At 38.8% G+C, this 144,179-nt stretch overlaps 2 protein-coding genes across 3 annotated transcripts; both read right to left on the bottom strand.

The window, feature by feature from the left end:
• Positions 1 to 57,134: 57,134 nt before the first annotated feature.
• On the bottom strand, positions 57,135 to 77,798 carry ccdc3b (coiled-coil domain containing 3b). The gene is made up of 3 exons (XM_079392876.1): positions 77,136 to 77,798; positions 70,877 to 71,051; positions 57,135 to 59,811 (listed from the first exon to the last, which is right to left on the bottom strand). The coding sequence occupies exons 1-3, from the start codon at positions 77,489 to 77,491 to the stop codon at positions 59,533 to 59,535; spliced, it is 810 nt and encodes a 269-aa protein (XP_079249002.1). The 5' UTR covers positions 77,492 to 77,798; the 3' UTR covers positions 57,135 to 59,532.
• A 9,617-nt stretch (positions 77,799 to 87,415) lies between these two features.
• On the bottom strand, positions 87,416 to 118,085 carry LOC306854916 (protein FAM107B). Of its 2 annotated transcripts, XM_079393229.1 has the most exons (5): positions 117,940 to 118,085; positions 105,207 to 105,267; positions 97,231 to 97,462; positions 88,666 to 88,822; positions 87,416 to 88,466 (listed from the first exon to the last, which is right to left on the bottom strand). In XM_079393229.1, exons 1-5 carry the CDS (start codon positions 117,961 to 117,963, stop codon positions 88,350 to 88,352), a joined length of 591 nt encoding a protein of 196 aa, XP_079249355.1. In that variant the 5' UTR covers positions 117,964 to 118,085; the 3' UTR covers positions 87,416 to 88,349. The 2 variants fall into 2 exon arrangements, with proteins under 2 accessions (XP_079249355.1, XP_079249356.1); XM_079393230.1 differs by lacking the exons at positions 105,207 to 105,267; positions 117,940 to 118,085 and adding an exon at positions 103,977 to 104,185.
• Positions 118,086 to 144,179: the final 26,094 nt, after the last annotated feature.

Raw genomic sequence — 144,179 nt, 5'->3', positions numbered from 1 at the left:
ACTCGATCTTGGGCAGATGCCTACTCAGGCGTTAGGGACACCACTACCATATCTTCATCTCTTAAAGTTTCCTGCTGGTCAAATAAATCTAGAAGTCCAGGATCATTCGGGGGTGTATAAACTGGTCGCAACTCACAATGGTGAATATGTCTAATATTACCACCTCCATCTGCAGGGGCAATAGCATACACCGCTCCATGTCCATCTGGGCACCGGACCACTTTATAGGGGGTTGGATCCCAAGCATCCTGGATCTTATTCCTGCCTTTTATATTATGGGCTCTCTGATACACAACCTGGCCTTCTCTTAGTTGTTCATGTCGTACCTTTAGGTCATTTGATCGGGCACGATGTTCTGTGGCACATTGAAGGCGGGCTCGGGCCTTACTGAATATTCGTTCCAAATTGTCTCTATGGTCCACCACCCAGTCTACTTCACTCTGGACCTGGTTATCCAATCCCAACAGAAAATCAACAGGTAAATGGGGCTCTTGTCCAAACATAAGGACATAAGGAGAATACCCAGTGGACTGGTGATCTGTGGTATTGTAAGCATATACTACCTGCGCAAGATGGTCTGGCCAATGGCGTTTTTCCTCCGGAGGCAAAGTACGCAGCAAATCATGCATTGTTCTATTAAAACGTTCGCATTGACCGTTCCCTTGTGGTCGGTAGGGCGTGGTGCGAGTTTTCGAAATCCCATACAGCCTGCATAATTCTTGGATCAGCCTACTTTATAGACAGGCTCTAAAAACTGCCAGGGTAGAGCATATCCGCAAACTCATAGATAATAACTAAAACAATCTAAAGTTCTTATTTAGCACAGTGGCTAGATTAACAAATAAACAGAACCCACCCGATCTAAATATTCCCTCACAATTTAATAGTAATGACTTTATGAATTTCTTTACTGATAAAATAGATAACATCAGAAATACAATATCAAATGTAGATTCTACTGCGTCTAGTATTTCAGCTTCATTCATCACACCCAAAGAAAAACCGCAGTGCTTTACAACTATAGGACAGGAAGAGCTAAATAAACTTATCAGTGCATCTAAACCAACAACGTGTTTATTAGATCCTGTACCCACTAAACTACTGAAAGAGTTGTTACCTGTAGCAGAAGAACCGCTTCTCAATATTATTAACTCATCGTTATCTTTAGGTCACGTCCCAAAACCATTCAAGCTGGCGGCTATTAAGCCTCTTATTAAGAAACCACAACTAGATTCTAATGAACTGGCAAATTACAGACCCATTTCAAATCTTACGTTTATGTCTAAAATTTTAGAAAAAGTTGTGTTTGCTCAATTGTGCTCCTTCTTGCAAAAAAATTATCTCTATGAAGAATTTCAGTCAGGTTTCAGGCCTCACCATAGTACAGAAACTGCACTTGTTAAAATTACAAATGACTTGCTTCTTGCTTCAGATCAAGGCTGCCTCTCATTGCTAGTATTACTTGATCTTAGTGCTGCGTTCGACACTATAGACCATGATATACTCATAGATCGATTACAAAACTATACTGGTATTCAAGGACAGGCTTTAAGATCAGAATCAGAATCAGAATCAGAATGAGCTTTATTGGCCAAGTATGTTTACACATACAAGGAATTTGTTGTAGTGACAGAAGCTCCACAGTGCAACAGAAAGACAGTAACAGGACAGGACACAGGTAATAAAAACAAGATAACAAGAAATAGCCAATAACCAATGTACAAAGCAGCAAAAAAAAAAAAAAAACATAATATATAATATAGACAACTATGTATATACAGGTCAAGTATCTGCAAATTAGAAATGAGAAAAATAAAAATTAAATAAGTGAGTGTGGTGAATGGATAATGTATTAGTTTTGTGTTCCACGTTTATTGTTGAGTGTTCATGAGATGTATTGACTGAGGGAAGAAACTGCTCCTGTGTCTGGTCGTTCTGGTGCACAGAGCTCTGTAACGTCGACCAGACGGTAACAGTTCAAAGAGGTTGTGTGCTGGATGTGAGGGGTCCAGAGTGATTTTGCCAGCCCTTTTGCTCACTCTGGATGAGTACAGTTCTTGGAGAGTGGGGAGGGTTTCACCAATGATTCACTCAGCAGTCCGGACTACCCTCCCTAGTCTTCTGTGGTAAGATTTGGTAGCTGAGCTGAACCAGACAGTTATTGAGGTGCAGAGGATGGATTCCATGATGGCAGAGTAGAACTGTTTCAGTAAGTCCTGTGGCAGGTTGAACTTCCTCAGCTGGTGAAGAAAGTACAACCTCTGCTGGGCCTTCCTGACAATGGAGTTAATGTGAATGTCCCACTTCAGGTCCTGAGAGATGGTGGTGCCCAGGAATCTGAATGACTCCACTGCAGCCACAGTGCTGTTCATGATGGTGAGTGGGGGGAGTGCAGGGGGGTTTCTCCTGAAGTCCACAATCATCTCCACAGTTTTGAGCGTGTTAAGCTCCAGGTTGTTGAGACTGCACCAGACAGCCAGCTCCTTAACCTCCTGTCTGTAAGCAGACTCGTCACCGTCCTGGATGAGGCCGATCAGTGTGGTGTCGTCTGCAAACTTCAGGAGCTTGACAGAGGGGTCTTTAGATGTGCAGTCGTTGGTGTAGAGGGAGAAGAGCAGTGGGGAGAGAACGCAGCCCTGAGGAGCTCCAGTGCTGATGGTTCGAGTGCTGGATGTGAATTTACCAAGCTTTACTAACTGCTGTCTGTCTGTCAGGAAGCTGTTGATCCACTGACAGACGGAGGTGGGGACGAAGAGCTGAGTTAGTTTATTTTGAAGGGTTTCTGGGATAATGGTGTTAAAAGCGGAGCTGAAGTTCACAAACAGGATCCTCACATAAGTCCCTGGTCTGTCCAGATGCTGCAGGATGAAGGGCAGTCCCATGTTGACTGCATCATCCACAGACCTGTTTGCTCTGTAGACAAACTGCAGGGTGTCCAGTAAGGGTCCAGTGATGTCCTTCAGATAAGCCAAAACCAGTCTTTCGAATGATTTCATGGTTACAGATGTTAGGGCCACAGGTCTGTAGTCATTAAGTCCAGTAATTTTGGGTTTCTTTGGGACGGGGATGATGGTGGAGCGTTTGAAGCATGACGGGACTTCACACAGCTCCAGTGATCTATTGAAGATCTGTGTGAAGATGGGGGCCAGCTGATCAGCACAGATTTTCAGACAGGCTGGTGACACACCGTCTGGACCAGGTGCTTCTTTTGTTCTTCCTGAAGACCTGACACACATCATCTTCGCTGATTTGAATTGTAGGTGTGGGGGAGAGAGGGGTTGCTGGAGGTGTTAATGGTTGTGTGAAGAGGTGTTCTGGGCGGGTGTGGGTTGATCGTTCAAAACGACAAAAGAACTCGTTTAAGTCGTCTGCCAGGTGTTGATTCTCCAGAGTGCTGGGGGATGGTGTCTTGTAGCTGGTGATGTCCTTCAATCCTATCCACACTGAAGCAGGATCACTGGAAGAGAATTTGTTCCTGAGCTTGTCAGAATAATTCCTCTTTGCCACTCTGAGAAACTTTTCCAGTGTGTATTTGGCCTGTTTGTACAAGACTTTATCCCCCTTTCTGTGAGCATCTTCTTTGGCCTGACGGAGCTGTCTGAGTTTGGCAGTGAACCATGGTTTGTCATTGTTGTAGAAGAGATGAGTCCTGGTAGGAATGCACATGTCCTCACATAAGTCCAATCAGTGAGGTCGAAACAGGCTTGTAGATCCTGCTCTGTTTCGTTAGTCCATCTTTTAACAGATCTTAATACAGGCTTTGCAGACTTAAGTTTCTGCCTGTAGGACGGAATAAAATGAAACAAACAGTGATCAGAGAGTCCTGAAGCTGCTCGTGGAACCGAGTGATGTGCGTCCTTTATTGTTGTGTAACAGTGATCCAATATATTACTGTCTCTGGTGGGACATGTGATGTGCTGTCTGTATTTTGGCAGTTTGCGGGAGAGATTTGCTTTATTAAAGTCCCCGAGAATGATTAAAACAGAGTCCGGGTGTTGTTGCTCACTCTCTGTGATCAGATCAGCGAGTTTCTGTAAAGCTGTGCTCACGTGCGCTTGCGGTGGAATGTAGACACTCATGAGAATGAACGAGCAGAACTCCCGCGGCGAATAGAATGGCTTGCAGTTAATGAAGAGCGTTTCTAGATCTGAACAGCACATCTTCTTTAACACAGTTACATCTGTACACCACCTCTCATTGATGTAAAAGCACGTCCCGCCGCCACGCGATTTCCCCGTTGATTCCGTGTCCCGATCTGCTCTGATCAGCTGGTAATTAGGCAGATGAATCGCGCTGTCCGGTATGTCACCATTCAGCCAGGTTTCCGTGAAACACAAAGCAGCAGAGTTAGAAAAATCCTTCTTTGTCCGGGAGATCAGAAGGAGTTTGTCCGTTTTGTTGGGTAGAGAGCGAAGATTCGCCAGCTGGATGCTAGGCAACGCCGTTCGAAATCCGCACTGACGAAGTTTCACGAGCGCTCCAGCTCTCTTCCCCCGTCTGCGCCTCCTCCTGTAGCGTTTGACCAGAGCTACGGCTCCGCCAACTACAATGTCCAGCAAAACGTCCGAAAAATCAAAAACCGGTAGAAGATTTTGTGGTGTGTTCTGCCGAATGTTCAGCAGATCATCCCTGGTAAAACTGATCTTATTTGAAAAACAAAAAACAGGAAAAACAAACAAAAACAATACGAACACTGAAGAGCAATGCACAATAGCTGCCATCACCGGCGCCATGTTGGCGCCAAGATGGTTTAGATCCTACCTGTCCGATCGCTACCACTTTGTTCATTTAAAAGGAGAGTCATCACAATTATCACCAGTAAAGTATGGAGTACCATAAGGATCTGTCCTAGGTCCTCTGCTATTTTCAATATACATGTTGCCTCTTGGTAATATTAGAAAATACGGGATTAGTTTTCATTGTTATGCTGATGATACTCAACTATATATCTCAACAAGACCAGAGGAAACTTCTAAACTATCTAAGCTAATAGATTGTGTAAAAAATGTAAAAGCAATAATTTCCTCCTATTAAATTCAGATAAGACAGAGATATTACTTATTGGACCAAAAAACAGTACACAGAATCACTTGGATTACAATTTGCAACTAGACGGATGCACCGTTACGTCCTCTAAAGTCAAAAATCTAGGTGTTATATTAGACAGCAACTTGTCCTTTGAAATCATATTTCCCATGTTACAAAAACAGCATTCTTCCATCTTAGAAACATTACCAAGCTTCGAAACATGCTACCTGTTTCTGATGCAGAAAAGCTAGTTCATGCATTCATGACCTCTAGACTGGACTATTGTAATGCACTGCTAGGTGATTGTCCTGCATCTTCAATAAACAAGCTAAAGATAGTCCAAAATGCAGCGGCTAGAGTTCTTACCAGGTCAAGAAAATATGATCATATTACCCCAATTTTACAGTCTCTGCACTGGCTACCTATTCAGTTCCGTATCATTTACAAAATATAATTACTTGCCTATAAGGCCCTAAATGGTTTAGCCCCTGCGTACCTAACTTGTCTTCTACCACGCTACAATCCAACCCGCTCCCTAAGGTCGCAAAACTCTGGACTTTTGGTAGTACCTAGGATAGCAAATTCCACTAAAGGAGGTAGAGCTTTTTAACATTTGGCTCCCAAACTCTGGAATAGCCTTCCTGATAACGTTCGGGGTTCAGACACACTCTCTCTGTTTAAATGTAGATTAAAAACACATCTCTTTAGCCAAGCATTCACATAATGCATTTTATAATCTTGTACTGCAGTTATATCTGATCAAATGTACATTTATTATTATTCTTTAGCTTGGGTTGAACAAATCATTTTTGCTTAGATGAAACAGCAGCTAATTATGTCTCTATTTGTTTCTCTGTTTCTGCCACAGGATTAACATCCCGTGGTAACTAGGAATGACAGAAGCTTCAGTCTGGATCCAACCCTTAAATGATCTGAGATGACCGAACACCTGAGAAAAGATAATCCCAACCCCTCAGAGGACTTCGGAGGATGCCAATGCTCAGACAATACAGAATTACCAAATTTTGCCATAAGTCAAACATATTAAGGTTCTGCAATATATAAATATATTGTGGAAACTTAAATTCCTGTAGAGCTGCTTTGCAACGATTTGTATCGTAAAAAGCGCTATACAAATAAACTTGAATTGAATTGAATATCCTTAAGGTTTTGAAGAAGTGCACTCAAAGAATGCATCCTGCTTGAGGCTTGATGTGACATATTTCTGTATTGTAAACTAAAAATATTTAAAATTGTTGATTTTTTTTTTCTTTCTAAAATAATGCTTCTCAGTGTTTTCACAAAACATTCCTTTAATATGTGCATTTGTGTCATATGCCACACCTGTATTTAGCTGTGCTTCACATTGTGATGCAGCAAATACCAGCTCCTCATCATCATCTTCAGCAGTGGGAACGGAAGTGCCTGGAGCACAAATGTTAAAACTATTACTCTGAACAATAAACAGAAACAAACGTATGTCAGATGGTGCTTGCTTACCAGTAGCGAAAAGCTGCCTTTGGGCCGGTGTGGAGTTTCGGGCTGGGAGTTCTGTTGCTGGAGGAGGTAAAGTGGACTGCAGTAATGGATATAGAAACAGACAAAGTGGACACGTTTGCCATAATGATAAATGAATACATTTAGAACTGTTGTAGAGAAAATTCAGTATTCACACTTCTATTCACAGGGTTTAACTGGTGACAAGAGTTTTCTCGCCACCTGTGAAGGAGACAAATGTTTGCCACGTGCCAGCAGTGCTTTCACTGCGGCGGTCTGCTGTATACTAGCTCGGATGGCTGCAGGTGGAGGTGCAGAAGCACTGGAGGCTGCAGGTGGATGTGCAGGCTGACGTACACTGGCGCCCACAGCAGAAGCCCGTCTTTTCAGGACATACGTCTTGAAAATGGCCATGTTGGTGTTGGGCCTGGAATCTGCCTTAACCAGGTACCTGATGAGGGCTTGGGCCTCCTTGCCCTGGTCCTCATAAACATCCTTCATGGACCGGCCCCAGAAGTCACCAAAATCCACCATCAAGTAGCCCTGGTCTCCAGTTGCCCGGGCTTCTGCTTGCATTTCCTGCTTCCTCTCATACTTCTCCACTTCTTCTGCCATCTCTCTAATATGAGAAGGGTACTGTAGGAACAGTTGTTTATTTTCTGACAGGGTTTTTCTTTGCATTGTCTCTTTGGAAATGCTGAACACCAAATACACTGAGTACCCCAGAGAGTTTTCCAGGAGCCATCTAAATCTCTGTCCCTGGTACTTCCCAAACAGAAGTTTGCAGTGAGCCAGTACTAAAAACTGGTCACTGGGGGTCTCCACCGTTTGTGCTGACAAAAGAACAGGCCTCTGCCAGCACCTCCTCGTTAGGTTTGGCCCTTCCAGACTCCACATTTTCAAGGCGCTTTGCCTCCACCGATGGCGCATGAGGAGTCGGGTTGATGTTGCCGATTGGCGGGGAAAAACAGGGTATGCGCACATTTTCTGAAATGAAAATCAGAAAGAGACTATTACCTCTAGCAATCTGAAAGATACCTGTACGTTAAGTGTGTAACAATAATTTAACAAGCTACATGTAAACCATATTACGGGGGTAATAAACATGGCCATAACCATAAACTGGCCTGATGATGGGTTTTCTACAGAGGACAGGAATCCCTGATATATCAAATATGTAAAGTCAAATTTGAAGTCTGAAATTTCCTTCTGTTTCCAATGCTGTCGTCTTAAAATTGTCTGATTCAGTCTCTGATATCCTACATTACTAACTGAATTTTTTTTTTAACCTAAATAGTGATTGAAAAAAAAACATGACAAAAAGAATAAATATTGAACTAAAATTAAAATAAAGATTGAAAATATAAAGCTAATTTAAAATATTAATACAAACTGTAAAAGCATATAAAAAAATACTAAACTAAGACAGTTGTGTTGTCCCATTTACTTATTTTAATTTTACATTGTGTGCACAGTCATGGTTTAACCTGTTAAGCTTCACCCCCATTTAGGGCCTCGCAGGTGAAAATAACCTACCTAAATTAAAATGGTAACAGTTTGTGACAAAGTGTGCTTACACAAACAAATTAGGTATCTTTGGAAAGAAGAGACTCTGGGCTTTACTATCTATCATCCAGAGTTGATAATGCTCAAAAAGTTAAAAAGTTATAGGCACGTGACGTGACGTGCCTTGAAAAATATTTTTCCACACTGAATGTTTTTTTATTTCATATACAAATACATGAAATAAGTCCTGGAGCAATCCAGAAAAGTAAGGGATCGAAAGCCATGTGTCTCATGAGTTCATATTTCAAATTTGAAGAAGATACCATGAAAAATGAGATTCCTGCAATATTTTTTCTGAAACTATTTATAGTACCCCCACCCCCCTGTTTGAGGAAAAATAACCACCAAATGGATTGCAGAATTATACAAGCTATTTTAGTCATTATACATGTTCCTGCATAGTTTTTCAATTATAAAATAATAGACAGATTTATTTGAGCACTAAAAAATACAAAACTAATTATTTGAGTAATAAAAAGGAAAAAAAAATAGAAAAAAAATGCTTTGTATATAGTATGTATACTGAAGTATTCTTCGTTATTCGTTATTACAATGATAAATATCACTGCCAGACGTGAAGTGATATTGCCAGACATGGTCATAGAGTCAGTAAACACACGCTGATGTCCGTCCATTCAGATGATAATCATACAGATGGGCCATATAATCAATAATAGCTGATCAATGAATCACAATGATAGCCGTCATAGAGTCGCTAATAAACACGCTGATGTGCGTCCATACATATTATAATCATGCAGACACGGCCACATTCCCCACACAATACACACACACACATATAAAAAATGTAGAAGAAAAAAAAAACAGTTTTTTATGGATAAAGCAGATCGCTAAGTTACGCCCCGCTCAGATGACAGTTGCGTCACTGCCGGCAGGAGGGAGCGCCAAATTCAAATAATCTATATTCCGCTTTTCCGAGACTTTTTTTTCCGTGGACGGTCTCATTATGTTTGTAAAACCGTATGCTGCAACACAGTGTTGTTTTTTACCACCAAGACGCTGTTTTTGAGCGTAATTTATTCCATAACGGACGCGAACAATAACTCTCTGAAGAAATGAAACGTAAACAAAGGAATATTCATCCTTATTACAACGTTATTGTTTCGCTGGACTAAAAGTGCTCGCTGGGATGTTGTTCTGTGGACCCTTACCTCTCTAACTAAACTGGGATTTCAGCAGTGGACGCGTTTGTGGCTCGTTATTACAATGATAAAGGTACGTACTGCTTTTTTATTCTGCGTGTTTGGATGTGTACTGCTTACACAAATGTAGCAAATTTGTGCCACTCATTCCTTATAAGCTTTCCATCGAAAAACAGCGATCTGTCGTCGATGCTTGAGGCTTAGACCCTCAGAATGATATATAGTTTGTCAAGATTAACTTTGTCCCGTTTCATTTATTCTATTAGAAAACAATGACACATGCAAACAAAGAGCGTTCAGTGCGAGGTCGCTCTGGTGAACGGTAACAGGTTAAGATGCATCAGAACATTGAAACCTGAGGAGCTGGAATGCAGAGAGGCCTTAAGGAACAGGATGTCATAAATCTAGTTTGAAGCAAGCAATCCCAACTAGCAAGCCTCTTTCACCAAACAGCTTGCAACCCTGAGACAAATAACATTTATTGATAATTCCAATTCAAGAAAGAGACTGTCAGATTTGTTGCAAATAATCAAGACTGATTGTCAAAGAGATGGCCATCACGTTGTAGGAAGAATTCTGCTTACACACACACACAATTTCCAGACCGCCTGACGCTTCCTGGAAGGCCCTCCCTTAAGTCTCCTGGGACCAGAAAAACATATATTTTGGGTTTTTGAGAGCCCTTGTCATTTGGAGAAACTCCACAGAACCCTCCCTAACTGCTAACTCCATTAAGTCGCAGTAATTCAACAAAATATAGTGCAAAAGACTTTTACGAGCACAGCCAGGCACGGACCCCTCCAGACCTCCAGAGAACTGACTTTATGACCCTGCTATCAAGCACATTCCTGAAAACGCGCCTTTTCTGTGCGTCTGTATCTAACAAAGAGAAAGAGAGAGCCACTCTCTGAAGGATTTTGTTTTAAAGAACAAAAGTTATACTGGTTTCTGATATTTGAAACAAAATATACTCTGAAACAAAAATACTATAGACGATATAGTTTAAACATATATATTAAAGGATGTTTTTGTTTGTGACATTTATAAGCTGTTGCGTTATTTTTTTTAACTTATGTAATCTTTTTCCACAATGTATAATATTCCTGATCACTAGTTGTGAGTTCTTTTACATGCCCGATGTGATTATGTAGAACTCAGGAGCATTTAATCAATGCCTTAACTACGAAATGGGATATAGAATCGATATATGTGTTTTGGTTATGCAAAATTATGTACTGTTTGGTTTCGGATGAAAGCTGATTTCATGAAAAATAATATTTTGGTATGAATGAAATCTTATCTGTTTTTCATTAATGAGACGAATAGAAGTTTGCTGTTATAAGTTTTTATGTGATAAAATACTTGCGCAGATAATGTATGCAACACGCAACTGTGCAGGGGGCGGGGCTCCGCCCACAGAAACACTTGCGATTGGACCACACACCCAAAGGCGGGTCTCAAATTGGCCCGTTAAAACCAGATGCACAACCGAAAAGTGTTGGAGTTGAAAACTACAGGAGGCTCACGCACGCCTCGCTCGTCTCTCGTTCTGGTCACGCTGCAAAGCGCTTCTGGCCTCTAACATCACGGCGGGGGCATTGCACAGCGATCAAAGTTAAACTTCTAAGAGCTGACAAAGACTTCCTGAGAACTTCATCGAGTCAGAACGAGGTCCTCCAACCACTGAAGAGTAACCGCGTCACACGACCTACCGAGCAGCCAATCCACACGCGGTCCGTCTCGACCAAAGCAAAGGACGGAATTCACCTGAGGAAAAGACTCTTTGAACTGAAAAGAAAGGAACAGTAAGGCAAAATTAACTTCTCTTGAATCTACTGGAAACTGGTGATATATCTACCTGTTGTTTAAAAGTAAAGATAAGGATTCTGGCGTGTGATTTTTCCCTCAGGCTGAAACGAGCATTAAAACCTAAGTCTCTCTCTTCAGATATAAAACAACTCGCTCCCATCTGTGTGTATGTTAAATCGTCTGTTTTGTGTTGTCTAGTTAATATTGTGTTAGAGTAGTGAATAAAACTTTGACTTTATTAAGAAATCTCTTGTCTGTGCTATGGATTTTGTATATCGTAATTATTTGCCAAAAGATCGCGTTTACCTACGCTCATGAGTCTGAGAACTAAGTTAACTATTTGGTTATTTTAATCGTTGGCCACGAATTAAATAAACAAAGTGTTAAGAGATAACTTGCTGAGATTAATGCTTGCTGGACAAGTCGTTGATAAGGTATAAGTTGGACGTTCTGATTAATATCCATTAATCATACGTCACTCGTATGGTTCCCTAAAGCTAAAATAAATAAAAAAAATATATGTAGGATTATTAAAAACATATCTTACAACGTGTTCCACGATTGAATTCACAAGCTTCCTTAGACTGACTTCTCCCCCACATAGAGGGGACTTTTTTTGCAAACTTTTATTTTTTAATTACAAAATAATTAGTTTTGCTCTCAAATACAGAATTTTTGTTTGAATAATAAAGACACAAAAATAATTCCATAAGCCATTATTATTCATAGTTTGATTAGCAGTGCGTGTTCCATTGTTAAATCATCTATGATTTAACATTAGACAATAACGCTTGTCTGTTTGTGTAACTGTTCTGCGTGTGTCCGGGAGATTTTAATGGGAGTTTTAAAAGCTTTATCAAGTAAAGTTTAACTTTGAACCAACAGCGAAGAAAACCTGTTGTGTTTATGTGTCCAGAGAAACTGGCACGGCTTCTGATACAGCACTGCTTCCCTGCAGTACCAAGCTGCTATTAAATAAAGTTTAACTCTGAACGAACTGAGAGTTTAAGCGCCACATCGCAGAACAACTAAAAGTGGTGTTGTTTATTGTATAATGCAACAATTCATGTGCTAATCCACTAGAGTTTGTTTTGGTTTCCACAGTTACGATCGTGACACGGAAGTCTTAACCTACTTCCGGAGCAACTTTGTACTGCGCACGCGCAGCACATCGATGCTGATGTAAACAAACTCATGCTGTTGCTAAGCTAACGAAACGGTTGTGTTTACATTGAAGTATATGCTAAAGCCATTAGCCTCAAAGGTTAGCAATTAGCATTAACATCCAGTGGTTTAATACAGTGTGTGTGTTTGAAAATATAAAGTGGTTTAACCCTTTAAACACCTCTCAACTAATAGACTTGTTGGTCTTTCTTATTTCTCTAATTTCTCACTTCTTACCACTTATTTGCATTTTACTAGAAAGGGAAATACTAGTTCACAATTATTAATTGTTCCAAATTCAAAATTTAATTAAAACATTAAACTTATTTGGAATCATTCAAATTTCCCTCATATTATTTCATATGATCAATACTTCTATAATTCTCTTCTGGGCCTAATCATTTTAGATACAAATAAGTCTTGAACTTGGAAAGTTTAAGTAAACTTATTCTATCTAATTGATTTATTACCCATATTAATAGATTCTATTCAGACTTATACTCACTCATTACTTTATTGCGTTTTATTCCCTCATTCTTCCTGTTTTGGTTATACACTTAGCCACTATTTTTATTTACTGATTTCCTCCTTTATTTAATTTCAATTTTTGTTTATTTTTGACATTTATTAATTTTTATTTTACTTTGTCTCACCTGAGCCTTAATAGGAGACAGTGTTATCCCTCACTACGAGTTCAAATAAATTAAAGAGACAATTCTCTTGCACCCAAAATTTTATTTTTGTTGATTAGTTGTGGAGCAACTGACAACAACTCGCAGTCGGGCATAACTGCTTGCTAGTGGACCCAATACACTCGATTTACTGTCTCTTTCTCTTCTCTCCTGTTCTCTCCTGCTTTCCTTCATCTTCACTTTTCACATTTGTGGGGACCTGTAAGAACCATCAATCAATTCTAAGTGAATGAGATACACAATCTTGTCAAAAGGACTAATCATCTTTACGAATTTGATTGTAATCGTTCTTCCTAACCTCCCTACATTAAAACGCAATCAAAATTTTAACATTTCATGCAACGCTGAGATCAATTTTAATAGAGACGTTTTGAGCAACCGTTGCCTTCGCAGCCTCCCTGGTGAGCGGTCCACTGTAAGGTGTACGTTGTCAATCCTGTCAGACTAAAAAGAGATATCAGAATTATTATTATACTCATCTGTCTAGAACAGATATTTAATAATATTGTTTGCCTTCTTGATAACATTTAATTGAAAAAAAAAAATTAATAATTTTCTTCATTTGAAAAAAAAAGGAATTGTTTATTTTAATTGAATTTGTTTTTCACCTGTTTCTCTCTTTCCCCTCTTCCTCATTAGAGTGATGAAGTCTTCACATCTTTAGTCTACCACCTAGAGACCAACACAGTCATCACCACACTACACTAGTGGTTCAAAATCACTGGCACAACACTTAGCTGTCACACCACACATAGGCTTTTACTCCACACAGATCTGTGTCAGTCTCTCTTCTCCCTTGCAGGCCAACATGCCGCAGACTGCAGACCCCTTTGCACAAGGGGAAGATGGGAACACTTGGCTGAGAGGCACGACAGACAGCCTCACCCCCAAGAACCTTGAACTGTTATTATTTTTTATAATAATCCTAAACCTGAGAAGATTCCTGACACAAGATTCAAGCCAGAAGAACAACCACGAGGAGCTAGTCAAAATGGCCAGCTCTCTAAGCTATGCCTTCACAACCCAGCTGAAACTGAGCGACAAGCACGTCACCCACCTTCAAGAGGAGCTGACACGTGTTCTACGCCGCATAGACAAGCTGGAAGTGAAAGGTCAAGATCAACACAAAGCACCCAACGAGCGGGAGCAGGAATCAACGGAACAAGTTAAGGAGCTCCAAGCAGCCCTGACAGCAGCTCAGCTCGACCAACAACATGCAAAGGCTGCCCAGAAAGACCTGGTAAACAGACTCCAGTATGCTGAACAGCTCCTAGAGAAAGCCAAGCATGACATCAGCGACAAGAATGCTGAAATCAGTGCCTTGAAAGACCACCTTGAAAGGTACAGTTCTAAAATAGACAATCTGACCCAACAAATATACGATACCAACGATCAGCTCTACATGGTCAGAAAAGAACTTAAACATGCTTATGAGCAGAAACAAGAGCCAAGGCGAGAGAACCAGCTCTCAGCCTCACCTCTGCTGAGCAGAGCAGAGTCCCACATCCAAGAACTGGTATACAGCGAAAGAAGCGAAGAGCCACAACCCAAAACCTCACCTGCCTTCGCCACAGAACTCTTTCCTGTCAACGAAAGAAAACCTCCCATCCAAGCAGACCTCTGAGCTGCACATGGGATGACCATCAAAGACCTCGACAAGCTGTCTAAAAACATCAGCCAGTTCAACCCGAACTCCACAGAGGGCCACACCATCCAGGCCCATCTTCAAGATATCGACTTCTATCTGGAAATGAGACCTCATGTGACTGACAGAGACAGGTTATACCTCCTTAGAGCCACGTCCAGTTCCGAGGTACGAAACTTTCTAGATCGACAGCCCAGTCGAACGAAGTCAGACTACCAGCTACTTCGTGAAGTCCTGATTAAAGAGTTTACAGACTCTGAATCTGAACATGGACTGTTAACTGCCTTAGAAACCAAACAAGGTCGACAAGAGGCTCCACAAGCTTACTACAACCACCAAAGCACAGAAGGTCAGAAAGTCTGCCACATCCACAAGGCAGCACAAGAGGAATGCAACATAGGAGACGAAGTTTGCATCCCAGCTTCACACAGCCATGCCAAACTACCTCCGACTGTCTGCTAAAGAACTTCCTTCCTTGCTGGACCTCATCCACGCCAAGGATGCAGAGAGCCAGCCTTCACTGACATACCAGAAAAGGGGGGAGACAACACAGACTGAAACAGATCTGACCACACCTACACTACACCATTAACACACATAACATTACCTACACCCAGAGGTAACCACACCTTCTGATAACACATTCCACAAACATATTCTTCTCACAAGTAGAATATACAAATTAGAACATAACATGAAGTTACATACACCACCATGAAGAAACATGCAGCTATCCTCACAATAGGTAGAGCATTGTTCAAATAAGTACAAGCTAGTAGGTGGAGAGAAAGATAGAGGGAAAGTTTTTTTTTTTTTTTGAGTTTAGGATGAAGTCAAGTACTGCCGAAAGAGATGAGTTTTCAGTTGTTGCTTGAAGGTTGCCAGGGATCCGGCGTTCCGGATAGGGGTGGGAAGATTATTCCACCAGCCAGGAATGGTGAACGAGAATGTTCTGGAGAGTGATTTTGAGCCTCTCTGTGATGGTACCACAAGGCGTCGCTCACTAGCAGATCTCAAACTTCTGGAGAGGATGTAGGTTCGTAATAGTGAGTGGAAGTAGGAGGGTGCAGAGTCTGTGGTAGATCTGTACGCAAACATCAGTGACTTGAACTGGATGCGAGCTGCCACTGGTAGCCAGTGCAAGGAGATGAAGAGAGGTGTAACATGCGCTCTTTTGGGCTCGTTGAAGATCAGTCGTGCCGCTGCATTCTGAATCATTTGTAGAGGTTTGATTGCGTTTGATGGCAGACCAGCCAGAAGAGCATTGCAGTAGTCCAGTCTAGAAACAACAAGGGCCTGGACAAGAAGTTGCGCAGCATGCTCTGTCAGAAAGGGCCTGATCTTTCTGATGTTGTGTAGTGCAAACCTGCAGGAACGAGCAGTCTTTTCAATGTGCTCTTTGAAGGTCAGCTGGTTATCAAAGATTACACCAAGATTTCTGACCGAAGTTGATGGGGTAATCATTGATGAGCCGAACTGAATCGCGAAGTCATGCCGTAGAGTCGGAGTGGCAGGGAAGACCAGAAGTTCCGTCTTTGCCAGGTTGAGCTGTAGGTGATGCTCTTTCATCCATGCCGAGATGTCCGCCAGGCAGCCTGAGATCCGTGCAGCTACCGTTGGGTCATCTGGTTGAAAAGAGAGATAGAGCTGCGTGTCATCGGCGTAGCAGTGATAGGAGAAGCCATGTGCATGTATGATGGGACCCAGCGATGTAGTGTATGTGGAGAAGAGGAGGGGTCCAAGAACCGATCCCTGAGGAACTCCAGTGACCAGTTGATGTGGTTTGGATACCTCCCCTCCCCAGGTCACCCTGAAGGATCTACCGGTGAGATAGGATTCAAACCAGCGAAGTGGAATTCCAGTGATGCCCAGTGATGAGAGTGTAGACAGGAGAATCTGATGATTGACAGTGTCAAAAGCAGCAGAGAGATCCAGCAGAATGAGGACTGACGATTTGGAATCAGCCTTTGCAGTTCGCAGGGCTTCAGTGACTGAGAGTAGCGCAATCTCTGTTGAATGGCCACTCCTGAAACCTGACTGTTTAGCATCCAGCTTGTTGTACTGTGAAAGAAACCGCGAGAGCTGGTTGAAGACAGCTCGTTCGAGTGTTTTCCCTATGAATGGAAGGAGAGAGACAGGTCTGTAGTTATCTAAAAGAGAAGCATTTAATGTAGTTTTTTTGATCAGTGGGGTTACCCGAGCCTGCTTGAATGCTGTGGGGAAGATGCCTGTGAGGAGAGATGTGTTGATAATGTGTGTGAGTGCCGGTAAGAGTGTGGGAGAGATTGTTTGGAGAAGATGTGAGGGGATCGGGTCGAGAGGACACGTTGTAGGATGGGTGGAGAGGAGAAGTTTGGATACTTCTGCCTCGGTGAGGGGACAGTAGGAGAAGATGGGAGCTAGAGCGGTGGATGTGGTTGATTGGAGGTCCTGCGGAGTTGAGAACAGGTTGCTGATTGTTCTAGTTTTGTCTGTGAAAAAAGAGGCAAAGTCATCAGCGGTTATCAAAGTGGTGGGAGGTGGAGGAGGGGGACAGAGGAGAGAATGAAATGTTCTGAAGAGATTACGCATGTCTGGAGCGCTGGTGATCTTGTTGTGGAAATGTGAGGATTTGGCAGTGTGGACTTCAGTAGAGAAAGATGAAAGCAAAGACTGATACCTACTCAGGTCCGACGGATCGTTTGATTTGCGCCATTTTCTCTCTGCCGCTCTGAGTTTGGTCCGATTCTCTCGAAGAACATCGGATAACCAGGGGTTAGAAGGAGCAGCCCGTGCTGGCCTAGAGGAGAGAGGACAGATGTCGTCTAGACAAGAGGTTAAGGTAGAGCATAAATTGTCAGTGGCTGCATTTACATCCAGAGAAGAGCAATGGGAAGGCGAGGGAAGAGAGGAGGATACTACAGAGGAAAGAAGGGAGGGGGAAAGGGAGCGTAGGTTGCGTCTGAAAGTAACCGGTAAGGGAGATGGTGGCACCTGAGTAGCAAAATGTAAAGTAAATGTAATGAAGAAATGGTCAGAGATATGGAGTGGTTGTACCAGAATGTTATCTGTAGAACAATTGCGTGTATAAATTAAGTCGAGTTGGTTACCAGATTTGTGCGTGCTAGTAGTGGTGAGGCGTTTGAAATCAAATGAAGCTAGGAGTGACTGGAAGTCTGTAGCATAAAGCCTGTCTAGGTGAATGTTGAAATCGCCGAAGACTAAGAGTGGAGTGCCATCCTCCATGAAAGACGACAGCAGTCCGTCCAGCTCGTCTAGGAAGGTTGGTGGTATTTGGCCCGGCGGACGATAGATTACCACAATCTGGAGTCTTATAGGAGCTGTCACAGTAACAGCATGCGATTCAAATGAGTTGAGATTGCCTAGGGGAGAGTGGGTAGAGTATTTACAATTGTTAGAAATGAGCAAGCCAGTGCCCCCACCCCGGCCAACTTGCCTAGGGGTGTGAGAGAAAGAGAAATTGTGAGAGAGAGCAGCTGGGGTTGCCGAGTCTTCTGGACGGATCCAGGTCTCAGTCAAGCCCAGGATGCTGAGTGTGGAATGTAAGGAAAATGCAGAAATGAAGTCGGCTTTGTTGACAGCTGACTGGCAATTCCAAAGACCTACAGAGAAAGAAAGAGGTGCAGTGGAAGATGTAGAGATAGTGCGCAGGTTAGCAGGGTTACGTGACCTTCTGCATGTATTTTTAGAGCGAGGTAGAGAGAGAACCGGAATGGTTTGGAAACACATGATAGTGGATAGGAAAGCGTGAGGACAGATATAAAGGATACTTAAGTGTGCGCTCGGTGTCGTTGCTCGGTCAAAGTCACGCAGGAAAAAGTCGTCTGTCTTTACACGCGTTGGTCTTCACACGAGGAGGCTGGACGCTTCCGCTCTGACATCAAATAAATACAGTCTAAGAAACTAGAGTGAAAACAGCTGTTGCCGGCTTCTGATCAGCCCAGCCAATAAGGTTAAAGGACTGCTAAATAGCTCAAGACGAAACTAAGGCCGTTTCTCAATATGCGTACTTGTCTGTACTTGTGTTCTTGTGGACTTGTGAAACGTCATCAGTCGCTGCCGAAGTACTGTTCCAATTCAAAGTTCACATCTAGCCAAGTCCAGTTCAAATCCCCGGATGTGTTCTTGATCCGCCCCTTTTACCGAGGATGCATCGAGAGGTGACTTGTGCGGACTTGATACGGGCCATAACCCAGAATTCAGTTCGTCCTCCCGTCCTCGAGAGTTCGTTCTTCCGAGTCGAACTTGGCAAGTCCAAACTCGAAAGGACGGAAGTCCAGACTCTGCGAACTTGGTATTGAGAAACGGCCTCACACTTTGCACAATCACAAAGGCTCGTTTTCAGCTGAGGCGCAAATTATTCTAATTTCCAGTAAGTGCAATTAACAGAGAAAACAATGAAAATGCAGAGTAGAAATAGGTAGGAAACGAACTATTCCTTCCTAGTAGCAAGTAATATTATTTAAACAACAGAACTGCAACCAAGTTATTCAAAACACTTACGCAGCTGTAGTCCGTCTCTTCTGGTGACAAATCGGCTTTCCCGGCTTTTTTTGATTAAACGCTCTCTTGTGATGCTCTCTATAGGTGCCATTCACACAGAATGTGCTTTTGTGTTGACAAAGATGCGAAACTGGCAGTGGAATAGGAAATAATGCAAGAAGATTGGAGTTAAACATCTTTTAATAACTAGAGCGCCGCGTTTTTAGAAAGCCGTTTCATACACGAGACACTGCAAGAGACGCGAGCGCAACAGTCAAACGCGTCCTTGTTTACACAGAAAAAACAATGGAAAAGCAGCGTAATCAAATAAAAAACCTGTGAAGAACTACTACTGTATGTCTGATATTTCATGTTTGCATCAGGGTGACAGGCTGAAAACTACTGTTCATTGTTTTTACAGAGCATTTATAGTTAATAATAGCACTCTGTCTCTAGGTGTTATACCTTCAGTCATTTTGAATTTGAATTACTTGAGAATTTTTTAAGCATTTTTCTTGTATTATTTCTGAACATATAATATGCATAAGAAAAGTTTGTACAAGATATTTAGTGATTTGTTTAACATTTACATCATGATGACAACTTCGTGTGTGGTGCACTTAGAATATAATTTTCTTTAACTAGAGGTTTAATAAAAAAAAGTTGCTTGAAACATGTTGTAGTTATATTTTAATTTGACTAGTTAAAATTGTACAAAATCGAGAATTGGTCAAATATTCTATGAAAATCTATTTATTTATTTATTTGCCACATGGTCCAGCCTAGAAACAAATAAAAAACCTTCCCATTTTTAATTTCTTTAATTTTTCAATCTTTAATTGTCTGTTCTCTAACTGAACTAAATCATTTTTATTTGTACTATTAAAAATGGCCTCAGCTTAACACCTGTAATACTGTCTATATCCCCCTATTCCCGGGGATATATATTGCACCTATATTATATGGCCTAAGGTAAACAGCAAACAAATGCATGCGCGGCCACACAAAGACACACAGAGCTGAAGGTGTTTATATGCCACACAGCCTTGCTTGGGAGGGTTACATTGCACTATGGTTTCTTTAGGACAGGGGTCTTAAAACTTGGTCCTGGAGGTCTGGTGTCCTGCAGAATTCAGCTCCAACCCTTATCAAACACACCTGAAACAGCTAATCTAAGCATACTAGAAACTTTCAGGCAGGTGTGTTGAGGCAAGTTGGAGCTAAACTCTGCAGGACACCGGCCTTCTAGGACTGAGTTTGGACACCCTGCTTTAGTACAAGTAACAAGTTCAAGAATGGGAACATGTTAATTTATTTTTTAGACTTATGTTGCTTGTTCTTTGTAATATTTTCCATTGGCAGCCCAGAATGTGATTGTTACACTATAATAAAAATGCTGAAAATGTGAAGTTGCACTTCAGTTTATGTGACTTTAGTGAAATTGCTAAACCTAAAGTAAATAAAATAGCCTAATTTGATCCTACAGTGTTGCTGCACATGCTTTTAGATCATTACAAATAATAATGCAAAATGATTATCTTATAGAATAGAAGATATGCTGTCTCTCGTGTCACATAAATTATCAATAGTTAAGTATGTGGTTTTGAAGAAGATGCTTTTATTTTCTTTCTCTATTTTGACTGTCTCATTTGGACTTGGACTTGACTTGGACTCGAACGTCTTTGGACTCGGTCTTGACTCGGACTCGATAGTCCTGGTCTTGGACTCGACAAAGGTGGACTTGACTACAGCCCTAGTCTTACCTACTGGAAAATTTGTAAGATGAAGTGGACAGGGAGGGGGTGAGGAAGAGCTAGCAATTTTAAATTTTACCGAAATGCGTTGTTAAAGCTCTACAAATATCTTCACCGGTCAAGATATTTGCAGAGCTTTAACAACCCATTTCAGTAAAATTTAAAATTAAAAGGGAACATTATGTATAAAGTTAATTCAACTTCCTTTTTACTCTTTAACTTCTTTTACTTTTAAATAAGATGGTGACAGTTGTAAAATGTTTAATTGTTTTATTATTCACAAGCTGTATTTCATTTTTCAGTTTTACTATTTTATAATATTATACCATGGTCTTTCTGAATACTCAATTCTGATTGGCTGGCAGGTGTACATTAAAACCATTTAATTCACAGGTTCAAGTTTGAATGTTAATTTTTAATGTTAATTAATATTAATGTGATGCTTTGAGGTGTACACGCACACACAGAAACATTCATAATCACAGAAACTTGCGGCTTTAATAAAATAAAACTATGCTATTAATAAAGTAGCTTATATTAAATAGTCAAGTCGTCACCTTTATTTATATAGCACTTTTAACAATGTAAATTGTGTCAAAGTAACTGCCCAATATCAAAAAAGGAAAACAGTGTGTCAATAATGTAAAATTAAAAGATAAAAAAAGATTTTCAGTTAAAGGCATTTCATTATTGAATTCAGTGATGTCATCATCCAGCTCAGTTCAGTTTAGGTGGGCCCCCCATCATGTGCACCTTCTACAGAGGCACTATCGAGAGCATCCTAACCAGCTGCATCAGTGTGTGGTATGGCGCTTGCAACGCATCCTGCCGCAAGTCACTTCAACGCATAGTGAGAGCAGCTGAGAAGATCGTTGGAAGATCGCATTGCAGGTGATCCCACCCACCCGACACACAGCTTCTTCAGTCTGCTGCCATCAGGGAGTCTCCAGACGAGGACCAGCAGATTGAAGGACAGCTTCATACATCAGGCTGTCAGGAAGCTGAACTCCCTCCCGTCCTTGCCCCCCCTCCCCTCTTTCACCCCCATTTAACACAGCAACACACTAGGAACTCTGACTCTTGTTTTTTTCTACAATGTCAAGTTCAAGTTCAAGTTCAAGTTCAAGGTGAGCTTTATTATCATTCCGCTGCATGTGGGGTATTTATCAAACTAAAAGAATAAAGGATAAAAAATACAAACTATACGAATGCTTCACATAAATATTACCCTATACAAACTAAAAAAATAGAAGATAAAAAATACAAACTATACGAATGCTTCACAAATACTGTACATGTGCAAAGAGAGACATTTGAGTCAGCAGCTGGTTGGGGAACAGTGCAGGATGATTTGTAGTGCATGAGCATGTAAACATACATATATTGCTGAGTCTTTTGTGGGATTGTGCACACACAGCAGTGTGTGTAAGTGTCCATAGTGCACATAGTGTAAAGTGTAAAGTGTCCATAGTGCATATAGAGGAGAGTGTGTTACTACAGGTGGTTTGTACAGGCCCACACACCTGTGTGTAGCACACTTCGATTTGCACAAAAAAATAAAAAAAATAAAAGTTCCATACAGTTTTTCTTTGGTGTGGTGAGGTTTGGGGTGGGGGGTGGTCCGTGTTTCAGGAGGTAGGGGTTTGCATGGGGTTTCAGAGGGGGGCGGGGTGGTTTGAGTTCAGGGCTCTCACAGTCTGGGGGAAAAAGCTGTTGAGCAGTCTGGCGGAGCGGGCTCTGATGCTCCGGTACCGTCTTCCTGATGGTAGGAGCTGGAAGAGACTGTGGGAGGGATGGGTGGAGTCCTTCACGATGCTGTTGGTTTTGCTGGAGCATCGTGTAAGGAACATGTCCAGGATGGAGGGGAGAGGGGCACCGATGATCTTTGCAGCTGTGTTCACTGTCCGCTGGAGGGTCTTGCGGTCAGCAGCACTGCAGTTCCCGTACCAGACAGTGTTGCAGCTGGTCAGCACACTCTCAATGGTGCCTCCATGTGGTGAGGATGGGTGGAGGGAGACTTACTCTTTTCAGCCGGCGGAGAAAGTGTAGGCGCTGTTGTGCCTTTTTGGAGAGTGACATGGTGTTGGTGGTCCAGGTGAGATCCTCTGTGATGTGCACCCCCAGGAATTTAGTGCTGCTGACTCTCTCCACAGTCGAGCTGTCGATGGTCAGTGGGGGGTGGTCAACGGAGTTTCTCCTGAAGTCCATCACAACCTCCTTTGTCTTCTCCACATTGAGGGACAGATTGTTTGTGCCACACCATTCAGCCAGCTGTGCCACTTCCTCTCTGTAGTGCGTTTCATCGTTGTTGCTGATGAGACCGACCACTGTTATGTCATCAGCAAACTTGATGATGTGGTTGGAGCTGAACTTGGCAGTGCAGTCGTGGGTCAGTAGTGTGAAGAGCAGCGGGCTGAGCACACAGCCTTGTGGGGCACCTGTGCTCAGTGTTGTAGTGCTCGAGATGTTGTTGCCGACACGGACTGACTGAGGTCTTCCAGTTAGAAAGTCCAGGATCCAGTTACAAAGGGAATTGTTAAGGCCCAGCAGGTTTAGTTTATTTATGAGCTGTTGTGGGATTATTATGTTGAATGCCGAGCTGAAGTCAATGAACAGCATTCTAACATAGGAGTCTTTATTTTCTAGGTGGGTAAGAGCCAGGTGGAGCGTGGAGGAAATTGCATCGTCCATAGAGCGGTTTGGACGGTATGCAAACTGGAGCGGGTCGAGTGTGTTGGGGAGGCTGGTTTTGATGTTATGCATGACTAGCCTCTCAAAGCACTTCATCATGATTGGAGTCAGTGCTATGGGACGGTAGTCATTTAGACAGGACACAGGTGATTTCTTTGGTACCGGTATGATTGTTGTGGATTTGAGACATGTGGGGACGACTGCCTGGCTCAGCGAGGTGTTGAAGATATCTGTTAGGACATCTGTCAGCTGTGCAGCACAGTCTCTCAGAACACGGCCAGGTATGTTGTCAGGACCCGCAGCCTTGCGTGGGTTAATCCTAGATAGGGTCTTCCTTACGTCGGCTGGAGACAGACAGAGCGCCCGGTCGTTGGGAGGTGTGGGCAGTTTTTGTGCAGGTGTGTCATTCTGCATTTCAAACCGTGAATAAAAGTGGTTGAGTGCATCGGGGAGGGATGTGTCCTCATCACAGGCCTGTGGCGGGGGCTTGTAGTCAGTGATGGTCTGAATGGCTTGCCACAGGCTCCGTGTGTCTCTGCTGTCTGTGAAGTGGTTGTTGATTTTTTGGGCATATGACCGTTTTGCTTTTTTGATGCCACAGGACAGATTGGCTCTTGCTGTTTTGAGGGCTGCTTTATCTCCTGATCTGAATGCTTCATCTCTGGTCTTTAGCAGCCCACGAACCTCTGCTGTCATCCATGGCTTCTGGTTTGCACGTGTGGTGATGGTCTTGGTGACTGTAACATCATCAGTGCACTTTTTGATGTAAGCAATCACAGTTTCAGTGTACTCATTCAGGTCTGTGTGGTTGTTGTAGGTGGCTGCCTCTTTAAACATGTTCCAGTCTGTGTCCTGGAAGCAGTCCTGCAGTGCTGAGGTGGCATTGTCTGGCCATACTCTGATCTGCTTTTGAACCGGTTTGGTGAGTTTGAGAAGTGGTCTATATGCTGGGATTAGCATAACAGTGATGTGGTCTGAGTACCCGAGGTAGGGGCGGGGTTCAGCCTTGTAAGAGTTCTTTGTGGTCGTGTAAACAAAGTCCAGTGTGTTGTTTCCCCTTGTTGCAAAGTTCACATGTTGGTAGAACTTTGGCAAAACTGTCTTTAAGTTTGCGTGGTTGAAGTCACCGGCTATGATGAAAAAGCCGTCGGGGTTTTTTGTTTGTTGTTCACTGATGGCGCTATACAGTTTACGAAGCGCGTCCTTACCGTTTGCACATGGGGGGATGTAAACCGCTGCAAGAACTCCCGCGGCAGATAGAACGGTCGACACTTCACAAACATAAACTCCACCAGCGATGAACAGTGTTTTGATAATACCGCAGCATTGTTACACCAGTCTTTGTTGATATACATACACAAGCCACCTCCCCGTGTCTTACCAGACAGTGATGAATCTCTGTCCGCTCGGAAGTTGGTTAGCCCGTGCAATTGAATGGGATGTTGTTGTTTAGCCATGTTTCGGTGAAAACAAACACACAACAATCCCTTGCCTTATGCCGTGTAGATCGACTGAGTTTAATTAAGTCCAGTCTAGAGGTCCGGCTCCAGCAGTAAACAAAGGCCTCGTAGCTTCTCAGTAGCCGCTGGCGAGAGTTGATGTTCGTATTCGTAGCTGATATCCAAAAGACTTTGGCGATCATAGATGATTTCTGGGGTGATTTCCTTAAGAGTTAGCGGTAAACTGACACTATTTGGAGACGAACAGACGACATTAAATGACATAAAAGCACCGTCTTTGGGACCCGGAGCAGCCGCTGCGATCGATCGCGCCGCCATCTTCCTTCCTGTCCTCAGACTGATAAGCTCTTTTGCACTACAAATATATCTACACAGTGTTGTTTTTATTTAACTGGTTTTGCACTCTATATGCCAGGCGCCTTATGCCACTTTATCTATCTAATTCTTATTTTTTTCCACAATATCCTCATTTTTATATTTGTATAGTTGTATGTACATATGTTTAAACTGTATTTATCTGTATCTGAACGTGTTTAATGTTAACTGTATGCACCAAGGGTCTGAGAGTAACGCAATTTCAATTCTCTGTATGTATGTGCTGTACATGTGGAAGAATTGACAATAAAGCTGACTTGACTGACTTGACTTGACTGACTTGATATCGCTGGAAATGAAGTGTCCCCAACTAAGCAAGCCAGAGGCGACAGCGGCAAGGAACCAAAACTCCATCGGTGACAGAATGGAGAAAAAAACCTTGGGAGAAACCAGGCTCAGTTGGGGGGCCAGTTCTCCTCTGGCCAGACCAACCAGCAGTTCAATTCCAACTGCAGCAAAGTCAGATTGTAAGGGCTCAACTGGTTCCAGTGGTCTTTCCCGATGGCTGTCTAAGTGGCGGGGTCCTCACTGGGGATCTGTCTCTGGCACTCATCTCGGTGTCCTGGTCTCCGCTGACGTTCAGGGCCATAGAGGTCGTCTCTGGGTGCTGATCCACCATCTGATCTGGATACGGACTGGATCTGGTGACTGCAGTGACCATCTGGGCTGGACACGGACCGGCCTCCGCCGACGATCAGGGACACATACATCATCTCCCGGCGCCGATCCACCATCTGATCCAGACACGGACTGAGAAACAGAATAGAAACAGACAAATATAATGGTAGGTGCCATTCTTCTTATGATGTAACAAGTACATCAGGTGTTATGGGGAGTGTTCCCGGTTCCGATTGATCTAATTAATGCAGCCTAACAATCCTTTAACGGATTTGAATAATAGAAGTGCATTAGTGTGTTATGTGTAAACCAGGTTAAAGAAATGTGTCTTTAATCTAGATTTAAACTGACAGAGTGTGTCTGCCTCCCGAACAGTGTTAGGTAGATTGTTGGGTGCTAAATAGGAAAAGGATCTGCCACCCACAGTCGATTTTGATATTCTAGGTATTTTCAAATGGCCAGAGTTTTGAGAACACAGCAGACGTGTAGGACTATAATGTGATAAGAGCTTGCTCGAGTACTGAGGAGCTATGCCATTCAGGACTTTATAAGTAATTAACAAGATTTTAAAATCTCTACAATGTTTGATGGGGAGCCAATGCAGTGTTGACAGAACCGGGCTAATAAATTCGTACTTCCTGGTTCTAGTAAAGACTCTAGCTGCTGCATTTTGGACCAACTGTAATTTGTTGATCAAGCGTGCAGAACAACCACCCAATAAAGCATTACAATAGTCTAACCTTGAGGTCATAAACACATGAATTAATATTTCCGTTGAGAGCATAGGTCGCAATTTAGATATGTTTTTGAGATGGAAAAACACAGTTTTACAGACGCTAGAAACATGGCTTTCAAATGAAAGTGAAGTGACACACTGCCAAGTATGGTGACCCATACTCGGAATTCGTGCTCTGCATTTAACCCATCCAACGTGCACACACACAGCAGTGAACACACACACACCGTGAACACACCGGAGCAGTGGGCAGCCATTTATGCTGCGGCGCCTGGGGAGCAGTTGGGGGTTCGGTGCCTTGCTCAAGGGCACCTCAGTCGTGGTATTGAGGGTGGAGAGAGCGCTGGACATTCACTCCCCCCCACCTACAATCCCTGCAGGCCCGAGACTCGAACCCACAACCTTTGGATTACGAGTCCGACTCTCTAACCATTAGGCCACAACTTCCCCCAACTGAAGGTGTGCTGTTTGATAGCAATGAAAGATTGCTATCAAACAGCACACCTAGGCTCCTAACTGATGATGAAGAATTGACAGAGCAGCCGTCAAGTGTTAGATAGTGTTCTAGTTTATTACATGTGGGGTTTTTAGGTCTGATAATTAACACCTCTGTTTTTTCAGAATTTAGCAGTAAGAAGTTACTCGTCATCCAGTTTTTTATATCGACTATGCATTCCATTAGTTTCACTGGCCCTGAAGAAATATAGAGCTGAGTATCATCAGCATAACAGTGAAAGCTAACACCATGTCTCCTGATAATATCTCCCAAGGGTAACATGTAAAGCGTGAAAAATAACGGCCCTAGTACTGAGCCATGAGGTACTCCGTACTGCACTTGTGATCGATATGATACCTCTTCATTCACTGCTACGAACTGATGGCGTTCAGATAAGTACGATTTGAACCATGCTAATGCACTTCCACTAATGCCAACAAAGAGTTCTAGTCTATTTAAAAGAATGTTGTGGTCGATAGTGTCGAACGCAGCGCTAAGGTCCAGTAGAACTAATAAAGAGATACAACCACGATCAGATGATAGAAGCAGGTTATTTGTAACTCTAATGAGAGCAGTCTCAGTACTATGATACGGTCTAAATCCTGACTGGAATTCCTCACAAATACTATTTTTCTCTAAGAAGGAATATAATTACGAGGATATTACCTTTTCTAGTATCTTTGACAAAACACCTTCTCAAAGCATCTCAAAATGCTTTATACGGATGCGAAAAACGCAAAAAATCGAACCCGATCCAATTTTTTTTTGACGGACGAAAATTTCGGAGGCAGTGTGCAAACATGATTGACAAAACGTGAGGTCGTATTTATTTTTCAACGTGTGAAAATTTCGGACGAAAAATTCGGACTCAGTGTGCAATGGCCTTAAGACTATGTGCCATATTTCTAGAGAATAGAGCGCCACCACCCAACACCATCTCTCTTCAACAGGTCAGTTCTGCCCCAAAAACTCATCCAATTGTCTATAAAGTCGATGCTATTCTGTGGGCACCAATTAGACATCCAGCCATTGAGTGACAACAGTCTGCTATGAATCTCATCGCCACGGTAAGCAGGAAGGGGACCAGAGCATATTACAGTGTCTGACATCATACTTGCAAGTTCACACACCTCTTTAACATTATTTTTAGTGATTTCCGACTGGCGAAGTCGAACATCATTAGCGCCGATGTGAATAACAATCTTACTGAATTTACGTTTATCATTAGCCAGCACTTTTACATTTGCCAAGATGTCAGGCACTCTGGCTCCCGGTAAACAATGGACTATGGTGGCTGGTGTCTCTATTTTCATGTTCAGTACAATAGAATCGCCAATTACTAGAGCACTTTCATCAGGTTTCTCAGTGGGTGCTTCACTGAGTGGGGAGAACCTTTTTTTATATTCTGATCGGAATGGAAGAGCAGTGTTTTGACCCACGACTAGGCCGCCTCACAGTCACCCAGCTGCCCTGCTGCACGGGCTCAACCGGAACCGAACAATGTACAGGACTCCCTGAGCTAGTCGCATCCAAAGCAGTATCTACAGCCCTCACATTCTTACTGTCCTCAACTAAACTTTGGATGTATGTCTCTAATTCTGAAACCTTCTCTGTCAGCCTAACTATTTCCCTGCATTTATCACATGTGAATCCCTCATCGCCGACAGAGAGAGATAAACTGTACATGTGGCAAACAGTGTAAACAGCAATAGCAGGAGAAGAAGCCATTACTCAACGTGACTGATGAATGATACCAACTTAACTTACCACTTACCACTGTTGTTTGATAAACTCGTGAAAAATGGAGTGAAAGAGAAATGAAAACGGAGCGAGAAAAAAAGAAAACAATAATAGGCGCGAATAGAAACGCAAATGGAACCGCGATTAACAAGCTAACCAGCTGGTGCGCTGCACTAGCAGTTTTAAAAAGTGAACGATCAAATTAGTTAGATTAGTTTGATCGATAATACCAGAAATATGCTGGGAATTAAGTTATATATTATCACTTTAAACAACAGAGAGTGAAAGTAAGGTAAAGATTAAAAAAAGCGGAGCTACAAACATGAACCTCTCAACAACACAACAGACAGGAACAGACTGAAGCAATATAACCTCTATGTTATATTTATTGGCAACGAGAAGATAAAATAGCTTAATTAATTTATTTATTTATTAATTAACCCTTGTGTGTCAGTAATAATAATAATAATAATAATAATAATACAAAGTTACACATAGGTCCATAGTAGACAAAAATGTCCATGTAACAAAACTGTCATAAAAATTTGAAGCTTGGGAGCACAGACATAAGTTCGGTCTCATTTTAAAGAAGACCCATGGCAGAATATTGTTGAAGTAAATAAAAGTTTAAAAAGTGAAGCAAAACAAAAAAGTTATAGAGGTTTAAGTTTATGAAAATTATTTATGAATAATATTTTAAATAAAATCAATATTTTATGAAACATGTTGAACTCTAAACCTGCTAGAAAATCAAAGCCATAAATCTAAACAAGTTGTGTTCCAAATTTGAGGTTGATATGTCAAAAAAGAGCTTTCAGTAAGATTTTGTTTGGGCGCAGTACCAAATTTTTCCCATTAGATGCCAGCAAAACTCAGCTAGTGCACACAGTAGTTAATTTTGTGATTTGTAAGTTTTTCACAAACACAGTTTTTATTTTTTATGACACACATATTAAACTACACTCTGACATCCATACCAACTCACCCTTACAATTATAGCTGCATTATTTATCCAATTGACCTATCAGTAAGCCGCTCCCTCGAACACAGACTAGCCAATGGCAGTCGAGTATCAGTTGCATGGGGAGCGGAACTCTGACATCTTTAGGTTTCAGCGCCATAGAGAAAATATTGCATCGGTTTTATGGGGTTTATGCTTCAAAAATTTAAAAATTATGTGCCTGGGGTACTTGCAACACTGATTCCAGGTACCCTGAGAGGATGGACAATATAATTTATTTTATTACATTTCCTGAATCCAAACAAAACAGAGCAAAATATCCCTAAGTATTCAACCCCAATACAAATGAAGACAAACTTTCATTTTCTGGTTGTCATACACTCAGTAAGTTACAATTTTAATCTGTTCAAGCAGAACGTTAATGTTATCTTGTGCTTTAGCAAGGTATCTCTGGCTAAAACTACCTAACGTTAAAGTTAGTTAGTCCATGCTAAACCTAAATAGCGGACTGTTCTCGTGTCTTTTAAAGTGTAGGTCAAAAACACATAACACACAGAGCTGTCTACATTTCAGTGCCTCTCCATATTAAACTGGTTAAATGCACATTAATTTAATCGAACCATGCGATACATGAACAGTGTTGATCTTGTATGTTGTCATCCATAATATGAGACTTCTCCCGCTTGCATTGTGATCTGGAAACCCTCGCTTCGAGTTACCCACCATATTTATTTTTAAATATTTGATAAATCCCTCCATGGAATATTTGATTCCCATTTGGTGGCCTTCTGTGTCCAAAATTGTGCTAAAACATTGTGGCCCTGCTGAAAAAAACAATAGAACCCTGCCCAAAACACAATAGAAAATGTAATGGATTTAATGGTTATAATGGGAATTGTATTGGTTTTAATGGAAACTATAATGGTGTCTACTGGTATATAATGGATTATATTGGTGGGATGTTAAATCCTATTGGAAAAATGCCCAAAACACACTACAAAAAGGATTTTTGTAATGGTTTTACTGGAAAAAGCTAATGGTTTATAATGGTATTTTAATTGAAACCATTGGAATTTATGTGATGGTTTCAATTGGGCTTCTATTGTTTTTTTTTTTTTTTCACTATACAGCTGTCATTGTAAGACAGTGAGCAACTCCATTTGTTTGTCCAAGGGAGAAACAGTAAATAAGGGGGGGGGGGGCTTACTGATAGGTCAATTGGCTCTATAATATGCAGAAGCAGATAACAGGAATAAAGCAAGTATTTGCTTTATAGGCCAAACCTGAAAAAATGGCCAAATATGGTAAAATATAGTAAAAAAAATAATTTTGTAGCCTGGCCAACAGAATGAAAGACTATTCACAAAAATTGCGATTGAAAATAGCAGTTTTAATGGGTTTCAATGAATTCAAGATTCAAGATTTTTATTCATCACATACACAATTATACAGAATATAACCAGCAGTGAAATGTAAGTCAGGTCTGCTCCAAGGACAGTGCAATTATATAGTATACCAATATTAAGAAAAAGAAAAGTATAAAATATAAAAATACTTGCTTGGCCATTTTTAGTGATGAACAGGAAAGTGGGTCCAAGCGCCAGCTGAAGACAGTGTAAAGAAATAATCTTTAAGAGAAGCAGTCTATCAGCGGAAGTTAAAAACAGCTCGTAAGTGTATTTACTTGTCTCAGTGTTTAGCGCATTTGCCGTTGCTAGGAAACGCTTATTTTTGTTTACTGTGTTGAGAGTTGCTGAAATCGCGTTTGGTCTCGTACTGTATCGCGTATCTTGTCAGTGTCTGCACTTGCTTGGCCATTTTTAGTGATAAACAGGAAAGTGGGTCCAAGCGCCAGCTGAAGACAGTGTAAATAAATAATCTTTAAGAGAAGCAGTCTATCAGCGGAAGTTAAAAACAGCTCGTAAGTGTATTTACTTGTCTCAGTGTTTAGCGCATTTGCCGTTGCTAGGAAACGCTTATTTTTGTTTACTGTGTTGAGATTTGCTGAAATCGCGTTTGATCTCGTACTGTATCGCGTATCTTGTCAGTGTCTGCACTTGCTTGGCCATTTTTAGTGATAAACAGGAAAGTGGGTCCAGCTGAATTGTAGTAGTGATTTATTTGACGGGTATAAAAAAAAGGTTATTATACCGCGGCAGCCCTCGTGTGAAGACCGAAGAGTGTAAAGACCATCGACTCTACCGTGAGGACATAAGTATCGATTTTTAATTATCATCATTCCTACTACTTGTTTCACTTCTGTTTCAATTTATATAACCTATTCTTACTATGTGTTTCCAGATCAATACAATCACTACCACTCGCAAACCACGCATCACACACTGTAGACGGCGCAATCCTATCAACCTGCGCAATTTGCCTATGTCTGCTAATACATTATTTTCTTTTTCTATTGGTCTCTGGAATTGTCAGTCTGCTGTCAACAAAGCTGATTTAATTACTTCCATTACTAGTCATTCAACGTTAAACCTCATGGCCCTGACAGAGACCTGGATCAAACCAGAGGACAATGTTACACTTGCAGCACTCTCCAATAATTTCTCCTTTTCCCACACCCCCCGTTTGACTGGAAGAGGTGGAGGTACTGGTCTGCTCATCTCTAATAATTGGAAATTTACTCCTTTACCATCTCTGAGTATCAACAACTCTTTTGAATCACATTCGGTTACTATTACCTACCCTCTAAAAATCCATTTTGTAGTTGTTTATCGTCCTCCAGGATCACTAGGTAACTTTGTGGAAGAATTAGATTTATTGCTCTCAACCTTTCCTCAAGATGGTACTCCCTTTGTCTTACTTGGAGACTTCAACATCCACCTAGATAAACCTCAGGCTGCACACTTCCACACTCTGCTTGCGTCTTTTGATCTCAAGAGAGTGCTAACTATGGCTACTCACAAATCAGGGAACCAACTGGACCTTATTTACACACGGCACTGCTCCACTGATCATGTGCTGGTTACTCCACTGCACACCTCAGATCATTTCCTCCTTACTCTTAACCTCAACATGATTCCTGACACATCACATATCCCTCCACATGTCAATTTTCGACGTAACTTGCGTTCACTCTCACCCTCCCGGCTATCTGCTATGGTTTCATCTTCACTTCCTCCCCCTAAACAGTTATCCTCTCTTGATGCTAACAGTGCTACTGATACTTTCTGTTCCACTCTGACGTCTTGTTTAGATACTTTCTTCCCCTTTTCATCCAAGCCAACCCGTAGTACCCCTTCTGCCCCTTGGCTATATGATGTTCTCCAAAAACATTGTTCGAAACTCAGGGCTGCAGAAAGGGTATGGCGCAAATCACAAAATCCTACTGACCTTAATTTATATTGATCACTCCTGTCTGACTTCTCTGCTAATGTTTCCACTGCTAAAAGGACATACTATCATGACAAAATTAACAACTCACCTAAATCTCGCATGCTATTTAAAACATTTTCCTCCCTCCTTTGTCCTCCTCCTCCCCCTCCTTCATCATCTCTAACAGCTGATGACTTTGCCACATTCTTCATTAATAAAATTATAAACCTCACTGCACAATTTTCCACACCACAATCTATCAAGCATATCTTACCAGCAAACATACACTAGTTCACATCCTTCTCTCCACTCTCTGAGGCAGAAGTCTCTAAACTCATCCTTTCCAGTCATCCTACTACCTGTCCGCTTGATCCTATTCCATCTCATCTCCTTCAAGCCATTTCTCCTGCAGTTGTACCTGCACTCACTCACATCGTTAACACATCCCTACACACTGGAATTTTTCCCTCAGCATTTAAACAGGCTCGTATAACTCCACTTCTTAAAAAACCCACTCTTAACCCAACTCTTTTTGGGAACTATAGACCGGTTTCCCTTCTTCCTTTCATTGCAAAAACACTTGAACGAGTTGTATTCAACCAAATCTCTGTCTTTCTCACACAGAACAACCTCCTGGACAGTAACCAATCTGGCTTCAGAAGTGGCCATTCGACCGAAACTGCCTTGCTTTCTGTTGTTAAAGCCCTAAGACTTGCAAGAGCGGCTGACAAATCTTCATTACTCATCTTGCTAGATTTGTCTGCTGCTTTTGATACAGTCAACCATCAGATCCTCTTGTCAACCCTACTGAGAAAGGGCTTCTCAGGAACCGCACTCCAGTGGTTTGAGTCTTACCTCTCTGATAGGTCCTTCAAAGTATCTTGGAGAGGTGAGGTATCCAAGTCGCAACATCTAGCTACTGGGGTGCCTCAGGGCTCAGTTCTTGGACCACTTCTCTTTTCTGTCTACATGGCATCACTAGGTTCTGTCATTCAGAAACATGGCTTTTCATATCACTGCTATGCTGATGACACTCAACTCTACCTCTCATTCCATCCTGATGATCCGATGATAGCTACTCGCATCTCTGCGTGTCTAACAGACATTTCTTGCTGGATGATGGACCATCACCTTCAACTTAACCTAGCTAAGACAGAATTACTTGTAATTTCAGCTAACCCATCACTTCATCACAATCTCAGCTTCCAGTTAGGCTCATCTACCATAACTCCTTCAAAACAGCCAGAAACCTCGGAGTTGTGATTGATGATAAGCTGAATTTCGCAGACCACATTGTTAAAACTGCCCGGTCCTGCAGATTTGCATTATATAATATTAAGAAGATCAGGCCCTTTCTCTCGGAACATGCAACACAACTCCTTGTTCAGGCTCTTGTTCTGTCCAGACTTGATTATTGCAATGCTCTCTTGGCAGGTCTTCCAGCCAATTCTATGAAACCTCTACAATTAATCCAAAATGCCGCTGCAAGATTAATCTTTAATGAGCCGAAAAGAACGCACGTCACGCCTCTGTTCATCAATTTGCACTGGCTACCAATAGCTGCTCGCATTAAATTCAAGGCATTAATGTTTGCCTACAGAACCACCACTGGCTCTGCACCCCTTTACCTAAATTCTTTACTTCAGACTTATGTGCCCTCTAGAAGCTTGCGTTCTTCAAGTGAACAACGAATTATTGTACCATCCCAGAGACACAGAAAAACACTTTCAAGGACTTTTTCATTAACTGTTCCCATCTGGTGGAATGACCTGCCCAACTCGATCCGAGCAGTCGAATCCTTACCCATCTTCAAGAAACGGCTAAAAACTCATCTGTTCCATCTTTACTTGACCCTCTAACTCTAGCACTATCTATTGTAATTGTATTTTATCTGTCTTTTTATTAAAAATAACAATAATAATAATAATTATCTGTACTGCGTTAGGCTAACCAAGACTTGTAATAGCACTTGCACGTTGTTGCTCTTTTGTTGGTTTTGATTGCTTCTTATGTCCTCATTTGTAAGTCGCTTTGGATAAAAGTGTCTGCTAAATGACTAAATAAATAAATAAATAAAAATATATAAATATAAATGTGCAGGTCAGTATGTTGTTGACTTAAATAGTAATATAAGAGGAATGTGTAAAAGAATGTGCAAAAAAGTTGTACAGGGTATTTAAATAGCTGCAATATGAGGTAGAAAACATTATGAATAGCTTATTGATATGGTGATATTTACATGGAGTCATGTGATGTTATGGCACAGTGTTAGAGTGTAGGCCTGGGGGAAGAAGCTCCTCCTAAGTCTCTCAGTTTTTGCCATCAGGCTCCGGAAGCACTTACCAGATGGAAGCAAAGTGAATAGATGGTTACCAGGGTGATTTGAGTCCTTCAACATCTCACTAAATCAGGCTGTTGTCCCCACATGCTTCAAAGCTACCACCATCATTCCAGTCCCTAAGAAGTCATCTCCATCCTGCTTCAATGACTACCGTCCAATAGCACTCACTCCCATCCTCATGAAGTGCTTTGAACGGCTAGTCTTGCACCACATCAAGTCTGCCCCCCCCCCCCCTCTCTGGACCCCTTCCAGTTTGCATATAGGTCCAACCGCTCGACCGATGATGCCATCACCAATGCCCTCCACCCAGCCCTCACACATCTGGAGAAAAAAGACTCATATGTCAGGATGCTGTTCATAGACTTCAGTTCAGCATTCAACACAATCATCCCTCAACAGCTCACTCACAAACTGGCCCAGCTGGGGCTCAATACCTCTCTGTGCAACTGGCTGTTGGACTTCCTGACCGGGAGACCTCAAGCAGTACGGGTCGGCAGTAACACATCCAGCACCATCACACTGAACACTGGGGCCCCCCAAGGATGTGTGCTGAGCCCCCTCCTCTTCACTCTGCTGACCCACGACTGCACACCATCACACAACTCCAACATTTTCATTAAGTTTGCGGATGACACGACTGTGGTGGGTCTCATCAGCAACAGAGATGAGACAAACTACAGGAGCGAGGTGAGCCGCCTGGCCGGGTGGTGCAGTGACAACAATCTCTCTCTGAATGTGAAGAAGACGAAGGAGATTGTTGTTGACTTCAGGAGAGTACACACTCAGCATGCCCCTCTGACCATCAACGGTGCGACTGTGGAGAGAGTGAGCAGCACCAAGTTCCTGGGTGTGCACATCACTGAGGACCTCTCCTGGACTAACAACACTGTAGCACTGGCCAAGAAAGCACAGCAGCGTCTCTACTTCCTCCGCAAACTCAGAAGAGCCAGAGCCCCGACCCCCATCATGTGCACCTTCTGCAGAGGCACCATCGAGAGCATCCTAACTAGCTGCATCACTGTGTGATATGGCGCTTGCAACGCATCCTGCCGCAAGTCACTTCAACGCATAGTGAGAGCAGCTGAGAAGATCGTTGGTGTCTCTCTCCCCTCCCTCCAGGACATTTACAACACCCGTCTCACCCGCAGAGCCCTCCGCATTGCAGGTGATCCCACCCACCCGACACACAGCTTCTTCAGTCTGCTGCCATCAGGGAGGAGACTGCGGAGTCTCCAGGCGAGGACCAGCAGACTGAAGGACAGCTTCATACATCAGGCTGTCAGGAAGCTGAACTCCGTCCCGTCCTTGCCCCCCCTCCCCTCTTTCACCCCCATTTAATTTAACACAGCAACACAATAGGAACTCTGACTCTGTGACACCCCCCCCCCCCCCCCCCCCCCCCCCCCCCCCACCGACCAACAAACTGTGACCGGCACCTGTCACTTGTCAGCATTGGCTGATCACTACCCATCCAACATTGACTGCAAATTACCTCTTCGGATAGTCTGACAAAAATCTATCCGAACAGTCACTTCGACTTGTCACTTTAACAGACTGATAAGCTCTTCTTGCACTACACTCATAACAAAACAAAACAAAACAAATCTGCACAGTTTTGTTTTTGTACATTCAACTGGTTTGCACTCCATCTATTCTGCCATGTGCCTTATGCACTTTATCTATCTCTCGTTTTTTTATTTTCTACAATGTCCTCAGACTGATAAGCTCTTTTGCACTACAAATATATCTACACAGTGTTGTTTTTATTTAACTGGTTTTGCACTCTATCTGCCATGCGCCTTATGCCACTTTATCGATCTAATTCTTATTTTTTTCTACAATATCCTCATTTGTATATTTGTATAGTTGTATGTACGTTTAAACTGTATTTATCTGTATCTGAACGTGTTTAATGTTAACTGTATGCACCAAGGGTCTGAGAGTAATGCAATTTCAATTCTCTGTATGTATGTGCTGTACATGTGGAAGAATTGACAATAAAGCTGACTTGACTTGACTAGACTTGATGATTTTTACAGCTCTGTTTTTGCAGCGTTTGAGGTGTGTTGAGTCAATACACTTTCTATGGTCCCTGAATAGAAAGTTTTCAGGATTGCTGGTGAGACCCTGAATTTCCTTTGATATTATGTTTGATAATTTATGTTTGTTTCTGTTTAAATTATTGTCTGAATCATTTGGGGAGATGCTGGGCTGAGAAACTGTTCTATACTAAATCAAAAGCTAGGAAAACTGTTAAACACATCAGTTCTTAGATACTGTATTGTTGCCAGCATTCTCTTTTTTTTTTGATTCTTTATTTATTACAGATTTTTGATTTACAACTTTTTACAGCAGTGCCCTAGATCTGCCCATATATAAAAAAAAAAAAAAAAAAAAAAAAAAAAAAAGGTGATAAATAAAATTACATAAATATATGTCATCTCAGGATTTCGAGAGGTCTGATAAATTGTCAGTAAGGTCTAACCAAAATTGTATTGTCTTTCTGGTGGCACCATGTATTTTGGCCGTGGTACACTCCAACCGGGCAATGTCCAGCAAGTATGACATCCACGTCAATCTAACTGGGATAGATGGATCCAGCCACAGTTTTAAAATAACCTTTTTAGCAGCAGTAAGAGCAGCAGACAGAATCCTTTTTTGATTGACAGACAACGATAGTGATGAATCATCCAGCAAAAGAAAAAGCAGTGGGTCCTTTTGGATCTGAGTCTTCAGAAGATCCGACAATAAGTCCTGTACCAAGGCCCAGACCGAGGCAATTCGGGGACAGTCCCAGAACATATGTATATATGTACCTTGACTAGAGCTATTACACAGGTGACAGAAGGGGTCAGACTTTCTTTTCATTTTATATAATAAACAAGGAGTGGCATATGCCTTATAGATTAACTTATAATGGATCATTTGGTGAGCTGGGTTTTTAGAGGTAGCAAAACAATTTCCCCAGACGTTGTCCCAATCAATCACAGTGTCAAGTTCTCTTGCCCAGAAACCTTCAATCGGAATGTTTGAATACTGTCGTACTACAAGTGATGTATAAATTATATTCACAATACCTCTGGAAGCCATACTAGAATCTATCCAATTTACCATAGGATGAGGAGATATTTTAATCGACCAGGGTACTCCGTAAGCTTTCAGTGCAGATCTTAATCTTAAATACAGAAAAAAGGAAAATCCTGGGAGCGAGAACTCATCCTTTAGCATCTGAAAGGACTTAAGCCCATAATCGTTGTACAGGTCTTTTAAAGTGTAGATACCACATTCAGTCCAGCATTTGGAAACGAACGGTTTGTTGCCAGTACAAAGATTATTATTATGCCAAATGGGGGTAGAGTCACTGTAAGAATCTGAAGCTCCCATAATCTTCTCTGCTGCTTTCCAGGTTTTGATAGAATGGCATATAATTGGACCAAACTTTTCCAAAACTTTCTTCAATATTCCCGTAAAGGGTAAATCCTGTAGACGCAATGGGTAAATAATATTAGTTTCTAAAGCCCGCCATGGGACAGGGGAGTCAACATCTAGCCAAGTCCTAAGTGGTCTCATCTGGTGTGATAAATAATAGGACCAAAAATCTGGTAGGGATAAGCCACCATGAGGTTTTAGCCGGTGCATCGATTTAAAACGAATTCTAGGCCGTTTATTATTCCACAAGAATTTGGATACTACTTTATTGATCTCATTAAAATAGCCAATAGGTGGTGTCAGAGGTAACACTGAAAATAAAAAGCTTAGCCTCGGAAGTATATTCATCTTAACGGTGGCTATCCTTCCATGAAGAGCCAGACAGAGTGGAGACCAACACAGAAGATCGCTCTTAATCTTATCCAGAAGAGACTGATAGTTCCACTTGGAAATGCGAGATAATGAAGGAAAAACTCTGATTCCAAGATAATTAAATTGGTCGCTGACAGGAATTGTAGTGGGTAAATTCTGAATCTCTGATTTAGCAGCTAAATTAAGGGGCATAAGTATGGATTTGCTCCAATTAATCTTGTAACCAGACAGTTTACCGAATGTATCAAATAATTTTAAGCATTCCTTAACCGAGTCTGTGATGTTTGATATATACAACAAAACATCATCAGCGTAGAGTGATATTTTATGGGATGTATTCATACAACTTATTGGAACTATTGCAGAACATTGTCTGATTGCTTGGGCCAAAGGCTCTAATGACAAATTAAAAAGCAAGGGTGACAGGGGACAGCCTTGACGAGTGCCCCTGCCAAGATAAAAGGAAGGGGAGATAGAAGAACCAGTGATTACTCTGGCTGAGCATTTAGAATAAATAGTTTTGACTGCTTGTAGAAAAAAGGAGCCAAACTCAAAATATTCTAAGACAGACCACAAAAAGCTCCACTCGATTCTGTCGAATGCTTTCTCTGCATCCAGAGAAAGGATTGCAGAGGAAGCTGTATATGAGTCTGCTTGTTGAATAATATGCAGAAGCCTACGTATATTGTCTGCAGCAAATCTCCCCCTTAGAAAACCTGATTGATCATAGGTAATCAGGTCTCCTATACATCGATCCAATCTTAAAGCCAGGACCTTTGCCAACAGCTTTGAATCTGTGGATAGAAGGCTAATTGGCCTGTAGCTAGAGCATTCAAGTGGATCCTTACCTTTCTTCAGTAGCAAAGTTATTAAAGCTGTAGTTTGGTCCCTATGTAAAGCCCCTTTTTCTAACGCAAAGTTAAGAGAATTAAGAATCAAAGGCGCTATTATGTCCCATAATATCTTCAGTAACTCTGGGGGAATCCCATCTAGCCCAGGTGCTTTATTACTATTCATGCAATCCAAGGCGGATTTTAATTCCTCGATTGTCAAAGGGCTATCCAATATGTTGCGCTGAGAGTCATTTAATTTGGGTAGATTTAACTGTTTAAGGAATAAATCAAAGTTTGTTGGGTCAGAGTTGGATTCTGAAGTGTACAAAAGTTGGTAGTAGTTTCCAAATACCCTCTTTACATCCTTAGGTTGAGTGTATACTGAGCCCTCATGTCTAATAGCTGATATACTAGTCTTAGATTCATTATCTTTCAACCTCAAAGCCAACAGCTTGGAAGACCGTTCTCCATGGAAATAATATGATTGTCTAGTACGATGTATGATGAATTCAGCTCTATGTAAATATATGGATTTTAATTCCGATTTAAGGACATTTACTATTTTGGTTTTGGTCTCACAAAAGTTATTTTTTAATTCCTTTTCTAGTAGATCAATTTGTTTTTCTAATTCAAATTTACGGCTCTCCCTACGCTTTTTATTAAAGGACGAAAAACTTATACATTTACCTCTAATAAAACATTTAGTGGTTTCCCATAATACTTGGGGGTCAGAGGCTGAATCTCTGTTAATCTGTAAAAACTCCATCAAGGAGCTGCGTAACTCAGACACAAATGTACAGTCCTGTAACAAGGAGGTATTAAATCTCCATCGATTGCTTTTAGTGCCCAATGATGCGGGGGTTAAAGATGTAATTATCGGAGAATGATCAGATAAAAGAATCGGTAGAATATTAACTTTACTAATATAGGGAATCAGTGAAGGGGACATAAGTAGATAATCAATCCTTGAATAACTCTTATGACGAGCTGAAAAGAATGTATAATCCCTAGCCCCATCATTTTGTAACCGCCAAACGTCGCATATATTAGAGTGTCGCAAAAAGGAATTAAAACATCCAGAGATCACTGAATCAGACTTAGAGACATGAGATCTATCCAACTGGGGGTCCAACACCGCGTTAAAATCGCCCCCTAACACCACAAGACAGTCCTCTAAACTCACAACTAAACGTAGTAATTCTTGAAAAAATGAGTTATCACCCTCGGTGGGTGCATATATAGACATAAAAGCATAATTAGTATTATTTAAGGAAACAACAGCATAAGTGATTCGGCCTTCTGTATCTCCACCAGTTCTTATAATTGAAAAACCACTATTACGTTTAATCACTATCAGCACCCCTTTAGTTTTGTTAACAGCCGAAGAGGCAGATATCACTTTAAAATATCTATTTTGAAAGCGATGCACGTCCACTGATTTCAAATGTGACTCTTGTATAAGAGCAATAGAGACCTTTTTGCTTCTTAGGTAATCTAAGCATTTGGTTCGCTTAACAGGGCTGTTTAACCCATTGACGTTCCATGACAAAATATTTATAGCCATATATTAAAAAGAGAAAAGCAACTCACACCAACCACTAAGATGGGAGGACCAGAAAGTAATCGACCAGAAAGTAATCCACCAGAAAGATAACGGTGATCAGAGCATATGCATATGCATCTGGACATACAAATATTACGCAAACTAATACATAGGCATACATTAGACCAATTAAACTTACGTGGGCAGTCCGGGGCATAGAACAAAACAACAAAAATAAGAACAATGACAAAAACAAAAACAAAATGGGCAGTAAACAAAGAGTTAGAACACACTCTTCTATCTGCCCTCAAAGTAACAGCCTTTGGATACGCGGCCACCCTAGCCGTCCGGCTCGTCCGTCAACATCTGACTCGGTCATTTTTAGGATGGAGAGACTGTCAAATTTTCTCAGTAAAGTCCTCCATAGGAACTGCAGATTCATCCTCGTTCACCTCGGATTCTCGTGACGCAACCGCTACATCTTTCTTCAAAGAAGACTTTGTGGCGGGATCCAGATTGAGAACGAACTTTTCAACCTCTGCCGGTGTCTCGAGGTGAGAAATCTTCCCTCGGTGAGTAACTTTCACTACCGCGGGGTAAACCACAAAGGATGATATCCCCAGCTGAGTTAGTTTCTTCCTCGCCGATGCCATCGCTTTCCTTTTAGACGCCGTGTGAGTGCTATAGTCTGGGAAAAAAAGCAGCGGCGCTCCCATATGAAGAATTTGTCCAGCGCTTCGGGCTCCATTCAGGATTGCATTCCGGTCTCGATAACGCAGCATCTTGAAGATGAATGTACGAGGGGTTGATTTCGAACGCTCGCCGCTGTAAATACGGTGGGCTCTTTCAATCTCCATTTCTTTGCCAGCAAGAGAGGGAATCCATTTAGGAAGATGATTCTGTATAAATCCCAGAGGGTCATCTCCTTCTACTCCTTCTTTCAGCCCCACTAGACGGATATTGGACTGGCGACTTTTATCTTCGATTCTCGCCAACTTTTCCTGAAGAGAGTCCACTGCCAGCTTGACCTCCACGGTGTCTTTTTTTGCGTGACGAAGAGCTGTTTGCATGTTGTCAAAGTTGTTTCTTATCAGACGAACATCTTCTTCCAGAACTCCAAGTCTATCCGCAATTGGAGCGAATTCTTCCTTAAACAGTTCCCTGACGAGACTAAGGTGCATCTTTAACTCGTCGGCAACAATGGCCCGAAGTTCCCCTTCAGGAACATAATTAGGATCTTTAACTCGCTTTTTTTCTGGCGAAGCCAGTGTCAATTGACGTTTTGCCATCTTCATTCGTATCTCCTTTAAAACACTCAAAAGCTTACCGAATACTGATAGTTTTACTGAGAAAAAGAACAGATTAAGGGTACCGAGTCAGGGAGCTGTCGAACTACACTGCCATTGCCATCGGTGGGTCACGTGATCTCCGTTGCCAGCATTCTTATCTGTCTGAGATGTTGTAGGCCATAAAACATGCTTGGAAGCCTATGTTTTTTAGAATGGTTTTGAACGCACACACAAACCCCCCCACCCCACCAAAAAAAAAACACATTCGCTAATAACGTGCAAAAGGCTAATCTAGCAGATTTGCTCTTCTCCCATCTACAAGTGAGCAGAATGGCTTGGCACAGGTACAATGCCTTCATTTACTCGTTAATTATATGAGTGCTGTGTTAGCCTTTCTTATACCTTTGACTCTGTGGTTAAAAATGCATCTTGTTGCACTGCTTTTCTTGGCAGTCTTGTTGTTTGGTTGTCTCTTGGATAGAGAGGAAAAGGGCCCAAAGGTTCCTTTATTATATTTATTTCCCATCTAACTGATTCTCTGGCTAGCAATAATTACTCTGATGAATGCAAATGTATTGTTCTGTGTAGCATTCCAATCTCTGTAGTTAAGGTACAAAATGTCTACCGAAATTAAGAAGTGCATTTTATGGGAACACATAGGTGGAAGAAAAAAAAATTCAGCTTCTGGACAGGATGCATAAAACATGAAAGTCTACAGCAGCCTTAAACCTATAGCTGTAAGATAAAGAAAATTACACTTTACATTTATATGACAGTCCTGTCCCACAGCAGTTAAAGGAAAATGTGGCACCATTTTTCAAGAATAAATGTAATAAAACTTGGATTAAGTTTATACAGTGCCCTATAACCAGACACAATGCAATGCTGCAAGGTATCATTTCCATGTTAATCAGAGTTTTGTCCAAACTTGCCTTGATGGCAATCATGATATGATATGCGACGAGTGACATAAGGTTCTTTTTTAGAAACGGTTTCCGTCTTGGATGGAACAACAGCATATACACTATGACAATAATAATCTCATGATTTGATTGTGTGCTTTAATGTAAAAAAGTGTCTAATGTGAGTTTGAATGTCATTTTGTGTGACCTTTATAACCATACTAAAAGCGACAAAGGACAATTTACTACAGATCTTGAAAATAAATAAAAGGAAACGTATGTTAAAACTGTAATCTCAATGCAAACAAACAAGTGTATTTTATGACAAATACTGTCAGTCACTCTTTCTTTTTTCATGTAAAAATGGTTTAATATTTATGAATTAGATTATGTACTTATCCATTTTGTTGCTATGAAGTTTAAAATGTTTTTCATACCTTAAAACCAACAGTTTTATATTAAAATATTGGTTCTCAATTCCAGTCTCAACTACACACCTGATTCTGTTGCAGCTCATTAGAAGAGAGCACCATGCATGAACTGTGTTTCGATTTACATGGTTCCTGCACAGTGTTCTTTGCTACCTACTCCCTTAAAACAGGGAAATCATTGAAGTTTACTTCACTTCGAAACATTCAGTCACAGATTTGCTCTACACCACGTCCTAAAGCATTTTCACACACAGACAAAACTTACTAGAGAAGTGTGACATAATATACATTTAGCAGACGCTTTTATCCAAAGAAATTTACATTGCATTCAAGTTACAGTTTTTAAATTTTTTTTATCAGCTCTTGCTTTCCCTGGGAATCAAACCCATGACCTTGGCGTTGCCAGCGCCATGCTCTACTATTTGAGCTACAGGAAAGCCTGTATGCTTCTGTAATATACCTCTGTAAAAACATACAACTTAAATTCATGTCTCATAAACTTTAATGCCCTTTGAATGCCCTAAGTGCCTATCTTTAGAGAAGCGGCACGGAGAACGAAAACGCAAGTTGATCCGTATATGGCCAGCGGACCATAGTTTGCCCACCTCTGCACTAGAATAAGGGAGCACCACTAAGCTCATTCATTAGATCAGCCTAACAGAGAGGCAAAAGATGGCCTAACAACCTGGAGAGGTTGCCCCCATAGAGCCCCACGGAGCTGAGGACTCAACTCTCAGACATGAGAGGGGAACTCAGACGCTGACCTTTGGAGCGGCTTGCTTATAGGTGACCCTTGAGAGTGAGGGGAGCACTGCTATGCTCAACCATAAGAGCAGCCTAACATGGAGGCAAAAGATGACCTAACAACCTGGTATGGCTGCCCCATGGTGCTCCGGGAGCAGAGTCCTTGAATCGAGAGAACTCACATGCTCCGTCTGGGACCGGCAGGTAGAGGTCTGCGCTGGACTGTTTTTTAATCCCACTCCTATGAGGTTATATTCCACACCCACCTGCTCCCGCGATATATTCACTCTTTGTTCACCCACTATCCGCTTAGAATAATTTTCTTCCTGACCTGACCGTTCCTGCTAAATTTAGATCTCGTTTCTAGAATCTCACATTTAAGTTTCCACTACTAAAAAAAAGAGACAAAAACAAAATTGAATTTGTTATTTTAGTCATCTTGTCAACAGTCTTGAATTAATTGACATAAGGTTCTTTTTTAGAAATGGTTTCCATTTCTGTGACGTCTTGGACAGAACAACAGCAAATAAACTAAGAAAATAATAATCTCATGTGTTGATTGTGTGCTTTAATGTAAAAAGGGTCTAATGTGAGTTTGAATATAATTTTGTTTGACTTTTATAACCATACTAAAAGCAACAAAGGGCAATTTACTGCAGCTCTTGAAAATAAAACAACACAGTAGGAAAAATCGTATTCCTTATTTTTATTCGTCTTGTCAGGATACAATTTGTTTAACATTTACAACACAATAGGAAAAAGTGTCACAGAGAAACATGTGGGTTGGACAAAAATAGCCTATTAGCTATTTTATTCCTCTTGTCAAAATACTAAATTTGTTTGACATCTTGCTGTTAACACAGTAGCCTAGGAAAAGTGTTGAAAAGAAAAGATAAATAAATAAATATGACATCTGTTATTTACAATTATAGGCTAAGCAAAATTTAAACAAAACCGAGTTGAACATTTTTCAAGGACAGCACATCCACACTTTGCTCCATCCTTATTCTGCTCTGTCACTCATCGACAACCTGCCTGTTCTCCGTATAGCCTATATTCACCACCGGTAGGCTACAGCCTGCTCTGAGCATCGTTATGCACACAGGGGCGGACTTAGTCATTTGGGCCCCAACACAATAACTATATGCTCTTTTACGCCTAACCCTTATTTTGCTCGCTAGCTCTCTCTCATTTTAGGTATAACTGTAATTTATTATAACTATTAGTAGCTTACCCCTTCACAACTTAAGTAGCCTAAATAATTAGTCAACCTGATGCTATTCTAAAGCCATATTAAGCTACCTTATTTTTTTTGGATCACAAAAGAAGACATTATATAAAAAAATGCTTGCACTTGTCCATTTAATGAATTGTAAACTTCTTCAATCTTTTTGAAGAAAAATTATCCCATGAAACTCGTTCCGTATTACAAGTGTCCTTAAGGCATACGATAGGGTTTGCCGAGAAACAAATAAAAAATGTAATCTATTAAGCGAAAATCTCCAGTCATTGCATTCGTGCATTTATCCGCTTTTTTAGTTTATAGTTCTTTTGCATTTATAGTTTGCGCTGGTGCCTAGGAAAAGCACATGAGAGAGTTATTTTGAAACATCAAGACAAATAAAATTATGACTTGAAATTATTAATAATTTATTTAATGAGGTGAATTTATCCGTTCTGTTATGCAAAGAGCGCTCAGTATATAATCACTAAAAGCTGTCACTCACTTCAGTTCATCGCGATCTCACGACGTTCCGTTAATAAGCTCTCTGCACAATGAATCTCTTATTTACATCTTATCTACACATTGTTATAATGAGAGGATTCACAAACTTGCAGAACTCCGCACCTGACAAAAACTCGCCGTTTTGAGTGGTGAATGAACATTTGATGCTCTCCATAACACAGATAGGCCTACTGGTGCATTTGCCAAGTATGTTTCGCGAATATCAGACGGGGCCCCCTGATTCCCCAGGGCCCTAAGTGGCCGCTTACCTCGCCTATTGGTTAAGTCCGCCCCTGTATGCACATGCTGCAGACATGCAGACCCCGCAAATAAAACGAAGCACTGGTTCATGTGTGCAGCGCGTACATAACAGTCCTGAGTGCGGGCTGTACCGGTGGTCAACAAGACTAAAGCGTGGTGGGGATGGCTCAGTGGATAAGACACATGCCTTTGGTGTGAGAGACCCGGGTTCGAATCCACTGTGAGACACCAATGTGTCCCTGAGCAAGACACTTAACCCCTAGTTGCTCCAGAGGCGTGCGACCTCTGACATACATAGCAATTGAAAGTCGCTTTGGATAAAAGCGTCAGCTAAATGAATAAATGTAAATGTAAAGCACAGATATGCTGTTCTGAAAGGATGTCGGGAAGGGGATGTTGTTAGACCGCCCGCTCCCGTTAAAATTACACTAGAGTTACCATCCGCTACCATGTTTTATTTGGGAATTTAATCCCGCGTCACAAGAAATCTGGGGCCTCATTTATAAAACTCTCCATAGATTTCATCCTAAAAGTGTACGTAGGCACAAAAGCTTGATTTTGCGTACGTACAAACGTTTTCAGATTTATAAAACTATGCGTACGCCGGAACCTGCGCAAAAATTCAAACTGGACAATGGACCATTCAACCACCGAGTATCCAGCAGTGTCCGCCATAATATCGAAGTAAGTGCGCATCATTGATCATTCTTCTTGCTAAAAATATTTTCTCTTAACATGAGATCTGCAGTTTAAAGATGAATTATTGTGCACCTATAGCACTCCTCACTGTCATTAAAACATAGCATGCCACAGGAAAAGGGATGAAGCGCATCCACTACAAATATGTTTAAATTCATATAGCCTAATTTTTGTTTAAATATCTGCTTAATGACTTTATGTAATTTCAGTGCTTATTTACATTATGAGAGTGGACTATTTAATGTAAATGTGTATATCGACATGAAAACAGAGTTTAAAATCGTTGTTTACTTCATTAATTTTCTCACTCCTGGAAAAAGAGTTCGTACGCATGGGTCATTTTCCCGTCAAGTTTGTTTTTATAAATCCCACCCTTTGCGTAGGAAGTGGTGTATGCCTCTTTCAGGGCAGGTTTTGTGCGTACGCAACGGTTATAAATGAGTCCCCTGGTCCGGTCCCGAGGGAGAGCCACAGGAATGCAGCCATGACTGCACTTGGAACATCGGGAGCGGAGCTGTCAGCTCTTAGATTGAGAGGAGAACTCACACTTTCTCTCTTTCTGCAACTTGTGAATGTGTGAATGCGTGTGTTCATTAGTTTACATGTTTTAGATTTATCAAATAAAGTCATATTTATATTGAAAAGAGAAGTATCTTGTGTTTTGCGCTTACAAGTTAATGTCTTAATCTGCCGATCTTGTTACTGTGCTATTAAATAGTGTTTTCACTATATTTTGGATTTTAATATCCAGTGCAGAGTTGCTGTTATACGGCTCGTTCAGTCAATCGCTGCCGCCTCAGTGATCAGCCGTGAAACAATGAGTCTGTTCAAATTCCCTATAAAATCATAAATGATTCCCTTTGAGTTAAATTAAACTGTTTGCTTTAAATTACATATTACCCTTTACAGACCATTTATTTATTTGTAATCAAATTAAAATTAAACCCTATTTCTTTGGCAACAGAGGTTTGCTGTTAAAATTAATACATGGTAGAAAAATTGTGTGAATATTCCTTTAAAAAAGTTTTAATAATAATTGTATTTTTTCCACAATTAAGTGGTTAATGTGGTTGTAATAATTATTTTTATCATTTAATAGTTTTATTTAAATTTGACAGTAAATGGAATATATTAAGACATACATTATACTGTACAAATGTAATACAGGAGTAATGTATTTCTGCTAAACTGCATTTTGATTTTGACAGGTTGCCGTGATGTTTCTGTGTGTATATAGTATGATATGATGCTAGTTTTCTCAAATGAAATGGTAAAATTCTCATGAAGTGACTCTCAAGCCTGTAAGTTCATGTGTTCATGTCATTATGTAGTGAGATGCAGAGGCCAAAAATCCCCCCGAGTTCACGTGTGCTTCAGTTTTTGTGCAGTAAACAAAACCGTGTCTCCACCATTCATACATACCGAAGCTAACGGAACATGCAGGATTCATATTTAACCCCTTTAACTCTCAGCCCCATTTTTGAAAATCCAAAAATTGGGAGGAGACCGCTGAAATATTTTGAAGTACCATTTCTATGGCAATGCAATGTCCGACTTCAAAATGGTTTTCATAGGATGAATTTTGAGAGTTTAAGCTTTCAAATGGTATATAACATATGATGATTGCTAAAACATGTGATAGGGAAAAAGGCAAGGAAATAAAGACTTTTTGTGACAAAGGTCAGAACTCCTGTTATGATGTAGATTTATCATAGACTCTTGGTGCACTCTTGTCATAAATTAATCTATTACTGTTCCTACATAATTTGTAACAACAAAAATGGTAAAATATATATTTAGGAGACTAAGACCTTTCCAATGATATATAGTTTGTCATGATTACATTAGGATTTAATTGTAATATAGTGAAGTAAAGTTAGGTGTCCCGTATACGGGACGGTGACAGTTCCGTCTTTTTGCATTTTAATATTCACATACACTAGTTCATATTGCGATTCAATTTAAGTGACAGACCTTCTTTTATTCATCCAAAAACTGACGACACGTTCCATGCTATAGAGTAAATTCTGTTTTTATGAATGGACTGCGACATCCTATCCTCATTTTCGTGGAAACAATATGACCTTAGAAATGTAAGCACATTTCAGAACATTTCGGTTTGCCCTTTGTGTTGTGATTGAAAGAGTTGCAGGGTTGACATCATGTCACAGGGTCTCTCTCTCTCTCTCTCTCTTTGTCTCTCTCACTCGTATACACCGAAATGCGTTCTCAGGTACCGAAATTTGGTACAGAATGATTTAATGTTAATCGGTATTCGGTAGTACCGACGCAATTCGGTCGGTATCTTTAAAAGTACAGAGTTCGGTACCCAACCCTAGTCGTCGACTATCCGCTGCCTCAGGACTCCACTCCTTCGGCTGCGCCTCTTCCCTCCGTCCCTCCGGCTCCACCGCAGCCTTCCGGATATCTGCCTCCACCTTGGTTGCTGGAGCTATCTGCTCCGGCTTGGCCCTCCGGATCCTCTGCGTCGAACTGGCTCATGGGCTCTCCTTGTCCGTCTCTGGCTCCATCTGCTCCGCCGCCATCGGTCGGCCCCCTGGAGTCATCAGCCCTTGTTCCACCATGGCTCCCCTTCATGGCTGGGTCCCGCCTGGCCCCTCCTGCTCCAAGTCCCTCCTGTCTTCTCCCTGGCTCCTCCCTCCATCTGATCTGCCCTGGCTCCTCGTGTCTTCTCCCTGAATCCTCCCTCGGTCATCACCACCCTGGACTCTGTTTGTTGTCTTCCTTCTGGTCATCCGGCCACCTCCTGAACCTCCTCCTGCCTGTCTGTGCCAGCCTTTCACCATCCCTCAACTGTCTCCTAATCCTTCCTTCTTGGTGGCGTGAGGTCGCGCCTTCCGGCAGGGGGGCGAACTGTCACACTTCATGGACTTTTGAGTTTGTTTTCATTTCATCCCACATATTCCTAGACCTAGTTTATGTCTCCCCTTGATTGTGTCATTATGTTCAAGTGTGTCTTGTCAATTATTCTCATTTGCTAAGCAAGGGTTATCTTGAAATCAAACATGACAACAACAGGGCTACATTATCTAATAATTATATCATAAGGCATGCATAAAACACATACAATACAAAATACAATATACATAATAATAATAATACACACAGTCTCCTGGGGATATGCATGTTCATTCATAGAAAGGTTTGTCTATGAATTAATTGGAATAAGTTATTTTCTATGGGCATTGTGTGTCTGTTTAAAAGTGAATTAAGTAAGAGTAAAATTCTCCTAATTTCTGTGGGTCGTAAAACCAGTCTGATCTCTTATTGTGTCATTGGCACTTTTTATAGATAATATTAGTAAGATGGCCTCTTTTAAAGATAATACTAGTTATTTTAATAATCTTAAATTGAATCCATCTGATATATTGAAACAGTTGAAGGCTACAGTGCTTAATAAAGCCCCAGGCCCAGATGGCATATGTGGTAGAACGCTGAGTCACAGCTTAGTGGAGTTCTCCACTTACTTTTTCAATCTTCTCTAGATCAAGGGTTGGTACCAGATTTGTGGAAAAGCTCAATCATTGTACCTATACCTAAAAAAGCAAAGCCAGAATTGTTGAATGATTATCATCCTATTGATTTGACTTCCTTGGTCATGAAGGTTTTTGAAAAAGAGATAAAAAAAAGTATGTGATGACAGTTGTTGGACCACTTTTAGATCCGTTGCAGTTTGCATATCGCACTGGAAGAGGCGTAGAGGACGCAAAACTGTTTTTGTTGAATGCTCTCAGTCAACATCTGGAAAATAGTGGAGCCTTTGCGCGGCTTTTGTTTGTGGACTTTTCGTCTGCATTAAATTTTTTGCAACCTATTATTTTAGGGCAAAAACTTAGTTTAATTTTAACCATGGTTTAGTTTTATGGATTATTAATTTTTTATTTTATTATTAATTTCTTATCAGACACGTTAAAGATTTCTACAGGTTCACCACAAGGCTGTGTACTTTCTCCTGTTCTTTTTATTTTATATACAAATGATTGTCAGAGTTTGTATAAATATAGTTATTTCTTAAAATATGCAGACGATACTGTGCTATTGTCTTTGCTGTCATATCCAGATCAGGAATATGGTCTGGTTTTGGATGATTTTATTTTATGGTGTAATAGGATGAAATTAGATTTGAATGTTTCAGATGATCATCAATTTAAGTAAGAAAACATTTGCACCTCAAAGGGTGGTCATTAATGACACACAGATTCATGTAGTGGAAGAATACAAGTATTTAGGAACGATTATTAATAATAGGCTGAAGTTTGATAAAAACACAGATGCAGTCATTAAAAAGTCCAATCACAGATTGTATGTGTTGAGGAAACTGAATTTTAACAATGTACAGAGAGTCATTCTCAGGACTTTCTATAACTCATTTGTTGAAAGTGTCCTGTCCTTTTCCTTTATTTGTTGGTTTTCCTTATTGTCTACAAAGAAAAAAAATCATTTGCAAAGTATTGTTAATATGTGATCAAAAATTGTAGGTGTTCCTTTACGAAGTCTTACATTTTACTATGAACAGCAAGTGATAAGGATGGCACATAAAATTATAGGAGACTGCACACACCCTTTGAATGATTATTTTAAGTGGATGCCCCTTGGGAGACGTTTAAGGTCAATTAGATGTTCCACAAATCGGTACAAATTTGCTTTTGTTAATAAAGCTCTAAACTAAATTGCTGCTACTGTAACCAGAGGCCTTTTCTGCTTCTGGTAGTTAGTTGCGGCTTAGTTCACCAACATTGCGGAACCCGGCCCAGTTGTTGGTTGAGGGGTCTGCTGGATTATTTGTTATATTTGCTTTTGATTTGTCCAGCCATTACACCCTTTTTTTCTGGGATTCTGATGTCTATAATTAGTGTGACCGGATGCTCTCCTCCCATGGTTATTAAGATTAATTATTAAATTCATTACAGCTTGCCGCCGACAAATTTCCTTCTGTCGCATCACTTCCGATCTGACTATAAATAGTGTATTCCCATTCCTGTCGAGACATACGTCATCTCCGATTGATCCGGGGGTTCCCACTTGCTTCCAACGTGCGGGTGATTTGACTGCGGCTGTACACTGGTTTTCGCGTGCTCCTGAAATGGCGATTTCGTTCGGTAAGCTGTTACTGCAGTAACGTTAAGTTGTGGGAACTGTGTTTGGGTATTAATCTGACGAGTGGGTATGACTTCAGTGTATTTCAGGCATATGTAAATGAGCTTATGCAATGCTGCAGGATCAAAACGAGACCAAGTGATCTAAAAGTGATACGGTTGGGAGTGTTTGATTCTATCGTCGGGTAAGTCTTTATCATAGGAAGTTACGGGTACTGTGTGCTGAGGCATTGATTGGAAAAGAGGGTATGATTTGTTTAGCTCGTTTCAGGTATACGCAAACCAGTTAATGTGTTGCTGTAGGATCAAAACGAGACCAAGCGATCTAAAACGGTTTGTTCCGAGTGACTCAATTTTATCGTCGGGTAAGTCTGTTCCTGATTGGGTTGAGAACATTGGGCATTCTTGTGGGTGTTTAAACATTGTGTTTCCCTTTCAAGGTGTTCGAGGTCTTTCCCCTCTGCCTTTTGTTAGTTTTTAATGCGAGGAATCGCCGTTGTCCTACAGCCTATTTTATTGTGTTTGTTTGATTTAGTCTGATTTGTAAGTGTGGTTTGTTATATGTGCGTTGAATGACTCCGTTAGTAGTTTTTGTTTTTCTTTGTTTGGAGGTTATGTGTTCGTGGGAGTAATAGTTTTCAGTCAAGTTTCCTTTTGTTTATTATTATTATTATTATTATTTGTTTATATTGACTTGCTTTAGCCTTGATTCATTCTAATTGTGATTTTTCTTGATTTGGTGTGTGTGAGCAATTGTAAACTTTCTGCTAGATGCTGGGGGCTTCAGCCAGGAATCCTCCCGTGTTTCCTTCGCGTGCTGGTGGTGGGTTGAACACTGGGTGCTGTGTGCCGGGAGACGCACGGATTTTGTGTGTGAGTGATAAGTTTACTCTGAAGTGTGTGGTTGGGCTCCTTGTTCGTTAGCCCTCAGCTGATAAGCCTTTCAATGTAATGTGTTAGTGTATGTTCATTTTGTGGTGACTGACTTTTTGAATGACTGTATTTCTCCTCTGATATCATAACGTGTATTTTATGGTTAGATGCTGTGGCGAGTTTTGCCTTGTACGCTCAGTTCGTACCTGTGTGATTTTTAGTAATAAAGAACTATTGTTGTATGATCTTCATGTCTGTTCCTTACTGGTGCAACTGACGTGCGTGCCTTAAGATAAAGTGTATTAATAATTCTCTGCGTGGTGTCAGAGTGGCGTAGTCGGTTTTCTTAAAACTGCAGTTATTCTATTCTAAATAGTTAGGCCTTCGTGGCCATTAACTGGGTTTTTCTCATGCCACATTAGCATAAAGTCTCTAAGGAAGATCAATGCACCACACCATACTGTCAAGACATCTATTCTGCAGCTTGGCTAAGAACATAGTTTATATTGAAAATGCAGTGTATGTCTTCTTTGAAGCATGTTAATGGAGAGAAACTGATTCTTGCAGCGTGCAGCACTATGATACACTGCTTTAAAAAGTGGTCTTTGAAGTGGGTTTATTATTCATTATCTTTATATTATTAAAAATGTCAGTTCTGTCAGGACCACTACCGTCAAAGATGATTTACAATTAGCATACAGTTTGGATTGGCGGTATGGTTCTGTTCTGGGCAAGAACTCCCTGAGCATGGATGAGAGCAGCGATAACCAGGGTAAACAGAACACAACCAACAAATGTATTGCAGATATTGTTGTTATAAGTCACTTAACTATAAGTTAAGTAATATATGTACACATTTTAGAATTAGTCTGATTCAAAGGAGACTCTGAAGGCTGAATTCTGACTAACAGAGGAAGAGTTGGGGATTAGCTAGTGAGCAATGCGAAAACTGCTGAAAATACTGAAGGCCCTTATATATGGATGCTTAGATGGGTGTCGTATTCCTATAGGTATATGGGGATCAGCTAAGAGTCACTCACTTGCTTGACTAACCTGACCTGCCAGAAATAACGCTACGCTTGATTTCTGTGTTGTTGGTTTGTAAGTATATGAGAAGTCCATAAATGTCAAATCACTTCCTATATTTACAGCAAAATCAGTTTTTATCGGTTGATTGCAAAAGATAACATTTTGTAAATTCTTTTAAGGTTTAAATTCTTTCAAGAAATACCGTTGAGAAAAATTAATCAAGCAACGGATCCGCCAAAAAAATAACAAATCTATGATTAAGTATGTATTTTTTCTTTTCTTTTTTTCTTTGAATATGTTCAAAAAACTTTAGAGGAAAGATTGGGATCTGAGGAAACATTTTCACTTTGCACTTTATATTTGGTTTAGCATCACATTGGATAAGTCATAACTGATCTTCATTTCTCAAATACAGGGAGAAAACCAGACAAGCTTTTTATGATCCATTTGGTCTCCTCAGTAAGGTCTAAAATTATTCTAAGTCCGAGTGAGAAATTTTGGCTAATGTTTGTGCATGTGTTTGGAAACAATGTTCCTCCAAGGGCTTCAAATTCCCGAGATTTGACATGAGAAGAAGGTGTATCTTTCTCAAGTCTCAGAATCCTCATGGATCCAATTATAATCTAGTGAGATGTCTTGGACTGAATAAAATATTGTACATTCTGGATGCAACATATCAACCCTTCTTTTATCCAAATAAATGGGACAATCAAGCCCATTTAAATGAATTAATGAATAGTCACATCCTATATTGAAGTACTTCCTGTTGAAACTGTAATTTGGATCATTTTAAAATATCCATTTGGATGAACTTCAGGTTATAGCCTGGCAAGAGCACATTTGACAGCTTGTATATAAATCAAAGTAACCAAAACACTTTACCATATACCTGCACCTATGACATTTATATTTGCACTATTAGGCAGACACTTTTATTCAAAGCAACTCATTTACTTGTATAAAATTTAGGGTAAGGAAATTATCAATCCAGAAAACATTATTTGGACAAAAATGACATACATCACCTTTTAAGACATTTGTATGATTTATATATATATATATAAATAAACAAAAGTTTTAAAGTTATATATATATATATACAGTTGAAGTCAAAACTTTACATACACCTTTCAGCATCTGCAAAATGTTAATTATTTTACCAAAATAAGAGGGATCATACAGTATGCATGTCATTGTGTATTTAGTACTGACCTGAATAAGATATTTCACATAAACGATGTTTACATATAGTCCACAAGAGAAATTAATAGTTGAATTTATAAAAATGACCCTGTTCAAAAGTTTACATGCACTTGATTCTTAATACTGTGTTGTTACCTGAACGATCCAAAGTTGTGTTTTTTTGTTTAGTGATAGTTGTTCATGAGTCCCTTGTTTGTCATGAACAGTTAAACTGCCTGCTGTTCTTCAGAAAAATCCTTCAGGTCCCACAAATTATTTGGTTTTCCTGCATTTTTGTGTATTTGAACCCTTTCCAACAATGAATGTATGATTTTGAGATCTATCTTTTTTACACCGAGGGACTCATTTGCAACTATTACAGAAGGTTCAAATGCTCACTGATGCTCCAGAAGGAGAAGCCATGCATGAAGAGCCTTTTGAACAGAATGAAGATGAGTACTAAATATCATATTTTTTCATTTAGTACTGCCCTTCAGAAGCTACAGAAGATACTTACATGTTTTCCAGAAGACAAATTAAGTTAAATTTACCTTGATCTTCAAATTCAAAAAGTTTTCACGCCCCGGCTCTTAATGCATGGTTTTTCCTTCTGGAGCATCAGTGAGCGTTTGAACTTTCTGTAATAGCTGCATATGAGTCCCTCAGTCGTCCTCAGTGTGGAAAGATGAATCTCAACATCATACAGTCATTGTTGGAAAGGGTTGAAATACACAAAAATGCTGGAAAACCAAAGAATTTGTGGGACCTGAAGGATTTTTCTGAAGAACAGCAGGCAGTTGAACTGTTCAGGACAAACAAGGGACTCATGAACAACTATCACTAAACAAAAAAACACAGCTTTGGCTCGTTCAGGTAACAACACAGTATTAAGAATTAAGTGTTTATGTAAACTTTTGAAGAGGGTCATTTTTATAAATTCAACTATTATTTTCTCTTGTGGACTATATGTAAACATCTTTTATGTGAAATATCTTATTCAGGTCAGTACTAAATAAACAATAACATGCATTTTGATGTTGATCATGATCCCTCTTATTTTGGTCAAATAATTAACATTTTGCAGATTCTGAAAGGTGTATGTAAAGTTTTGACTTCAACTGAATAAAAAAAGTGTAAAAGGTAATAGACAAAAATGAAAGAAAATGTGACATTTATTTATTTTTTTCATTGGCATACATGTGAATGTTTTAAACAGGAAACAATAACTGACAGTTCAGATTAATAAAAACAAAAATAACAAATTAACAAAAAGAACTGTTTAAAAACTGTTCTTTAAATGATGAACATTTTCACTTTAAGATAATGATACACTGAGTAAAGATTACATATATCAAGTGCTCAGCACCCTGTTTGCAATTATAAAAGTCATAAGAAACTAATACAAAACTTGGAAGTATTACATTGGAATTAAAAATTGGAATCAAATGTTAAGAGGAAAGCTGATCCCAAAACCACAGGGTCATCATGTAGATTGACTCTTAAGGTTATATTTTAGCCATAAAATGACAAATAAGACTTTACGTATGGAAACAATTCTACACACAATCTCAACACCAGATTTTTTGGGGTCTGTCTTGCACTTGACAGTAAATGTTTTTTGGAGTTTTATGCTGAAAGACTTCTATAGTAACGGGAAAAGGGTGATTATTTTCTTAAATATATGTACAGTCATGGCCAAAAATATCGGCAAAAAAATGCAACACTTCTCTCAGAATTTTTTCAAATTGCTAATGTTTTGGTATTCACGTGCTTATTGATTTTGTTTGCACTGCAACAACACACACAAAAAACAAAACAAAACAAAACAAAAAAAACAGAGAAGAAAAGTCAAACTTGATAAAATTTCCCACAGAACTCAAAAATGGACTGGACAAAATTATTGGCACCTTTTCAAAATTGTAAGAAATAATTGCTTTTCAAGCATGTGATGCTCCTGTAATTTGTATAGACACACCTGTGGCAAGTAACAGGTGTGGGCAATACAGAAATCACACTTGCAAACAGTTAAAATGGAGAAAAGTGTTGTGTTTCACACTGAGCATGGAGGAAAGAAAGAAGTGTAAAGAGTTGTCTGTGGATTTAAGAGAAAAAAATGTGGAAAAACATGGACGATCTCAAGGCTACAAGTCCATCTCCAGAGATCTTAATGTTACTGTGTCCACTGTGCTCAATAATATCATGGGTTTACAGCCCATGGCACTGAAGCTAACCTCCCTGGATGTGGACAGAGGAGCAAAATTAATTAAAAATTACAACGAAGGATTTTTCGAATGGTAGATAAAGAACCCAGATTAACTTCCAAACAAATTCAAGCTGATCTGCAGACACAAGGTACAGCAGTGTCAGCTCGCACTATCCGTCGCCATCTGAATTAAAAGGGATGCAATGGTAGGAGACAGAGGAGGACACCACTGCTAATACATATGCATAAAAAGGCAAGACAGGAGTTTGCCAAAACTTATGTGACAAATCCGCAATCCTTCTGGGAGAATGTACTGTGGACAGATGAGACAAAAGTAGAGCTTTTTGGCAAAGGACATCATGGCACTGTTTACAGAAAAAGAAATGAGGCCTTCAAAGAAAAGAACACAGTCCCTACAGTCAAACATGGTGGAGGTTCAAAGATGTTTTGGGGTTGCTTTGCTGCTTCTGGCACTGGATGCCTTGAGTGTGTGAACGGTATCATGAAATCTGATTATTACCCAAGAATTTTGGGGCGCAACGTAGTGGCCAGTGTCAGAAAGCTGCGTCTCCACCAGAGGTCATGGGTCTTCCAGCAGGATAATGACCCAAAACACACTTCAAAAAGCACTCAGAAATGGTTACAAACAAAGCGCTGGAGAGTTCTGAAATGGCCAGCAATGAATCCAGATCTGAATCGCATAGAACACCTGGGGAGAGATCTCAAAACAGCAGTTGGGAGAAGGCATCCTTCAAATCTGAATGACCTGGAGCAGTTTGCAAAAGAAGAGTGGTCCAAAATTCCAGTACAGAGGTGTAAGAAACTCATTCATGGTTACAGGAAGCGATTAATTTCAGTTTTCTGAGAGAAGGGTTGCATTTTCTGACAGAATTGCAAGGGTGCTAATATTTTTGGACATGTATGTATGTATTTATTTATTCAGAAGACTGAAGGCCAGTGTTGCAACATTGTGTCAAAATGTATTTCGTTATAAACACCTGTCCAAATAAATTCAAAACACTGTGCTGTATCTTGTCAGGCTCTGCCTGATTAACAACAACATCTGCTTCTAGTCAGAATGATTTTGTTTTCACAAAAAACAAAAACAAAAAAAAAACTGTGGATTTTATTGGCTTTATACTCATGTTGTGGTTGAAAATTGCAACGTATCAATATTTTCACATTTTGATAAAGGATGAAAACATTTTTTTTTTGCTATTGTAGCTTTTATATGAAAAAGCTGTTTGGCTAAACCATCTGAAGTCAGTAAAAAAAAGTTAGTCTAGATCTTCCAATACACTGTAATTTTCTATAATCCAGTTTCTTCCACTGCAGGAATGGCTTATAGTTCTTAAGCTTTTTTGGGGAGGATTTTCCTGAGAGTGGGTTTTTGATCCTGGGTGGTGTCCTGTTGTGGATGTGGTAACTCTGGTTCAGCTTCATGAAGCTGTTTGAAGCTTTGAACCGGCTCTTTGGTCTCACGTTTGGCCTGCCTCAAGAGACGTTTCATGTTCTTCACCTTGTCCCTAAGGTGATTGTTGGCTTTCTCCAGGACCTTTACTTTCTGAGAGAGGTTTTTGACTTTCTCTTCCTCCTCAAATAAGGCCTTCTGCACGTTGGAGCACCATAGCTGAAGGAATTGAAGTAAACAAGAAGTCAATAGAGGTAAGTAAAAAAAATATAAAGCGTCTGTTTGACTCCCATACTTAGACTAAACTGGTGTAAATTAAACTTCAGTAGAATACAGAATGTTTTGTGGCAATTTAAAGTGAGTAAAAACTATCATGAACTTCTCACATTTTTTCAATAATAAATAGTTTTTACCAGAAGTAAAATGGGTAATAGTTGCTTATTAGCATGCCTGTTATTAACATGTTGACTGTTTATTAGTGCTTATAAAGCACATATTCTGCATGACCATATTCTAGATCCCTAATCCTACCCAGTACCTAAATTTAACAACTACCTTTCTATATGGGTGTCCCCGACTAAGGCTTTTCATAGTCAAATCGGAATTTTTGAATCTTGCCGATAGTCGACTGATAGTCGAATCATATGTTTGGGGGGCAAAATACATTACCAAGAGTCAAGTCAGACAATCAACAGTCATAATTACTGATGTTAACACAAAGGGAAAATGTGTAACGGACTCTACAAACGGGGTAAATAATGTTTTATGTTTTGATTAAAAGATAGTAGGGCTGCTCGATTATGACAAAAATCATAATCACGATTATTTTGGTCAATATTGTAATCACGATTATTTAAAACGATAGTGGGCCATATGACCAAAACTTTATATGAAAGATTTATTTAAAGATAGTGATATCAAATATATATTTTCTGTTAAAAAGTTTGCTATGGCATCTACATTTTAGAGACCAGCGAAATGTCACAATTCTCAATACCACAGTAGAATACCAGAGTAACTAACATTAGTTAAAAACAACAACAAAAAAGGTCCTCAAAATTATTGAAAATAATTAAACTGCCAGTAATAAAAATGCAAGGGAATACAATAGAATAAAAAAGACAGAAGAAACAAACTGTGCTTTAATTTTTTTTTTATGCAAGTCTAAAGTAGCTCTTCAGTTAACAGCCTACTAGAGAAATTGAATAACCTAATGTAAAATAAAACAGCATAGTCTTCACTGTAAGAATTAAACTTCCTTTGTTTCTTATTAAAGCTACAAAAGTAGTCAAGAACAGTGAGTGATTTTGAATTTCTCTTTTGTTGTTTGATTATTAATATAAAGCACACAGTCGGCAGCATGACTATAGCCCACTGTCACTTTAAGAGCCACACGGATCCAATTTACTGTTACACAAGTATTTTCTCAGTGTATTCTCAACTCTTTACGTTCTTTTATTAAATAACAGATGAGGGTTTACATGAATAATTACTAAGCACCGCATTTTGACACATTTTTGCGAGTATTTGACCGTTTAGGTGCTAAAAGATGACTTTACATGTCCGTGTTGTGTTCTGTCTCTGAGCGCATACACGGTAATCTTCCTGAGGAAGCGCATGTTCTCTGTCACGCTTTTAAAAACAAGAATAAATCTAATCAACCCCATTTTGCAAAAGTCTCGTTACATGATTTTACTGATTTGCACGTAAAATTGGCCTTTTATGCAGGAACAAAAGGGCACCGCTGGAAAGGGGGCGGAATGGGGTGCAATAATCGCTTTATCTTGATTACTGTATTTTCATAATCGTTGGAGGCCGAAATCGAATCTGAATTTCGATTAATTGCGCAGCCCTAAAAGATAGTTAACATTAAACGTCAGTGAAACCCTAACAATTCATACATTTTTTTACAATAGTGCTCTCATTATAACATTATGTAGCCAATAAGACCGTTCTGCATTTCTGTTTTGAGCTGCGCGTGCTGAAGATGACCAGGACTGATTAAATCCCATTAATCAATGGGATTTAACTTATCTCATATACGCTTCATTATTTATACAACATAAATATTACAACTTATAGGCTATCTGCACAAAATGCCGAATGCACATGAACATGTCTGCGCGGCTCTGAATGAACTCCTTTTATGGACGTGTTTTTCACGCAACAACGTGCAGAAACACAGCAACCAAACTCTAAAAATTCACAGCGTTTTATTATAATGGTGTTCTCATTATAATGTTATCTATATGGCAGTCCCAGTCATAGTTATTAATATTCTGCATTGTTGTTTGTCCTGCCCTGAAGAGATAATAACCGTAGTACAACAAAGCGCTTTACTACAGCGCAACTCAACCAAATGCATCTTATAGGCTCTACGAGATAAACAATATGCATGATATATATAAACCGGCTGAAATGTTTTGAAATCACTTGTACCCCTGCCTGATCGAAAAAAATCCAGTCTTTCACTCTGCCTGTGTCAATTTGAGTCTTGTTAAAGATTTAAATCCCTGCCGCCAAGATGCTCATCTGTTGGTCAAGGATTATGGAAAGTGAAACTTAAATCTATAGGGGTGGTTGGATTTATTCACAGACTTTAAAATATTTATTTAAAGCTTCATTCTTTTCAGATTCTTATTTACAGCATTATCATAATAGGCTGTATATTAACTTATTGGGAGAAAACCGGTAGTTCTATGTGAAATCAGACGTTGAGCACCCCCATATAGCCAAAATGGCATGATCATAACACCCAGCGAATAGTCGACTGTGAGATTGGGAGTCGAATCAGGCTCCTCCTATCGAAGCATCGAATCGTCGACTATTCAGGGTCATCCCTACCTTACTATTAACAAGCAGCAGACCCTCAGTCAGTGGATTGTTGATGCCATTCACATTGCCTATGAGTCCTCTGACCTCCCCTCGCCGATGGGAGTCAGGTTCATTCCAGTAGGAGTGTGGCGGCCTCCAAGGCCTTTCTCGCAGGTGTCCCAATTCAGGACATCTGCAACGCTGCGGGATGGTCTACGCCGCTGACTTTGTCAGGTTATATGGCCTGGACATGCGAGCCGCTCCAGGCTCTTCCGTTCTCACATGGGGCAGGGATTGGGAAGTCTGGTGCCGTGGGTATCTCGTTCCCCAAAGTGTCTCTGGATGCAGCTCGAGTTCCTGAAGAGGAACGTCTCAGGTTACGTATGTAACCCCAGTTCCTCGAAGGAATGAGATGCTGCGTCGCGAGGCCACACTTCCGGTATCCCTGCCAGCGCTTGCTTCAATTTAGAAGCTGACGTCGGTTTCACCGCACGTGCTTTTGTGCCAGCTGGTCATTACGTCACCTCGCCCGTGACGTCCCGCCATCCATTGGACAGATTTAATTTGTATTCAGAGCCGGTCACACTGAAGGCGTTCCCCAAAGTGTCTCTGGACGCAGCGTCTCCTTCCTTCGAGGAACTGGGGTTACATACATAACCTGAGACGTTTTAAAAAATGTTTGACTACACCCCATAAACACAATCAAGCCTAGAAAAAACCCCCCAAAAATGGCCAACCACCCCTTTAAAGAATTGTACTAGAAATAATTTGCTTAATTGTATTGAAAGAGAGAGAGAGAGAGAGAGAGAGAGCAGCATATTCTTCTAATTTTTTACTTTTTTGTTCCACATGGGAAAAAAAATGAATTCATACAGGCTTGAAGAAGAGTAAACTAGACTTACCAGTACATTTGTTAATAATCCACTGGAACATAGAACTACAAAATGCTATTCCACATATTAGTGTTAGACGTTCTTGTGTTTAGCTGTCTACATTTGATCTTCATCGACCGATATACAGTATCTCACAGAAGTGAGTACACCCTCACATTTTCGTAAATATTTTATTATATCTTCATGTGACAACACTGAAGAAATGACACTTTGCTACAATGTAAAGTAGTGAGTGTACAGATTGTATAGCAGTGTAAATTTGCTGTCCCCTCAAAATAACTCAACACACAGCCATTTATGTCTAAACCGCTGGCCACAAAAGTGAGTAAGTGAAAATGTCCAAATTGGGCCCAATTAGCCATTTTCTCTCCCCGGTGTCATGTGACTCATTAGTGTTACAAGGTCTCAGGTGTGAATGGGGAGCAGGTGTGTTAAATTTGGTGTTATCGCCCTCACTCTCTCATACTGGTCACTGGAAGTTCAACATGGCACCTGATGACAAAGAACTGTCTGAGGATCTGAAAAAAATAATTGTTGCTATAAGAATTGTATGCTGTAAGAAGATTGCCAAGACCCTGAAACTGAGCTGCAGCACGGTGGCCAAGACCATACAGCAGTTTAAAAGGACAGGTTCCACTCAGAACAGGCCTCGCCATGGTCGACCAAAAGAAGTCGAGTGCACTTGCTCAGCGTCATATCCAGAGATTGTGTTTGGGAAATAGACGTATGAATGCTGCCAGCATTGCTGCAGAGGTTGAAGGGGTGGGGGTCAGCCTATCAGTGCTCAAACCATACGTCGCACACTGCATCAAATTGAACTTCATGGCTGTCGTCCCAGAAGGAAGCCTCTTTTAAAGCTGATGCACAAGAAAGCCCACAAACAGTTTGCTGAAGACAAGCAAAGTAAGGACATGGAACTGGAACTGGAACCATGTCCTGTGGTCTGATGAGACCAAGATAAACTTATTTGGTTCAGATGGTGTCAAGCGTGTGTGGCAGCAACCAGGTGAGGAATACAAAGACAAGTGTTCTTGCCTACAGTCAAGCATGGTGGTGGGAGGTCTGGGGCTGCATGATGTCGTCATGGAGGAGTCGAAGAGGACTCCAGTGGCAACCTGTGAAGCTCTGGTGAACTCCGTGCCCAAGAGGGTTAAGACGGTCCTGTAAAATAATGGTGGCCACACAAAATATGTGAAGTGACATACTGCCAAGTATGGTGACCCATACTCGGAATTCGTGCTCTGCATTTAACCCAACGTGCACACACACAGCAGTGTACACACACACACACCGTGAACACACACCCGGAGCAGTGGGCAGCCATTTATGCTGCGGCGCCCAGGGAGCAGGTGGGGGTTCGGTGCCTTGCTCAAGGGCACCTCAGTCATGGTATTGAGGGTGGAGAGAGCGCTGGACATTCACTCCCCCCACCTACAATCCCTGTTGGCCCGAGACTCGAACCCGCAACCTTTGGATTATGAGTCCGACTCTCTAACCATTAGGCCACGACTTCCCCAAATATTGACACTTTGGGCCCAACTTGGACATTTGGACATGGACATGAACTCAATTTTGTGGCCAGCGGTTTAGACATTAATGCCTGTGTGTTGAGTTATTTTGAGGGGACAGAAAATGTACACTGTTACACAAGCTGTACACTCACTAATTTACATTGTAGCAAAGTGCTAAAAAATATTTACAAAAATGTGAGTACACACTTCTATGAGATACTGTGCATATATATATATATATATATATATATACACACACATACAGTTATGGTCAGAATTATTGGCACCCTTGGCAAATATGATCAAAGAAGGCTCTGAAAATAAACCTGCATTATTAATCCTTTTGGGGCCCGTTTCAATAAGAAGGTTCAACCAACTCTGAGTTTAAACATGAACTCAGAGTTGACTTACTCTGAGACAGGGAACTCTGAGTTTTCGGTTACAAAACAGCTGAACTGAGTTAGTTTACTCAACTCTGAGTAGGTTGACTCTGAGTTAAGCTCGTGCACCATGACTATGAAAAGTCATGATCAGCGGAGCGCCGAAATCACGATTCACCATGGCAACAGCTCCCGCCAAAAAGACATCAGCGTGCGTACTTCCGTCAATGCATAGCTTTAATTCTTAATAACTGCCAATAACTTTTATAATATCAGAGGTGAAAACTATAAATTATTGAACCAAAATTCATTTTAATGGTATCTCATGATCACAAAAAAAAGAAAGAAAGAAAAAGACAGTAGTGTAATGAAGTATAAAAACACAATTCAATCAAGGTAAAGCTTTAAACATGAAAGGTTCATGGGTGTGGGCTACATGACTTTTGACATTAAATATCATTCAGTGTCTATTTCAATGCGCTGCAGCTTTTTTCACATAATTAAATATTCTCTAATCCAACCTGTTACATTTCTTAATTACAATAATAAAATTAACTACTGACTTGTCGACAGCAAGAAGGCAGAGGCTCCCAAAAAGGGGGGAGAACCTGCACCACTGACAGATGAAGAGGAGATGGTCAAGTATTGGAAGATTTCTAAAATCCAAAAGTAACTTATAAAAATAACTTTTTCTTTTGTATTAGGAAATAAAGATGACCAAAAAATTGTGACTAATTTGTTTATTTAACAGCTGTGGTGGTGGTTATGGCTTATACTACCCTTCCATCTGGCATCCTTCCATTCCATAAAGTAATCGGTTTCATTTTCAGAAGGTGCGATGGTGGGGATATGCTTGTCATCAGTGCATCCAAGCTTCCACACTGGAAGTCCTGAAGGAAATTCGGATTATTGGGTTACTTCCAGACGTCACAGAATGATGTTATCAAGTGAACATCATTTATCAGATCAGCCTCATTTAAACCAATTTTTATACCACTGACCTACAGTCCTGTGAAACCCCTCTTTGACGGATTTGTGCCCAGGAAAAAATTGTCAAAATGGGTGTGAGAGGGATGCACACTTTCCTTAGAATCTGCATACAGTGGACTTATAATGTGCTCTGCATCTCCGATGTTTTAAAGTGCATTTTTCTTATTTTGCAAATTATCTTCCAATAGGGTAAGAAATTAAAAGTATTCTTGTTTCCGTTTGCATTAACATTATTTTTCTTACCCTATGGCGGACAATTTTACTTGTTTTATGTAAAAGGCACTTAAAAGGAAAATCCCCCAGGAAAAAAAGACTAAATATAGACAATTATATAAGATGCATATTAAGATTTTTTTTTATATTTGTACTTGAAATAAGACAAAAATACTTAGTAAGAAAATCTATTTTGCAGCGTGAATGAATGAATAAGGTATTTAAACTTCGCTAACACTATAAAAAGGGGGAGGAGACCGAAAGAAACTCTGGGTTTACCGAAGAAAACCTGCTCCCGACCAGGTTAGGTTCACAGAGTAAGTTACTACGGTAACTGACTCGGAATATAAGTTACCTCTCTTTCAGAAACGGGCTTGACTTACCCTGCTTTCTCGGGTTTGACAAACCTCCCATTTTGAAACCGAAAACCCAGAGTTTCCCTGATTTCAGGGTTAACATACTCAGAGTTTTCACTTAACCTCCTTTCTGAAACGGGCCCTTGATCTTTAATTTTTTTTAAAAATCACAAAAATCTAACCTTTCATTGAACTAAAACAATTGAAAATGGGGGAAAATCTCATTATGAAATAAATGTTTTTTTCTCAAATACATGTTGGACACAATTATTGGTACCCCTAGAAATTCTTATGAGTAAAATATCTCTGAACTATATTTCCATTCATATTTACAATTTTGAGCACTCCAGGGGGATTATGAACATGAAATTATACAGCCATGGCTTCCTGTTTCACAGAAATATAAATAGGAGGGACAACAAAGTCCAAATTCCCTTAATCATCCATCACAATGAGAAAAAACAAAGAATATATTTTTGATGCGCAGCAAAAGATAATTGAGCTTCACAAATTAGTGAAGTGGCTTTAAGAAAAGAGCAGTGAAAATTCCCATTTCCACCATCAGGGCAATAATTAAGAATTTCCAATCAACAGAAAATGTTACGAATCTGCCTGGAAGACGACATGTGTCTATATCGTCCTAATGCACGGTGAGGAGGAGAATTTGAGTGGCCAAAGACTCTTCAAGGACCACAGCTGGAGAACTGTAGAGGTTTCGGGGTCAGAAAACCTTAAAAAAATTGTCAAACAGCCACTACATCACCACATGTTGTTAGGGAGGATTTCAAGAAAAATTATCCTCACTCATCCAAAAACAAACCAGCATATTCAGTTATCAGACACGACTGGAACTTCAAATGGGACTGGCTTCTGTGGTCAGATGAAACTAAAAAAAATAGCTTTTTAGCAGCAAACACTCAAAAGATGGGTTTGGTGCACACAGGGATAAAAAAGTACCCCATGTGTACAATGAAATATACTGCTGTATTTTTATATATTTCTGCTGGAGGTCCTGGAAATCTTGTTTAGGTACATGGCATCATGGATTCTATCAAATACCAACAGATAAAACATCAGCAAGTGACTGACTCGGTTAGAAATATTACAATGGACCATGTTTGGATCTTCCAATCCGACAATAATCCAAACACAAACCTCAAAAACAACACAAAAATGGGCCACTGGGCACAAGACCAAGCTTCTGCTATGGCCATTCCAGTCCTCTGACCTGGACCCTGTAAAAAATATTATAGAAAGTTATTAGAAAAGGTAGTATCATCACAACTATGTTCCTTCTTAGAGAAAAATGATATATGTGAGGATTTCCAGTCAGGTTTTAGACCATAGTACTGAGACTGCTCTCATTAGAGTTACAAACGACCTGCTTTTATCATCTGATCGTTGTTGTATCTCTCTGTTAGTGCTACTGGATCTTAGTGCCGCGTTTGACACTATCGACCACAACATTCTTTTAAATAGACTAGAAAATTATGTTGGCATTAGAGAAAGTGCACTGGCATGGTTCAAATTGTACTTATCTGACCACCATCAATTTGTGGCAGTAAATTAAGAGGTATCATACCAATCACATTTGTAGTATGGAGTACCTCAAGACTCAGTACTTGGCCCCTTACCTTTCATGCTTTACATTTTACCCTTGGGAGATATCATTAGGAAACATGGTGTTAGCTTTCACTGTTATGCTGATGATACCCAGCTCTATATTTATTTGCGACATGATGAAACTTACCAATTTGCAAAACTAACGGAATGTATAGTTGATATCAAAAACTGGATGACTAGCAATTTCTTACTGCTAAATTCTGAAAAAACAGAGGTGTTAATTATTGGACCAAAAGCTTTTGCATGCAATAACCTAGATTACTGTCTAATACTTGAATGGCTGCTCTGTAAATTCTTCGTCATCAGCTAGGAACCTAGGCGTACTTTTTGATAGCAATATTTCCTTCGAAAAACAAGTTTCTAGCATTTGTAAAACTGCATTTTTCCATCTTAAAAATTTATCTAAATTACATATGCTCTCAATGTCAAATGCAGAAACATTAATTAATGCGTTCATGACTTCGAGGCTAGATTATTGTAATGCTTTATTAGGTGGTTGTTCTGCATGTTTAATAAACAAACTCCAGCTGGTTCAAAATGCAGCAGCTAGAGTTCTTACTAGAACCAGGAAGTATGACCACATTAGCCCGGTTCTGTCAACACTGCACTGGCTCCGTATTAAACATTGTATACATTTTAAGATCTTGCTAATTATCTATAAGGCCCTGAATGGTTTGGCACCTCAGTATTTGAGTGAGCTCTTATCGCATTATAGTCTTTCACGTCCGCTGCGATCTCAAAACTCTGGCCATTTGATAATACCTAGAATATCAAAATCAACTGCGGGCGGGAGATCGTTTTCCTATTTAGCGCCCAAACTCTGGAACAATCTACCTAACACTGTTCGGGAAGCAGACACACTCTGTCAGTTTAAATCTAGATTAAAGACCCATTTCTTTAACCTGGCTTACACATAATACACTATCGCATTTCTATAATTCAAATCCGTTAAAGGATTGTTAGGCTGCATTAATTAGGTCAACCGGAACCAGGAACACTTCCCAAAACACCTGATGTACTGTGTAGTGAAGACCCTGTCTCCTAGACGGCCATCAGGACAAGACCACAGGAACCAGATGAGTCCTTTGCACAATCTGATTCTGTTTTAGCCTAGATTTTAACTGCTGATTTTGTCTGGTCAGAGTAGAATGACACTATTTTGACAAACTATTTCCCCGTCTAAATACTGTAAAGCTGATATAAAGCTGATGTAAAGCTGTTTTGACACAATTTGCATTGTTAAAAGGGCTATACAAATAATACTGATTATTGACTAAAATGAGTGAGGTGAACTGAAGAGAAGAAGCACCATGATGGAGCTGTGAATCTGAAGGATCTTGAGAGATTCTTGATGAAGGAATGGTCTCTGATCTTTTGTCAGGTGTTCTCTAACCTCATCAGGCATTATAGGAGAAAATTTAGAGCTGTTAAACTGGCAAATGGAGGTTTCAAAAAGTGTTGAATAAAAGGGTGCCGTTAATTGTGGCCAATGTGTATTAGAGAAAAACATTTATTTCATAATGATATTTCCTCCCATTTTAAATTCTTATTCTCCAATGAAAGGTTAGATTTTCGTGAATATTTTAAATAAAAGATCAAAAGGATTAACAATGCAGATTAATTTTCACAGCCTTCTTTGATCATATTTACCAAGGGTGCCAATAATTCTTACCACGACTATATATATATATATATATATATATATATATATATATATATATATATATATATATATATATATATATATATATATATATATATACCTATTAAAAATATACAATCAGTAAGAATATTTTCTTAGAAATCCCTTACAACCCAATGCAGAGTTCTGATTCAAAGCTGAGAACTTCTGGTTTAGAGTTTAAACATACCACGACCAACAATATAAGAAACATGTTCTCCCAAGGCAAATTAAAAAGTAAAGAAGTAAAGATGTCCAGAGAGGAATGTTAATATCCCAGCAATCATTTATATTAATTCTCTTGAGATTTGGACCCAGACATAAGCTACACTTAATGGTGAGCACCAGTTCACAGTAAAATATAGGTTTGAAAATGTCTGTAGGTTTGGATTCTCAAAATATGTTGCCCACTTATTCTAGCAAGATTTCTGTGGAAGACTAGCTGATGTTTAGGCACATCTTCTAATCTACTGCTATGTTGATATTTGTGTTCAACATGCAATAGCCAAAAAGATGTCTGTTAGAGTCCCTCATCCATTTCCATTAGCCGAGAGAACCACAAACAGACAAGCAAAAGACCCAAACAAGCAAGATTTCCACACTTCTTTGCTCACTATGAAGTGTCTGCCTCACTAATACTATCCATAAATGTGCACACAGACAAGCACACTGCAAGCAAGGACAGGGCATGATTGAAAATATGTCTCTCTAATGCTTCATGCATCAGTCAGAACAGGTGACGGTTACATCCACTGTTTATTATTATTATTATTGTTGTTGTTGCTGTTGTTGTTATTGTATTAATACATTAAAAGTGGCTCACTCTGTTGTCCTCCTGTACCTCCCAGTCTGGGGTGTACATGTGAACCTGTGTGCCAGCTGTGCAGTTGGAAAACTGGAATAAGCTGGCAAACATGCGATGGTTCTCCGGCGTGTCAGGGAAGATGGGGTCTTGGAAGTTGACTCCGTGTGGAATGATGCTGTAGTTGTCATCCATCCTGAGAAGAAATGCAACAAAAACTACATTACTATGATAAATAATTGTTATGCCTGGAATATTATATTATTTGAACACACGCCAATAACTTACCACATGGTCTATACTATGGACATCGATGATAAATTATCATAATTATTAAAAGGTGTGGCTTACAATTGTAAGTGGATGATGCATTATCCTACAATTGTATGAAGTGCATGATAAATTAGCAAAAAAAAGGTCACATCCAAACCCCAGAATATTACAGAGCTTTGGGTGACTATTTTGACTAATTTGAGACAGTAACCAACCAACTAGTAGAAACTACTTTAGAAAACTTAGTGTAACCCCTCCGGTTTTACTCCCCTCACTCACTCTGAGTGGTATTCGAACTGGCATTTCCAGCATGGGAAGCAGGCACACTAACAAGGACGCTAAAGACTACAGCCTCTAACATCATAGTGCAGCTCTTGAAATGAGGGGAGTGAGGTTTACGTTCGCCGCTCTTACCAGCTGGCCGTTACATTAGCATGTTCAAAACCATTCTGAACATCATAGCAACACCTTAGCAGAAACATGTAAAATCTTACTTTATAATGTAAAATTTCAGCCTGTTGTCATGTTCACGCATGCCATAGGGTGTGTATCAAACATGAGATACAATAATACCACTACAAAATCATACTATATAACAAAAGTTTCACACTCGTTACGCATTTTTGTTTCTCCTGTGTGGGCATCAGCAATGTAATAGTTCATGACCATTTGGTACACTTAATGTCAATGACCCATATATTTTTAGGCAGGCAAGCGGCCAAGGAGAGGGGAGGTACCAATAAAGGGTATGCTGGGACAGCTCTATTTGTGTTCTTTCCATGCGTGGGTTTGCATTTGGGCTGCTATTATATTTTTATATTTGCTAAAGCATTAGCAAACATATTATGTTTAAAGAAAAATATTTAAGTAAAAACATATGTAATCAACATAAGAGGTTAATTTTACAGTGTGTGGTGTCCCGGGAATTATACGCATAGCTTATTGAGGTCTATTATTTTCTCTTTGTTCTTTCTCTTGTCTCTGTAGCTGTGTGAGCAAAGAATTCATTGCTTGTGATTGGCGTACAAAGCTGTTCTTTGGCTGGTGTCTTGCTGTTTCAGCCTGCAGTCTTGCAAACTTTCACACATCAGCACACACACACACACACACAACCACCCACACCTCCCAGCAGAGAGGAAATGAGGAAAGTCTTTTATCAAAGTTTCAAGGGTGGTTTTAAAAATATTAATACAAAAACCATGGTTATATTGGCACAAAGTGAGGAAATGAGACACTCTCTTCAAAAGGACTCTCCACTACGCTTGTCCTCCTACATTTGATGTGTGATTCAGCTGCAATCAGCCTGCAGGAACATTTATTTTTTGCAAGCTGAATGGTTTGCAGCACTCACTTGTAATCATCAATATATATATATATATATATATATATTTTTTTTTTTTTTTTTTTTTTTTTCTTCAATTTTAGTTTGGGAAAAGAAAAACACAGTTACTCCAAACAAATGACAAGTTAATGCATGTGTGTATGTTAGAGAGACAGAATTCCCAAGAGGCATTTGTTGCACGTTTTAACAGTTTAATGAACAGTCTGGAAAATTACTACTTGTTTGACACTATATGTTTGGGGATATATATATATATATATATGTATGTTGGCTTCAAAACACTGTTGCTCACAGTGAGGGAGACGGTTTTGAGGTGAATAGTTTTCCACCTGGCTTTCATATCCCCTTTTCCTTGACGGAAACATTGGCTTTGGACCTTGACAGCAGAGAGTCTTTCCATCTGGATGTAATTCAGCCTCTTTAGAGGGGCATCAGAAGCTCAGGGGCTTTTACAGAACCTGTGCTCAATGTCAGACTTGGAATATCTAGATCCAAAAAGAGTTCCAGAATTCTCAGATGGATTTCAGCTGAGCTCCAGAATATTTTGGACTGAAGTGTCTTGGTCTGGAAGGCCATTTCAACTTGAGTTTCAGCTTCAGAAAATTGGTCTGCTGTTAGTTTTCTGTGAATATATATTTTGAAGAATGTACACGCTTCTCTTTTTCATACACTGACAGTTCATAGTGACCATGGGTGTTGAGCAACGTAAAGAGCATTAGGGCATATAAATAACTCTAATGCATTAGAAAGGCTATTATTTTGAAGCTTGACATGGTAATTGTGAACCGTAGTTTCAAGAGTGTGTAGATCCTTCAAATTTTCTTTTTATATTCTTTGGTGTTTTTAGAAAGATGTGACGGTGAGAAAATCATTACATAATTTTCATTTCTAGCAGAACTATTCCTTAAAGGAAAATGAAGGCCAGAAAGAAATGTTCTATATACATTCCAAAAGACAGATTGTTACACTTTTCTGAGCATCTAAAAGAGGATCTATGAGTAAGAGATAAATATTCAGTAAACACATTCTTACTGGCAAGGCGTTGAATATTTGCTAAATGAAAGTGCCTCTTTTTGTTATAACGTTCTGGTGTACTATTGGATGTGAGGTGGTATGAAGTTTGTGTAGTTTATGCAATATAATACATTTCTCAAAACTTGGTAAATGTGGTAAAAAAAAAAAAAATGCGCAAACATCTCCCTACATTTTTTTTTTTTTCAAAGCAGTGTTTACAAGTGCCACCAACTCTGCTAAAATACCATAATGCTAACTAAAAACCAATAACTTCCAGATGGGTTCCCCCTGTTATCCTACACATTTCCATGCGTCTTCGGGATATAACCTTTTTAATTCACTGACCACCCTAAAATAAATAGACTCTCAAGGGAACCTTAATGTAGCTGTTCTGTGTACCACATTGCATTAATTATTGTTTCCATGCAGAGTGTCTCCAGTTTCTCAGGCTTTTGATGGTTTGACTGGTGAGAATTGTCTTGCCAAACTAGAACCAGCTGTCTGATTGGTTCATGGCTTAGACTCATGACATATGGGACATTAAAAGGCAGAGAAGAAAAGTTGTGCATGTGTAATGAAGCAAGGTTTTCTGTTGGAACACCAAAAGAAAGCACAGAATGTCTTAAATGTCATTTAAGTGCAATGAGTGGTTTTTGAGCTTCAAAAATGACCAAAAAAAGCATAATAAATGTAACACGAACATGGTACATACAACTCATTAATTTAGGACTCATGGAGTATAGCCTAATTAAAGTCAGTAGTTGAAATGCAAGTATTAATTTTCATACCCTGACACCTCGGTTTGACATTATTGACAGTGATATTTGTTCATATTTATGAAGAAAAAAAAAAATATGATGTGCCAGTTTAAAAATGTAGAACATAACAAGATTTGTAAGTAATTTGTATGTAAGTTCATAACATGAATAATTTCTTAAATATTAGCCTGTTCTTAGACTGTTCCTCAAACAAAGCTATTGTATTACAATGTCAGTGTTCTCTTGCAGCACTCTAAGTGAAACATGCTGGAGAGTAACAGGAACAGTAACTCATGAACACTATGTGAATATGTCCACGGAATGACATTATGGCATGTTTCAAAGGTTTTACTGTAAATATAGGAGACCAGAAAATGAGAGATAATCCAACGTCTTTAAACAGTGTTTCCAAAATCCAGATTAGTAAGAATTTAGCATCAGATTTACAAAAGCATTGGTCATCCAAGCATGGGCTCGCCACTGATAGTAACTTTAAAAACAATGACCTGAAATGAGTGTATAATTCAATGTCAGTGACGAAATGAAACAAAGGAACAGTGGTGTAATGGAAACTGGACAAAATGTGTATCCACAAGCTCAACACCTCAAGCGCTTTAAGAGATCATGGCTAATGTAGAGACTGTTGGGGTTAGGCAGAAGTGGAAAGTAATGAATTACATTTTCTCGCGTTACTGTAATTGAGTAGCTTTTTTGTGTACTTCTACTTTTTAAAGTATTTTTTAAATCTGTAATTTTGCTTTTACTTAAGTATATTTTGTTTGAAGTACTGCACTTCGCTACATTTTAAAACACATTCATTACTGAGTAAAACAAAAATGGAAACTACTGCAGTATATAATGGGCAGGAGAACAAACTAGCGCTAAAATCACAAGAAAGATGCAGACGGACAAGACAGGCGTTAGTGGTGCAGACCCAGCTGAAAACCAAACCCCGTCGTATTCTGCTGAAGTTGAACTCGAAGGTAATTAAGTGAACCCCTGGCCATGTTTATGCTCTATTATGCAGTGTAAGCTGGGTTTGCCTAGGGAGACCAAACATACTAGCTTTTAAATATCTTGACATCAACTCTTCGCAACTTGGCAAGCATGTAGAGGTAAGGTAAATACTTGCATCATTGCATTGGTGGTTAAAATTAAGCTTTGGCAGTTTAGCAAAAGGTTTTGCACAAATTAGCCAAAAAGACAGTGGTGCAGGGTGTGCGATATCGTCCGCGACAGTATCGTAATTGTTGTTTTAACGATGTGCGATTTGACATTATCAGTATTTAGCCAAAAACCAAACAAAACACTCCTACCGTGTATACATGAAAAATAGGTGGGTTCAAACAAAAGGTGCTATCTTCTAAGTTGTGTATCAGATCCAGATCCAAAATACCTGAAAAAAAAGCTGAAATGTTTTGATGTCAAACCCAAATGTTTACAGTCTATAGAAAAAATAAAGGAATTGGCCTCACTCCAATACTTTTGGAGGGCACTGTATATATATATACAGTATATTTTTACAACAGTTCAATAAACAAGAAAATTAAGAGACTTGCATTTTAGACACCATATTGCCTGTTTTTGCTCTATTTCGACAACAAAAATAATCCCAAACACAGCCACAGTATTTGTAAAGAGAGTTGAATTTAAAAAAAGACAAAAGTGGCAATAGTTCAAGAACCAACCTCATATGCCTGCAGGTTTTCTCTGTGTATATTGTTTATGCACATTTTTGGAAACTATTAGTAACAGCTGTTTCATGGTCCCAACAAGCAATATTGCTTTTGTAAAACAGGTTATCAGTTTACATTATGCATGTGAGTTGCTGCCTATCACAGTAAACGACTTGGTCAGAAAAGTGCTGAGTGTGATAAATCCAGCACAGCACATATGAGGGAGTTAAACATTCTTCAGTTTAACTGATCGGACCATAGCGTGAGACAGGAAATGCAAGTAAAAAAAAATAAAAAGGTCAACAGATTTAAGCCTTACGCTATTACTATGAATCACTTCAAAAGTGTCTTTGAGAAAAAGTGAAATCACAACAATATTGAATCATACTGATTGATCTCTATCCAAATGGGCTGTACTTTTATTGTTTGTTAACTACCTCATCCTTTGTAAGTTCATCTAAAAATGTGATTTCATCCCCACTATAAACATAGAAACAAAGACAAGCCAGAGCTTATTAAGTCTGACAAATGTTTTGATGATTTTACACAGGATTCATGATCATAATACACAAGGTTAACCATTTTCCATTCATTATGAAAGAAAATAGAGGGAGATCTTGGTTGTTTGGCACAGTATTCATTCTTTGTGAATATCCCTGGTGGACCATGCATTAACGTAACCCAACCAAGGGCAAATAGAAGCTTAAGTTCTAAGATGACAATGAGCACAGATCTCAGACAGTTGTGCACAGTTGTAGCCAAGCCAATGCTCTGATAGTTAGGTCCTATGCTCAAGGGAAATTATTGTTTGAAGCCAGCTCATGTCCAGTTCCATGCCAATGTCACAAAACAACTTTTGTTCATTCAAAATGAACAACTAAAAAAAAACAACACACTTTATATGATCTAAAATGTAAAACGTCATCCTTAATAAGCCAACTGATGTGATTTATAAGTGCTCTCAAATAGTAGTGACTCAGACTCATGTTAAACTTTAAAGTATTCACTTCACACTAAACCTGTTTATTAGTTGTGTGTACAGCATATGAGTATATAGGTGTTATGTTAATGTTATGTATGGAATCTTCAGCTCTTCATCTTAGTCCGATTCTTTATTTTATTTTTGCATTTTGTTAACCTTATTATTATTTTTTAAAACAAAACATCACTAAGTGCATCTTTAACATGATCAGATCCTTACTGACATTTAATCTTACCTTAAAAAGAAATAGTATGAGTTGTTCTCCATGACACTGTATGTGTAGCAGGGGAAATATCCCAACCCGCTGACATTGAACCTGGACCCGGCTGGCACTTCCAGCATGCTGCCCCATGCCTGATCGCATAACAGCTCGATCTCCGCGGAAAAGAATAGATCCGTGTCGTACTGCCACGGCAGGTAGTTGAACACGCTGTAAGACTCCTTATGGAGAGCGAGCACCTTGGCAAAGACTATGATCTCCGCCAGCTCTGCGCGGCACGCTTCCGTCTGAGGTCTCCAGTCGTGGGGCAGTTGGCATCCCCATGATGCGCTCATGGAGAGCGCTAATATTAATGCCAGTAGAGTGCCCATGATATGCAACCTTACCTTACTCGTGCAAACTGCCTAAACTAAAAGCAATTCCGCGCGGTTCACTCTGATATTCCTCTAGAAAAAAAGACTCATCCAGGTCCGCGTAAAATGCAAGTAATATCCAAACGCTCAAATGCAGTAAAAGATACGCGATGATATTAAAGACAGTTTAAAATATTTTTTTCTATTAATAGGGTATAATTCATATCTTTGAATTTAGATTGATCTATAGGGCTTATTCCTTTCCATTCTTCCCTGAGCGCTCTGCGCATTACGCTGCGCGGTTTATGAAGAACATTTTAGTGACGCTCAGCTATTACATCTGCAGCAGAAAACAATCGCAAGAGCTTCAGTTCTGCTTTCATTTCACGCCGAGCAATGTGCGCTCCAAGGAATCAGTGAAAAACAAGTATTATTATTATTATTATTAACAATGTGACACCGAGTTTTCAATACAGCAACATGATCTTCTGTTATTTGGTGTCACTGTATTATGATTAAACATGTTACATTAAATAATGTCCATATTAAATCATTTCCACCACAAAATTAACTGGAGATATTCTTAATTTAAAGCCAAGAAATGTTATGAAACCATTCATATATATTCATACTACAATTATTATAAAATGTTACCAGATTAAACACATACACAGCCCTTACGTCATGCATATGAGGTTTCCACATCTTTAACTAATTTTGTTTCCAGTTTGGCCTTGCTGTGAGGAAACAAACATTGACAGACATTAATCTTTCAATATTTGGCCATTTTCAAATCTTCATATCATTGCATATAACCATAAACACTTGGATGGCTAAGAGATGAGCTTTGTCAAAGGATATAAAACTTTTGTTACGTAATACATAATCTGTTTTTTTTTTTAAGTATCGGCATCAATATTGCTGTCAGTTGAATTAAATATTGGTTGACCTCTAAAAATAGCTATGAGAAGTACATCCACAATATAAAAGATCTAATTAACATTTGAAGTGGATCAAAAAAGTTAATCAAAGTTGTTCTAAGACAAGAACGCATTTTGGTGTTAGGTTTTAGGACAACTTTGATGGAAGGTTTTGATCCACTTCAAATGTTGACTAGTGTATTAATTATATGAGCCTGAAGTAGTTTAGTCAGATCAGTTGCAAAAATATCCATACCATACAACTGAAAAATCATTGTCTTAAAAAAGTATTTACAGCATTACAATATTTTATAATCAGTTTTATATATCATTAATAAAATGGATTTAAAAAAAAAAAACTTTTTCAATGTTTTTTTTTTTTTACTAATGCCATTTTGATTTTTAAGTGTATTTTTGTACATATTTTGGTGTACAGTTCAAGATTTGACCAACTCCAAAGAGCAATTTATAAAATCCTATTTTTGTTATGTAGGAAATAGCTATGTCCTGACACAAATTTAAGTCCTTTGTTTACTTGCAGAAATAAGGATAATAAACCATTTTCTCATTACATAAGGTTTAAGGTTATGAATAAATATCTGACAGGTAAGCATACCCTCAAGCAAATCTTTAATGCGTGGCATGCAATGACATGCAGAACATTTATCACTCTACAGGACAGCACAAACCCAGAGGAATCACATTTCTAAATTACCCCATTAGGGCTTACTAAGGTCATTGCTTGCAGGAACGCTGAGGAGGTGTAGATGTTTTTAACATTCAAAATTTCAAATATGTAATTCCTTCTTCTATTAGACTGTACCAACATTATTCCTTTAAAAACAAACAAACAAACAACAAAAAAAGTTGTAGATAATTTCTGAATGAAGAATGCATGTGATATTTCCCCAAATTCTGGTCTTTTTTATTCACCTATGATGAGTTTCTAGACTGCTTAGTATATTTTGAGACACAGCAACTGTAGGAAGTAAAGGAAGTAAAGGTGTTTTGCAAGATGACTTTCAGTGTATTGATTGACTTACCTGTCTATTTGGATGAAAATACATTTTACTTGAAGTAAATCTTTGTGCTAAAAATGAAACATTGAGCATAAAGCCAAGGCCAAATAACAGTTTTTGGATAATCCACTGTTAACTCTTGTGTCACGATGATAAAGTCCATCGTTTTATTCATGTCTAATCCAATCTGCTCAGGCTTGAAAGGGATTTAGATTCCTGAAGCTCAGATCTAATGCACAAAACAGACATTCACTCTGGACCAAGATACCCAGACTTTGATCAGCCACACGCCTCGTTCATTGGATCTAGCTGCAGATATACACACTGCTGTGATGCTTTTATTTCTGTTTGAATGCACAGTCTAACTCCAGGCTGAAGGAACCAACATCATATCAAATTATCTGCACAAAATGTCAGCACATTTGTTTGCAGTTGCAAAAAGATCTAATTTAGAAAATGACTCATTGTTTTTGTGGATTTAGAATGTGGAATTATGTGTTAGTGTTTATCCTGAGCTTTACTGCCACCTGTAGGTGTTTCACCATTATGTCAACCTAACTGAAATTTAAAATAATGTGAAAAACAAACAAAAAAACAATATCAGTATATCATTCTAACACATGGCATACTGCATAAATGTTTTTTACACCAACCAAAACGTCTGGTTTATTCAGACTTTCAAGAGAGCTAGCATTCTGCGTACAACATACTGCACAGGACTATTACTACACTATTATGTAACCCTTGTACCATGCTAAAAATTATTTACCTAATTAGGTGTTTCTGGTCAAAAATGACCTTGCTTTTTTTACAAATTGTTTGTAAATCTCTCATTATACAACACTAAATACCAGGCTCAGTCTTTTTATCAACTTGTTTTCTTTTAATCAGCAAAAGTTTTGTATTTTTTTTTTTTTTTTTAATAATTGGTCAGAGGCCTCATTGATCTGAATATATGCACTTCAGATTTTGATTGAGGAAGCAATAAATAATAATAATTACTTGTGGACCATTTTGTCAATGATTACTCAAAATATGAGGTGCAAAAAAATCCCAAAAATGTTTTTATGATAAAAATGTGTTGTAGCCCAATGTATGTATATATATATATATATATATATATATAGAGAGAGAGAGAGAGAGAGAGAGAGAGAGTACATTACACATAATGCAAGCACAACTAGTGTACTTTATGTAAAAAATGTTTATTTGTTAATGTTCTTATTGTCCAAAATTTTACTGCATGTGTTTAAATATATTTATAAGAGCAATAAACTAGATTAGGGAAAATGGTACAGTGTGGTGGTTTAAAACAGACTAGCACAGACCTAACATGGTGGATTTACAAACATCTGTAAAACATTGTAGTGTGCTTATGTTTTGGAAAGGCAACAGCCATGTCTTGGAAAGCTGTACCTTCATGGTCCATTTATTGGAACAAATAGAATCCAGGTGGATTACTATTTTTATTTCAGGTTTTGCATTTCGTAATTCACTTTAAAATGTCAGAATATTGTTTTTGTATCATAAAACTATCCTTAGAAACTTTTTTTCTTTTTGTTTCTGTTTCTTCACATAGACCTAACAACCCACATCTGTTATAGTATATACTCAATTTTCCCATTTAGCATATCATATTTCAGCATTTGTGTAATTTGTCAGAAGACTAGCATACAGAAATTTCTGTGCAGAGGTTGTATTGCTCTTTTATTGTGGGGCTCCAGGGGGTGTTCCATTTCCTCCTGAAATTCATTCATTTGGCCCCGGCTTGCCCTCCTGCCTTTTGGTTCTGTCTCCCACGGTATAGCTGACACCTCACCATGTTTACATGCCTGGCATCGCCTAGCAACCTGCCGCCAGGGACGCCACACACAGTCACAGGATGTGGTTTCAGGTGTGCCGAGGTTCTCTAAGGTGTTCCTGTGAACGAAAAGCTTTACCTGTCGACATCCTTAAAAAAAATCCTGCTCAGGTACAAGAAGAAAGTATCCATGTTAGTCACATAGAGCAGATAAAGATACCAAAAATGGCAATTAGCATGGCATTGCAATTGTTTTGCGGTGGTGCCATATGAATTACAGCCAGCAGGTGACCGCAGAAACAAAGTTAATATTAAAGTTATATAAAAGTTTACATTACTGCTACATATTACATTTGATACAGTTTTTTTTAAATTAAATATTCAGGCAAAAATATGAGCTGTTTATTCATGTTAGCATTTCAGCTAACTTTTGTATTGAGCCTTTGTAGATATTAAAACGAGGATAGAAAGCAGGAGAATATTTCTAAGCAGTTAATCTTTATTTTCATTACAATAGGACATCTTATATCATCTGCATGAAAAATAAATCAACAGAAAGCAGATTTAGGAAAATTAATATGGTAAAAATAGTCAGCATTGATTTTATTCTCTATACTGTAAGACAATTATCACTAATACTGAAGGTTGTGTTGGATGTGTTTTTACATTATCAACAACACTGACCTAAACATGAGTGCATTAGATTGCAATGCCATGGTACTATGACATTTATTATGGTACTGAATGATTATAATATTATTATACCATGACATTAAAATGGAGTAGTAAGGCATTTCAATGAATATCATTGCATTGTCTTCATGGTAGTGAAACAAAGAAGAAGAAGAAGTAAAAAAGGTATTTTTCATGTCATACTGTATTTTTATGGGAACCTTTTTGTAAAGGAAATTAAAAGATAGATTGTTGGATTTTTTTTTCCTTTTTTGTTTTTTTGCATTTTGATGTTTGTTCGCATAAGTTGTATGTAACATGGTAGCATTGATGTACCTTTGAACTTTTGATAGTGAAGGTATATTTTGTACATTGAGGTTCATTCTTAATATTTGTGTTGTATCTAAACACTGTTCTCTAAAATGAATAATGTCAGTTTAGCACCAAGACTATAGTGTCATAACAGGTTGTAAAACAGGCAAAGGCTTTCAGCAGCATTCTTTAAAAAGCACCAAAGTTGGCATCACCATCTATGTTAGAATTACATGAGAAACTTATCCATCTCAGACTCAATAATTTTCAGTGTGACTTGTATCCAGTGATGCAGTAGAGTGGAGTTTCCCCCAGGCTTTCTTTGTCTTTCCCACTATGTGGACTCTCACAGCCCTGAGGCCATGGGCCGCAGGGCTACATACCTGAGCCCTCTCTTTGTGGCTCACCGTCAGGCCTCTGAGAGGTGGGCAAAGAGAAAAGGAAGAAGTTCAGAGAAGCCCCACAATGGATGGATTGTGTTACATTCCACTTTACATGTTAGATTGAGACATGTGAGCAAGCACTGGAAATACAGTACTGTCTTTCTTCCAGGGAACATCGTCCATTCTAATGGAATTGTAGTGATTACATATAGCAAATAATATCAGTCACAGTAACTAGTCAAGTGCATATTTTTAGAATATTACAGTAAAAGATCACACATTATGCAGCACACAGCAATAATATTCTTATTAAGCATTTCGTCTGGTCTCCCTAAATGTCTAAACATCCTTATAGTTTGATTAATTTAGATTTTAAGACTTCTTTTAAAAGAACATCTTGAATTAAGTATATTTATCAACTGGTACAGAAAATAAACATAATTCAAAGTATTTCTTTATTTGTTGTGTACTGTGTCTTGCATGACAGATTGGAGTCTTACCGTTTGCACCTCCACTTGTGATCCACCATTAAAGAACATCTTTGAGTTGTCCTGCTCCTGATAAAAGAAAATAGATCAGCAGTTTAAGGAGGTGCTTTTCAGTTCCATATGCAACAAAAATGAGCTTACATTATATATCAGATACATCTGTCAGTAAAACAGGGTCCAAGCATTTAAGTTTATTTATAACTTAAATATTTAAAAGGCTTATATACGAAGTGATGTTAAATACTGTCCAAGATAGCTGCTGTGGGCTTTTGCACATTAGTACTCAACTCACGTATTCTGAGTTGGCCTCAAGTAGTTCTTCTGCCTCACTGTCTTCAGAGCTACAGCCTCCTTGTTGACATCTCACTGCCCGCCTCTCTCGCTCAGACCCCAGAAAGTCCACTGCAGAAGACTTCCGGAGAAGTGCTAAAGTAAGTAAGTAAGTAAGTAAATAAATAACCAGTTTATCATAGGGAACTAGACATATGGAGTTTAGCTGCATATTAAAAAAATTATGAAAAATCTTTTTCACGGATAATTCTACTGATAATTAAAAAGCTAACTGTGTATGTCTTCTTTTTCCTCAGTACTATTAATCATAATTAGTTTAATAAGATTGTTAATAACAATTATTGAAAGCAACAGATTAAATGGTATGGTTAATAGATTAATGTTCTGCAAAAATGTTAAGATATAATATTCAATAATCTAATATAAATAATAAATGTAATTTCATATACATTCATGTATTTTTATTATTAATATACCTGAATAGATATACTTAATGTACACATAAATTGCAATATAATGTTATAAAATATTATATATTTAAAAAAAACTACCATTATTAATGAAAAAACTGTAAATTCATTATCAATAAATGAACTAATGAACGGATGAATGAATGAAAAAGGAAAAGTCAGCAGCACAAGCTTCTCATACCTGCTTCACAGATGTAGGTAACAAATGCCAGGATGAGCAGCGTTAGTATCATCTGACTGTGTGGCCCCATGTCTGATCTCAGCTCTGAGTTCAGAGTCCTGCTGCTTTGTATTTCACCTGAGAATTAAGCCCCACCCACAGCAGCATCAGCAGCCATAGCATTCGGGGTGTGGCCTTCAGCATCTGCCCCAACAGATTGAACTGGACCAAAACACGATTGCACATTTACATAAACAGTTGAGCCAACACTGCGCATTTTAAGATGTTATCGGAAACTATGAAATGTAAACACTGGTCTCAGGCCAAGCCAGCAAGAGACAGACAGCAGGTTTTATCTAAAGATGTGTCTCTGAATGTTATGCTGCATACAATCTTTAAGTACACTAGTGAGTTGGTAAATCAATAATATAAAAATATTCCATCATATTTATTTAAATATTACATACAGGCTTAAATTGGCTTCTGTCTAGGCTTGTTTATACTGGTTATATGATTGATTCAACACTTTATATGGTAGCCTATAGAGCTAGTTGTCAAATGAGGAAGTTGTCAAGGGGGCTATATTTCAGCAAAGGTCCTTTTTTAATATCTGTTGGACAAGCATGATAATACAATAAAACCACAGAGGGATACATTAAGCCAGTCTTTTGAGCTATGAGGTATGTCATTGTTTTAAATGTTATAATTTTATACATGTATTAATTTATTATTTCAACTGGCCGGTGTGATATTTTTATGTGCTATCTTTCACATTTTTGTTTTATGGATTGTTTTGTTTTTCATACCAGTTTTATTGCCTGTATTATTATTAAATCCTGTTATGGGCAGTTTAATGATCCATTTTGACAGCTTTCTCCATATAGTGTGACAATATGCATTGCTATTTAAAAAAAATAAATACAAATCTTTATCCTTTTTCCTGGGCAAAAATAATGTAATGCTTTTTTTTTATTTACTTATACCTTTTAAGCCTTACACCATCGTTCAAAAGACTAGGCCAGTAAGATTCTTCTTCTTCTTCTTCTTATATATATATCATGTTGGTGCTTCTTCTCTTCAGTTCACCTCACTCATTTTCTACAGGGTTCAGGTCAGAGGACTGGAATGGCCAGCAGAAGCTTGGTTTTGTGCTCAGTGACCCTCAGTGACCTTTATTTTTTGTTGTTTTTGAGGTTTGTGTTTGGATTATTGTCCGGTTGGAAGATCCAAACATGGCCTAACAGAGTCAGTCACTTATTTATTTATTTTTTTTGGTATTTGATAGAATCCATGATGCCATGTGTCTAAACAAGATGTCCAGGACCTCCAGCAGAAATATAGGCCCACAACATAAAAAATACAGGAGTATATTTCATTGTACACATGGGGTACTTTTTATCCCTGTGTTCACCAAACCCATCTTGAGCGTTTGCTGCAAAAAAAAGCTATTTTTTTTTGTTTCATCTGACCATAGAAGCCAGTCCCATTTGAAGTTCCAGTTGTGTCTGATAACTGAATATGCTGGAGTTTGTTTTTGGATGAGCTAGGAGATTTTTTCTTGAAACCCTCCCGAACAGCATGTGGTGATGTAGGTGCTGTTTGGCCATTTTTTTAAAGGTTTTTTTGACCCCGAGACTCAACTGTTTTCTGTAATTCTCCATCTGTGATCCTTGGAGAGTCATTAGCTACTCAAACTCTCCTTCTCACCGTGCATTAGGACGATATGGACACATGTCCTCTTCCAGGCAATTTCGTAACATTTTATGTTGATTGGAAATTCTTAATTATTGCCCTCATGGTGGAAATGGGAATTTTCACTGCTCTAGCTCTTTTATTAAAGCCACTTCACTAATTTGTGAAGCTCAATTATCTTTTGCTGCACATCAGAAATATATTCTTTGGTTTTTCTCATTGTGATGGATGATTAAGGGAATTTGGACTTTGTTTTCCATCCTATATATATTTAGTTATTTATATTCAGTATGAATTATTCAGCCATGGCTGGATAATTCCATGTTCATAATCACCCTGGAGTGCTCAAAATTGTGAATATGAATGGGAATATACTTCAGAGATATTTTACTCATAAGAATTTCTAGGGGTGCCAATAATTGTGTCCAACGTGTATTTGAGAAAAACATTTATTTCATAATATTTCCCCCCATTTTAAATTCCTATTATCAATGAAAGTTTAGATTTTTGTGAATTTTTTAAATAAAAGATCAAAAGGATTAACAATGCAGATTAAGTTTCACAGCCTTCTTTGATCATATTTACCAAGGGTGCCGATATTTTTAGCCATGACTGTATATATAATCCTAAGAGACTTCTTTCAAAAACATTTATAAAAGTTTTTAGTTTACATGTCATATTCAATCATTCAATTAGTAATCACATTTTAATTAAAAACAAATCATGTAAATTATACATAGCAAAAGCATAGTGTGTTGGCGTGGTTTGTATTTACACCTGTAGCGTCTCCCTGAAAGATTGTGTTCATATTCAGGCTGTTGTGTTGCCAGTAGTTCAGGTGTGCCATTGTTTAGTTCAGGTTCGCAACAGCCTCACTTCAAACAATTTAGCCCTTGTTTACTAGAGCACAACAAATCGGATTCTGAAGATTCTTAGGGATTAAACAGATTAGAAGTGGATAGCGTGCTTTTATGGACAAAGGGTCTTGTGATTCAGGGTATAGTGTTACCTGTCCCTCTAATTAAGAAGCTATCGAGAAGCTGGATGAAGGGCGAGATGGAGACTTTCCATCAGTGGAAAAAAAAAAACTCAGGACCCATTAAAGTGAAACCGAGCATGATAACCCCAAACCAGGCTCTGTGACCTCCTGTATCATCACGCCACTTCACTTTTAGACCATCTACTTAAAATTCACAACACACACATATTATTCTCTACTGTTTCACTTTAGAAGTTTGTGACATTCCACAACTGGGAAGTTCGGATGCCTAGCCCTGCAGACACAGAGTTGGCAGTATCTAAATAGCACAGGGCTAAACTTGATATCTTATTGTTAACTTGTTGGTGCATGTAGATGGATCAAATGGTTTTCTTTGCATTTGTGTATTTTGCACAAGTAGAATTTCTTGTATTGGTTTAAATAAATGAATTAATTCCAACTAATTCTTTACTTACAGGAAAATGGGGCACAAAATGAAAGTAACATTAATATCTTTATTCACATGAAGCATGTGTACTTTTTCTTTATTGTGTAAGTTCTCTGTTTATAACAATCAAAAGTGTCACAGCTAAAGCTACAAAAAATGTAAGTAGCAAACTCTTATATTTGTTTTATGATTTTGACTGCAACAACATGTAACACATTGATTGTTGTATTATCCAATGGCTTCAGGAGCCAAAAAAAAGGCAGAAATTACATATTTCAATTTTACTTTGTGCTTTGAAAACCCAAACAATGTAAAACAGTTTTATTAGGGAACATTTCATAAAGATATGACTATGAACACAATTATATGCAACATACATTGGACCAAAGTAACAGTCAGGCAGCCTATCCTGTTGCATTATTTTAACAAAGGCACTGGAGTAAGCACAACCCAGAAACTTCTATTATTTGTATACTTCTTTAACTCTATGCCGTGTCAAATTAAATGGTTAGCTTTGTAAAAGTGCATCATCATTTTAGCCATCACTGCAATGAATATCTATGTTTAATGGTTGTTGTTGTTTTTTCTTAGGAGTAAAATTAATTTTGTGTGCACACGTGCAAGGTGTTATACTGTAAATCAAGGGCGATGAAAGCTGAAAATGATCATAGTTCTTATATTTTCATTTAAAAGTGACAAGTGCTGATTGTTAAGTATAAGAGACAATGTTTAAAATTAGGCAATGAACAAATATTTGGCGGTGTAATAAAAAACAATTTGCCTATAATACTGATACTGTTTGTCTAACTGCCGCCTTATACATGTTTTTGTGTGTGTGTTTTTTTCATTCTGAAACTAATCCCTGTACCTTGTTTTCACTTTTTCATCTAATGTGGCAGAACCAGAACATAGCTGTCCATCCATGCATACACACAAACTCATAAGCATCCTGAGCAGTTAATCTTTAACCCATCAAGTCTGACCCAGAGCAGAAAAAAACACTCTTTTTCTCTTTGCAGTCTCCTGAAACCTCTTAAGCAACAACCTCCTTATAATGTGAAGGTGTAGCAGAGGTCCATTGGGTCTTGTCCTTATCTCTGACCTCTCTGAACCTCCTACAGAGAGAGGTGAGGCAAGAAGTAGAGAAGCAGAGTCGTGCGGGTGGTGTTTAGGAGCTGCAGCAGCTCTCTATGTTACTGGCTGTGCACAAATACACATGGATCCAGTCTTTGTTTACACCCCTACACCTCCTTCTCTCCAGAACTTGTAAACGATGTTCGTCTCAGGTTTTCCTTCACTTTTATGAATTCTGGAGCACTGCAGTTGCTGTCCTCCAATCTTGCTTGCTCCTTCTCCAGCTATAGTTTATAGAAAAACAGATATACATTATTTGGTGCATATTTGATTGCTGGTTTGCCAATAAATAGGGTATATGTAAGCATAATAAAATGCGTTAGCTCTGTTAAGACCTCTGTGATACATGAAATAATAAAAGAGGATATTGACCCTCGTTAGTCCATGTCCTTATCACACACTCTATGATTGTATGTTCTCTACCTCCTCTAGTTTCTGCTGTCTCTTGAGAAGCTCATGTTCCAATGGAGATATTTTCCTCCTGGCCTCCTCCTCCTGCTTTCTTTGTTTTATCACCTGCTCTCTCTTCCTTTGCTCCAACACACGTTGCAATTCTGGCTTGTTCTCCACACCAATACCTCTGAGTATAATAGAATAAAATAAGGGGGAAATAAATAAATAACATGGAATTAGATTGGTATGAGTTAATTAGATTAGATAGAATGAAACAGAAAGAAAATGAAAAAATAAATAAAAATCAATGATAATTTAAACAAACAATAGAATAGATTAGAACAGAGTAGAATAGAATAGAATAGAATAGAATAGAGAACACAGAATACATCACATCATTAGATGAAGCAGTCCATCAGTCATCCAGCAGGTGGCAGTATTGTCATGTTTAATCAGTGATTAAACGTGTGTGTGTATGTGTGTGTGTGTGTGTGTGTGTGTGTGTGTGTGTGGGGGGGGGGGGGGGGGGGGGGGTAGTAATGCACAGTCTGCTGTGAGGGCTAAGTTTAGGTGTAGGGTATATGTAGGGCAATAGCACATGCAGTTTGTACAGTATAAAAACCATTACGCCTATGGGATGTCCCCTCTTTTCACAAAAACAAACATGTGTGTGTGTGTCTGTGTGTGTTTGTGTGTGTGTGTCTGGAAATCTGTTATATCCTGTAAAATTAGTGCTCAGATTGTAATGCAGAATGTCCATTAGTTTCCTGTTTTTCTAATCCTTCAGTGTTATGACTTCCCATCTTAGTCATGGCTGAGGCACATTCCATTGATAATGGGCTCATTTTGACAGCCCTTGACATATGAATTGTGTGTTTGTTTGTCTAAGTGCAGTTTAGCTGAATATATATGAGCCTTTCATCTATTACCAAAAGTGGATAAGCACTCATGACTGTTCTCAAGGTGCCAAGCTCCTGCTAACACGAGTGATAATTATTAACTATAGTGCCAGGATAGACATATGTGTACACACACAGAGAGACTGATAATTAAATTAGGTGTGAGCTTGTACTCTCCACAGGGAGGTGGTGCCACAGGTGCTGAGAGAAGGGAAAGGAAGTGTGTGTGGAGTTCAGCACATGTGGGAGTTCCAATTAGTATCCTTGCTAATTTAGATGGTGTCCTTCAAACTGAAGAGACAGCCAGACAACAACAAATAAACACAAGGGGCAAATAATGAAGATAACAACTCCTGAGAGCCCTCATAATAATAGCATGCTGCTCTTTAGTCCTATCTCAGCTCTCGGCTATGAATAGTCACTTGCTAAACCTTGTTCAGATAGCTGGCATCGATCCGTTCCTGAAATGATCCATAGATGGTGTTTTTTTTTCTGTCATGGCTATCAGTGACATCTGAGACCAATTTGTCTCTCCCCCTTTAGCATCTTCTTTTAGCATCACTTTCCTTGAGTGATGCTATAATATCTTTAATAGCTTTAATATCTGATTAATATTTACTTATATATTAATATATTAATATTTTATTATTATTATTTTCTGTTCTGACTGTGGTTCGTCTGTTCAAGGGGTTTGTTTGTTTGTTTGTTTGTTTTTTTATTAGTATTTGTACACATTGTGTTTATCATTACTTTCTGTTTCTGTGTACACTTTATTCTGAAATCAAGAAAAAAAATACAAAAAAGAGATGTGGATCTCACATGCACACATATAAAAGTGGGCATCAAAGGTGGCACACTAGGCACAAGGGTGGCGGAGAAATAGGTCACTCTCAGAACAGTGCCTCTTTTATCAAGCCTTAAGATAAGCTTTTTATGTGCCAGTGATGTTGCAGAACTCGTTAGTAAAAGAGCCACACTTTCCTAATGAATTAATGGGAAATATTAGGCTTTTGGATAAGTTTAATTTATAACCAGAAATTTGGTTATAAATTAATAACCGGCTCCGTTGGGCTCCTTCCTCCCTTCAGCTCCACCCGGGTCCTCAGTTGCTCCGGCTCTGCCGCGGATCTCCGGGTCTCCGCCTCCACCTCGGTCGCCAGAGCTCTCGGCTCCACCCTGGCCCCCAGATCTTCGGCATCCCCCTGGCTCGTTGGCTTTCCATCTCCACCCCGGGCTCCTCCACCACCTGCTCCGCCGCCGTTGGTCGGCCCCCTGGAGTTGGCAGCCATCCCTCCTCCATGGCTCCTCCCTCCGTCGGCTCCACCGTGGGCCATCTTCAAGGCTGTGGCCTGGGTCCAGCTGTGCGCCTCCTGCTCCGGGTCCCTCCTGTCTCTTCTCTGGCTCCTCCCTCCTTCATCGCCTCCCTGGTCTCTGTCTGCCGGCCCCCTCATCCGTCCTCCTCCTGAGTCTCCTCCTTAGTTCCCGCCCGTCCCTCCCCTTTGGATATTACTACGGTGCGAGGACGCACCTTCCGGGAGGGGGGCGATATGTCAGGAGTATGGACTGTTTTGTGTGTGTTTTGCTCCCCATGGGTTCCATGTGACCAAGTTTCTCCCTCATGTTGAGTGTTAATTTGATTCCAGGTGTGTCTCGTCTTCCTCCCTGATTACCCTGTGTTTAAAAGCCCCAGTCCTTCTGTAAGTTTGTGTCGGTTCTAAACGTCATTCCAAGTGTTCCTGTGTCTCCTACGTGTGTGGACTATTAAAGACTCCCGTGTTTTGAAGTACTCCTCGCTCCTTGCTCCTAGTGAACTCTAAATACAGTCTAATCCTTGTCTTTTTTTCAAGAGAAGCGAAATAGGAGCCTGATTAAGGGTCTGAGGGTATAGCCTTTTTCAAATGATTCGTTAAACATATCCAACAATAAAGGGGAAAGTTTTAGCCAAAACTGTTTATAAAATTCAACTGGGTAGCCATCTGGACCTGGACTTTTCCCCGACTGTAAAGAAGAAACAGCTACGTAAAGTTCTTCGACAGTAATTGGCTGGTCTAATTCCTCCGAAGATGATTGTTCAATGGAAAGCATAACTAAATTAAAAGCTCGTCAAAGCTGTACGAATTAGTGGAAAGCTCTGATGAGTACAAAGACATAATCAATTCTTTAAATACAGAGGTAATATGTAAGGGATTAGTTAAAATACACAAATCAAGGAATTTGAACTCAAAATTCTCTTGAAACCCTTGGGAATTTGATTGGAGGAAGCTATCTTGCGTAACTGGTGTGCAAGCAGACTACTACCTTTGTCGCCATGTGGCGATGGGGATGTGGCATATAAAATATCCGGCTGAGATATTTGCTTTGCTAACATTTACATTTACATTTAGTCATTTGGCAGACGCTTTTATCCAAAGCGACTTACAATTGGGGAATACAAAAAGCAATTAATCTTGAAGAGGCAATCAGACAGAGGAAGTGCTCGTAACACCAAGTCTCAGTCATTGTTACATTTACATTTATTTTATCCAAAGCGACTTACAACTGCTATATATGTCAGAGGTCGCACGCCTCTGGAGCAACTAGGGGTTGAGTGTCTTGCTCAGGGACACATTGGTGTCTCACAATGGATTCGAACCCGGGTCTCTCACACCAAAGGCATGTGTCTTATCCACTGCGCCATCACCACGCCATCACCATCATCAAATCGCCAAGCATGAGAGACAGAAAATTCTTTCATAAATAATTGGATAACTTTAGAGGATTTAGACAGAGGAGAGTTAGAGGAGGAGCGATCCAGCTGTGGGTTAAGACAACAATTAAAGTCACCACCAAGAATAAGGTAATAAGAAGAAAACTCAGAAAGTATTGAAAAGAAGCGTTTGAAAAAAGGTTTGTCATCCCAGTTAGGGGCATACACATTAGCTAAAACAAAGTTGACATTATAAATTTGCCCAATAACTATGACAAATCTACCTGAGGAATCAGAAATCACCTTTGAATGTACAAAAGGAATAGATTTATGTAATAAAATTGCTACACCTCTGGATTTCCCGTAAAAAGATCAATGGAGCGTTTGCCCCACCCATCCCTCCCCCTCAGCCTTTGCTGGTCTCTGACTCTCAGGTGAGTCTCTTGTAAATAGGCTATATGAGCATCCAGTTGGGACAGATGATGTAGTACTTTACTACGTTTAATAGGATTATTAAGACCTTTATAATTAAAACTAACAAAATTAAGGTGTCATAAAAAAAGAGGATGTAAATAAAATAAAGGGTGTGTCATTTTGCTGAAAAATTTGAAAATAGTCAGAACAAGTGCACTGTTACACCACCTATTCAACAGTGTTCGAAGACACACCTTTCTTAAAGGTCCCATGGCATGAAAATTTCACTTTGTGAGGTTTTTTAACATTAATATGAGTTCCCTTAGCCTGACTATGGTCCCCCAGTGGCTAGAAATGGCGATAGGTGTAAACCGAGCCCTGGCCTGGGTATCCTGCTTCGCCTTTGAGAAAATGAAAGCTCAGATGTCCCAATCTGGAATCTTCCCTTTATGTCGTCATACGGGGAAAGGTTACCTCCCCTTTCTCTGCTTTGCCCGCCCATGAGAAAATTAGCAACGACCGTGCGAGGAGAGCCAGATGCATCATGGCTTGCAAACGAGCGAAGCGTTGTTTTTTGGCACTTCAGATCTGTTCTACTCTATGAACTGTCACATACTGTAATACAACTGAATGCCAAATAAAGCTGTTCACATTTACATATTTCTGTTGCCATACATAAAACAAGTAAATGGTAAACACGACCCACTAATAATACGTTAACCCTGAATCACTCACACTTTACTCCTTAAATCCTGATTTATAATCGCAACATCGTCTGATAAAATCAATATACATCTAACTTACACTAAAAAGCCATATGCAGTGGTTTTGGCTATAGTACTGTTTTGCGTCTGAGTAATAAACTGCGCATATTAACAGACAAATTATGTTCATATTTAAAAGTCCAAACAGTCAGTAAGCGACAAGTACTTGGAAACGCTGTTTTGTAAATGATTTATTGATGAGTCTGCTGCTTTAAGGCAAACTGAAAGCGTTGCTTCTCTGCCGCTCGCTGCTCAGAACAGACGCCGAGAGAGGCGACACTGCGCCGGGAGAGAGACCTCGCGCTCGCGGGGCAGTACTGGAGACATCTTCCAACTGAATGATAAGTTTTTTTTTTTTTTTTTTTTTTTTAAGTCGCTAGGTTTGTTAGTATGTACCCGTTATGGGAAAAAGACGCCTAATGGGTCTGAAAGTTACTAAATATTGTTCTAAAGTCACGCTCGTGTGTGCGAGACGTGGGAGCTGATGGCAGCGGACGGTGGATATTGTTGCGGTCCGCCCAGGTAAAGTCTATGTGTGGGAAACACTGACCGTATCCAGACACAATATTTTAAACTAACCATTCAAGGCTGAATTTCGGGAACAAGACTTCAGATACAGTACAAGGGACCACTTAGGCCTATATAAATGCATCCAAAAAACAGCATGTCATGGGACCTTTAACATTTTTCCTAACAAAGTCTAAAGCCAGATTGGGATCATCAAACCTGTGCAGTTCACCTCTGGGTAAAGTAATCTGTAAAATGGCCAGGAGACCGAATTTGACGTTCAGACATGAGTGAATTTCCTTCTTCACCAGTGCAAAAGCAGCCCGTTTCTTAGCCACTGACGGAGCGAAGCCTGGGAAGATGGAGAGCTTCTTTCCAATGTAGAGAAGAGGCGATGACTGCCATGCACTACGCAGAATTTGGTTTCGGGCTTGAAAACTGCTGACCTTGATAATGAATGGACGAGGTGATTTTCCTGTTCCAAGTTTTTCTCGAAGTGAACAGTGGGCCTGATCAAGTGCCAGCTGGTTGTCGAGTACCAATAACTCCTGAAGAAGTTGCGCTATGAATTCGGTGATGTGCGGGCCCTCGGATCCCTCAGGTAAGCCTACCAGACGAATATTGAATAAGTCTTCACATTTCTTGGAAAGTCTTTCCACCTGAGCAGTCAGCTTGTTAACTTTAGTTTGTGGCAAGTTTAGCTGCTTTGCCAGCCATCACAAAAGTCACAAGCAGTTCGTTCAACTACAGCAAAAAAGCCCAAAGCAATAAAAGAGAACAAATTGAAAACAGTTAACAAATGTACCCACACAAACAGTGTCGTCTTCTCTGTAATGAAAGCCTATAATAAATAGGCCCTCCACTCATGCTGTCTGCAACAGCAATGGTTTGTATTACATGAGACAGCTGGAGTAATACTGGTTACTACATATTGGTCAAGGTCAAGGATGTCTGGCAATATTGCTCCTAGAGCAGGGATCTCAAACTGCCGGCCCGAGGGCCATTAACGGGCCAACTGACATAAAAATATAATGCAATCCGGCCCATAAAAATATTATTATTTTTAAAATTATTAATATTATTATTATTATTTGTAGTTGTTTTATAGCAATTTAAACTACCCATTCAATATGTACTAGAAACAAAAACACGGTTCAACAAAAAAATAAAATAAAATTGTGATAGCGTAAAAACCCGCGCTTGCCGGCAGAATTGATAAGACGTTAGCTGTTTTCTGGGCTTTAGCATTTTATTTCTTGTTTGGCTGTGAACGAAAATATGTCTTATTCCAAACCGAAAAGGAAAGTGGTTGATGAACACAGACAGTGTCAGGAAAGATGGACACTGCAGTATTTTTTTGTGGAGTTTAACTGAAATGCCACCTGTCTGAAAGAAAGAAAAAGTTGCCGTTCTGAAGGAATACAATCTCAAGCGTCATTACTCGACTAAACACGGAGACCAATATGAGAAGTACCAGGAAGACGAGAGAAAAAAACGAGCCACACAGTTGCAGAGAGAGCTAACGTCCCAGCAAAGCCTTTTCCACAAAGCCAAAAAGGATGCTGATGCTGCCATTGAAGCGAGTTATGTGGTGAGCAGTGTTGGGGGTAACGCATTACAAGTAACGTGAGTTACGTAATCAGATTACTTTTTTTCAAGTAACTAGTATAGACCACGCTTGCCCTAGGATTACTCTTGTGTCTTGCCCGTGCCATACGTGTTTGCTGTTGTTCGATCCTGCCTGTGTTATGATCATGTCTATGGATAAAAACTTGCACTTGGATCCGCTCGCCTCACGTCTCGTTGGCTCCGTTACACATATACACATATATATATATATATATATATATTTTTTTTTTTTTTTTTTTTTTTTTTTAAACACCCCCTAATATGTCATCTCAAACTTACTAAATGTCTTTTCATGTATATGTCATTAGTACGTTTATGTCTCAAAGTTCCCAGCAACAATTAATCATTTAAATGAACAAACAAACAAACAAATAAACCTAAGTCTCCAAAGTACTGAATGGGAAAGCCTTCAGTTTCTCCTCAAGTCCCATAAGCTCTCATTGCTAGTACTTTGATTAGCATTGTGCAGTTGCTTGGTAGCAGCACACCACAATGCCACCCCCTTCTTCTGTAATACCAGTAAATATGGTAAAGGTGAACACACTCTCTCTGTCTGAGCAGAGGGGTCTAAAGCCCTCAGGAGTGGGCCACAGAAGCCCCTTTATTCTTAACTCTTTCTTCATTCTTTTCTTTCCTGGACACTTTAAGAGGTTTAAAATTTAAAGAATGCAAGGCTCAGCCAATAAAGACCAATTAGAGATATAGTGTTCACATCCCACTCGGGTCCTGCCTTGTGTTTTCATTCAAGGGATATGAGCACTTATCTAAACTGGCCAACAATAGAGTTTTACTGTTTATGCTGCAGATCCTGTGGCACAAAACTCAAATATGCTCTTGAGTGCACTGTCATGTCCAGCAGTGAGATTTTAGACAGAAACAGGTCTGTAGTGTACAGTTATTGGAGAGTAACTAACTATGTACACAATGTGGCTAAATATGGTCTTCTTAATCTTGTTCTGGACACACAGATTTTGGTTATTCATTCAGGTGGCAGCTGAATTCTACAACTCACAAACTATGAAGTATGTACCTAAAAGTAGTGCCACTTATTTATAGTGCAATAAAGTCGTGACGTATTGTACAATAAAACATCACATTGCATTGTAGTGTATCTTCAAAAATTGTCTCACAAAAGAGAAAAAGTGAGCTGTGGCAAAATTCAAACACACTATCGTCCCACTTAAGTACACATAGATTCATTTTAGTTTTTTAGTTTTTTTTTTTTTCATTCAATTCATGTGAACATTTAGATTGTATACATTTTGGAGTAAAACTATCCAGAAATGTGTTGAATGTGAAATCCATTTGATCCACGTACCAAAATCACCTGAATGCCTTCCATATCATAGATACAATTTCAGAACTCTTAAGTAGGTACTTTCCAGGTAAATTTAAACGTCTTTCTCAGGAGCACAGTGATGATAACTTATGGCTCGGATTTGGTTAGGATCAAAATTTTGTTTACATCACCTACCTTTAGAAACATTTATAGAAATGTTCCTCACTCTGAATGTGAGTATTATTTTCCATTTAGCAGATGATTTACAGGGACATGAACAGGAAAACGCCAATCAGTCTATTTGGACTCATTACCAGATTGCAAAGTATGATCACCGAAGCCATCATGAACAGTCTGCAATGAATGTGTCATCATTGCAAGATTGTTTATGTACTGTAAACTTGTGCATCCTCATACCGTTTATGGTTCATAAGCAGCTCCCGATGAAGCTCCTGGTGGCTTTTAGAGGCTTTTACTGGATTAATCAGCTTTTTAGGCTTGATGAGATCATCATCTCCTGTCATGTAATCAGGCTGAGGAGCATAACTGGCCAATGGGGGGATCTCACGATGAGGGTAATCAAATGGATCCCTGTCCGGGTTTCTCGGCTGATGAGGCTGTTCCCATTGAATATCTGCATATGCTGAGGCTGAGGACAGAGAGAAAACAATGTGAGAGGAAGGAAGTAGTTTTTGTTTTTCCCCCTTCTGATTTCTTTTTACTGGGAGCAGAAAGGCAAGGAATGATGCAAAAGGAGAACATAATAAACAGCAGGAAGTGGGATGGTGCAGCATAAACAACCCACATCAGAGAACCAGCATTTACATTTACACTACTACATACAATTTGTCTCTGCCAAGTTTAAATGAGTCCTTGTGAGCCGAAACAGGTTTCCTGAAGGTAGCAGGTGGACATGCAGAGTGTTTGTGTTCTTCTGGGTTTGGGCATCCTTCTGAGTTCAGCAATTTGCAGACTTTGTTTTTTTCTATTTTTTTGTTTGTTGTTTTTTCACCTCTAACCAAGACACACATTTCTGACCATAATGGATGATTTTAATATAATCATCTTATAGTATGTTCAGTAAAACTGTTAGATATGTTTTGAGAAAAAAAAAAATACTAAATTGTTTTTTTTTTGTCACCCAGTGCAATTTAATAAAGTATACATCCAGTCATTTTTCACCCCAAAATTAAAACAAAGAAACAATATTTAGCTTAAAGGAAATTAGGCCTATTAAGTTGTTGTTGTTGTTTATTTATTTGTTTGTAATGACAATTAAGCATATTCTCATGATGATTTTTTATTATTTTTATTTTTCAAATGATTATCCTGTAATTGTGAAATAGAGCGTTTGTACTTCATCACCACTAATGGACAAACTTGTATCCAGATCCCTAATGCAAACCAGCCCAGTTGCATCATGGGTAGAGCCACTCCTCTAGGACAGATTAAAAGTGCAGTGATCTGTGCTAAAGTGACAGTAGATCAGGTGTCATATGCATTGAAGCTTGCTTAGAACAATGCTATGCTTGGAGGAGGAACCAGAGACAGTCTCCACCATTCAATATTAAAAAAGCTGAGCTCAATTCTTAGCACTTCTCAACCTGAGTGCATGAGAAGAGGACAGGGATGAAATGATGATGATGATGATGATGATGACAGGCAAGATGGTGAAGGGAATTCATTCATGTGAAAGTATTTGTGATCCAGGGTTTAGTATCAGAGGTTAGCAAGTTCACAACACATTTCAGAGTTTTTATTAATGTATGTGTGTGTGTGTGTACTGGTATTCACCATGTAATGAGGACCAAATGTCCCCACAAGAATAGTAATACCAGTAAATTTCGACCTTGTGTATTTCATTTATTTATTTAATTTTTTGGGTCCCCATGAAGAAACAAGCTTTTATAAATATAAATATAAAACCATTATATATAAAAACAATTACACCTATGGAATGAACATGGAAACCAGTGTTTATGTTTTTGTTTAGGCTTAACAACCCAAGAAAACACCTAGCAATATGCTGCTCAGCACAGTAACCCATAATATATTGTGACAGTGAATTTTGTAGGGCCAAACATCACATTCAGAAAATATAGGTAGAAATAAAACTGTACTTAACATCGTTATTTTCCCTTTCCATTGAAGTGGCTCTTTGAAAGATAAACAAAATTCTGAAATATGAAAATGCTATATTCATCAACAAGCGGGTCAGACAGTTTACATATTGTCTTTTGAAAATTTAAATAATAAAATGTAATATAAAATATTTTTGCTAAGAAAAAAAAAAAACTTAATTTAAAAACTAGTCTACATATCAGATGATATCATAATGATCTTGTTATCAATATGAGTAAAACTGAAGAAATTAAATTTGGGTCTAGACAAGTATTTAGGAGTGATGGTGAATGATATGCTATCTTGGAAGGATGATATTGATACTCTCTGTAAAAGAGTAAAGCAGAGAGTTATTTAACAGCTGAACTGCACAGGGAACAAACAAATATTTGTATCAGTTACTTTTCATCTTTGGTAGTCTTTAACGGGAACCTGAAGGGAGCATAAAAAACTCTGGATACAGAAAATGGTCACTGTCCAAGAGCACTGATTGGGCCCGACTCAAAATATTTCTATTAAGCAAAAATGACAAACTTCTTTGTTCTTTACCTATAATCTTCCCACTAAGAGTAACTATTATATTTAATGCATTGTTATGTTTCACACTGAGATTTCCAAACCAGCAGCTAATGGAAAAGGACAATACCGGCTCAATATAAGACTTATAGAACAATTCCATCAGTGTCCTATCTATATTGAATGATCTTAATTTTCTTAAATAGTATAGGCGCTGCTGTCCCTTTTTACATAATACCTCTGTGTTCACATCAAAACACAATCTGTTATCAATAGTGGTCCCCAGATATGTATAACTGACCACACATTCTACCTTCTCACCCCGAATAAGGGTCGCCTGGGAAGAATGTAGTTTAGTCGATAATCATATCTTTTGTCTTAGACACATTCAATTGCAAACAGGCATCATCACACCATTTCACAAAGTCATCAACCTCTGGACCATGACACGTTTCATTATTTTCCAGAAGACTTACGATGACTGTATATGTAATGTAATACTTATGTAAGTGTAATGTGTAATACCTTTGTAATGTGCAGATTAAATGTATTTGTTGGTGTTGAATGTTGTAAACATAGATAATGTTATGCGAGAAAAATTCCAGACTTGTCTGACAATAAATTATTATCATCATCATCATCATCATCGTAAGTATGTCTGTGAAAATGAGAGTTAAGTATATGGACACCAGGGTTAAAGTGTTTATTTCATGTTTCTGTGTGCAAAGTCTCTTTTAGTAATGACAAATGAATGTGTTTCAATGTCTGCTTGCTTTTAACTGAATAAACTGTGTGAGCATGTAGCCAACATAAATATTATGTGAAGGGAGAGTGATTATGAAATACAAAAGATTTTGTGTGCTAGTTCAGAGCTTACAGATAGAATTCAATATGATAAAAGTACTTATACATACACATACACACAAGTGCCACAGTACGTTTTGTATTGCTACACAATCTGGCGCTCTGGAAGACTGTCCTTGATCTCATTGATTAGAGATCAGTAACATGGTGAAGAGCAGCAGAGGGTGGACTGTGTCTGCTCTGAAAGTGAATATCCTTCTATTATGGGCATAATATATTTATCAACATCCCCCACAAACCCAGGAGTTACACAGACAGGGAAGTCATGGGTTTCTGCCGATCAGATCTGAGCCCATTTCCAAGAATTGCAGATGATAAGCAGTGAGGTTAATTAGATTCGTTTGGTGTCTGTTTCTGTGGGGCTACAGCAGGTGTTTCCTTATATACTCAGCATAACCGATAATGATGCAGTAGGCCTATAAATAGAAAGTATACTAATATGCTTTGTGGGACAAGACATGTTAACCCTTACAAGAATATATTCTTATTCTGTGACTTCTTAACTTATTTACATTATGTGATGTTTTTTTTTAGGTTTTGCACATTTTAGGACATTTTATTTAGAAAACAAAAAGGTTCTATCTACAAAGTCGAACTCTAACTTTGTTCTTTAAGGTTCTATCTGTGAATTAGCCAATCAGCACTTCGAATGCACGCAAGAGGACCAATCAGAATCAACTTTCTTTGTCATGTCGCCGGACTGCTCCTCAAAAGCAGGAAAAATAAAACATTAAACAACAATAATTGCGTGTACGCATAATCAATAAGTGCAATTCACCTTTATTCCACAAAGTAGCACTGTTTAAAACATAATGATTTTTCACTCATAATTAGTGCATGCATAAAACAAATAATATAATCTGCAAAAATTGAACTGGCTTGAATGGCTTTACTGCAGAGCAATTACTGTACATAATGAAATATTAATGTCACTCTCGTTTCATGGTGGATGTGGTGAATAAATTTTGTTTTTGAAGATGCTGAAAACGATAGTTTTGCGAATATATTGAGATTGTGAATATGAGGCAGATGCTGAATGTATACTGGGGAAATGTGCTCTGACGATGTGCAGTGATGGTAAAATAATCTGCTCAAATCGAACCCTTCTAAGTTTTATTCTTTTATTTATTTAGTTTTATTTTTTTTTTTTTTTCTTAAAATATCAGGAGAGTTTGCTATTGCAGCAATTAGAGATCCATCCGTGCTGGCAGTGTGGGTCGCTAAAGACCCGAATATGTAATGATTGGCGAAATATTCATGCAGTTTAAAGTCTTAAAATATCTTACATTTTAGAACATTAAGCCTTAAATGTCAAATAGTCAACAATTTAAATGATGGGGTCTTAATTACAACAATAAACGTCAGCATGCTATCTCGGCCATACTGATTTAAAGAGAATGCTATTTTCCCTGTCCCGCTTTCTGGTCAGATGGATTAGAGTAACGTCCTGGTCAGATGGATTAGAGTAACGTTTGCTGCCTTAACTGTTCCCTCAATAATGTGTTTAATTACCCACTATAATCCTAGCTAAAATTAACATTAGCACTGGACAAAATATTTAGTATTGCTTTTTGTGCCTAACTTAACCAAGAAAAAATGATTTGTCCTAAAATATGGAATAAATGTGATAAAAAAGCATTAAATTTACCTTTCTCATACATGTTGACACATTGTTACAACACTAATTTTATGTTTTAAAACAAATTTTATGTTTTAAAACAAACTTATAATTCCAAGCGGAAAACGACTTTTTAGAATTAGAAGGTTCTATCTGCATTTGACCTGTTCCAAAAATCCCCATTTAAAAATTTGAGAGGATTTTGATATTGTACATTTAGAATACATTGAGGGTCTCTGTCATTTTCATGTAGGAAAGAGACTTGTTCCCCATGTCATTTTTGCTATATGTAATGCAAAACCACTCAGAATGCAGATAGAACCATATAATTCCTAGGCGACGATTTGTATTATTTTATATTTTAAAAGTAACACATTCACACATTTTAAATGTGCTTTAAGCATCCAAATTAAAATTAAAATGTGTTATAATGAAATAAATAAATGAATAAATAAAGACACCTTTTTGAAAGGAAAACTAAAGCATGCTAACTTCATATTAGGCAGGGCAATTTAGATTCCTCTGCATCACTGAATTGTCCCATTCACTACCAAATATTCAGCATTAGAAACACCATTTTTGTTTATACAAAAATCCTCTGTTATATAAGAAGTCTGTTCCCAGAATGGATTGTATACAAACAGAATGCTGACAGTTGTCATGGCAATATCAGCATTCTCAGAGGATGCCCTGGGATCCCATTCTCCCATGGGTATGTGTGTGTGTGTGTGTGTGTGTGTTTGGAGTGCAGTGCTATTTCCCATAATCCCCACTGAATGCTGGCCCTTGGCAAGCCATAAAATTTAGGCACAGCTCTCAGACAGGGAATTTGCATTATAAAGGTGCCCAGCAAGAAGCAAAGCAGCAGTCTCTATGGGCAATAACACAATATAACCTATTTCAAGCATCTAAATGTAGTCTGGACGAATAAATAAAACAAATTTTTAACTTCAGCTTTGTAACTCTGTGTAACTTGGATCATCCATTTTTTTTCATTTTGCCCCCCCCCCCCCCCCCCCCCCATTTATTTGCAATTTTTCTCATATTAGATGAATAGAATATAATAAAATAAAATAAAATAGAATAGAATAGAATAGAATAAAAAATCAAGACTACATACTTGAAAGGATAGTTTTTTTTTTTTATAAAAAAATTAAAATCTGCCATCAATTTTTATTATGTAATTCCAAACCTGCATGCCTTATTCCCGGAGAACACTTACAACAATTTTTTTTTTTTTTTTTTGGTGACTATACCTTTAAGATTTATTTCACAAAGGAACTACTTAGTAGACTTCCAAGATATGTTGATGAAAGGCGTGCTTGTTTAAAAGCTGGGCATTCAGAGATGGATGATTTAAGATAACTGTTCAAATACACAAAGCTGAGTTTATTGGTGTCGATCATGGTCAGGCAGAAATGCATTGTGGACCTTGTGCTTTTCGACTAAAACAAACACACAGCAAGATACTGCTGGTAAAACATTACAAAAAACTAAATTGTGAAAGATGATCCTGCTTGCCACTAAGATGTAAGGATTGATTTATCCTATAATACTGACACCTAAAAATCGTTACATCTTTATCACCAGCCAACAAAAGTGCATAAATTAAATGACAAATGGTGACTTTCTAATGACGAACAAAGAGTTTTTGGCTGTCTATTGCCTCACTTTACAGCAAAACACCATAAGTTGGGCACTATGCCCAGAGCAAGCATGGTTCCCTGTTTCTCATTGAACTGATTTGTTCAAGTGTCTTTTGTGTTCTTATTTTGCCTTCTTTGTTTGTCTTGTATTTGCTACAGCAACTTCTTCTCAAAAATATTGTAATTACTACACTGTCACACTACTACAATGTGCACTACTGGAACTGGAGCTTGTTTAAATAAAATTTAAATAAATATATCCTATGATAAAAGTGAGCATGTTCTTAACATTAGTATTCTAGTAATACCATTGAATCTGGTAAAGTTTCACTGCATAACACGGCATCATTATATCAGCATCCTGTAATCTCAGCCGCAGTCTATCGATTCTGGCTTACCTGACTTAACAAGCACATCTCTGGGTCTGCTGGGCTGGCCCTCAGGAGGATACAAACTGTGTTCAACTCTCTGCTCCATTCTGCTGTTTCCTGTGTGCGTGTGTATGTGTGTGTAAGATATCCTACATGTTTATGTGAGGGCTGTTCTCCTGAGTTTCTGCTGTTCTTCACCCACATGCCTCCTCTATCACAGTGTAAACAGTCATGTGACCATTGGGCATCAAAGCCACACCCCTCCTGCTCCTCCCAACTTTATTTTTCACATACACACTCTCTCTCTCTTTCTCAGGAGTCTGATAGGATTGGTGGAGGGCTTAATCCCACTCTTTTGCTCTTCTGCTAAATCTCACATTAACTATTAGACAACCAAGAAGCTTTCATCCTTCACAAATTCATACACTGAGCAATTTAAAATAAATACACATACACCGAGAATCATCTTATGGTCACACATTCTTCATGTCTACATTAAAGATTACATACTTTATATAATAAAACAACATCTCTAGACATGATCATCAGGTCAGGCTCATCTGAACTTGTTTATCCGCAGAATTATTATTATTATTTTTCTCTCTCTCTGGAAATAGGGCTTCTATGGGTGTTTGTTGGTTACATAAGACAAGGATGACACTATGACATGAACAAAATTGTATAATGGCATGCGGAACTTCATATTAGCATTGTAACATTATTTAAAAATGGTTATTTTATTTTATTTATTATTTATTTTGCCATAAAGAGTTACTACATAGTAAATCTGATTTGTTTTATTTTATTTTTCTTTGCAAAAAGTAACTATATCATCACCAGGCTCTTATATAATATTGGATATATAAGTATGTCCAACAATATCTGCATAGATACAGTATACTTGTGTAGGTAGGGCGATATATACTATATAGCATATCTCAACTGCTTGATTGCTTGAATCGCAAAATATAAACTATTTTTATCACTCACCTTTAATCTTTAACCTTTAAACATTTCATTTGTGATTTTTTTTTAGGGTCAGAGGCACATGACAATTTTAAATCCTTTATCATTATTTTATGTCAGGAAGCATGGCAGGAACTTCAGAAGTCTTTTAGACCCAGGAATGACATGTCAAAAAAACAAGGTCAAAGACATTCTCATGGAACAGAAGGAGCCTTGGCAACACTGCATTGTTCCTCTGCAGGGCACTGGGTGGCTTTTATTGTTCTCAAGGATGCGTAAGTGTAGACTTACCCACTCCATTCAGGTGCTTTCCGTTTTTCACACTCTGCTGCTTAATGTTGTATGCCTTCTGCTGTGCGAGAGAAAGAGAGAGAGAAGAGAGAAAAAAAGAGGCTTATCAGCTTACAAATATTCACATCAATCTCATCAATCACAGTATTACTGACTCTCTGTCTGCTCGCAGTATTCTCCAATTGATTTAGAATGCATTATGAGAGTCTTCAGTGGTCATGAATGCAGGAAAGGTGGAGGCACATTAAATTTGCTTCTGTCACTGTAACATGAAGCCAGCTGTTCCATTTCTTGCTGTGCAATGCTTGCAAGGCGAAGCATTCTATGTTCTATAAAATGAAGGCAGAATCTCGGAGTCAGCAAAGAAACTTCTTTCTTGTTAACTACTATATACTTACATTTAAATTAATCACCTGGTACTTATTGTGTACACACATGTTTTTACACACTTTATATTAGGTGGCCTTAACTACTATGTACTTACATCAAAAAATAAGTACAATGTACTTATTGTGGTCATATTTTATTGTAAAACACTTTTACTGCTATTGAGGTGGGATAGGGGTAAGGTTAGGGACAGGTTTGGGGGTATGGGTAGATTGAAGGGTGAGTTAAGGTGTAAGGGATAGGTCAACCATGTAATTATGAATGTAATTACATAAATTAATTACAGATGTAACTATATTTTGATATTTTTTAAATTATAAGTACAATGTAAAAAACATGTATGTACACAATAAGTCCATTGTATAACATGATTAATTTAAATGTAGGTACATAGTAGTTAAGGCCAACTAATATAAAGTGGGACCTGAGATGTTTAGCAGAATGTTCATGCAGCACTTTGATATACAACAAGACCAAAGAGCAGAGACTTTCCATGTCAATCAATCAATCAATGAGAAATGGAGAAAAAAGAACCATAATATCACCATAAGTAGTCTGCAACACATACATGCTATATTAAATGGGTTTGTGTGAGGAAACATTTGCTTTCAAAATGTCCTCTAATTCATTTAATTTTCATGTCATTACTACATTAAATGTACCAGACGTCAGTGATTTAGTGAATTCAGTGGATTCAGCCATATGACATCACTGACATAAAACCCTTTAGGTTCGACAGAAGAAATTATATACAGTTTTCATTTCATTGTGTTTCAAAGATAAACATAAGTCTTGTGGGGTTGAACAACATAAGGGTAAGTAAATGATGACATAATTTAATTTTTTGCATGAACAATCAGTATACAAGCACTGAGTTTTGATTTGAAAATTGCTATTAGCGACAAAATCTAAAGGTGGTTTCCCATATTTCCACAGAATTGTCACTGCTTTCAAGTCAAACAGTTTTCATATGTAACCCCAGTATTTACACTGTGTGCATGAAACCACTTGGTCTCAAATGTAAAAGTTTGGAGATTCAGCACTGGGAAAACAAAACCTCTCTTCTTTTAAATGGACCTCACATCACCCAGCTTTTCTACAGCCTGCAGTTACAAATTAATGCCTGAGGACACTCCGGCTGAATGAATGGATATTGTTGCTGCGGTTGCTAAGAGAGGCCTGCTCAGGCTTGGTGTCTTCACAAGAGCCTCAGTGTCTTATAGTTCACAGCGAAGACAGTGGAAGTCTGAGGAAGAAACAAATCTCTTCAATTTCAACCTTACACACACCTCTGACAACCTAGAAGGAAAATCCTGAGTGTGCAATCATTTCTGTTAGCTGTTCCTTACACACCCTTTGCAAACAAAACCAACACCTTTTTGGTTCACCTGCACAAATATGAATGTTTCCTCTGAATGAGACCTCAGGCCTGACATAAAAAGGAAGCTTTATTGAGATGTAATTAATTTGCTTGTATTCAAAGGGGATTTGTTTTCTCTCATTGGGAGAGATGTTTTAAATAGTATTATAATCAACAAAAACTTACTTAGAGGCTGAGAGATGCAAAGCCTCCTCAAGTAACAATGGAATCAGGTTGAAATAAGCTTATGCTCACTAAGAGTCAATCCATATTTAGAGCAGCATTCCGTGAATGGTAGAGTGGTGTTTAATAGTATGAATGAGATCTGAATTGAATTTATTCAGCACTGAATGCTCTCCCTTAATTATGGAATGGCCCTCAGTCCATTAAGCTGTGGGACTGGGCTTCATATATTTTGATTCTGTGGTGAAATGTTTCTTAAGCCAGTCAATATGTGTCAGTGTGCCTGTGATTATTCAAACAATACAGGCACAAATAAACCAATTAAATGCCAAACAATACACAACATCTCTAGAGCTGTGAATGAACAAAACAGCATACAGTAGTATATAAAATATTACATTATATCAAGTTCAAGTTCAAGCTGAGCTTTATTGTCATTATATGACATATATGACATTATAGGAGTGATGATATGGTAATGATTAGAATCACCTGAAAGCTAATAGGAATGGAAACACCACCTTTCATCTAAAGCACCAATCACCTTTTCGATAGGAACACTGCCTAATAGTTTACAGTCTACCCAGTGGGCAAGTGATGTTGAAAAGACATTAAATTGACATCAAACTGATGTCAAAAACTCAACATGACGTTGATTTGATGTAAACTGAATGTCAAATACATTGGCCTATACAATTCCAGTGTGGGAGTAACTTCCTATTTTCATCCAATTATGGAAGAAGCTGCCATCCAAACTGAATTTAAAATGACGTTACAGCATCTTAATCAAGTCTTGACTAATATATGACGTCAAATTGATATCAAGGTGAAGACAGTGAACTTGTCTGACGTAAATGTACAGAATAGTACAATATATTCTAGAATGAATATTAAATGTATGTTCACATATTTATGATTCACACAATTTATATTGTGATTTACTGATTCTCCCAAATTCCTATTTTTCATATTTTAAATGTTAATTTATATAATAGCCTACTACTTATATACATTCATCCAAAGGCGAGTCACTAATCAGGTGTTTACTGTTGCATGTTCTCTGTACCCTATCTGGACTTTTATGTTGAAGTGTTTCCTGTGCCTTTTTTGTAGTCTGTTTGCACTGGCCACTGGAGCCGTCACTCGGCGGAGAGGATTGGCATCTAGTGTGGCGGATCCGACGCTGACAACTGCACGAGGAGCCGGCATCCCAAGGCCTTCGCTGGCCACTACGCACTCTAGCCCGCTGATCTCAGCGCTCTCCAGCCCACCGGCCTCAGCTCTCTCTAGCCCGCCAGTTGCTGCACTCTCTAGTTTGACGGCCATTTTGTGCGTTTGGGCTGTTCACACCTTACCAGTTTCTCCCGAGACAGTGGCGGCTTCCTCCTCCGAACTCTCTGTCTTGCGGCTGTGGACTCTATTTCTGAACTCTCTGTGTTCCCTGATGCCACTGTTACGGTCGTGAACGCCATTTCTGAACTTTTTGTGTCCATTGAATTCCCCATCATGACTGCTGAAACTGTTTCTGAACTCTCTGTTTGCCATGTTTTTGCCAAGAAGGCCATCTATGAGCTCTCTGCCAGTTTAGCCACAGCCAAGAAGGCTGCCGTTGAGCCCTCCGACTTTCCCGACATGGCCATGGAGGCCATCTGTGAACTCTCTGCCTACCCTGTTATGGCTGAAAAGGCCGTTGTTGACTTCTTGGTGATCTCTGCTCCCGTTCCACCTGATCCGCCTTGGTGGTCACCTGCCTCATTAGCTCCACTTTGGTTGTTCTCTGCTCTGCTGTGGTGGTCATCTGCTCCTCCGTGGGGACCTGTGGACCCATCTGCTCTGCTGTGGTGGTCATCTACTCTGCCCTGGTGCTCATCAGCACCGCCTGCTCCAACCTGGTGGTCTTCTGCTCTGCCTTGGTGCACTTCAACTCTGCCCTGGCCTCCTACTCCGCCAGCTCCGCCCTGGCCTCCCACTCTGCATGCTCCGCCCTGGCCTTCGGCTTTGCCTGCTCTGCCCTGGCCTCCTGAACTGCCTGATCCGCCCTGGCCTCTGGCTCTGACTGCTCCACCCTGGTCATTTGCTCCACTTCAGTCTCCATTCCCTTTTCCACTCCATGGGCCTGGCCCACCATCCCGCACCGCCTCCGCTCCACCTCCCTCCTGGACTTTTTGCCCTGTTTTCTTTTTTGGAGTGTCTGGAATCCGCTCCTTAGGTGGGGGGCTATTACATGCTCTCTGTGCCCTGTCTGGACTTTCATGTTGATGTGTTTCCTGTGCCTTGTTTGTAGTCTGTTTGCAGTTCGTTTGTGTATTGGTTCCCTGTGATTAGGTTCCCCAGGTGTTTCCCATTTACCACAACCCCTTGTTATCTTGTTAAGCTTGTTCTCGTGTATACATAGTGCTTATGTTCCACTCGTGGTCAATGTTTGTGTTCATCCGTCTTTTGTGTTCTCTGGCTCCCAGTGTTCTCTATGTTTTGATGTCTTTTCATTAAATAATCCTAGCAATTAGATCCTCACCTCTGCCTACTCATTCGTCATGGAAAAGTTACACAGCATTTGACCACTGGATTTACAAAAATCATTTCAGGTTTAAGAAGTATTTGAAGTGAAGTGACATGTGGCCAAGTATGGTAACCCATACTTGGAATTTGTGCTCTGCATTTAACCCATCCAAGTGCAGACACACAGCAGTGAACACACACCGTGGGCAGCCAATGCTGTGGCACCCAGGGAGCGGTTGGGGGTTCGGTGCCTTGCTCAGGGGTCTCACCTCAGTTGTGGTATTGAAGGTAGAGAGACCGCTGGTTATTCATTCCCCCCACCGACAATTCCTTCCGGACCTGAGACTCAAACCCATGTCCTTTGGGTTACAAGTCCGACTCTCTATCCATTAGTCCACAACTGCCCCACAATTTTTTTTTTTTTTTTTTTTTTTTTATTTTATAAGGAGATTGCATGACCCCGATGTGATATGAACACGCAACCTTCTGATTTCAACATTGCATCAACTACTGATGAACACATTCATTTTTGTTTGAATTACCACTCAGTAGGTTATTTAAGCATGTATTACTATGTCTTTGGAAGTCTCTTATCTTTCAAACACTTTAAAATGCACAATTTAATGTTTCAAATTTCTTATTTACATATAATGCAGGCATTCCCAAACTTTTTTCATCTGAACCTCTTTCACCTAATATATTTACTTGAAGTACCCCTGAGATTTTAAAATAAATATTTGAATAATTATGTATCACATTTGCATGTTCATGGTTCTCGGAAGTTGTTTAATGGTCACATGACATGCAGATAAACAATTTTCCCATTTAAATCAATGTGATGAAGAATTTTGGTCAAAAGTCATCTAAAAGTAATCAAAAAATATAGTCTGATTATATCACCTAAAATGTGCAATGAATGAGAATGAGAATGAGAATGAGCTTTATTGGCCAAGTATGTTTACACATACAAGGAATTTGTTGTAGTGACAGAAGCTCCACAGTGCAACAGAAAGACAGCAACAGCACACAGATAATAAAAACAAAATAACAACAAATAGCCAATAACCAATGTACAAAGCAGCAACAAAAAAAACAAAAGAACATAATATATAATATAGACAACTATGTATGTACAGGTCAAGTATGTGCAAATTAGAAATTAGAAATTAGAAAAATAAAAATGAAATAAGTGAGTGTGGTGAATGGATAATGTATTAGTTGTGTGTTCCACGTTTATTGTTGAGTGTTCATGAGATGGATTGCCTGAGGGAAGAAACTGTTCCTGTGTCTGGTCGTTCTGGTGCACAGACGGTAACAGTTCAAAGAGGGAGTGTGCTGGGTGTGAGGGGTCCAGAGTGATTTTACCAGCCCTTTTGCTCACTCTGGATGAGTACAGTTCTTGGAGAGTGGGGAGGGTTGTACCAATGATTCGCTCAGCAGTCCGGACTACCCTCCGTAGTCTTTCGAGGTCAGATTTGGTCGCTGAGCTGAACCAGACAGTTATAGAAGTGCAGAGGATGGATTCAATGATGGCGGAGTAGAACAGTTTCAGCAAGTCCTGTGGCAGGTTGAACTTCCTCAGCTGGCGAAGAAAGTACAACCTCTGCTGGGCCTTTCTGACAATGGAGTCTATGTGAATATCCCACTTCAGGTCCTGAGAGATATGTAATGGATTACATTACTAACTACAATTTTTTTATCTAATTTGGAATCAGTAACAGACTACAATTTGTAAGTTATCTACCCAGCACTGTATATTGTTTAATGAAATATACAGATTGTAAAATTGTCAAATATACAGACACCAATATGCTATCTCGTAATAGCAGAAACCGTAAAACTGGGGAAACTCTGGCAATCAGTATTTTGCCGTAAATTTTATTGGACATTTTTAAAGTGAATAACATAATGAAGCATGTTATGGATATGTTTATATACAGTACTATAGTTTCAGCCAGTGTAATATAATGTAGTAAGAGAACAACAAAAAGCTCTCTGAAATCAAAGTTGTCCTCTCTTCTATCACAAGGGACAGAATATAGGCCACAGCCAAAGCAACCTGGCATCACTAAACCTTGAGGAGAGCCAAGCATGACCTCCTCTAGAATGCACCATTGTCCTCCAAGATGGGCTGGATGCCACGGCACCTCACCTGTAGTGTCCAGTTACTGGCCGAAGTGATCGTTTGACCTTTCTGCTTGTGGCCCGTTCTGATCTCTCATGTTTTATTTACGCTGTTCAGAACGCGCCCCTGTACCAATGTACTGGAAAGTGATATTGCATCCTCACGCAGAAGTCACAAACAAAAAGGGTGTTTTTAATAGATCTTGGCCCTGCTTTGCTGCTTTGGTTTCAAGCTGAGGGTTCTCAGGTTTCCTAGACAACACAAACAATTAGCGGAGGCCATGGAGGGGAGAGGCAGCCTGCTAATTATCCATGGAACCTACTAGAGAACATGGACACGGACCAACGCTCCAGTCTTCTGCAGGGACCTGCTGCGGCACCCAGACAACAAAACTGAAACGGAATGTTTTTATCTACGATAAAACATTGCTTAATATTTTAGCATTTTGTTAATTACATGTGACACAGTTCTGCAGATTTCCGTGGTCTTGTTCCATTGCCTGGGCCTGAATATGAATCTAAATGTTGTAATTAAACAGACATTTAGGGATCCCTAAAGGATTATTTCCTTACACAGTTAAACATGTCCCCTTCCCCTAATGGTCATTATGTGTTTTACTGGCAGCTAAGACCTTCTAAACTACACAAGATCAGAGTGCATCTTCTGGTTTCCTGTTGAGATGAAAGTAGGTGGAAATGGTAATAAATCTTGGGCTGCTTGGGGCCATTCTGTTAAATAAGTGTATATGTGTGTAGTAAAGTGTGTGCACAACCGCACATATAACTAGAATATGCTCATCCTTGTGCAAACCAACATCAATCCCACTTGCTCATCATAGTCATAACTCATAACAACCCAGAGCAGGTGTGAAAATATCCATTCTAAAGTAGCAGTTCAGAATCTGACTTTTCAATAAGTGAGATCGACAAGTAATTTTTAGCTGCAATATTTTTAGTATGGGTGCCTAAAAAGGAACCAATTAGAGATGCAGGTAATCTGTTAAGACTTGTTGGACTTTTGAAACATTTGCAGATAATTTGCATCTATAAATTCATCTGTGAGTATACAACTCTTTCATACAAATTCGTTGAAAAGGACCCATTTTGGCTACAGCATCACTTAGCATTTACTATTTGACTGGAAATCATAGTGAATATTAGCATTAGATCAACAGCTGTTAATACATCCTGCTCATCAGTGGATTTAGAACAGATTTTTTCTCTCACTTGATCATCAGGTGTGGTGATTTCTTGGCCAAATATTTGTGAAATATGCACCACTGACACACAGCATGTCAATGGAATAAAAGTGTTACTATTCAGCCATTTATAAAATTAGCACCTTATATATTCAAACCTTATATGTTGGCCTTATGTTGTTATACAAAATAGTTTTATGGTAGACCACAGTTTTTAAATAGAATTAAATCTATTTCCAGCATATCATTTGATGATATTTGTCAAAGGCATTTTCACATTTGGGCTGATTGTGCCACCTGGTGGGGAATACAGTCCTACAGATAGAGCAGTACATATCCTCACATGCTCAGTTTATGTCATGCTGTACCTCTACTATTCATAGAAACAAACAAATAAATGAATGAATAAATAAATAAAAAAATGTGGCCAAAAACCATGTTTATAAATCAGATGTTGTAGAGATTTTTCATATTTCATGTAAAGTGTTTCACAAAATTCAATTGTTATAGCCTTCTTTTTAAGCTCTCGTTCTTATTTATTTTAGTTGTTGGTGCTTATTCATGTGTCACATTCTCCCTTCTTCTTATTTCCTGTCAAATTAAACAACTTCCAGTTCCTGTGACCTTCTGAATTCCTCTGGTTTAATGGCATGACAAGAAGAATTCTCAGGATTTTATGATGAATGGTGAACCTTTTCCCTCACCTTTTTTTTCGTATTTGTAAAAATTCCTTCATTTGACCTTGTTAAATGGACACGTTGAAAGCAGAAAACAACAAAATCTGTGATCAGCGCATTCTGTTGCATGAATCATGATTTTTTTTTTGTATGAATTTTGTTACATACAAAAAAAAATAAAAACTTAATTCTTGGTTATTCATACTGTCATTGGTTATTCATACTGTCAGTGATTTTTACATTTCATAAATAGCGGAAAATTAAGTCAAAATTAATTTAGTGAAACAAAATGTCTAGTGTAAAAGCAAACATCCAAGCAGCCTTTCTGTAACTTCAACATTCCAGAGTCTCAGATTAACCTCTATCTCTACCTAAAGCCCACAATTTAGCCTTCAAATTGAAGTGTTGTTTCTTTATTTCAGAGAGGTTTTTTTTCTGTTAATGGAGTGAAATGAGACCCGTACTAATACTGAAAGAGAGAGACAGTGAGAGAGAGAAGGAGAAAGGGATTTCTGCTTTAAGAGTCCTGTTTAAAGTCCATTGATCAGAGACTCATTTGTTGCCCAGGCTGAAGTGCACCGTGGACAGGTTCAGTTACTCGTCTCCAGGGTTCTTATACATTCTGGTGTCTGGACCCATCTTACATTGAATCTGACCCACTTTTTCTCAAACACATTCAGTGTCTGACATCAGCCAACCAGTTTAACTCTGTATAATTTCAGCATATTTAACCATTTAGGATCCATCTTCCATAACAGAATCAATAGAGATGCTCAAATGAAAACACAAATTTAAAAACAATTAAAACATTAAATAGAACAAAAAGCTAATATTAATGCTTTCCTTTATTAATGAAAACTCATATCGGGAGTATAATAGCCTACTACGATAAATAACCACAGTGGCACACAAATTTGGCCAAAAAAAAAAAAAAAAAGCTGTATCTGTGGAATTTAATTGATCACAAAACATTTCAATCAGTCCTATAGCAAAGCATGCTGCACTATAATATTTGAGAATCATGTCATAAATTAATATATAATATATCATAATATAATAATTTATATATAGAAGTTATTGTAAAATCAACCCAGTGTAACTTAAAGATGCACTTAGTAAGATTCAAAGACTACGCTCATATCAGTAGCCCACAAAAATTAACATGTAAAGTGGATCACCTCAGGGTGGTCGCCATGTTGAGATCGCATGACCTGCCTCTCTTTTAATTGTGGAATAAATGAATCAAGGGTGACAAATACACCGTATTTGTAGAGCAATTCTACAATGTTAGTGGTCACTGCAAACCCTTGTACTTTTGTGCTTCATCCACACCACTAGATGTCAGTCCAACATCACCACACGTAAGCAAAAATGATATTTTAAAAAAAATGCACCTTTAAAATATAAAACTACATTAGTCTGTTGATTATAAAAACAGTAAATAACACTTTAAATGCATTAGCGATCGGTGCTGTCTCCGATAACCTTTCTATGAATCAGAAACTGCCCATGTAGAACATAAACACCTGTTCTTTCAGAGTTAAATTCCTTCCCAGAGCGTGTAATTATTTTTAGCTAGACTCTTGGATCATTTAGAAAGGATTTTGTCTGATTGGTCTAATCTTCCTCAGTAGGTCTCTGGCACAGGAGGCATATTAGCACAACTTGACATTCCATTTAGCAGTAGGCAGTAGGGCAATCACAGGAAAGTGCTCTGCTCAGGAGTTGGCTGATGTAGCAGCATTAGTCCTGATCCTAGATCAGTTTTGTTGTTATTTATTATAATTTATGAGCAGATATGTTCATCCAGTATGCATCATATTTGTTGTAGACTGCATGTTTTGGCAAATTAAATAGGTAAATCACGCATTGCATGCATAAATACACATACATTTGCAATGCTAGGGCTAGTAGTGTGGTAGTATGCTATTACAAACACTGCCAAGATTAGTAGAGATTTCAGTGGCTTGGATAGAAACCAGTCGTTCCATATTCACTCGTGATTGAGTGAGCTTTGTGCAGGTGCGTCTCATCTCACTCATGCATGAAATGCCACAGCGGAGATACACGCTCCAGTGAAATAAAGCTTGTAACAGGATGAACATGGAAAAAAGTTTTAATGAAAACAATTGAGTTAACCAGACACAACAAAGCAGAGCACGGTGCTGCATTAGGTTGTATTAATAATCACGCATTTTTGCATAATTTCCCTTACAGTTAGGCCTCATCAGCCAATTTGAAAAAGTGAAAGAGGGGTCTTGTGATGTTAGGGTCTACAACTGCGGGGTCCAGTCGAGGTATTCAGCTCATGCCAAGTGGCCCGGAAGCTGGCAGAAAGGATGAAATTACAGCTCTGACAAGCTGACATTTTCAGCTCTCTTACTGAGCACTATTTTCTGTGCTGCACCTTAGACATTACTGAAGAACTCACATTCCAATAACTGCTGGACTATTGAAACAACAATCTGCTCAAGGGGTGTCACCATTCTCGTTTTACTTCAAATATAAGTTTTGAGGTAGGATATGATCCACCATGTTGAACAGAATGAGATGGCTGTGGACTTTAAAATAAGTCTGTATTTTGAGCAATTACATGATGCTGAATTGGTCTACCAATTTGCATGTGGGGCTTTTCTTGTCCTGGAGAGGAATTTGCAAGACCATTGCTAGACTATTACTTTTGACTTTTAGACAATGAACTACTTAATCTGAATCTGTCCGTTTTTCTTTTTCTTCTTCTTCTTCTTCTTCTTCTTCTTCTTATTATTATTATTATACATTTATGAAAGTTATGAACATTTTCAAGTGTATATTAAAAGAAAATTGCATAGGACAAAACTGCTGCAGCAAGTTACACCAAACTGTGGGTCAGTAATCCATCCATCCATCCATCCATCCATCCATCCATCCATCCATCCATCCATCCATCCATCCATCCATCCATCCATCCATCCATCCATCTATCTATCTATCTATCTATCTATCTATCTATCTATCTATCTATCTATCTATCTATCTATCTATCTATCTATCTATCTGTCCGTCCGTCCGTCCGTCCGTCCGTCCGTCTGTCTGTCTTTCTGTCTACACAATTTTTTATTAGTATTATTTCATTCTTAAATTATTTATCTCAGATTAAAAGTCTGGGTCTGGAAAATGGGAAAGACAAGACTACATTAAAGGCACATGAAAAGTAGCACAAATACGTAGTAACAAATTATATTGATAAAGTCATATTTAAAGTGATTCTCAAACAAACAAACAAACGAATGAATGAATGAATGAATGAATGAATGAATGAACATACAAACAAACAAACAAACAACTCCTGGTAACCTAAAAGTGCCCAAAGATGTCGAAACATCCACAGACACAATATACTTATAGCTGTTTTCTCAAGTAGAAAACAGGTAGTTATTGTACTGGATGCTCATGAGTCAATACAGTGCTAATTTACAGCTGTTCATGTCTATATGGCAGTACAGTACAGCACATTTCCTCATCCATGAAGTGGATGAAAGGCTTATTTAATTCTGACTGTGACTCCTCACCCTGATAAATCTCACACTTGATTGTACAAGCAAATGGCTCAGACATAGGTAGTCAAAAGAGGCTCCTATATCCTATAATCCTTCAGTAACCCTCTCTACAGCAGCTGTCAGCTGTCACTAGCAGAACTGAGCAATGAGTCAACTTCAGTCACCACCACACCCTCCATCCACACCTTCTCAGCATGCTGTACTCCCCATAGCTCAAATATTTGTCAGTGTTAACACTCCAATACCTCACTGGATGTTGCCCAAACATTCAAAACACCAACAATGGGCTATTGTGTTAATCCAAAACTTGCGGAAACTAGAGCAATTTGGTTTTAAATTGTATAAAAGTACATTTTAACATTTTATAAAGTATATGATGTAAAATGTCAGCAGAATGTGTCCTGGATTCAAGTGCATATAATGAAATCAACTGTTATTTTAGACATTTTAAACAAGTGTTCATTTAAAAGCATGAATGTTGACTTCTATAACAAAATAACTTTTCTTAAACGTGCATTTACAATTAAGTATATCTTCTGGAAAACACATGGATAATTGTATTAAAAGGTGCTACTGTACATATTAAAATGGTTTAAAGGCACAACAGCAGTGCTTTGAATGTTTGGTGATGATTCTGATGTAAACAAAGCATAAGAATCTCTTAAGATGCATGTCATTTTCAAAACAAGCCATGGCCTGTGTCATCCACTCAACACTAACTCAGTTACCTAAACTGCTTAACAAAAATTACAAAAGCGTACTTACTTTCTTGCCATAGGACGCCCCCATGCTGACACTTTGGGGTTGCGGTCTGTCCGCTAGGCCCAGACCCCAGAGATTTCCTTGTGATTCCAAATTCTTCTACTCTCCTCGACTGGAGCCGTGTCCACTTCGGCTCCACCAAGGAGAGAAGGAGGGAGGGGGTGCAGACAAAAAAACCCTCTCTCTCTCCCTGGCACCTTGACAGCAGTGGGGTAGTCCAGCAAAAGTGACTAGTTGGATTAGATTATAATAACTAAATCTCCCTGAGATTCTTTGGCTTGACAAAAAGGACCATCTTGTAACCATGAGTTAGCTATTTTGTCATCATGGGTTTCTTAGCTTTAAACAAACTGAAAACAAACTGAGCGTGTGAGTCATAGTAACACAAGTAGACCATCCATGGCACCTGTTACTCCGTTTTCTTTACAGGATTTATCCACTGCAATAAGATTATGCTAATTGGAAGTGACAGAGTAGGAAGTCTTGGGAAAATCTCATGGTGGGATGGCCTCAGAGTAGCAGTCAGGATTCAGATTTTTACTGGCAATATCAAGGCATGGGTGGTCTACTTACTGTATGCTTACTGTACGTTACAGAAGAAATGCAGTGATGAACAGTACTATGGTCAGGACGTACTATGTACAATGTCCCCTACTTTGGGAGTCTGGCCACAAAAAGGACAGCTGCCTTACTTTGGCATGTGGCCCAGTCTGATGACATCACAAAGTCATTTTCAGCTGATCAGTCACAGGTGGTGAAATTATATTTTTTTTATTTGAGCTATTGAGCTCTTTTTTTATGTATCTGTAAAATTGTAATATTATAATGTTAGACATGGTAGAATATATTTTAAATGCTGATTTTTGTACCCCCCCCCCCCCCCCATGCAGTAAACAATAAAAACACTAAAAATATTAATGCATAAGCTTGACTGTTACTGTGCAATATATTTTGAAATATAATTTATTCCTGTCATGGCAAAGTTACATTTTCAGCATCATTACTCCAGTGTTCAGTGTCACGTGATCCTTCAGAAATCATTCTAATATGCTGGTTTTGTTGTTGTTGTTTTTTTAATCAATGCTGATAATGTTTTTGTTGCCCATAATTTTTTTTTCTTTTTTTCTATAAAACATGATACACTACCATTGAAAAGTTTGAGATAAGTAAGATCAATAATAATAATAATACTGTAAATAGACGAGTGGTCATGTGCAAAGACAGCAAAACTAATGTAAACTCTGACAATTTGTCAGAAATGAGCAAATAGACAGACAGAAACATGTTTACAATTTACAGTATATAAGTTTATCTATCTAAGAGCAAAACTTCTAATCCATCTTCGACACTGCTCCTGGGTACCCACTGTCCTGCAAATTTAATTTCCAACCTTCTTCTGTACACTTGCCCAGTGATTTGTCAAGTGATCCTGAACATCTTGATTAGCTGGATCAGGTGTGTTTGGTTAGGGTGGTAGCTGATCTCTGTAGAGTGTGTCCGCAGGAGCAGGGTTGAAGACCAATGATCTAAGCCAGTAATGCAAAAGGTCAATGGTGATTTTGCCCAGCGAGCAAACAGAGCAGTACTGCCATCTGCTGGTGATGCAAAGGCTTTCTATGGACATTACTCCTAAATGTAATGTAGTTTTTTTTTCTGTGAAGCTGCTATGCAACGATTTGTATCGTGAAAAGCGCTATACAAATAAATGTGTACTAAATTGAAATACATGTAAACTGAACATTAGACATTCAATAAGCAATGAAAACTATTAATTCATTCATTCGGAGATGATCAGTCTATTATAAGGATATTGCTTGCTTCATATTCTCTCAGTAGTCCATTAAAGTGATAAGGATGGCCTACTATAAGAGAGATCGTGGTTAGCTGTCACACATTTAATTCCAGCGAATATTTCTCAGGTTTATTTTTAAAGTCAGTTTTTGTATATACACATACCCTAAAGTCTTAACTACAGTAAAGAAATAAAATAGTTAGCACAATGCCTATGCTTAATGCCTAAACCTACAGTGAGGAGAATTAACTACTCATCAGAAGGAAACAAAGACTTTATGATTGATTATAGAGTAAGTACTAAACCTTTGCTTTTAAAACATAATTTCTCTTTCTGATAGCATTCACATCTGCAGCACTGCTTTGCTCCTTAAATAGAATTACATTAAGAAAAAATATGTTTACTTAAGAGACAGGCCAGTAAAAACAAAGTACTAAGGTAAAAATAACAAAATAGCCATATATAGCTTGTATACAAGAATATAAAAATCCATAATCATTTCCATAATAATCCCATTAGTGTTAAAAAGTTGATGTATAAATAAATTATTTTGGATGTATTTATTGTGCATAGGTTTCATTTAGATTTGGCCTTCCATATTCTCACAAACAAACAAATAAATAATAAATACAGGCTTTTTTTTTCAAAACGAATGACATGTACAGTAAAACTGTTGAATATGTTTTGTAAAGCTCAGTTGCAGGTTTAGGCCTATTAAAGCACATGGCTTTTAGCAGATGATGTTATGTCACCTATTTTCTCCTCTGTTCTCGCATCTCTTCTTGTCCTCGGATGCATTTACAAAAGAAACAGTCCATAATTGGCTCTAACACGTCTTTGCTCCACTGATGAGGACAAAAATCCTTTCCTTGCCTTTACTTTGCCACTTATGCTTGCTGTATTAAGACACATTTTTGCGTTGTCCTTTGAGGAGGACAGATTTAAGAACAAACTCAAGTGTTATTTTTAACCAAAACAAAGTCCTTCAAAAAAAAAAAAATAAATAAAAAAGTATCACTGTAAAAAGCAAAGCATGTGCACATGCACTGAGCCTCTGTGTATTTGCCAGTGAAAACGACACAAATGTTACTTTCTATGCAGTGTACTGCAGTTAGTCATACAAGCTGGTTTTGGGATGGAAATGAAGCTAATTTATCACTCATTTAAAAAAAATAAAGGCCACTAGAACACCATCTCAGTTTAAACACATCTGGCATCTCTCACCTTAATAAAGAGTTAATATTTTGTTTCGCAACAAAATTTATTTATGAGAGTTAATACCGAAGTTCATCTCGCCAGACATCAGAAAGGCCATGACATTTGACTGATCTGAAGGTTGTTGCATTTTTTTTCCTTTGTAAAAGTGACTGCTCTTACAAGTAAACTCAGTTGATCTGATCCGAGATGTATTTGTTGTTCTTTGTCCTTGAACTAGCAGAAAGACAAGAAACTATCTGTTTATCCTTTTCAGTACTCATTAACATATACTTACCTATTACACTGAAAAATAAAACACTGAGACGTACATTTTAGGTACTAACTCTCAAAAGATCCAAATACATTAGCAATTCAGTCTAAGTGTCTTCTTGAATTTTCCTGAGAATATTTGTAGTGAATTTGCCTGAGAATATTTGTAGTGAAACTCTTTTGACTTGCTGAAATAATCAGTTCCCGTGGTACCAGCGGTGTCAGACTCACCTGGCCCTTTGAGACCATCTTAAACCTTGTACCGCTAGCAGGGCTATTTTTAACCCACTAGATAAATTCTCCTTCAGGGCTACAAGAAAAACCTTGTACACTTGGTAGCTGAACAATACAAGAAAACTGCAGTCATACACACACTGTACACTATTTTGATTAAATGTATGTTTGGAAGACCACTAGAGATCTGAGTCCCCTTTATAACTAGTTTAACATGGTATACTGCAGATCAGGCCATTGACTTCATCACGGAACACTGAGTGAATCATATCTCATTAAAAATCCATCTTTTTTGCAAGTCGACGTGTTCTTAGAAGTATCTATATATCCTAGTCTTGCTGTAAAGAACAATCGCCATTGTTTTTCCCCCAGTCTCAGTGGTGTCTTGAATTGAACAAAGACAAAGGACGTGTCATATGACATTCTTCTCTTTAGTCTTTCAGTACAGACATCAACAAATAAATAGGTTAGCTCAACCAAAAACAAAATTTTTATCAGCATGTACTCATGTCATTCCAAACCCTGTAAGACTGTCATTGTTCTATGGAACAGAAAAGTAGTTGTTTTGTAGAACGTCTGAGCTGCTCTTTTCCATGCAATGTAAGTGAATAGGGACTGCTGCCGTCTAGTGCAAAAAAAAAAAAAAAAAAAAAAAAAACACATAAATAAATAAAAAAAACTAGGGCTGTTAATCAATTAAAATATTTCATAGCACATTTTTATCTGTTCTAAATGTACCATAAATTAATATTTTTCATGTTTCATATTATTTATTATTACATTTATTTGCCTCTCTGTGCACACCCTGCTGAAAAAAAAAAAAACAATAGTACCCTGCCCAAAACACAAAAGAAAATGTAATGGATTTAATGGTTATAATTGTATTGGTTTTAATGGAAACTATAATGGTGTCTACTGGAATGGATTATATTGGTGGGATGTTAAATCTTATTGAAAAAAATGCCCAAAACACACTACAAAAAGGAATTTTGTAATGGTTTTACTGGAAAAAGCTAATGGTTTATAATGGTATTTTAATGGAAACCATAGGAATTTCTGTGATGGTTTCCATTGGGCTTCTATTGTTTTTTGCAGGGCATAAGCCTACTGTATTTTGATGCAGCTAAATTCTCAATAAAACTGTTTTCATTAATATATTTTACTGTTTCTGTTGTCAGAAAACGCAATGAATATGAAATAGTGACTAAACGTGACCCATTAGGACTAAATAACCAGCTCTCCCTTCAAAGATGTCTGATAAAACCAATTAGGCTATACATAAGATAAAGACAATAGCTGTGCTTGCATGTTAAATTAGAGAAGCAACATGATATCTGTTTTAACTAAAAGCGCTGTTCCTCTCAGCCGCTCGCTGAACAGAGCAGACGTGGAGAGAGAGAGAAAGAGGTGTGTGCGCAGCGGGAAAAAGAGACCTCACGCGCGCCGGCAAGTCTCGGGCAAACCCTATAAAGATTGGTCGCAATGCACTTTTTGAAGAAGAAGAAGAAAAAAAAAGTTGTTAAAGTGGTCTGAAAAGTCGCTGTTGGCAACACAGCATCTCCATCCATTTCCATTTCTCCAAATATTGTAGAACGGGGTCAAACAGAAAATTTTTACTGTGTTAATTGCGCGTTAATAAAATGAGTGCCGTTAAAATTAATTTGCATTAATGCATTATTAACGCGATAACTTTGACAGCCCTATAAAAACTTATGAAGCATGCTACTTTTGTGTGTGTCCAAATAAGGTGCATCAAAATGCATTATCAGGTTTGACATCAAAGATCGGCAAAAGATGTTAAATGTCACACCAGACATAATTTTAAATCTCCCTTTAACTCACTCTCCACTGTCAGCACTATTAGCTTTCCTCTTTGCTCACTACAACCCCCAACCCCGGACCCTCAACACACCCTATAAAATCCAAATAATCCTTTTTGCAAAGAATAGGGATCAGTTTAAGTGAAAAGCTGGGATTATTGACAGGATAATAGGATAGGGGAAGTTTTAGAGTACACCAAGCCATAAATAGCCAGACAAACATGGAGGTTTTGATGGGTGCTTTCCAGATGTAATGGAAAACATCCAATCTAGAGAGGAAATAAAGCTATGAGAACCACTGTGATATGTAATTCAGCTAGCAAAGCCCATTTTCCACAGCTAGTGTGAGAGACAGATATGACGCACACGAGAACAATGGGATCTCCACACATTTCCCTCAACTATCCCTTTTGTAGCATTACTGAAAATCAAAAGGAAGGCAAAATCAGATGGGGCTTACTGTGAAATCCAATGAAAATGTAAACGGATAATTTAAGGGCACTAACCTGCTCCTCCAGCCATTGTGTGCTGAATGACTTATCAGCTGGCTTGAAATGTTTGACTGAAAATGGCCCTCAGTATTTTTGCTCAGAGCTGGACACGGGCCCAATTTAATCTAGCGTACCCACAGTAATTACGTGAAGATCCTCTTAGGACTCATGTGTGCGTGTGTGCGCTGATATAATGGATGGACCCTCATCACAGAGGCAGTGTGGGTAAATTAGACCATTCCCTTTGCGCTCTCTTTCACTATACTGAGAGAGAGAGAGAGAGAGAAATATTTTGTCAGTGTTTGCTAAATGTGCATTATGGTTCCAAGAAGAGGAGCATTTTGACAAGTCCGCTGCTTTGCTGTGCAAATCTCACTGAATCAATACTCTCCATCAACAGGCAAGGATCAGAAGCATCTTGATATTAACCTAAAGTGACAGGAAACTGATATGAGAGCAGCAGGCTCCCAAGGTCGTTACTTTACCGCTTCCTTCTTCAGGGAGCTGACATATGTTTTGAGGTCAGCCTCTCAGAAAGAAACATTGCAACTGAGAACTGATGCACTCGATTCACTTGATTTGACATGAATGTAGAACATCTCACATTTTTAGGGCCATCATGTACGGTTTCATTTTAATATGCTGATGATTTGATGCTCAAGAAACATTATCAATATTAACAGCTGTGCTGCTTAATATTTTTGTGGAAAAAGTGATACAATTTTCAGAACTCTTTAATGAAGGAAAAAGTTCAAAAGAAAGCCATAGCTTTTTGTTGTTGTTGTTGTTGTAACATATTACATGTTTACTTTCACTATTGATCAATTTGATTAATCTTTGCTGAATAAAACTATTTTTGTTATTATTTTCGTCTTGTGTTTAACAGTGCAAATAACTCAACATTATATTTGTTTGTTTATTTTTTTATGTTTTCATATTTTTTCTGAACAAGTGAAAAAATTAATAAAAAAAATCTGCCTGCTTCACTTAATTCAAAGGGAAAACAATATTGTTGTTCTTACCCCATTAGAGGATATTTTTTCCTGTTTGAAGCTGGGTTTTTTTTCCAGATGTATTTTTTTCCAAAAACATATGATATCGTCAAATACAATACTACAAATTAATATATAACATAGTAATATAATATTATGTTCCTTGCACATTAATTTGATAAGAATAAATGCATTTTGAAAAGACAAAATAGAGAAGCAGGATTTTTACTGCCAGATGGTATTCTAACCAGAAAAAACTATGACCCTTTTTTGAAAGCAAATAAATGTTCAGTTTTTAAACCCATTTTTCTTATTTTTATTTATTTTACTACAACCATTGAACACATCAATAAATATCTCATAAAATATCTCATAATAACTTTCCTGGACTTTGTAAAGGTGTTCTCTCTGTTGCATTGGATGAGTAACTAGTATAGAGTGATATAATAAATACAAAAATAAATAATTAAATGGCAAAGCAGAATGGAAACATATGCTGTATAAACAGACTCTCATTTTTCTTGTCTTGTTGAATCATGGCCCTTTGTTGTCGCTGAAATACTGTTCTTGCGGGCTGACACTCGAAAAAATGAAATGACATAGCCTCTCACTCTCCTAAGCTGAATCTTTAGATAGACCTTCAGATAAAAACAGAACGAGCTAACCTTTTGTTTTCAAAAGCACATTGTGTGGGAAGCATGGCTCATGGGATGTGTAATTGCACTGATTTCTGCTTTCTGAAGTTGGCTGAAGTTCACTTGCTTTCAGAGCTAGTGATTATCAGATATTTCTCATGTGCTTGGAGCTCAACGCATCGGCTCCCAGCAATATCCTCTTTGCTTTGATGTGAAGGTTGTTCTTTCTCCATCTCCTCAGTATGCATTTCAGTCTCTCGGAAAGCATGTTGAATGCGTGCAAGCCTATGGGCTTTACAAGTCGTTCGGAAATGGTCCAATGATTCGAATGATCCAAATGGAAATCGCGTAGATTAGTCTCACAATTGTGATCAAATGTATAATTAAAAGATAAAACCAAAAGATAAATATAGAATCTCATTTCTCATCTCCTTCTGTAATGTAATGGGTTGAGAAGGTATTTTTGGAGATGTAATTACAAAATCCGCAAGTTCGAATCAACAAGTGTGGTTCTGTGCGTTAAACTGATAGAGTGCTGGCACTTTTTGATTCTAAAATACGCCTTGCTTGAACGGCAAACGCATTTCTCCAGGCAAACATCGCTCTGATGATGTGTAATATCTCACTGTCTCCTTCCCATCATGCACTCTGTCAAAGAGGATCATTCACACACTGAAAATCCTGATGAAAACGAAGGTTTGGCTTGTCGTTGAAAATTAATATTACACACTGAATGTTGTTAGAAACTTTTTTTTGTGATATATCTCAAACTAATACTTGGAGATATGCATAGAAATATAAAAATTTAGCAAGTTAAAATGCAATAAAATAGTGTACAAATGTGGCCAACAGAATGTGAACACCCCATTTTAATTATATTTTGTATTAACATCTTAATTTGACTAAATATTATTATAGTTAATATTATTAAAATGACAATCAGTCATTAAACATAGATTAAAATATAATGTAAACTACATGTCAAAAAGACACTTTTATTCATTGTTTGATTATTTAATGGTTAATTAATATTTTAATTAAAGATTTAATTAATTAGCTTAATTTAAATTATTATTTTTATTTATTTATATAATATAAATATGGTTTATTCGTGATAAATCAATATTTAAATTAAACTTAATGAATTTGAATTTAAATGGTTAGAGTTAGGATTAGGGTTTGGTTTATTGTTACTTGCATGTAATTATGCAAAATGTATGGTTATTATAATAGTAAGTACATGTAACAAGGATACCTTTAAATAAAGTGTTACCATTTATTTATATGTATTATTATTAGTAGTAGTAGTAGTAGTAACAAAGAGCAACTACTCTGTCTGTACATCTCTATCATTCAGCAGGGGGAGCCAATGAGCCATAATTCTCAACGCACAGCTGGAACGAGGACAAACTTCAATACAATACAAAATGATGCTTTTTGTTTCAGTTGCACCGCTGTGCTGCTCTCTCTGGTCATTTATTGAAAGCAAGGACATTAAGATGCAAAGAGAGCTCTCACAACTCGACGGCCCTTGCGGAGACACCCACACTGCTGTTCCTACAAACAAACACTATGCTAAACAACAATAGGCTGAAGAGAGGAAGAATGAATAGCAATAAGAGAAACAAATTCAGAGCATTTGTGTTTTTTTCAGACCTGTCCTCTGCGACAAGTTTATTAAATAAGTGGAAGTGTTAGTGTGAGTTTACACACTGATACACGTCTCAGACGAACACGCTCTGGTGGCTCCAGAGGAGGGCTTCTCTCAGCATTAGGCACTGTGAGGAGATAACAGAGTTCATTACAGCATTTTTAGGACATTTGAACCCTCGTGTAGCCGCCTGAGTCAGATTATAATTCATGGCGCACTGAAAGCACCTGACGCTGAAAGAGAATAGTTTCTTCCTTTGTAGACACAGGTAGAGACAGGCTCCTCATAAAGAAGCAAATGGGGTATTTATATTACACTGAAGCTCTGAAGCCTCCCAGAAAGAGGGAAGTATAGAGTCTGTCATGGTAGAAGAACATGGAAGCAGGCCTCTGATGAAACAATGAGAAGAGACACTCAGCCAGCATCATATAGTTTGTGAAACATTCAGTTATGCCATTTTGAGATCTTCTCTTTAAATAGCAGGGATAAAAATAAATAAATGCATTCAGTATTTAATATTTACTCAAAGTGATAAATCAGACTGAAAATAATTTTTCACTTGTCATTCTGGTTCATTCCACATAGCTGTGAAGCATAGCCATATTAAGTAGGTGAAGTAATGGTTGCAAAACAGTTTTGCAAACTGCAAACTGATTTGCTGATTTTTCTTTCTTCTTAATGTGTCCAACCAAAATAAAAACCTTAATTTGTATTATTATTATTATTATTAAATAGAAAATATAATTTATGACTTTGCAAAAACAAACAAATAAATAATGACAGCCTATGAAAACTATTTTATTTATTTTATTTATTTACTCAAAGCAATACATAAAAATGGCAGACAAGCTGAATGAATATGCAAATTCTCTGACAGTAAGTTGCATTTATAGAAAATACCCCAGTAAGTCAACACAATTTTGTGACACTCGATTGTTAACCGAGAAGAAAGGAGCCTCCTATTTTAGTTTTTTATTATGTTATTTACATAATGGTTTCAAACAGCCGTTTAGATTTTTGTATTCACAAAATGCAAGAACACAGAGGCAAGGTTCAGGATTCTTCATCTGCTATTCACAGGTGCTTAGCAAAGTAGTCTGTTTGTGAACACCACCATTATGTAGTTTTATGTAACAGCAGCAGTTCTGGGACGTAAACAAAAAAAGTGTAAGTCTTATTGGTTGTCAATATTTTTTGCAATGTGACAGAAGAGAGATGAGAACACCTTTACATAAAAAAATAAAATAAAAATTGTACTGATGGCATGCATTTTTGTGTCATCTGAAGAGACATATCGACACGTACACAATAAAAAATATTCCTTGTCCAGTGTCAGTTATTTCTCTCCAAAAATCTTGAGTGTCTGTGTCATTTCTTTCCTGAAGACATCACTAATAAAAAGGTCTTTGTACTAGTCATAAAAACACTTGTCAGTATTGTTGACATCTTCATCATTAGATTGTTGTTATTGTTGTTTGCCTCATCATTCTCTTTTTGACCAAAAAAAAAAAAAGCAATGGAAAGAAATTTGCATCACACACTCTGTATCTATAATAATATACTTTGGTATATAAGTACACTATGCAGTTTACCCCCAGACCACAGGATTGATAGGAGCATCTATTAGAAAAGTTGTTGTTGTTCAGTTTTGTTCCATACAATCTATATGGATACAAATATAAATGCGGGTTTCACTACTGTGAATAATCAAACTTTGTGTGTACAGAACAAAATTATGCACTCAGAAGAGTGGCATATATTTACTGTTCATTCATACTGTGAATTAATTCAATTTTAAAGCCTGATTTAATTTGTACAGCCATGCTGATTAGTTACTATGAGACTGACTAGTTCACCGCTTGGTCCTCTATAAAAAAAGTTTCCTATAACAGCTTTTACACTATTTCTGTTTTCTTTATCTGTCTTCTCTCTCTTTGGATGTTTTTTCTTGCAGATAACAGTTATTCTGTTTCTCTGCCAGTACTGCTGCCAGTCTGTTTGCCTACTTTAAAATGAATAGAAACAACTTAATGGACCTTGTGGCAAGACTGCGCAAAACAGTGATGCAGTATGCCATTAAACCAGCCACAACTCCAAACAAATGAAGATTCACAATGATTGAGGAGTCACTGGATCGTTCCAGAAATCACAATGTTTTCTTTAATGATCTTTTGTTTCTTTGTTTACGTGAAATTGAGATAACATAAAATTCAATGTTTACATCACGAAGAAGTTACTATATATATATATACAGTGCCCTCCAAAAGTATTGGAACAGTAAAGACAAAATTACTCTGTTAGCTGTGGAGTCAAGACATTTGCAAATATGATTAAAAGATGAATATAAGACAAAACTACAGAGTGTCACATTTTGTTATTGGGTGATTCAACACATAGATGTTTTACCAGCTAAGAAGTTCAAAACTTTTAGAGTTTCATCCCTCTATCTGATGTGAGCATAAGTATTGGGACAGTTGCCTCACAGGTCTTTCTAAGTGATCAGCCGTGTCCTGTTGCCCTAATTGTTCAGATATTAAAAGCAGGGAATGTGTCGTATCAGTTATATCCATTACTTCTGCATTCTGAATCTTGAATTTGATGATGACACACACAAACCAGGATGAAGACGAGGGAGCTGACTTTGAGAGAAAAGCAAGCAATTTGGATGCTAAAAGAAAAGAGGAAGTCAGTTAGAGCTCTAGAAAAAACAAAGGGCATGGAGAAATCAAGAGTTTGGAAATCACCAGCGACACCAGCAACCAACAACGACCTGGGGTGCGTTTCCCAAAAGCATAGTTAGCTAACTATGGTTGTTAGCCCCATTGAACTCTATTGGTAATGACGGAACTTGCGACCATAGTTGTTTTTGGGAAACGCACTCCTGATTAGGGGTGTGCTCAAAATATCGATTCTTAGATACATACCGATATAATAAAAAAAGATACAGTATCGATATTCTAGCCCTTAGTATCGATACTCCGCCCAGCCATTAGGGGGCGCAGCGGCGCCCGCGAGTTTCAAAAAACTCATGGAAAATGTTAAAGCAAGATGTAGCATTTAAGTGATTTCATAGTGAAATATGTTATGGCAGTACATGGTGTCACAAAAAAGAATTATAAGAAGATTTAATAAGAAGTTAAGAATAATAAGAAGATGATTTTGTGCTTGTGTGAGCTCAGACTGTACCCTTGGAAAGTTAAATGTTGACTTGTGGTAATTTCCAGATTAATACAATTTGTGTACAATTAATCAGAGCACTTAAAGTTGCAAATATTTAAGCAAAATGCACTTTGTTATAATGCACTTTTGTCTTCAATAAATTGAAGAAAAATGCAGAGTTCTGTTTGTTGAGTAAATGTGTTCAGCATTAACTAATTGGCTCTGGCCCATGTATTTTTATCGAGACAGCTCTGTATCGAGGTACGTATCGAATCGTGACCTGTGTATCGAGGTATGTATCGTATCGCCAGGTTCTCCAAGGTATACAGCCCTACTCCTGATCGGCTGAGAAAACAACAGTAGTTGATGACAGACAAATCATAAAAGCTGTGAAAATGAACCCTAAAAGACATGTTTGTAAAATCACCAACAACTTCCAGAAAGCTGGGGTGATGCTCTGACAATCTACTGTCCTCAGGAGACTTTGACACAGAATTACACATGCTACACAGCAAGATGCAAACCTCTGACCAGCACCAAAAATAGAAAGACAAGATTAGAGTTTGCAAAAGAGCACAAAGGTGAACCAGAAGAGTTTTGGAACTGTGTTTATGGACCGATGAGACAAAGATGAACCTTTATCTAAGTGATGGGAAAGCAAAAATGTGGAGAAAAAAAGGGAACTGCAATGATCCCAAGCATACAGCCTCATCTGTAAAGCATGGTGGAGGTGGTGTCATGGCATGGGCATGCATGGCTGCCTCTGGAACAGGCCCTCTCAACTTTTCTGATGACTTAATGCATGATGACAGTAGCAGAATGAATTTAGAAGGATACAAAACCATCTTGCCTACCAATATTCAAGAAAATGCCACCATATTCATTGGGAAGTGCTTCATATTGCATCAGAACAATGACCCAAAACACCCTGCCAGTTCAGTCAAGGAATTTATAAGGGCAAAGAAATGGAAAGTCTTAGATTGCCCAAGTCAATCTCCAGATTTAAATCCGAATGAACACGAATTTCACTAGCTGGAGAGGAGAGTAAAGGCAGAAACTCCCCAAAACAAGCAACAATTGGAATTGGCTGCATTAAAGGATGGGAAAAGCATTTCAAAGGATGAGACCAAGAGTTTGGTGATGTCTATGGGTCACAGACTCACTGCTGTGATTGTGCGCAAGGGATCTGCAACTAAATAATAGCTTTTAATCATTTATATCTGCCTTATGTTCAACTGGCCCAATACTTATGCTCACATCAATGAGTGGGATGAACTCTAAAAGTGCTGTTCTTTTTATTTGGTAAAACATATATGTGTTGAAACGGCTAATAATAAAATGTGACATTCTGTAATTTTGTCTCATATTCATATTTTAATCATATTTGCAAATGTCCTGACTCCACAGCCAAAAGAGCAATATTGTCTTTACTGTTCCAATACTTTTGGAGGGCACTGTATATATATACAGTGCCCTCCAAAAGTATTGGAACAGTAAGGCCAATTCCTTTATTTTTTGCTGTAGACTGTAAACATTTGGGTTTGACATCAGACGATGAATATGAGATGAGAGATTAACATTTCAGCTTTTATTTACAGGTATTTTCAACTGGATCTGATACACAACTTAGAAGATAGCACCTTTTGTTTGAACTCACCCATTTTTCATGTTACCAAAAGTATTGGAACATGTGACTGACAGGTGTGTTTTGTTGCCCTGGTGTGTCCTATTAATTGATTATTCAAACCAGTGGTGGAAATGGCCGATATTTACTGGGGGGACTCTAACTTGTAAATTCTAAAATTACAATGATAATTTTAGATTACCTTTCGGATGTATTTTATCATAAAAACATTTATAATCTATGAAAACATTTATTAAGAACATATGTCATATTTTCTCTAAACCTTCTTGTACATTAAGACAGGCACCTGCAATTCTACCCAAATTAAAGATGCGTTGTGTTTGAATTTGTGCATCTTATAATATAATTATTATTAATGACCTCTTGTGTTTAATAAAAAACAAACAAAAAAAACATTGATTAGTGAAATTAACTAATGATTTCATAAAATATTAGAATGATTGTCTCTCATTGGCCTGATTAGCTAAGCCCTCAAAACACGTCTTATTTAGCGGTACAGTATTGCATGATTTGTAGATTATATTTAACAGTTTACACTTTGCAAAAACCTTTTCAATTAGTTTTAAAAGGTAACATTACATTCTTAAGGACTCTACACTTATGTTTCTTTTCAGGAAAAAATAAAGAAATTAGGAACACCTTCTGATCAATGACAGAAATTCAACTTACTATTATAAGATGATGTTTGACTCCTTAAAGTATTTTTTTAACCTTTGTAATGCCATTTTTATCTTTATTAAATGTATGTCATATGTTGTGCCAAAATTAGATTTATTAACTTTTTGTAAAAAATAAATAAATAAATTATTAAACAATAAATTAATTTAAAATAATAAGATACAATCAGGAAGACCTGAAATCAGCATCACCAATTAATCTTTACACGGAACAGAAGAGCACAAATGTGGAATATTTACAGACATTTTAACAAGACTCAGAGGTGGCATTAATACATTTAATAAAAACAATGTTATGAGATTGAATACAGAAACATTAAACAATTAAAATGTATACTTTAAAAATGAAACTCCCAGTAGGTGGCAGCAAGCCACTGTCTGTCACTGAATCATTCATCTAATCGATTCGTTCAAACTGCTGATTCATTAAGGAATGAAGCAAGTGACTCTCTTTATGAATGGGTCATAGAATCATCGACTCACTAGATTTGTTCAAAAACAAAGATTCATTCATAATTGAAACAGCGCTGTTTGCTTGGAGATGCGCAGTGGCTCAGCTGTGACTTTATTTCATCAACAAAATAGTTCTCAACAGATCAGACAAGTGTTCCTAAAATGTAAGTCGCTTTATATTAACTTTTGAATAAAATCAATAATGTATAAATCTGTTGTATTAATTAAATTTCACATTTGCAAACTCTTTATAATCATTAAGTTCATCACGATCTCACAAACTTCTATTTTAGTGAATGAAGCTCTCTACACTGCAAACTGAATCTATTATTTCTACACTTTGTTTGTTACAATGAATGACAAACTGCAGTCTGCTTTCACGATCTGTGCTGTGAGGAGCAGCATGTGCAGCAATAGAGAAGCATTTCCATTGGCTGCAGTCTGCTCTTGATGGCCAATCAAAGACGGCATTGCCCAGCAAACCATAGACACAAATATCCCGCTACATTTTGTTTAGTCTGCACTGCACTATGGTTTATGCAGACCTGGGATCGCTTTTGCAGGTTTTTGAATGGATATAATATAGAAATCATTTTAATTTTCAAATAAATCTAACCAGTTGGAAATGAAACGCCGTCCCCCCTCGAAATTCACTCCCTGGACTCTGTCCCCCCGCGTCCCCCCCCCCCCATTTCCACCCCTGATTCAAACAATATATAGCACTGAATGTCTCCGTCAGTTTCAGATCCATGCAGACTGCATTTTTAGTTAGTTAAACGTGTAACAAACATGAAAACCAGAGAGGTGTCTATGGGTGAAAAACGAGCAATTGTGAAGCTGAGATAAGATGAAAAATCAGTCAAACCATTGCACAAACACTGGCAATAGCAAGTACAACCATTTGGAATCTCCTGAGGAAGAAAGAAACCACTGGTGTACTAAGTAACACACCTCAAACGGGTAGATCAAGGAAAACATCTGCAGCTGATGACAGAAACATTGTGATAGCTGTAAAAAAAGACCCTAAAACAACTGTTAGTGACATCAGCAACAACCTCCAGAGGACAGAAGTGAAGGTATCACAATCTCAAAAAAAAAAACAAGATGGCGCCGCGCATGGCAGCCATTGTGCTTGGCTCTCCAGTTGTTTTAGTGTGTTTGTTAGTTTTTCCTGTTTTTTGTTTGTCTAACACGATCAGTTTCACCAAGGAAGAACTGCTGAACATTCGGCAGAACACACCACAAAATCTCCAACTGGTTTTCGATTATTCGGATGTTTTGCTGAACATAGTAGTCGGCGGAGCTGCAGTGCTGCTTAGGCGCTTCAGGACGCGCAGATGGGGCAAGCGAGCCGGCACGCTCGTGAAGCTCAGACAGAGTGGATTTCGAATGCTGTTGCCTAGCATCCATCTAGCGAATCTCTTCTCTCTACCCAAAAAAAACGGACAAACTCTTTCTGCTTTCCCGGTTTAACAAGGACTTTTCAAACTCTGCTGCTCTGTGTTTTACGGAAACCTGGCTGAACGACACCATTCCAGACAGCGCCTTACATCTACCTAATTTCACACTGATCAGAGCAGATCGCGATGCAGATTCAACAGGGAAATTGCGTGGCGACGGGACATGCTTCTCCATCAATGAGAGGTGGTGTACAGATGTAACTGTGTTAAAGAAGATGTGCTGTTCAGATCTGGAAACGCTTTTCATCAACCGTAAACCTTTCTATTCGCCGCGGGAGTTCTGCTCGTTCATTCTCGTGAGTGTCTACATTTCACCGCAAGCGCACGTGAGCACAGCTTTACAGAAACTCGCTGATCTGATCACAGACACAGAACAACAACACACAGACTCTGTTTTAATCATTCTCTGGGACTTTAATAAAGCAAATCTCTCCCGCGAACTGCCAAAATACAGACAGCATGTTACATGTCCCACCAGAGACAGTAATATATTGGATCACTGTTACACAGCGATAAAGGACGCATATCACTCTGTTCCACGAGAAGCTTTAGGACTCTCTGATCACTGTTTGGTTAATCTTATTCCAACCTACAGGCAGAAACTTAAATCTGTTAAACCTGTATTAAGGACTGTAAAGAGATGGACTAATGAGACAGAGCGGGCTTTACAAGCCTGTCTCGACCTTACTGATTGGATTGTTTTTGAAGCTTCTGATGATCTGGACGAGCTCACAGAGACTGTAACATCATATATCAGCTTCTGTGTGGATATGTGCATTCCTACCAGGACTCATCTAACTTATAATAAATACAAACCGTGGTTCACTGCAAAACTCAGACAGCACCGGCAGGCCAAAGAAGATGCTTACAGGAATGGGGACAGAGTCTTGTATAAACAAGCCAAATACACACTGGAAAAGGAGATCAGAGTGGCAAAGAGGAATTATTCAGATAAATTAAGGATCCAATTCTCTTCCAGTGACACGGCTTCAGTGTGGAAGGGTCTGAAAGACATCACACAATTACAAGACACCATCCCCCAGCACTGTGGAGAATCAACAGCTGGCAGACGATCTTAATGAGTTCTATTGTAGGTTTGAAAAAAAAAACACCATTCACACCTCCTGCAATCCCCTCTGCCCCACACCTGAACTGCAGATAAGAGAAGATGACGTTCGCCAGGTCTTCAAAAAGAACAAGAGAAGGAAGGCACCAGGCCCAGATGGTGTGACACCAGCCTGTCTGAAATCCTGTGCTGACCAGCTGGCCCCCATCTTCACACAGATCTTCAACAGATCACTGGAGCTGTGTGAAGTCCCCTCATGCTTCAAATGCTCCACCATAATCCCCATCCCAAAGAAACCCAAGATTACTGGATTTAACGACTACAGACCTGTGGCTCTAACATCTGCGGTCATGAAGTCATTTGAAAAACTGGTTTTGGCTAATCTGAAGGACATCACTGGACCCTTACTGGACACCCTGCAGTTTGCCTACAGAGCAAACAGGTCTGTGGATGATGCAGTCAACATGGGACTGCATTACACACTGCAACACCTTGACAGACCAGGGACTTATGTGAGGATCCTGTTTGTGGACTTCAGCTCGGACTTTAACACCGTCATTCCAGACCTCCTCCTGCCCAAACTAACTCAGCTTTCCGTGCCCACCTCTGTCTGTCAGTGGATCAACTGCTTCCTGACAGACAGGTAGCAGCTAGTGAGGCTGGGAAAATACACATCCAGCACCCGCACCATCAGCACTGGAACTCCTCAGGGCTGTGTTCTCTCCCCACTGCTCTTCTCCTCTACACCAACGACTGCACATCTAAAGACCCCTCTGTCAAGCTGCTGAAATTTGCAGACGACACCACACTGATTGGCTTCATTCAGGACGGTGATGAGTCTGCTTACAGACAGGAGGTTAAGGAGCTGGCTGTCTGGTACAGTCTTAACAACCTGGAGCTCAACACGCTCAAAAATGTGGAGATGATTGTGGACTTCAGGAGAAACCCCCCTGCTCTCCCCCCACTCACCATCATGAACAGCACTGTGACTGCAGTGGAGTCATTCAGGTTCCTGGGCACCACTATTTACCTGGGCACTGACTCTATTGTGAAAAAGGCCCAGCAGAGGTTGTACTTCCTTCGCCAGCTGAGGAAGTTCAGCCTGCCACAGGAGCTGCTGAAACAGCTCTATTCTGCCATCATTGTATCCATCCTCTGCACTTCAATAACTGTATGGTTCAGCTCAGCTCCCAAATCTGACCTCAGAAGACTACAGAGGGTAGTCCGGACTGTTGAGCGAATCATTGGTACAACCCTCCCCACTCCCCAAGAACTGTACTTATCCAGAGTGACCAAAAGGGCTGGTAAAATCACTCTGGACCCCTCATATCCAGCACACTCCCTCTTTGAACTGTTGCCATCTGGTCGACGCTACAAAGCTCTGTGCTCCAGAACGACCAGACACAGACACAGATTCTTCCCTCAGGCAATCCATCTCATGAACACTTGAACTCTTAACAATAAACATGAAACACACAACACTATCATACTTTTTATTTGATTTTACACACATACTTATTACATTTCTAATTTGCACCTAACATACCTGTACATACCAAATTGTCTATTTTGTATATTGTGTTTGTGCTATTTGGCACATTGTCCATTTTTGTATATTTGTACATTATTTATTTTATTTAGATTTTTTATTACCTGTCCTGTTGCTGTCATTCTGTCGCACTGTGGAGCTACTGTCACTAAAAAAAAATCATTTTATGTGCAAACATACCTGGCAATAAAGCTCATTCTGATTCTGATCTACTGATCGCAGAAGACTTCATGAACAAAAGTGCAGAGGCTACACCAGAAGATACAAACCACTCATTAGCAAGAAGAATAGGAGACGAGCCTCAAAAATTATGGGACAAGGTTTTATGGACTGATTTTACGGACCAAAGTGATGGAAAGGCTAAAGTTTGGAGAAAGAAATGATCGGCTCATGATCCCAAACATACAAGCTCATCTGAAACACAGTGTACACACGTGTACAATATAGTACACATTACACAAGTAATGTAATGGCTTGGGCTTTCATCGCTTCTTCTGGGACAGGCTCATTAATCTTCAATAATGATGTAACACATGATGGCAGCAGCAAAATTAACTTGGAAGTCTATAGAAATATTTTGTCTGACAATTTACAGAAAGATGCAACCAAACTGATTGGGAGATCCTTCATCATGCAGAAAGATAATGACCCAAAACATAGTGCCAAAACAACAAAGGAGTTCATCAGAGGCAAGAAGTGGAAGGTTTTAGACTGGCCAAGTCAATCTCCACACTTAAACCCTGTAGAGTATGCATTTTACCTGCTAAAGAAGAGACTGAAGGGAGTAACCCCCCAAAACTGAAAGAGGCTGCGGTGAAATCCTGGAAAACATCACAAAAGAAGAATGCAAAAGTGATGTCAATGAGTCACAGGCTTGATGCAGTTATTGAAAGCAAAGGATTTGCAACTAAATATTAAGTCTTTTTCACTTCTATGTTTTTCACAATCTATGTTAATTCTATCTGTTCCAATACTTTTGGTAACATGAAAAATGGGTGGGTTCAAACAAAAGGTGCTATCTTCTAAGTTGTGTATCAGATCCAGATGAAAATACATGTAAATAAAAGCTGAAATGTTAATCTCTCATCTCATATTCATCTTTCGATGTCAAACCGAAATGTTTTCAGTCTACAGCAAAAATAAAGAAATTGGCCTTACTGTTCCAATACTTTTGAAGGGCACTGTATGTATATATATATATATATATATATATATATTAGGGCCGGGACTTTAACGCGTTAATTTAGATTAATTAATTACACAAAAATAATGCGTTAAAAATTTTTTAACGCATTTTAATCGCACTTATTTTTGCACCGCGGAACGTTTCTCACTGGATGAGTTTCGGCAGACCGATTATACTGGAGCACCAACTAGCGTTCAGACAAAAACCACAGTGAACATGGACAAAGAAGCTGATGAGACCGTTTTGGTTGGCCCTGTGGATGGGAAATTTTGTTATAAAAAACGAATGGATGGAAGCGTCGATAAGAGCATGGTTGTGTGCAAGCTATGCAACAAGGAATTTGCATATCACCGCAGCACATGGAGCCTCAATTATCACCTCAATGCTAAACGTATAGCAAAGTCTGTTATAGCCTCTGAAGCAACAGAGATGTTGTCTACAGTAATAGTCAGGGTTTCCGATGTTCTGAATGTACTTGAAAGTATTGTGTTTTACTTAAAAAAAAAAAACAGTTTACAGAAGGTATAGCTACCTATAGGGTACCTGAATTTCTGAAATGTAGGCTACTATATTTCTAAATATCCTATTGCTACACTTAATGGCAATATTGCACTGGTCTGTTGGACTTGGTTGAACAAAAATAAACAATATTTTGTTGCTTAAGCTTATGTATTCAGTCATTATTCAATGGTATACTAAAAATCCATATGAAAAAACTTACTTCTCACTGTTCTCAGGTCAAATATTTATATGCGATTAAAATGCGATTAATTTCGATTAATTAATTACAAAGCCTCTAATTAATTAGATTATTTTTTTTAATCGAGTCCCGGCCCTAATATATATATATATATATATATATATAGTAGTCTTTCTACAGTAGACTTGTAACCCAAAGGTCGTGGGTTCGAGTCTCAGGTCCGGCAGGGATTGTAGGTGTGGGAGTGAATAACCAACACTCTCTCCACCCTCAATACCACGACTGAGGTGAGACCCTTAAGCAAGGCACCGAACCCCCAACTGCTCCCTGGGCGACGCAGCATTGGCTGCCTACTGCTCCATGTGTATGTTCACTACTCTGTACACTTGGATGGGTTAAATGCAGAGCACAAATTCCGAGCATGGGTCACCATACTTGGCCACACACCACTTCCCTTTCCCCCATTTCCTTTCCCTTCTCACCTGCTATTTATTACTAATAACTTGTGATTTATTACGTAGATAAAACAGCAATAGGACAACATCTACACATACTAGCACAAATATGATGGTTAAATGTTTATTCTCATCAGATCAGCGATGTACGCGGTTGGGAGTAATAGGAGCTGGGAGAATGGACAGGGTAAGGTTATTAAGATAGCAACACAGATACAGGCGTGAGGATCCTTTATGTCCCATCAGTGTGACAAACAACACCAACAAACAAGCTCAAGAAATGAACCTACTGTAGCAACATCCACAGAAAATATTAACCGCTGTAGAAAAAGCTGCTGCCCTTGAATAGATGATGTGTTGGATATGGTCTCATGAAAATGATCAAGACCTGCCCAGGTCATGACTTTATATATTAATTATATTTTCTATAATTTATATTTTCTATTTATTATAAATATATTATAAGTTTTGGCTTTCTTGGCTTTCTTCCTTTAAAAAGAAAGAAAAATCAGGGCCGTCCTTAGGGGGGATGCAATTGGTGCAGTCGTGCATTTGAGGGGCCCCCGCAGCGAATGGACCGAGGAGGACACCAACCACACCCTCATCCCGGAACACGGTCGCGAACAGACTGAGGGGGGCCCCACCCCCTACCTCGCACCGGACCCCAGGTCAGCTGAGGACGGCCCTGATTTTATTTATTAAGGGAAAAAAGCTGTCCAAACCTGCCTGGCACTACGTGAAAAAGTAATTGCCCCCTATATCTAATAACTGGTTGTGCCACCCTTTGTAGCAACAACTGCAATCAAGCATTTGCAATAACTGGCAATGTGTCTTTCACATCGCTGTGGAGGAATGTTGGCCCACTCTTCTTTGCAGAATTGTTTTAATTCAGCCACATTGGAAGGATTTTGAGCATGAATGGGCTGTTTAAAGTCATGCCACAGCATCTCAATCGGATTTAAGTCCGGACTTTGATTTGGCTACTCCAAAACCTTAATTTTGTTTTTTTGAGCCATTCAGAGGTGGACTTGCTAATGTGTTTGGGATCATAGACCTGCTGCATAACCCAAGTGCGCTTGAGCTTGAGGTCACAAACTGATGGCCGGACATTCTTCTTCAGGATTTTCTGATAGAGTGCAGAATTCATGGTTCCATCAATTATGGCAAGTCGTCCAGGTCCTGAAGCTGCAAAGCAGCCCCAGACCATCACACTACCACCACCCTGTTTGACTGTTGGTATGATGGTATTGACTTTTTATGAAATGCTGTGTTGGTTTTATGCCAGATGTAATGGGACATGCACCTTCCTAAAAAATAAAGCTTTGTCTAATCAGTCCACAGAATATTTGCCCAAAATCTTGGGGATAATCAAGATTAATTTTAATTTTTTGGAAAATGTGAGACGAGCCTTTATGTTCTTTTTGGTCAGCAGTGGCTTTTGCATTGGAACTCTCCCATGGATGCCGTTTTTGACCATTCTCTTTCTTATTGTTGAATCATGAACACTGATCTTAATTGAGGCAAGTGATGCCTGCTGTTCTTTAGATGTTGTTATGGGTTCTTTTATGTCCTCCTGGATGAGTCATCATTGCGCTCTTGGAGTAATTTTGGTTGGCCAACCACTCCTGGTGAGGTTCACCGCTGTTCCAAGTTTTCTCCATTTGTGGATAATGGCTTAGACCGTGGTTCGCTGGAGTCCCAAAGCCTTAGAAATGGCTTTACATTCCTTTCCAGACTGATACATGTCAACTATTTTGTTTCTCATCTGTTCTTGAATTAATTTAGATTGCGGCACAATGTGTTGCTGTTTAAGCATGCTTCACTTTGTCAGACAGGTTCTATAAAAGTGATTTTTTGATTCATCAAGTCTGGCAGTAATCAGGCTTGGGTTTGGCTAGTGAAATTTAACTCAGCTTTCTAAAATAATGTGGCTAATCACAGTTCTTTCATGATTTAACAGGAGGGGGCAATTAATTTTTCAAGTAGGGCCAGGTAGGTTTGGACACCTTTTTCTCCTTAATTAATGAAACCTTTTCATGGCAATATATATGTCAGGGATTCATCACAGTCACAGCCACCTCCGTCATCACAGTCACCAGCTCCGACACACACCAGATCCCTGTCACCCGATTACTAATCACCCGCACCTGCAGCTATCAATCAACACTCCTTCCATTCGCTACCCTGAACTGTTTCCAGACCCCGTATGCTCCCACCTGTGCATACTTACCATTCGGACTCCAAACATTCATTACGCTATTCTCCAGTGAAGTCTCTCTTGTTCCTGGTTCCCGCTCTCCAACGATCCTGCAACAGCAAACAACCATCAGCATTTAGCTAAGACCCATTGAACTGACTCTTACTCCTTTATTCTCACGAGCCATTTGCTCCTCAAGACCTGCTACCATTCCTGTCAATAAATCATCCTGTTACTCCACTTACCTGTTGTTTCCAGGGGAAGTCGTGGCCTAATGGTTAGAGAGTCGGACTCGTAATCCAAAGGTTGCGGGTTCGAGTCTTGGGCCGGCAGGGATTGTAGGTGGGGGGAGTGAATGTCCAGCACTCTCTCCACCCTCAATACCACAACTGAGGTGCCCTTGAGCAAGGCACCTTGAGCAAGGCACCGAACCCCCCAACTGCTCCCCGGGCGCCGCAGCATAAGGCTGCCCACTGCTCCGGGTGTGTGTTCACGGTGTGTGTGTGTTCACTGCTGTGTGTGTGCACATTGGATGGGTTAAATGCAGAGCACGAATTCCGAGTATGGGTCACCATACTTGGCAGTATGTCACTTCACTCACTTCACAATATATATATTTATATATATATATATATATATATATATATATATATATACACAGAAAAAAAATATGCTGCATTGAAGGTTCAAGCATGTATCCTCCATTATCCATAATGGAATAATTTTGAAACAATCAGGACTCTTCCTAGATCTGGCTTCTTGGCCAAACTGAGCAATTGATGGAGAAGAGGCTTGGTTATACTGGTGACCAAGAATCTGATGGTCACTCTAGTTGAGCTCCATGATCATATATGCAGATGGGAGAAACCTACAGAAGGCCAAACATCACTGCAACATCACTGGGTTTTATGGGAGTGTGACCAAACTCAATCTCAATCCTCTCCTCAGTGAATACACATGGAAACACACTGCAAATTTGCAAAAAAAAGCACCTAAAGGACCCCCAGACTCTGAGAAACAAGATTCTCTGGTCTGATGAACCTCAATTCTAAGCATCATGTCTGAAGGAAACCAGCTCTGCTCATCGCCTGCAGAGTACCATCCCAAAAATAAAGTGTGCTGGTAGCAGTCTCATGCTGTGGAGCTGTTTTTCAGTGACAGGGACTGAGGCACTCGTCAGAGTAGAAGAAAAGCTCAATGCACAACAAATACTGAGATAACCTTAATGAAAACCCAGTCCAGAGTATTCAGAACCACAGACTGGGAAGAATGTTCACTTTCTAACAGGACAATGACCCTAAGCACACAGAAAGAGTGGCTTATAGACAACTCTGTGAATAGCCTTGAGTGGCCAAGCCACAGGTTGGGTTTGAACCCAATCAAATATTTCTTGAGAAATACCGAGTTAAGGGTATGAATACTTATGTAATGTACTTATTTCAGTTTTTTTTTTGACAAAATTTGCAAAGTTGCCACAAATATGTGTTTTGCTTTGTCTTTATGGTGTATGGAGTGTAAATTGATGTGGGGAAAAAAGTCATTTAAAGCAGTTTAACATAAGGCTGCAACATGACAAAACGTGAAAAAAATAAAGCGGTATGAATATTTTCGCAAGGCACTGTGTGTATGTATATATTTATATCCCATTTAAATTTGGGGTGTACAGACATATTGTCACATTACAAAAAATAAATAAATAAAATCTGTCGTCATAAAGTTGGTAGTACTTCATTTGACAGCCAATTTAGTTATTGTTTATCTCTCTTTGCCTGAACATACTTAAATTCTACTTCCACATGTACTACATATGATAGTAACATACTAAATATTACTTAAAATAGTAACAGCAATAACTGGGTTATAAATAGGCTCTAGCCCTTAAACTGCACCTAAAACTAAACTTAACCCTTATATCACCAGTGCTTTCTTAGGTAAGTACAATTGTAAGTACACATTAATGCACACGTAAAAAAAATATTTTGAAGACCAAGCAGTTTTTTTGCTTACCATTTCCCTCTGCTGTATGGACAAAAAAAAACACTCAAGAATTCTGTCTTACAGAAAAAAAAAAAAAAAAAAAATCATGGTGAATGAATAATGACAGAATTTTCATTTTGAATGAACTTTCTATGACTGTGCTTCAACAAGTATAATTACACAATGTTAACCAAAACAGCAATTGTAAGAATTGTTCCCATTTATTCTTGAGCGCACTGGATGAACATTCTTTGAATCTGTGAACAACAACTACCTCTTTCTCTCTCTGCACAGGGCGCTGGACTCAGATAATCAAGTAAAGGTCACTCACATTTGATCAGCCGTGATGTGGGGAAGAAACCGTTGGCAACGGTTTATTCATCAAACACGGCGATTGGTGGCTAATTAGTGAGGCTAAAGACTTCAGCAGAGGCGCTTTGACAGAATGGATACTTAGGATAGAGAAGGTGAAGCAATCAGGTGTGTAGACGCTCCTGGGAATGAAACGGCTTTAGTCTGCCATCCTTCAGAGCCTGAAGCGAACGCAGGGTTAACCAAGCATTGCATGCTTGGAACACAGTAGATCAGCTCCCGCCGAGTAAATTAATGCTCGGCTGGAGTTGAATCCAAACAAGCG

This window comes from Barbus barbus (genome assembly GCF_936440315.1).
Source record: "Barbus barbus genome assembly, chromosome: 35".
Classification (NCBI taxonomy): Eukaryota; Metazoa; Chordata; class Actinopteri; order Cypriniformes; family Cyprinidae; genus Barbus; species Barbus barbus.
Note: the sequence above shows the minus strand (reverse complement) of the source record. Positions and strands in the feature narration are given on the sequence as shown.

Coding starts and splice junctions, on each gene's coding strand:
- ccdc3b (XM_079392876.1), bottom strand. CDS start 77,491: ATGGGCACTCTACTGGCATTAATATTAGCGCTCTCCATGAGCGCATCA. Junction 71,052..77,135: donor TCATACTATTTCTTTTTAAG/GTAAGATTAAAT, acceptor ATTTCTTCTCAG/GATGGATGACAACTACAGCA. Junction 59,812..70,876: donor AGGTACAGGAGGACAACAGA/GTGAGCCACTTT, acceptor CAATTCCTTCAG/CTATGGTGCTCCAACGTGCA.
- LOC306854916 (XM_079393229.1), bottom strand. CDS start 117,963: ATGGGGGCGTCCTATGGCAAGAAA. Junction 97,463..105,206: donor AAAGCACCTGAATGGAGTGG/GTAAGTCTACAC, acceptor CTCTGTCCTCAG/CCTCAGCATATGCAGATATT. Junction 88,823..97,230: donor CTGCTTATGAACCATAAACG/GTATGAGGATGC, acceptor TATTATACTCAG/AGGTATTGGTGTGGAGAACA.